Genomic DNA, 140,593 nt, shown 5'->3' with positions numbered 1-140,593 from the left:
ACGCAGAAGACTAGCACATCTGGAAGCGCACTTCTTCACCTGTTTTCACCCATGCAGTTGAATGTAAAAGTTCAAACACAAAAGTTTTATGGCCATACAATAGAAGTCAATGGGGGACAATGTTCTTCAAGTCTTCTGTAGAATAAAACACTGAACAAACTATACAACACTATTGTGTCTTTCTTTCAGAGGGCAGAAATGTATGATTCACTGCTTCACTACGTTCTTACGATTCTGATTAGACATTTTCTAACATATTGGTTTCTCGTGACCTGATTTTCTAAAATGGATGAGCTGGGCTGAATAGTGAAGAAATTCATGAAAGGTTCTTCAGTAATGTTTAAAAAAGCATCTCTAGGTCCAATGATGTTGGATGAGAGAAGGACCGGTGTGTTCACAGCTGTGATTCATTCTAATGAAGACTACTTTGAGAAAGCTTAAATAGAAAATAAAGAAACAAAATTTGTTGTCGACTACGTGATGACAATACTTACATATATGATATATCAAAGTTGTAAAGTAATTGTAAAGAATGCGTAGACTGGTTGACTGAAGTACAAATACACCAACATAGCTTGCATATAACTTTCACCAGGTGGCGCTGTTCCACACTGCCACTCTCACAGGGCAGATCTTCAGAGGGCCTGGATTGTTGCCGTTGATATTTGCCCCCGGGCAGAAAAAAGGAAACATCTTCTCAGTGAAATGGGCCTTAAATGTGTATATGACCGCCATGCCCGCCGAGTCGAAGAAGCTGACCTCTCCGGCATCGTAGTCGATCTTTACTCGAACCCGCTCCAGGTGGCCCTTCACCGTGAGGGGCGTGTGTGGGGCGGTCATGGCCACGTACTTCCCATCTGACAGCGCGATGGTCCAGAATCCCCCTTCTGGACAGCCGCCAATTTTGCCCTTCCTGGCTATGGATGATTTGACCACACCTATGACCCAGTCATTGTTCTGACTCACGTCCACCTCCCAGGAATGACATCCTGAGGTGAAACTCTTTGATCCCAGCACGAACACAAAGTGGTCGAAGCGCTCGGGATTGTCAGGCAGCTGTAGCATCGTCCCTGTGTTAGAGACACTTGTTAAGGTCTTGCTGAGAGACAAACAGGGGTACGCCGTGTTGGGGTCCAACGTCACTAGAGCTAAATTATGGGGAAAGATGCCGGGTGAGACCATTTGAATTCATGAGCTGAAAGAGTTCTTGGGGTCGATTCACATTTCGCCTCTTTTCCGCGCCAGTTCGTTATTTTAAATGTAGACATTTAATTGGGAGTGATGCGGTCATGACGCATGGAGATGGAAATATTTCAACTTTTAAGAGGGCCACGTGCGCACAGCGGGTCATTTGACAAGAGAATGGTTTCAGATGCGAAATGTGAATCGGCCCTCATGCTGGGTTCACACCGAACACGAATTAAGCGATTTGAGTAAATTACATATAAAGTCAATGCAAAGACGCCTATAGATGTGAACTCCCGGCGGCCAAGCAAATGATGCGAATCGGGCGGCACGATTTAGTTATATATATTTTGCGCGAGTGACTCAAGTTTACGAGATTAACGAGCGATTGTGTCATTCGCATCGCCTGCCGCGAGTTCGGGTCTATTCTTGTCAACTTTGGATGTAATTTACTTGGGCAAACGGCTTAATTCGTGTTTGGTGTGAACCCAGCATTACAGTATCGTATGAATTTGACACTCACTGTGTTCCCCCAAGCTCTGCATTTTCTCCCAAACTTTGAACTTCAGAGAGCTGATGTGCTCTGCCACGTCGATCAGAGACTCCTCGACAATTTCTGGTTCTTTAAACGTCAACTGAGCTCTGTAATGAAAGCCAGTTTAGTTTTCCGTCAAACAACTATTGATAAAAAAATTGATTTAAGTCTACACTTACCTCTTCTTGACATTCTTGTAGTTCTGTGGAAAACCGTGAGAATGGTTACTTCAGTCTGTATGGAGAAAATCAGTTGACAATCCAAACACAGACGCTTACCTGCAGGAAGACGCTGTTTTCGCTAGCAATCTCGTTTTCAATAGCTGCGACCGTTTGAGAAAACGTGAGTATATCACTAGCGATGCTTTCAGTTTTCTTCTTCATGGTCTGTTTCTTTAGCTCCTCTTCTTTAGCCAGAAGAGCGATTCGCGCGACCTCCTCTTTGAGAAGAAACTGCCGGAGCTCCTCAAACTCCTCATGAATCTGTTTCTCCGTCTGTTGTCTTTGGTTCTGTCATGTACAGGAGCACACAGATCAGATGCTGGTTGATGTTGATTGTTAGCGTGTCATGTTTGTCTTGTATTTTGAGGTTACCTTGATGTGAACAGTAGTGTCATCACATTCCTGTTTGGCTTCATAAAGGCGTCGAAGATTTTTCTTGAGAGGGGCAACGATCTGTCGCATTTCCTCCTAGAGATGACACAAGGTGTTAAATGGCATAACAGTTAATAATTAACACATCCTTACTGAGAGTTTACTGAACTTAATGCAGGTTTTTACAATTGAATTCATCTGCAAAAACAGATAACAAAAAATTCTCACAAATCATGTTTTTTTTATTGCGTATTCCAAGTGATATCAATTAAACTGCAGTTTTGCAGTCGAGGTCCAAACAACAGCGGTATCTAGTGGTGAGGTTGTGAATTGCAACCAAAGGCTCACTCTGCCGCTCACCCCACCCTTTCGAAGCACTACGGTGGCTGACACAGAACTTAGATGTCGTCATTTTTTTGCTCCTTTGCCGCAGATGACGTATTTACGAAACGCTCTGTAGAGCAGTTTGTCCATTAAGGGCTACTGTAGAAACAACGTGGCACAATCCATTTGAAATGTTTTTCTCTATTTTTGCAAATAAACTCTTCAAATGTTGTACAAATAAACCCCCCAGACATCACGTTTGGCCATTTATGTACATGAGAAGATCAGAATTCTAGAGTGGGTTTACTAAAGGAACACTTTGTAAAATTTAACTTAAACTTGAACTACCCAGGATGGCATTACCTTGAGATCATTCGCCGCCTCTTCCAAAGGACACACGCTGTGACCTTGATGTTTCTTTGAGGTTTGACAAACGCAGCAGAGGACCTCTTCATCAAACTGACAGAAGAGTTTGAGTCCCTCCCCGTGAGAAGCACAAAGAGCCTCCGGTTTGGATGTACCATTGACCGAGTCAGAATGGGCACCTGTGGGCACAGCCTGCGCCTGTAAGATGGCATCGCACACGTTCTTCAAAGCCAGACTCACTGTGGGTTCGCTCATAGAACATTTCCTCCTGCAAACAGGACATTCCCGCTTTGTTGACTTCTTGTTCCAGAATCGCTGAAGGCAGAGACGACAGAAGCTGTGGCTGCACTTCAGGACCACGGGGTCGGTGAAGATCTCACAGCAGACTGGACAAGAGAGCTCATCCTCTAAAGCCGACTTGGAGTAAGAAGACAGAGCCCTCTCACGCACAGCCGGGTTGACTTTGGAGCTTGGAATGGTGTTGGCTCGTCCAGGTTGAGAAGAAGCTCTCGGTCGCAAAGGCATGACTGACGGTGTGTAGTCCTCTGGGTTTTGAAACGAGAACGTCCAACAAGCCTATGTTGAATCTGTTGTTAATTCCCAATATTGTGTTGTCCGGTGTTTAAGCTAGATCACAAGACTCTGGGAAGCAGGCTGGTCCTGGCAATAATTACCTTTTATAAAGCTGTGACCGTCCTAAACTAAAACCACAAGCAGAGAATTCTGAGAAGTCTGAGTTTGACCACACCTCACGCTTTCGAGCGTTTTTATGGCTTTGTAATATTTGGTCTTGGGCCATTACTGGATCAACTGGTGCTTGAGGGGAAAACAAGCTTTGTCATTGATCCGTGACATGTTTGGTGTAAGCAGTTGTGTTTTGGATACTCGGGTGGTGTGAGGGGTTGCAATAAAACATGTGTTTCTTCAACAAAGCTTCACTTTCAAAGGTTCCCATATCAGACTTTATTGTTCCACAAAGTACCCTTAACATCCACAGAACCTTTTTGTTACACAAAATTTTCTTTATAGGAGAAAAGGGTTATACAAAATTAAGAAATCAATGGTTCTTCTTGAGTCATTTTTGGCTCTATGATGACCTTTAGAAAATAAAACACAGCAAACTCTCACAAAAGGTAATGTTCGTCTAGACATGCATCATACGATTTTGTTCTTAAATGTCATTATCTCAAGACTGTTGTATAGTGTTTAGTAAACTTGATAGAAATGACATTTCAAACATTTTTAAACATTTCAGACTACTACTTGCCTAACATGGCTAGCTTTTTGGGCAGGCTTTAAATTAGCAATGGGGATATTTTAGCGCCATCTAGTGGTGAGGTTGTGAATTGCAACCAACAGCTCACTCCACCCCTTCTGAAACACTATGACAGGTCTCACAGGACTAAACTTTTTCCCATTTTCGCTTGTTTACTGAAAGAGATCATTTATTTATGAAACACGCTCTGTTGATGAGTTTGTCTGTTTAGGGCTACTGCAAAAACAACATGACAAATTCCATGCAAGGGGACCCGCGTTGTATTAAGATTGAAATAGCTCATTCTGAGGTAATAAAACATTATGTAAGGTCTTTATACACCTCTGATGACCTAGTAGTTATTTATATTATATAGCATTTTTGTCAATGAATCCTTAAAAAATTACACATTGGCCCTTTAATGATGGGTTTTCCTTTTTAAAGATACTTTAATATTCAGAAAAATATAAAATGTTAGACATTTGATTCCAAGTCAATACGGTTAAAATTCCATAGCAAATATAGAAAACCTTGCCCTGGGTCATGTTATTCAGCCAAGGAGAACGCAAGCAATGTTTCAATGAACAACCGTAAAAAACAAAACACTCCTGCATTTCAAAGCATAAAGAAACAAGACACACACAAATCTTTTTCTGCACTTTAATACTATCGAGAAACTGATCTAAAAGAAAAACAATACAATGTGGTGTAATACCATTTCTGTCCCTGAATAAAACAGATCTAACAGACTCTTATAATGACTATTGCAATATAAAGGTAGTACAGTGTGACATGAAACCATCAAAACATTATCAGTGTAAACTATAACTTCTTAGAAACATCATCTAAATGTGCATGAGAGAGCTATGTTCAAGCTACACGCATAGCTTTACAGTATGAAAAGAAACAAAAAAAAAGTTTCAGCTCTGGTCCATAAAACAAGAAAATAAGACATTCGGCTAATTTATAAAAGAAAAGTTTTTACCATCACATGATCAATATATTTAACATTTCAAACATGCTCTGATACAGATGTGAAAGACATAAGTACAGTGTTGAAGTGCCTGTTTAAAGGCATGGATACTGTAACATGTGTGCTATTCTTAGTCATGTTTAAGAATATGGCTGTAGTGTGATTTCTGTAAAAACACTTCATTCACTCCATCATCCCATCCATCTTTTAGCATTCATGAAGCACTGTTAATATCACTATTTAATTCGGACAGATTAGTTGAATCTGTTTCAATAAATCAATTCCTATCTTAGATTCATTCGAGTTATCGCTCAGAATTTTTCACACATGTCCTCATGTACGAAAATGATTCAGTACATATTGCTGTACATCATTATTTAGTGTGTTGTTCACATAAACAAAACAAGGAAATATCAAGCTTGTGTTTAGTTTGTAAACGACGGATTAATGATGCAACGATTCGATAGATCCCTAAGGATGTATTCGCATCAGACATGATCAGACGATAAACTAGTGTGCATATTTTTCGTCCAGTAACATTTGATTTGACCTTCACAAAAACATTTTAAGCAATGTCTCTACCGGCCCTATATGTCCTTTCAATGATGTCAAACGGAAACCTTGGATCTTCAGAACATGTACTGTTCATGAATGGAAAAAACACTGTGTTTTGTAAATAACGAAACACTGTGTTTTGTCAGAGTTAACAAGCTCCTTATCATTTGTTAAATATTAGCTAAACCCACAGACAAGATCAAGGAAGACCAATAGTTGAGATTTGTGAAAAAAAGATACAAAAACATGGAGATGCAAGGTTTCCATCCAACAGCAATTCTTAGAATGATAAACAGCTGAAACACTGTTCATAATACTTTTGCTAATACTGAAAAAGATTTCCTTTTGTTTGGCATTAGAAGGTACTTCACCGCACTCCTACAACGAAAACGTGTTTTTGTTGCTTTTTCCTATTTCTTTTAAAAGATAATGGCTATGTCAATGGAAGTCACAGAACTGGGAATGGAAAGAAGCACTAAAGGTCACATCAATGTACAATTCATTACCACCATTTCAAAGCCTTCATATAAAGAGAAAACATAATACATAAGACAGTACATGCTTTAGGGAATCCATCTAGTGTTGGTCCATAACTCTTCAATAATAATAATAATAATACAGATCCACACAGTGGAGGTCACTACAGTGCAGACCAGCACAATACTGTGTGTTGTCTGTGTGTTCTGTGAGCTGTGCCATAGTGTGCACTTTGTTTATACAGCGCAGGCCAACACAGTGCAAGAGAAAGTCACAGTATGTAACAGAAAAAATTCACAGGGATGGCTGTTTCAGGACCCCTAAAGTCTGCAGCCAAAGCCTGCGGTTAACACCTTCAATTCTTCTCGACACTAAATATTCTACTAGTAAGAGACCATTTTAAAACTGTATTCAACATTGTGTCCTCCAGCTAAAAAAAAACACTGAAAAACTACATACAGGTGATTCCAGCGATCTCACATCTCAGATTATACGTCCACACAGCACAAAATTGTACAATTTATGTAGTGTTCGTTGAAGCAGTGCTTTCTAGAATTACACGCGACCGACCTTCGCGTCGCCTATGGCACCCCACACATCAAACACAAATTCATCTGGAAACGCAAAGTCGCCCAGAGTCTCATCCAGAGCTTCGGCAAACTCATCCGGGTTCTTTTTGTCCTTTCCGAGTTCCACCATCGTGGCAGCTGTAAAGAAGTGTGATGGTGAGAAAAAGAGCTACAAAGACACTTAAGAGGCCGTTTTACACTAAAAACTGAAAACTTTTTATGCGTTTTAGCATTTACATGAAAAGGCCATTTTGGGGGAATGAAAAAAACAGGCCCCAAAGTGCAATTATCGTTTCCGTTTAAACTCTAAAGGGGGCTTTTCTAAAAACGATGACGTCATACGTGTGCGTGTTATGCGTTAAATCTATATGCGCGAGTATTCCCAAAATACAACCCTGTAACATACTTATTATAATTTCTCCAGCAGAAAGTAGATTTACCGCACCACTACGACCAGCGAAGACAAAGTATTTATATACACAAACTATAAACATACATTGTCAAAGTGTATTAAAAGCGCTTTTACCTTAAAACAGGGTACGTGTATGTACGTTGTGCATGTTTCTTTACAGCGCAACATCGCCATCCTCTGGTCTGGCATGCGTAATACATCGTTTTTATTTTTGTTTTCCCAGAGCCATGTAAATGCAGATCCTTTTGATAACAATATCATTTGTACGTGAAACTTTTCAAAAATGCAAAGGAAAAACCTTTCCGTTTTTTATTGTGTAGACGAACTCTCATTGTGTTTAAAGACAGTTTTGTATTAGGAACACATACTGATGATATGTATAGGTTAAATCCACCGTAAGTCGCTTTGGATAAAAGCATCTTCCAAACACCGTTTATAAGGAGAAAAATAATAAAAAAGCCTTCTAAACATACCGAGTTCACTGTCTCTTATACCCATGTAGCTCTCCAATAGGTCATCTACTTTCTCAATAGCTTTTTCTTCAAATGCAGAGGGCTGCAACACAAATCACACAAAATTTGAATTTCACATTTTGTCAAATTCACTCTTTAAATCATTTCAATTTACTTTTGATTTAGTTCAGTTTTTCTGAATAGTATTACATAAACATGTTTCTATTAGGATTAACATTTATTTTGATGATTTACAAATGTTTTTCAAATTATAGTATTGTAAAGTATAATAAAATACACAGAGATGACAATTAGACTCGCTACAGATCTTTGTCATTTTTAAGCTTTTAACAGCCTTGGATAACCACTCTATAATTCCTCCAATTTTGTCATGACAAGAACAACCCTGTTCCCAAGATTAAGCTGTGCAAAACATCCATGTCACACGTTTTTGATATTGCTGGATGGATAGGTCAAATCTTTACATGAATATATTTATGTGTGCATCCCTATTACATGCAGTTCAAGCAGGTGAATAATAAAGACAGTTTACTGATCGGACGCAAGCACACCTGACCCCCAGTTAACTTCCGGTTTGTGTTTGGCTAGTGTCCACTCAAATAACTGTTTTATATTAATGTTTATATTAAATTTATGTTAATATTAATTAGCATAATAATTATTTGACTGTATAATAATTGTATTAAATAATCGATTTGTTGAATTTTGTTGTATTTCTTTTATCAAATGAAGAATTATTGAACAGGTATAAAAGTGTGCATGTGCAGTAATGTTTGTTTATGTTGTTAAGATGAAACGGCTTATCTCCAGATCTTCACAAACACATAATTTGCTCCTGGTAGAGGTGACCCTCGAACTGAAATAATTGACTAAGATCAGTATTGTCTTACCAGTTCCTCCACAGTGGCTGGTCCTTTTGATCTCAGACGCAGAGTTCCTCTTCCTGTTCCTAACTGTACAGAACCTGACCTGCTTCCAGAGCGTTGACTGATCATGTCTAACAAAGACAAAAAACAACATATTTAAAAAATCATCAGATCATCAGATCAAACTACTGTAGTTGGAGGACATAAAAAGACATACCAAATGCCTTGAGAGGCTCAACCAGCTTTAGGACAAAGGTTTTCTCTTTGGGTAATTCCTTCAGCATTTTGGCAACCTCATAATGGCGACATCCAATGAGTATCTGGCCATTGATGGATTCAATCATGTCACCCACGTTGATGACCTGGATCTGATGAATAATACTGCCTTCTCTGATTCTCTGCAATGGAAATAGATCACTTTCAGCATCTTAAACTTGTACGGACTAAAAACTATTTGCATCCTTAAAGACACCCAAAAATGAATCATCATCCTCATGTCATGTCAAACCTGTATGACTTTCTTTCTTCTGAAGACCAGAAAAGACGACATTTTGAAGAACATTGGTAACCAAACAAGTACAAAATTGGCCCCTATTGAATTCCATTGGAGTCATTTCTTAAAATAAAGCTTTTGATTGACACGAGGGTGAATAAACATTTTTTTGTGAACTATCCATTTAAGATCCAATCATTCTCCTCACCTTTATAAAAGCATAGCCAGCTCCATTGTCAGTGATGGTGAGCCCAAGAGCATCTTCTCCTTTAAATACATCCACCTCTTTCCTCTGGCCTTTCGTGTGAGCAAATATGAAGTCCTCCAAACCAATCTGGCCACCCAAAAGTTTCTCCATATCCACTTTGTGAGTATTCAGTGTGCAAAACATTACCTGAAAATGAGTGGTAATATAATACTTTTTACAATAAATACTAATTTTGTCCTCATCATAAAGGAAATGAAAAAGGTTCAGGGCCTCACCTCTGCTGGAGGTATTCCAAAAGCCTCTCCTATTTTGGCATAAAGTTCACGCACATTGCTGAAGCCCTCAATGCGACCAGTGGGGCTGCCGTGTGCCAGCTGGGTGTGGAAGATAAGACGAGGTCGCATGTTGGTCGGTGGAGGAGGCAGGCCCTCCTGGGTAGCTCCTTCACCCAAGCTTACCCCACCATCCAGTCTATCAACCCCTGAAACATTCAGCCCGGCCCGGATGGGTTCTGCCTCCTCGTTCTCTACCAGAGGAGACGCTTTCTTTCTGCGACCCAATCCAAGAGGCATTTTAAGGGTTTGTTTATTGTAAAGGCAAAAAGTTTTACAACAAAGGGGGATGTGCACTGTCTTTGATCTGCAGAAAGGCTTTACAGCCTGGCAGCTGATTCAAAGGAAGTATCTGCCTGTGACCTCTTCAGTTTAACCCATTCACAAGGGAATCTACACACCTATGGTATAAAAAGAGGAGAAGAAGAGCTGGAAAGTTGGGTGTTGTTCATTCATGAAGTATATGTAACACAATCACAAAAATAAACGATTGCAAAATGAATCTCGTATAGGGTAAGAGCTAAATTAAATGCATTATTTTTAGAATTCATTAAAACACATCATTTCATTTTACAAAACCAAACTCTGTGTAGTTTAAAAAGAAATTCAGCATCATTTAAACGAAATGCTACAAAACGTTCCAGTTCTCCAGTCAGGATTAAAACAGTCTGACATGTATCACAGACAACAGTGAGAGTTAGCAAGTTAGCATCATCTGGATATCACGACACTTACCAAACAAACAAACAGACAGCGAGGAAACCCTGAATGACCGGAATGTCAATCTTATTGTCCACTTATTACAGAAGACAACTAATGAGCGAATAAACGGTAGTGGTTTAGTAAGTATGCTCTGGTATGTTGGAGGAGGGCGGATATCACTCAACACAACCTGACTAGAGCTCTTCCTCTACTGAGTACTGACCAGCACCGCAACTCAAGCGCATGCGCACTGCTGACACCTGCCGGTCAGATGGTGTAACTGCGTGTCTTTTTTGTGACGTTAAAGTCAAAAATGTGAAAATGTGATGTGGAGTTTGGCTCCAAAATGAGACAACTCGGTTTAAAAAAAGAATAAAAAAAGGTTTAAAAAAATAAAAATCATGTTTTTATATTGTGCATTCGAATTATCATCAATCAAACTGCAGTTGATTTGTTTTGATTTAAGCCATAATAACTAAACAAATACTCCTAAATAACACAATGAAAACGTGATAACATGACAAAAACGATTTTTGAATAAAAATAAACGGAGTTATCTAATTTTGTAACCAAACTCTTAATTTGTAAGTGTAACAAAACATCACGCAATAACTGGAACATGCTCAAGTGTGGCGTCAACTCCTTCTTGCGTTTAATCTTCTCTTCGTTCATTCTGTCTTATGTAATTATCACTATATCAATTATATAAACAATATACATTATATAATATAATTTAATATATAAAAGACGTGCTGAATAGCACTAACTGAAAAAAAATGCATTGTATTAACAGTGCTTGCAGTTCTGCAATTCAATATGGTTGTACATTTAAGCTGTGAATATTTCAAATTAAAACTTTTCACACACAGTTTCATCATTTCACGATTCAATAACCAAAATTCACCTTTTAAATTTCATTAAAAAACAACAACTTGTTTTAAAATACAACCATTAATGTTCGACAAAAAAATTCAGTCCATATTAGTTCGATTTAAAAATTGTAAAAATTGGCTTCCACATATTCAGTGGTTCAAATTGGGCCAATGCATGATCTCTACTTGCTGCCTGACCGCTTCACCAGCAGGTGGTGCAAATCGGTTCTGATGAAGATCAAACATAGTCCACTCATCTGCTCAATTAAGTGAATTTAGTTGCCCTTCTGTCAAACTTCTGAAGTTCGCAGACAACAGCACACTTATTGGCCTCATCCAGGATAGTGATGAGTCTGCGTACAGACAGGAGGTTAAGCACCTGGGTGTCTGGCGCAGTCATTTTACATTTATGCATTTGTCAGACGCTTTTATCCAAAGTGACTTACATTGCATTATCCTATACATTTGTTTATACATATGTGCACTTCCCTGGGATCGAACCCACAATCTTGCATTGTTAACGCAATTGTTAGCTTACCACTGAGCTACCTTCATAACAACTTGGAGTTGAACACGCTTAAAACAGTGGAGACGATTGTGGACTTCAGGAGAAACCCCCCTGAACTCCCCCCTCTCACCATCATGAACATCACTGTGGCAGCAGTGGAGTCATTCAGGTTCCTGGAAAACACCATCTCTCAGGACCTGAAGTGGGACAATCACATTGGCTCTATTGGTAAAAAAGCCCAGCAGAGGCTGTACTTCTCACATCAGCTGAGGAAGTTCAACCAACCACAAACTAAATCAGTTTTACCCAGCAGTCATAGAGTCTGTCCTCTACACATCCATTACTGTCTGGTTTGGCTCAGCCACAAAGTTAGACATCAGAAGACTACAGAGGACGGTTGGGACTGCTGAGAAGATCACTGGTGCTCCCCTGCCCACCCTCCATGAACTGTATAAATCCAGAGTGAGGAAAAGGGCTCAGAAAATCACCCTGGACCTCTCACATCAGAGCCATCATCTCTTCACAATGCTGCCGTCTGGTCGGCGCTACAGAGCACTGAGCACCAAAACAACCAGAAACAAAAACAGCTTCTTCCCTCAGGCAATCTACCTCTTGAACAGTTCAATGTTTTTACCCACCGTGCAATTAATAATTCTGCGCAACAATAATTAGGTGCAATATTAATTGTATCCTCCAGATCATACACTATCTATTTATAGCACATACCTTGTACATACTATAGTCTATTCTTATTTTTTACTTATTTACATACACACATGGCTTTACTCTCTATATCTTTATCTTATGTTTTTGTAATGTATTTCTTAATTTTTCTTAATCTCAAGGTTGGACTGCTGCAATGCTCTCCTTGCTGGTCTTCCTCAAAAGGCTATCAAACCGCTCCAGCTGGTTCAGAATGCAACAGTACCACTCGTCTTCCAACAGCCGAAAAGGGCTCATGTGACACCCCTTTTCATCTCTTGCCTACAGGACCATCACTGGATCTGCACCGGCTTACTTTCACACCCTCCTGCACTCCTACACCCCATCAAGATCCCTGCGTTCAGCAAACCAGCGGCGTCTTGTATTGCCTTCCAATAAGGACAGGAAATCGCGTTCCCGCTCATTCTGCTTCACAACTTCTTCCTGGTGGAACATTCTTCCTAACTCTGTCCGGTCAACCACATCTCTCACAACATTAAAAAAACTATTAAAACCCAACTCTTCTGTGAATACCTGATAGACAAATAAAAAAATAAAAATAAAAACTAACCCTTACTCTCAACAGGTGAAAGGTTGAAACTAGCTTTAGTTGAAACCAGTAACGTTGTATTGGCACCTAATGTATTATGACTCCTGTGTGACATATCGCTTGATGCTCCCTAACTCTTTGTAAGTCGCTTTGGATAAAAGCGTCTGCTAAATGATTAAATGTAAAATGTTATGCATCATCAAGAAAACATCCAAAAATTATTATTGAGCCATTTGTTGCTTTCATATTCAGAGCTCTTACACATTTCTGTATAGCCAACGCTTTATTAAAGAGGTGTAGGCTATACTAATTTTAGTCATCTGGTCTGAAGATTAAGCAACATTACGTGTTTTAGCACGGTTCACCGGCAGTGATGGCGTGGTCTGTGGACCCTAAAGGGATAGAGTAGGCTACAGGCACTAAGCAAACCTATAACGTTTTTGTTCCACCATACCACCATGCATGTTGCTGATATTCAGCAAAATGTTTGCTTCTCATTCAGTCAGCATAAGTTTAAAGAGGATATTAAAAAATGCAACGAAAATTTGAATCTTTGCGTTTAAAAAACAATTAAGAGCTGTTAGATCCATAACGCCGTGAGTGGCTGCACAAGACATTTCGGGTCTAGTCTGGTTCTTAAGAAAGTGCTGTCTATTTCTAAGTTGTCGATTTTATATGGCCTGCTCAAGGAGTTCACTTGGCTAAAAGATCAGTTTTTCTTTCTCGTATTAACAAAATAAAAACAACGAACATTTCCATAATTCCACAACATCCAGCATTTTCTGAGAGTCGCATATTAAAAAAGGTCACGCGAGGAAAATAAAAAGAAAGTCTGTAGAGATGGCTGCTACGTCATATAAACAGAAGCACATGTGGGAGAGTACGTGTGAAGATCAGAGTTCCTAGTTGAAATCTCAGTAATTTGAGCGCTTTAAACACAATAAATATCCTGGAAATGCTGATGATGCATAATTTAAGTAAACGTGATGTGTTGAAGTAAAAAATAACTTAATTCCTTCAAGCCAGAGCAGGAGGACAGTCAAAGTCTGAGCATTATAGGCCTAGATTGTCTGTGTGGACTACTGGCAGTGCAAGCGTCAGTTAAATTTCTCAAAATGTTGATGATGCATAAGAAGAGAACAACTAAATTCACTTAATTGAGCAGATGAGTGGACTGTGTGGCAAACATTCAAAAAGAATCTGCATTTCTTGCTTTGGTCTTCGTCAAAACCGATTTGCTGGTAAACTGTTCAGGCAGCAGGTAGAGATCATGCATTGCCGTAATCGGCGCTCTAAACTTTTCAAGCTGAATTTGAACCACTGAATTTGTGGAAGCCAATATTTTAAACGAATAAATATGAACTGAAAATGATCTGTTGAATTTTAAAGGTTGTATTTTAAAACAAATTGAATTTTCTAATGAAATTTAAAAGATGAATTTTGATTATTGAACTTTTAAATGGTGAAACTTTGTGTGAAGTGTTTTAGTTTGAAATTCACTGCTTAAATGTACAACCATATTGAATTGCAGACTCTAAACATAAACAGGTTTATTTTTGTTTTGTGGTATTTAAACATGCTTTTTTGCTTCAAAGACTAATGTCATTAAAATACTTCCATACATCACTCTCGCAAAAATGTTGTGTGTTGGATGTGCACGATTTCATGCGTCGCTGCGCAGACACAGCAGCTAATGACATCAAAGTAACGCGAGAGCGAGTCAAAAGTACAGCTCTTAAAATATTTTCTTGTCTTGCTCCTACCCTGCGCACAAGTCGAATACACCTAGCACCAGATCGTATTTATTTTATTTATTTATTTACTTTGAATGGGTTATGTTCATTTTTTGCAAGTGCTCGAATACTAATGAAATCCCATTACATCAGTAAGAGTCAGCAGTGAGCTTTTACTTGAAATTACATTTTGATTTAACAAATACTTGACAGATCAAATCTATGAAAAAGTTTAAAAGCCTCCTTAATATTATTTTGGATGTGTTGCTTGTTTTATGGTTGACAATTGCCTTAGCTTGAAGGCCGTTGACAATGTTCAAGAGATTTTTTTTATAGTAAAACATCTAAAAGCTGCTGTGTGTTTCTGAGTTTTGGATCTAGGTGCAAAACTCTTAATATAATAAAACTGAATAACAATGAACTATATGTATAAATATATTTGTTCATTTAGTAACTGCAAGACATTGTTGCATCATTCCACAAAATGTAAATACATAAATAATGTGAATGAAGACGTCAGTTTTAAAGACTTTATTTGCAGTAAATAAAAACGTATGCAAAAAAATAGTTGGTAAGCATGTCATATTAGGCTAATTAAAACAGCTTTACAATGTAATTTTTACAGGATAAACACATAGTAATGCAAAAGTAATTCCCACAAATGAAATGTGATAAAAACATCTAAAACATGTTAAGTTGTGAATTTTAGGGGCAGCATGCTGAAAAGCAAGCAATAGTTTAAATTGAATAGTTTGCATAAGTGTCAACATTAAATTCATTTTCATTCATACCCAGTTCACATAATTTGGCACAAATACTATAATTATTTAGAAAATCAGTTTGAAGATAGAAGTTCAGAGGATCCTAACTGAATATTCTGAAAGAATACCAAGCAATACATTACAAACAACAAAAGGATTATGATAATAGTGTAAAAATCGAGTAGGAAAAAAATATTGTATATTTTTTGTTCCGTTGAACACAAAGTGAGATAATGTAAAGAATTTAGGAAAACAATGAGTTCTCAGCCACCTTTGACTATCATTTAATTTTTCCTACAATGGCAGTCAATGATGTCATTAAATTGAGAATTCTTCCAAATATCTTTCTCTGTGTTCATTCAAATAAAGTAATTTATACAGGTATGAAATGACATGAGGGTGAACAAATGATGACAGAATGATTGAGGGAACTATCATTCTAAGAGTGAAAGTGTCATTTATTTATTACTTTCTTGTATGTTCCACATAAGTGATTTGAACAGGAAAGTTCAGAGCATCTGTTTAAAATCAACCAAGATTTGGTGATTCTGTTACGTGAGGCAGGAATATCACACTTTAGTCTCCAAACATCATCTCGAGCCACTGTATTTTCATCAGTATATAACGCAATATTCAGGTATTTTACTCCAATTTTAGATGACTTGTGAGTCATGTAGCTAACACTTGCGCAACAAAAAAGTCACACAGTACTTGTTACCCTGGGGCAGTTTCGGGTCAAGTGCTCTATTATGGCACAGCCGGTCATGAGTCACAGGGAGTAAATCAGTGACGCCTGCAACATAACATGTAGAGCCTGTGATAAAACTGCTCAAGAAAACCCTAAAACATTCCTGAGCCATCACTGGCAATCAAAACTACAAGCTCAGCCAAACCAGATCTACAGATCTGCACCTGCTCCCTGCAGCACTTCAACGGGCTTTTCCACAAACACAACACATATGAGAACGTATAAAACCCTGTTGCGTTTCAGAGATGATTGGATTGGATGCCATTTGGAATAGATCTGAGAATATCTTTAATATTACAAAAAAACTCAGAAAATGTGAGCTAGATAGCTAAAAAGATTTAAAGTGGAATTAAAATGGAACGATTTTCAAAGAAATGTCAACATTATATTTCAGTTTTTTATATGAATTAGCCGTAAACATGGTACAATATATAAGGTTATTTATTATAAGTGATATAAATATAAACACGATCCGAAAATGTTCAGGTCTAAAATATTGGGATCGAAGAACATGAAACAGGTTTTCAGGAAGAAAACCTTTAACAAAACACATAACTAGGTTGTCTCTCTGTTGTATTAGTTTGATTTCCATAAAGGAACAGTTCACCCAATAATGTAAAATTCTGTCATCATTTACTCACCCTCGAGTTGTTCCAAATCTGTATAAATGTCTTTGTTCTGATGAACAAAGAGAAAGATATTTGAAAGAATGCTTGTAACCAGTTCTTGGCCCTTATTGACTCCCATAGTAGGAAAATTGTCAATGGTAGTCCAAAGTGACCCAAAACTGTCTGCTTTCCTACATTCTTCCGAATATCTTCTTTTGTGTTCAACAGAACTACGAAATGTATAATGCAATATTTCCTACTATGGTGGCATAGATCTGTTTGGTTACAACCATTCTTCCAAATATCTTTCCCTGTGTTCATCAGAACAAAGAAATTTATACAGATGTGGAACAACTTGAGGGTGAGTAAATGATGACAGAAGTTTCTTTTTCGGGTTTAACAGTCCCGTAAAAAACCTTTACAGTAAATTCCTTTTGCTGTTATTCCACTTCAAATTACATTTTAATTTCAACTCATGATTATACAGAATGACAATTCTTACACTCCGAATTTTGCCAAACTCTAAAACTGAAATAAAAATGTAAAATAACAAAAACAAACAGATTGCTGTCCAAGAAACCTGAAGCAATAAAACAATGGGATTAAAACAAAAATGTCAACTTCTGGTTAACAACAACCTCAATATATTTCTTCTGTAATGCTTCACAGTGATCTGAAAAAGCGCACTGTACACATTATATTGACAGAGCTATAAATTAATATCATACACTGCAGCTCTCTTATGTTTTTGTAACGGATGCTTTCCAAGTTGGTTCTGTAGGAAATCAGTTGGATCACAGGATGTGTGCGTGGCTCTCGAAGCATCGGCTGGGAGTTTCTCCTTCAGTCATCACAATGATCATGGTGGCAGGATCTGAACCAGAGCTTCACGAGTCCCCGGTCCTAACTTGTCTGGAAATGTTACTAAGAACTCTAGCACCATGTCTCCTCTCCTTTCAGGATACTTGGACAGGGGCAGTCCCTCTCCCACAATCCTCTTCTTCATGCCTGGTTTGATGACATCATGTGATGTCACAGTGACAGTTCTACCATCCAGGGTTGGTGCGCTGACGGTGCATCCACAAAGAGCCTTGCGTGTTAAAGTGATCAATGGTGTGGAAAAGCAAACAGAAACAGGGGGAGACAAAAGCGAAGAAAATGATGTGTAAGCATTCGCATTTAGTACAACTTGCCCGACCCCCCCAAAAAAGACATAAGACACTCACATCTTTCAGGGATATCTTCACAGAGTGAACAATGTCAGAGCCGTCCCTCTGAAAATAAGAGTGAGCCTTGTCCTTTACCACAAACACTATGTCAGCAGGGATGTTGGTCGGCGTCTCGTCCCCCTCTTTGGGAAAAGTAATCTTAGTCCCCTCTTTCCAGCCACGTTTGATGTCCACGGTTAGGATTTTGTCTTCGGTGCGCATGCTGCAACCGTCCGGGTTCAACCTCTTGCGAGAGATCCTCATCTTTTTCGTGCACCCGGAGAAGACTTCTTCAAGACTCACCTTGAGTTCGTGCATGACCGGGGGATCTTTCTTCTTCTCCCGGCCCCCGTGTGGACCCGTCACACGAGATTTGAAGGACCTGGGGAAACCGCCCATACCTCCCATTCCAAAAGCAGCGAAAGGGTCGTCAATATGCATGTCATCGTCTAAGCCCCCGTGGGATGCAAAGAACTGATCGAACGGGCTGCGGCCGCCGAAGAACTCTGCAAACATGGCGTGCGGATCGCCGTGAAAAGTGTAGCTAGGGCCGTTGCTCCCACCGCCAGTGTGTCCTTTAAGACCTGCACACAAAAAACATTTACAGCAAACAGCAAGTCATCACTGTGGTATTTACAATAAACAGCATATAGATTAGAAACAGCCGAACCGGCTCACAAGAACCCGGACACAAAGTACAGTTTCAACTCTTAATCTGAAGATCAGAGTGGTGTCAAAAAGTCCCTCGACGATTCCACGCAACACACTCCTGTATTGGCAGCATTCAGAGAAAACTTAAATGGTAACCAAGCTTGAGCCATTGAGAGCTGCTAAAACTTTGGACAGATTCTGTGCACTTCATCATCACATTTTATTGATCCAACACTTTTATTTTCATTCTAATTCTTCTCTTAATTTTTTACTTGTTTAAAGTTTGTTTTAAGAGCACTAACATGGTTACGGTATTGTTTCTAAATGTGCATTCACATCGCCAGTGACTCTGTCGCCATGTCACTTGTCTCTTGCTACGAGGTCGTTCCTAGCTTTGGTTGGTCTGGTAACATTCATTAACAAACTCTGAGACGGATGACGTGAGTTCCGCTGCTTTACTCCTGCTGGTAGTCGCGCCCAAAAGTCGCTCATCTTTTGCCTAATGTTGAGCAAATCTCCACTTTGTGGCCTCGCTAGACATGCCCACTTCCTGTCGCCCATGGACACTATCTCTCGTGTCGCAGGCTCTCCATTCAAATGAAGGACATCGCCTCGCTTTGTCGCTGGCGGTGTGAACGCACAGAAAGGGTTTAAAAACATGAATGGCAGCATGTCTTTCAAGTATCTGTTTGCTTTAATAATTCATGAAAGTTAAATACATTTTTAATTCTGCCATCATTTACTCACCCTCAATTTATTTGTTCTGATGAAGATAGTTGGAAGAATAATTGTAACCAAACGGTTCATGGCCACCCTTGGCTGCCATAGTAGGAAAAATGACAACGGTACTCAATGGTGCCCTGCCATAGAACTGTTTGTTGTCCTACATTCTTCAAAATATCTTCTTTTGTGTTCAACAGAACAGAGAAATGTATAAAGCAATTTTCCTACAATGGTATTCAAAATGAGGTACAAACTTCTTCCAAATATATTTCTCAGAGCAAAGAAATGTATACAGATTTCGAACAACTCGAGGAATAAATGAAGACAGAATTTTCATTTATGGGTTAACTGCCCCTTTAATGATGGTTGTGTTGTGAATGTTTGTATCGTTCGTAATAGTCTCCACTGTCCTCGGTGTGAAAAGTTGATTCTCAACATCATACAGTCACTGTTGGAAAGGGGTAAAATATGAAGAAGATGCTGAAAAAATAGATTATGCCAGATCTGGAGGATTTTACTGAAGACCGGTGGGGAGTTTAAGGGCAGGGCTCAGGACAAACAAGAGACACAATATTCAGAATCAAGAGTATGTGACTTATATCTTGAAATTCAGTAATTATTCTGTGGACTATATGTGAACATATGTTATAGATCATTCAGGGCAAAATTTAAATTTTATCAATGGTCTTACTTTCTTAAATTATCAGCTTTTTTCTAATATACAAATACAATTTATCACACATAATAAGTGTATAGGTACATTGTACACTAACCTATGTTTATTAGGGGGCCACGAGATGACATTAAAACGTTAAAAGATCTGTACATATGAGTGTATGTCTATATCTTTGTTACTTTATAAACAAAATCACATCATTAAGGAAACAGTGGGTATTGATCAAAGCACAATCTGATCCCATCAGTAACACAGTGATGTTGTCTCTATGCTGGGACAGTCACACGACTCGTGCTGTACTCACCATCCTCTCCATATCTGTCATAAATATCCTTCTTCTTGGCATCGCTTAACACATCATAGGCTTCTGCGATCTCTTTGAATTTATCTTCTGCTCCGGCTGATTTGTTTTTGTCAGGGTGAAATTTTAACGCTTGTTTTCTGTACGCTTTCTTGATCTCATCATCCGAGGCGCCCTTCTCTATTCCCAACACCCTGTAATAATCTTTCCCCATCACAATACTCGACTAAAACATCACTATCCTACAACGATCCGCTTCCATGTGTGAATATTTCTCGAATATTCAATAACTTCACGGAAATGACCCACCGGGTGCCTGTCAAACCTGAAGCGCGGGGCTGGAGTTCATCAAACTGTCCTTAAATTATTTATTCCGATCCGTCATTGATCGCACACGACAGCTGTGGACTCGTGCGAATGTGTCATCCTTGTTCCAAGACTGTCGCGATTTTTGTAATTAGAGTAAATCTAAAAAACGAAAACGAAAACGAAAACATCAAATTTCCTTCTCACGCACTGTAGTGTCGCTCACAGACAAACTCGTTGACCGCCCGCAGAAAGTGCGAGAATAATCTCTCGCTCGGCTGCTGTAGAGACGGACGCTACAGGGATCACAGCGCCACCTGTGGATGGGAGGATGAGTACATAAAAGCACATAATGCTGTAAAATATTGATTCCTCAGTGCAACATTTGTTAAAACAAATTCATTTAATATTCATTTCAGTATGCCAAAAATATATTAATAATTTAAAATTACAAAAATGTATAAATTACAGTTGATTGTGATTTTTATATTGTAGGGCTCAGGTGAAAAAACTTTCTAAATAGCCTAAAACGTTTGACAAAAAATGACACGTTGGCATTTCTGGTATGTTGGCTTGACTATTATTTATTTTAACAGACTTTCAAGGAAAGTATCCCAAAATTTAAATACCGAGCAGGTTTGGTAATACAAATGTGAGTGTTGACTTTAACAATAAAGCTCTCAATGTCAATAGATGAGACATTGTATTGGACATAAAGCATTGCTAGTGAAAAACAGAATCATTTTCTTTCTGTTCCCCTTAAAGGAGTAGTTCACCTTCAAAATGAATATTCGTCATCATTTACATGCCCTCTTGTCAATTCGAACCTGTGTGACTTTAATTCTTCTGAAGTACACAAAAAGAAGATATTTTGAAAAATGTTGGTAACAGAAGAGCACAGCCCCCTTTCACTTCTATTGTAACCAATGCAAGTGAATGGCGGTCTGGTAAAAACTGTGTGCACATTGCATTTAGGATTCAGGATGAACATGAACATGTAATGCTTCTTGGAGTTCATTTGCTCATGATTTAATCAATGTCTTAAATGCCAAGCCTATCAACCTCTGTATAAATAGAAAAGTGGTATATTGGCGAGATACTATAAAGTTTGCTGATTGGATTAAAAGCTTGTCCTCAACCAAAACTTTACATATCTTTCAAAAAATTAATTTGATGCACACAAAAGTCAACTTGATATTTCCCTAAAATGCTCAATGAAGACTACATTTTAGACTAAACTTGTATGCAACAGATACATTTGTTGCTTTGGAAATCATTGTTTTTCAGTGTTAAATTCCTCTAATCTCATGTTTAGACACTCTATCATTGTAAATTAAAATGTTGAAGACTACAGACATACAAGCTCCTGTTTGATTCCATGCGTGCATTTTCAGAACGCCATTGCTTCAGCAGCAGGTAAGGTGAAATATATCAACCCAGACTGTCTTCACGTGTACTAATCACATCATTTCATGTCATTTGAGCAGGTATATAGCACCTTCCAAAAGCATTCAGAAATGTCCTATTTATATTCTGTCTAGATTTAATTTTTTTCTTAACAAAAACTAAAAAGCAATGTATTTTCGGCATTTAAATATTCAAAAACGTTTCTTCTAACACATTTGAGGATAAATCATCTATCAAATGTTCGCTTCCTTCTGCTTTTCACAATGTTGCTAAACTGCTTTGAAGAAAATTCAACAAATCTTGAATCTTCTGGGAAGGCATTGGTTGAACTGTTTGTTGTCATTCACTTTATTGTTCACGAGACATTCTAGTGCGTAGTGATGTCAGATCGAAAACTTGATACGGATGACTCTGATAATCTGAAATCTTTCGGCTGTTTTTTTCATAGGCCTTTGATACATTTTTCGGCATTTTTTCCAGGATCTGCTTGATTCTGTGCAATTGCACAATCCTGAACAGCTGACGGAAACTAACATTGCATTGCTTACCTTGCTTGCTTATAACTATGTTCTACTTACAGTTGACAGATACAAATGAAGTCTGTACAGAGTGCACTGAATGTGAGAATCTCTAGGGACTCTAGAAATGGCTTGTGAACAAACAAGCTCCATAGTTCTGCATAAATAGATGTCCAACATTCTGACAGATACAAGGGTTAAACTGACAAATAAACAAACTGAATACGAATCTCTGCCACTTACTCATACATTTTGCCCAATCCCAGCCGTACCCATCCATTTTATTATTAGTGTTTAAGTAACCAGATTGTATAAAAGAGATGGTAGTAAAATGATCATGTCACTTAAAACCTGTGCGTGACTGGTTATCTATTTACCACAAAAGAAGATATTTTGAGAAATGTCTCAGTGGTTTTGTGTGGAAAATGAAAGTCAATGGGGGCGCAATGTTATTTTGTCACTGACATTCTTCAAAATATTTTCTTTTGTGCTCTGTCATACAGTCAAACAGAATTTTCATTTTTATGTGAACTATTCCTTTAAAGCCTACCAATGTTTTATTTCTCAAAGCCACACCAAAGCACCATCCTGTAAATAAATAAAAACTTTTTGTATCGTTGTTTTATCCATGAAGCTAAAAGCACCTATTGAAGATTTGCGGGCGGCTACTGCCTTGCACACGTCCCTTACCGTGCCGTATGTCAAACACCGCTGTAAATAACTCCCACTACATGCTGCCCAGTATCTATATACACCACCCTAACCTCGCTGTATGGCACATGTTACCTAACCCCATGTAGAGGCAGTGCGGTGGCAGGGGGCCGAGCCTACTGGGTTTGAGTCCCACAAGGTCACAGGGCTGGCATTCAGCTAAGCAGGCATGTAAATTTAGCTTCGTGAAAGGCATGCCATGGATTATGTCTTGGGACTCTCAGATTTCGTCTTCAGAGGAGCGATTGTGATGCATGGAGAGCTGATTTCAGGATGGCCAGCCTGCAGGTGTTAATAGGTGGGAGATATTTCAATCACTCTGCAATCTGAACTCACGTCTACAGTCGCGTCTCTTGAGATCTCTCAAGAGAGAAACTTTGAGGAACTTTTCAATTGATTTACGGATGAACGTTTGAGAGGTTAGGAGTGGTATGTGACAACCCAGGCGCGACAGAGAAGTCTATAATACGGGATCCATTCTGTGAAGTTTGAGAAGGCGTCATGGATACTTTGGCTTTAGAGGCGAAAAGTGCTAAGAACGATGGTGCACCAACCCCAGCGCCTTCAGCCAAACCTAGACCAAAACCTCCTAAAAAACCTAAACGCATCGTTTACTTCGAGGTGGAGATTGTGGCTGCCAAGACCAAGGAGAAACTGTTACTTCTGGATAAGGTTTGTGGCTTTAGGTGTTTAAATAGACACACAATAAATAAAGGTGTAGGTATTTGAATGTACAATTAAATCATCTGCTGTCAGCGATTATAGATGGCTACAATAAAACTTTAAATGTAGCACATGCCATAACTTTGTAGCAATGTGCTTTAGCAGTAGTCGTGTCGCTTGTTGGAAGATGAGAATGACTCTTGAGCTTCCAGGAATTCCTATGTGAGTTTATTCATGCATGTGTAGAGTACAGCGAGTTTGATTGATCTCTCCATAGGAAAACTGCACTGTGGAGTCTTCAAATAAAAGTCTATCTAGACAAATACAATACAGAAATGTAAAGTATACTATACGTAGCGTAACATTAAACAAAGAGTAAGCAAATTAAAAGTCTCTGCCCATGACAAGAAATGTCACAGAAGAGATTGTAACAATTGGAAAACAGTGAAATAGAAATATAATATTGAAGATATTGAGAAGATTTTGATCTTTCTGCAGGTTGAGCCAACAGCAACTATATTGGACATTAAGTCTATGTTTCACAAATCACGTGAGTCCCTCTTTCCGGTGCAGAACCTATGAGGCTGCAAACCCTTTCTTTAAATAGCTTTCTGCAAGGAACATGATAAGTTGATGACATTGAAATAATGGTTATAGCAAAGTCTTACGTGTCAGGATTCAATTTCCACAGATCCACATTGGTATGCTGCCAGACAGTCTTTATGCCTGGACCCAAGTGAGTAGATCAGAACTGTATGACAGTTGTACACATGCACAACATATACAGTTGTGGCCAAAAGTCTTCACTCTTTTTTCTCCGCTTTGAGAAGAATTTAAGGAGGGAATCACACATGAAAGCTTGTGGAGTCAATACCCTTATACGGTATTATATTATAAAGTTTCCACATGCTTTATTTCTTTCAAGCTTTTTTTCCATGCATTTTATTGTGTATTTGAATAAAACTCATGTTCCCTAAATTGCGATACTTGCATTTTTGCATAATTCTGTCTAATAAATACATTTTTGTGTTTGTCCATTTGTGTAGTCTAAATGTGCCGGACTCACCTTTGGCTACGACTGTACATAGAGTATAGTGATGTTACTAGGGTATACAGTATGTGTTCACATTTTGTAAACTTTTGAGGTATTTATTTGACTAAAGTAAAAAGTATAGATAAACAAAAAAACATAAATGGACTACTAACTGGTATAAATATTTGTTGATCTCCTCCTCAGTCTTGACTAAATAAACTTTGCACAATTTTCTCTCGAGCCTCCTTAAACTGAAAGTTGAGCTTTAGTGTACACTCTTCGTTTAACTCTTTTATATAATTTTTTTATGTCTCTTAATACTCAATTTAATGTATCTTAATAACGTGTTGCAATAAAAAGCAAAGAGTTCATCTTCAATGTCGGACGTCACTGTTGGCCACAACTGTACATACGCAACCCTGCAGAAGATAAGTGGGTTGGATAACAGATGGATATGAATATGCATAATTATATAAAATAATATTTTATGAACAGTTTTCTAAATCGTTGCTATACCAACCAATAGGAAACATGTACAGAATATTTGTCAACAACCCATTTATACACATATACCCTTTGAATACTGAAATAAACGATGGTGGTTGTTTTCAGAAGGAAAACCCTTAAGAGATGAGGAAATCCTGCAGGAGCTTCCTGTGGGCACCACTGCAACCTTCTACTTCAAAGACTTGGGAGCCCAGATTGCCTGGGGAACTGTGAGGGTTCACACAGACAACCACTGACACACACACAAACACACAGTCATATATGCACATGTGGGTTTGTGCTCCAAACACACCAGCAAATTAATTGATTCTATGAAATGACATATTTATCTATGTGAAGAGTTTGGTTCCAAAATGAGATTACTGTGATTCAAAAATCAAGTTTTTTTAATTGTACATTCCAATAAATATCAAACTGCAGTTGTTGTTTTTTGATTTAAGCCTTAATAACTAAAAAAATAAGGCAAACTAACAGAATAAAACACGATAAAAACATGATAAACATGAAGAGTGATCTCATTTTGGAACCAAACTCTTCATAGATATTATCCTCAGTGGACCAAAGGGCTACTGCGCACAGACCACTGGCTCCAACATTAAATGTTAAAAAAAAAGTAGGAACAGAGTACCAAATCTGATTACTGCTTCTTATTTTGATCAAACACATTTTTTTATATAGAATACGTCAAACTGTAGACTCGTGACTGCTAAGCAATGCTTGGTCACGGCTTTGTGTTTGTCTGCATTTTACAGCAGCTTCCCTATACATCAACTAGTACAGTTTATAGTCAAAACTACTTGTTCATGATCTTTCATTGTGTTATAGGGTGAAAAGTTGGATTGTATTCAGGCAGCACGAGTTTCAGTCTAGTGTACTCAGTCCCCTGGTTCAGTTTCTCTCACCTCTCCAGTTAGCAATTCTTTTTCTCAGAACACGTAATCTCTCTGGCTCCATTGTCCCCAGGTGTTAATCCCGATCACCCCCTTCTGCATCACATATAGCGCCCATGCTGCACTCTTACTGTGATGATCGGTCACAAAGAACATTTGGGTGAACTGTCCCTTTAAAGGGGTCATATGGTGGAACACTTGTTTTTCTGTATCTTTGGTGTGTAAAAATGAAAGTGTGAGAACAAAAGATGCATTCTATCTAAAAGCGAATGGTCACCCAGACCTTCCTGAGACACCTCATGTAGCCACACCCCCACAAAGCTATGTCAGTTGGTGGTATGATTTGACCAAGACCGCCCAAATATATACACAAGTAAGGTGGTGTACCTGTCGGTACAATTTCTTCTGAACATGATGTTTCAAATATGGTAAGAGGCGTTACATTTTAATCACACGCTTGCATTATTCAACCAATCACTACGCACTGATCAACTGGCCAATCATAGGACACCTCGCTTTTCAGAGCCATGAGCTTTGTAAAAACTCTGCTCATTTCAGAGAGCCGTAGCAAAGAGGAGATACAAACATGTACGGTGTGTGGAAAACAGCGTTTTTGAACCTTATATCGTGTAAACACATTACATTTCATCTGAAACAAAACTTAACATTAGTTTTTGCCCTGTCATATGATACCTTTAATATCTGTTGTGCAAAAGGTTCTAAGTAGTTGAAAAAGGCAAATAACAAAAATAACAAAACAAAGAGTCCTTTCACTTAAGGCCTTGAATCGCTGCAAAGAGCATCTTCGTTTTAGGGTCAGAGACTTTATTTCAATTATACATACCTAAACATGTTCATGAGTAGCAGAAGGTAAAAAAAATTATTGATTATAAAAACACCCTGTGTATGATTGAGAGTTATTGCTCATTTCACATATAATGAGGGTGTTCCTTAAAGGCACTGACAATGCCGGTTTAATTCTAACAAATATCATGTGGGTGTTTTTCATTGCCTATCGTCATTATATAAAAACTGAACGTGTGTTTGTTTTGCTCCTTGCAGGTGTTCCTAATCGAGTGCATTGGCCCTCTTGTTATTTACCTACTGTTTTATTTTCGACTGCCTCTCATCTATACTCCCAAGTATGAATTCACCACCAGTAAACATTGGGTTGTGCAGTAAGTATCCGATGCCTAGTTGGATAAGAATAGTGTAATTTTTCATTAAGGCTGTTGAACTCAGTCCATGAACAGTGTCTTCTGACACCCAACCTATTGGTCAAGCAGAGCAGTAGGAAGAATGCTGCCAAGTGTTTTGATTGATGTGTCTCTGGAATAAACTTTTATGTGGTGATCTGGTATTGAGCTGGACTTGTTGAACTAAGCTTTTCTTCCTCTCTCTCTTCTCCTCAGTATAGCCTGTATGTGTCACACTTTCCATTATGCGAAGAGAATCTTGGAGACGTTGTTTGTCCATCGATTTTCTCATGGTACCATGCCAATGCGCAACATTTTCAAAGTGAGCATTACATTTTTTAGGTCATTTCATTTGGATGAGAATTATTGGTGCTTTTTGTGATGGGACAGATGGGACTTATAGGACAGTACGCCAATACGTAAAAAAGTTCACCTGTTTAACATTTCTGTTCTCTTTACTCACCCCAATATTGGTCCCAAACCTGTATGCTGGTTTGAGGAACAAAGAAAATCCATCTATCAATGGCATGTTACAAATACTGTATTTTCAGCACATTTGCACTACACATTTTTAATGTAAACAAAAATCAATTACGTTAAAAGTATTTTATTTAATATTTAAATTGACTACAAATCTTTCTTTTATAGAACTGTTCCTATCACTGGTGCTTTGCAGCATGGATGGCGTATTACATCAATCACCCTCTCTACACACCTCCATGTATGTAATATGCTTTATACCAAATAGCACGAACACTGTAAATACTCTGAATGCAGTGAACCGTCAATGTTTACATGCAGATTATGGAGAAAGTCAGGTGAAGACAGCACTTGGAATCTTTCTGGTAAGAACTTTTTTTAATGTGCTGACAATCTTGTCATTTTGTTTAGCAAACTTCTTACCGAAAGTTTTGGTTTCTGCAGTTCTGTCAACTTGGCAACTTCTCAATTCACATGTCTCTGAGAAATATCAAACATGCTGGTAAGATATACAAAATACATCAATCTTGAGTTAGGAAAACCTCTCGTTCGGGGACAGGAGTAAATTTTTCTCTTGAACCTTTTTATCTTAAAGTTTATTAATCTTAATAAATTTCTTTCTACAGTTTGTGTATAGTGTGCTGACATATTACTTGCTTTCATAACAATTTTCTTTAAAGGGGTGATATGACATGGCTAAAACGAATATTATGTTTTAGATGTAATGTAATGTGTTTACACGATTTAAGGTTCAAGAACACTGTATTTTCCACATACTGTGCATGTTTGTATCTCCTCTTTGCTCCGCCTCTCTGAAACGCAGAGATTTTTTACAAAGTTCATCGCTCTAAAAAGCGAGGTGTTATGATTGGCCAGTTAACCAGTGTGTAGTGATTGGTGGAAAACTGCAAGCGTGTGACAGAGATGTTTCGCCTCTCACCGTATTTGGAACATCAGGTACCAGAGCAATTGTACTGACAGGTACACAACCTTACTGCGTAAAAATCTAGGCAGTCTCAGTCAAATCATAACCACCAACTGACGTGGATTTGTGGGGTTTTGGTTACGCGAGGCCTTTAAGAATCCATCTTTTGGTCCAACACTTTCATTTTGTGTGTGTATGTATGTGTATAATACATGCATGGGCAACTTATAACACGCCAAAGACAAAGAAAAACACGTGTTCACGCCATATGACCCCTTTAATAAAAATAGAAATACGATTTTTATTATATATTCATTTTTATATAATATTTTATTTATATTGTAACAACTCTTAATAATAAAGGTGCTTAAAAGGTTTTTCACAGTGATGCCATAGAAGAACCATGTTTGGTTCCACAAAGAACCATTCAGTCAAAGGTTCTTTAAAGAAACATCTCTTTCTTACTTTTTATGACCCGAAGAACCTTTTTTCGCCACAAATAACCTTTTGTGAGGTTCTTTAAGGTTCTTTTAGGAACCAAAATGATCTATTATGGCATCAAAGAACCTTTTGAGCACCTTTTTTAATAGTGTAAGATTACAAATGTGTTATTCCATAGTTTTGATGAGTTTGCTATGATGGAAAAATATGAATACGAAAAAAAAATCAACCTGAACTTTAAACTGTAGTATATAAAAATATTTATTTTTGTTCCTATTCTATTTCATTTTTTCTATTAAGGATCTAAGGTGAAGAAGATTCCTTATCCAACCAAGAATCCATTTACGTGGATATTTGCGCTTGTTTCATGTCCTAACTACACATATGAGGTGAGAGTCAGCCAGAAGGTTTCATGTATGCAGATGCTGTTTACACACAATAGCAAAACAAAGTGAAGCCCCTCATTCGCTGATCAAAACCAATAGCAGCAGAGTGTGTGGTTGTGTGTTCTTTCTGCGTGTTCGACTTCTGTGGTTTCGTGTCGCTCTCGCGATACTTTGAGTTCATGTGACGATTTGTTTAAAGTCGTCCGATCTGGCGAGCCGTTTAATTTAGTATTGTTGTCATTTGTTTAGCTTTACGTTTATAGTCAACTGCCATGTGGCAACCATCGTGAAAGTATATTGTGAAAACATGTCTATAGCCCTGACAGCGATGTAATGCTGATCCCTGGTGGTCATATACAGTAACTACCATACACAAAAACTAAAGTGCTTTGTTCTGCAGGTGGGAACTTGGCTTGGATTCACGCTGATGACCCAGTGTGTCCCAGTGCTATTCTTCACCGTGGTGGGATTTTTACAGATGACAGTTTGGGCAAAAGGGAAACATCGCAGCTACATAAAAGAGTTTAAAGAGTATCCCACACTGCGCTCCCCAATCTTACCTTTCATCTTGTAGCCTCCACTGAAAATCCCAGTCAATGAGAATGAAAGCTTCTCAACATCGGTGAAGATTGTCTCCAAAACTAACAATCCCATTCATTTTGCTATAGTAAAATACATTAAAAGTGATAAATAAAAATGTTCAAGAGTCATACAATGAACTCTGAGGTTGCAGTAAGTCAACCTTATTTCTTCATTCATGTTTAAATGCCATATTGTAAGTTTAATTTGATTTGTTAGTAAAAATAAGGCCAATTATACGCAACCCAGTTTCATTCATTCTAAAAATGCCATGAAATGACGAATAAAAGGGAGGTTATGCGGACATTCAAGACGTTTCAACCAAGATCAAAAAGTTTGGAAAGCTGTGAACTACAAAACATTCTTTAACAAATGTATCAGTCTTAATATATATTCATGTGTAATATAACCGTAGAAAGTTAAGAGACATTGTAATGTTGTGTTTTGTCATGACAAAGAAAGACAGATTTTATTTCAATTTATCATAAATAAAAATGATTTTATTGTTCATATACATCTGGATACATAGAAAATGGTGCAAATTGATTTTGTTAACCAAGTACCACAATGTAGAAATCATAAGTGACTGTTCCTGTTCAGTCTAGAGAGATGTTATGAGATATGACATTCCCATTTTTCTTTATTCAAAATATAATTTCTTACTTTTTGTTTTTCTAATGAAGGTGTTTTGGTGAGATTTATTAGCCTAAATTCTCCAACCTCTATTGCCATCTCACTATAAAGACCTTTGTGTGAATTATATTGCTGTGCAGTTCTGGGATCAACACATCAGTAATTCACTCCATGACTCTGCTTGGCAGTCACAATGCAGACCAGAAAAGACTGAAACCACAGTTTACAATTCTGACACTTGAATTTATTTCCTAACAACTTCACATGGCTTTTTAAAGACTGCTGCATAACATTAAGGAACAAAGTACATTAAACAGGACATAAACCATGTTTATATTGTATTGCGACACTGTCAATCATACCTGACAAACAAACAGAATGAACGCTGGTGAATTTAACGCTTCACCGGGAAAAAAGACGAGTGGTCCCATCAGCCCTGTGACGAGGAGACAGAAGGACACAAAACAGAACAGAGGAACAGACTGCAGGGCTGAATCATGCTGTATGTCCAGAGGAGATGAAAGCGTTGTGCAAATCCAGTCTTAAAGAGCTCCAATCTCCCCTTATTTCATGGCTAACGTTCCGAGCCAGGAGATTTCAGTCTGTTCCCAGTGAAAATGAGCTCTAGGAGAAGAGGCGGTTGTCGTCCTGAAAGTGGCTTCTCTGCAGTACCTTCACGTGATTCTCGTAGATTTTGAGGGCAGGTCCAAGTCTGATTGACAGACCGGTCAGCACATCGCTGCGCTGCATCAGCATTAAAGATTTCCCATCTATTTCCTGTTGGAATTCGTGAGGAAATCAGGTCAGTTTAGAGCAGCTCCATGGAGACTAAACTTCCATAATCATAGCTAAGATAATATGAAGTCAATGATGCACACATTGGGGTGCTTGATCGTGACAAAAAATCATAATCACGATTATTTGGGCCAAAATTGAGATCCCGGTTATTTAACATGATTACTCATTGACTTTTAAATCAACATAGAAAAAAAACTAAATTCAACTGAAAAATAAGTTTAAAGAGCTGAATCACTGTAAAGGACAGAGGTGCGCTGTGGATTTATACCACAAGAAAAGAGAGGATCCTTGCAAATTGGAATGCGGCACAATAATCGTTTTACCTCCATTAGTTTTGTTTTTGTAATTGGTGAAGGCCAAAATTAACGATCACGATTATTTTTCACAATAATAAGTATTATGTATAGACAAAGGTAATCCATATAATTATTTGAAATGATTTAAAAACTCATCCTTTAAAAAGGTTCCAAATGCATAATGCAAAACAAAAAATATGTTTTTTTTCAGATTCACGCCCTCTGGTGGTTGGTTACAGTACTAACCTGTGTTTTGAAAGCTGCTGCCTGCTCAGGGAAGCCCACAGAAGTGATGTATTTGGCCACATCAGCCACGGTCCAATGCGAGGGGTCCTGGCCAATGTCCTCTTTCAGCACCTCGCTGAGAAAAAATCAAAACAAGCATTTTAAAGTCTTGATATGTTTAATAAGATGTTTTTGTCTTTAACTCACGTTCCGTCATTGATTCCTCCATTGTGTACCTCTGTCATGCTGTTCAGTTCCTTATTGCACTTTTCACCTGAAATAAACAAGTCAATTTATACGTATTTACATTTATGCAATTTGCAAAAGGGACACTCTATGCAGACGATTTATTCCTTTTTGCCTTGGTCGCATTGATCCTGTTGTCTAGCTGCAGTCAGTTGCAGTGAATCGACAGATATAGTGTCAAAGTAAAAGAAGAAGAACACTCACCATCCTCGACATTAACAGAGACGGCGTGAGGCGCTCTGTCAGACGTCACTGCATCATTCTAATGACAAACACAGACTGTATGACAAGCAGCCACAAGACTGACATGCAGTGATTGAAGTGCTTGGATGGATGTGCTTACCGGTGTGGCTCCGCAGTCTGACGGTGGTGGATCAGAGGTGAGCGCGCTCTCCTCCGCCCTCGGCACCTCCTCTTCCTGAGGAGCGCTCTGCTGAGCAGGCTGAGCGTACAGACAGATGTCCAGTGGCTGCTGCTCCAACTCTGGAGATCCTGCAGGTGACAATGAAATCACTTTACCTGAGATTGCAAGGAAAGCAAGAAAACAATCCAAACCTGAAAATTACCATTATCTTGTTTATGAAAATACATTTTCTCAGTTATTCGTAAATACCTGTGTCCTGCTGCTGCGCTGGGTGATCAGGAAGGATATAAGCACTGTCCCCATCCTGCCGCAAAGCATCGTGGGTCGGAGAGCTCTTTGGAGAAGTAGTGGGGGAGGGCGCAGGAAGACTGATGCTACTGCTGGTGATGGGACTCATGCTGATGCCCGAGTCAGTGGTGCTCTGAGCACACATGGCGTCCAGACTGCTCTCATCACCCTCCTCGTCCATACTGCTATCCATTCCTGCTGTTGTTGACATCTCATCCTGAAAACAAGGCGGCATGATTTTAGAAAATTTGAATGTTGTTCCTGACCCCGGAATACAATTCACTGCGTGTCAAGCCCTGTTTTTCATTGAAAAGGTCAATAAACATTGAATACTCCATTAGTCAGATTAGTAGTGGAACCTTGAAGGTCGTCCAGAAAATAATTTCTCACGTCATACTAGGATTGTGATTATTTTGATATATCCAAAACACATTGCTACTTAACTCTGTTGCGGGCGAAAACATTTTAGGCATCACAAAAAACCCAGTGTTGTGTCTGTGACAAAATATTAAAAACACATACATACACTATATCATAGATGTAGTAAACACCCCAAATTCCAACTACACTTTATCAATGCATTTTCATTACCTTTTCTCTTTGATTATACATGAGCACTTCCAACTAACTTTATGTAAGCTGGATATAAAGGCTTATTCTAAAACCAATTTCGTGCACAAATGTCTCTAATAAGACCCACAATGAACAGATGCTGTCACGCGGGCTTATGTTACAGAAGCATACAATTAAAATAGAAATGTGCGCCGTCACATTTGACTACTTTCATTTCAAAACCTCTTTTAACAGCTACTCGGCTGTGCATTACGTGCTTATGTTCACACCGCGTCACGCGACAGTGACAATTGTCGCACTGCAAAACTGGATTACCTTGTGCTCGCGCTCCAGCATCTCCAGGCCGCGCACAGTCTGAGATGACCTCAGTTGTGTGTCGTGCTCTTTAAACCCAATTGGTAGTTGTTTGACACTTTGTTGTTTAGAACCCTCACAAACAGAGCAGCGAACGTGCTTAAATGACTTAAAATACAATATCGGGTGAGTTTGCTGAACGGAGACGCGCTGAACCCACGGCTCTCTAGCAGGCAGCGAGTCCCGCAAAGTAGAGAGGGGCGTGGTCATGAATATTTAGTGTGTGACGTTCGCCAGTTGCTGAAGTGAAGCGTGGTGAGGTCATGTTTATTAATTAGCCAAGCCAGTGGCAAACGTCACGTGGACTGTTTAATATTCACGAACCCGCCCCCATTCGCTCTCTGAGGCGCGCTGCCTGTCTGAGTGAGAAGCGCGTCCCAAAGCGAGCCAACGTTAAACGTGGCTATATCCGACATTTTTCCTGCCGCAATGATTAAAGTGAATCCTAACACGTTTAAAACCATTGTTTAACTGACAGCACGGGTAACCCCGTATATAAACAAAGAGGTTTACGAACCGCAGTGAAGACTTCCTTCGCACTTCGTCTGCACAAACATAAAGGATCGTCCGTTTGATGACTTACGGTTTAGTGATCTCTACAAATGGTGTTATTGAGTTTGTCGCTCTTTGCATTGGCCCAAAAATTCAACCTCGTGGCAGTTAAAAAATCTGTTTTGTAACGCTAATTGTAGAGTGGCTCCTCGGGCGAAAAGCGCCAGTCGGATGATCCGTGGTGTTTGCGTGACTTTCCCCCGCGAGTTCGGCGTATTCACATACTGACGAGGATTTTTTCGCTAAAGTCAGTAAGTGCAGTGTCTTATCTTACACAAAACTCGCTCTCGAAAATCATGACCAAATAGATCATGCGATTCCATTGTTGGCGATTTTCCGCCGCTCGTGAAGGTTTGTGCCGCTCCCCGTCTGCGCCAGTCCGCGCGCGTGCGTGCGCACTTGCCTTTATGTTGCATGCGCCAACGAACAGTTCAAATAGTAGTAAAAGGACGACGCTTTAGCCTTGTTTTGCAACGCAAAACGTCCGCGATATGTTGATAATCCGCAGCCACTTGTTTTGTGCACGAGCGCTCGGTTTACTTACTTCCATGTCCTCCATCTGATCCTCATCCGCGAGACCAAGCGCGCTGTCCCCGGTGCTCCAGTCCGGTGGAGACGGCTCCTTTACCGCACACTTGCTGTGCTCGGGTTTTCTCCTGCCTCTCAGCACCTTTGCCGCGTTGCGATAAGAAACCGAGCCTTTATAGTTCACTTTCAGTACCGTCTGCTCCTCTATCAGTTTCTCTAGTTCTGTGCGGGTTCGGTCCCAGTCCGACCCGTGTCGCCTTTTAACCATTCTGCAAATTCTTTCCAGGTCGGGTCGCGCTTTTCGCGACCTCAATGAGTCTATGGAGCCCAGGATCCACTCGCGGTACGGCTCGGACATTATTGCTAACGGGGTTCAAGCGTGACAGAGTGGATGAAGTGCGTCAGTGTTTTGCCCTCGACGTGACGCTCGCGGGTTTTCGAGCCGCGGCGCGAGCGCGCTGAAAGAAAAAAAACGGAAACATACTGTACGCGTGCGTGCGTTGATCACATTGAGCGCTTAAGGTGGAATTCCGGAGATAGCGCAGCCCGCCGCTAGGAAAGTTAAGGTGGTATTCGCTGTTCCATGCGAATGCCATGCGGCGGCTATGATGTGGAATTTAAAAACAGCGTGGTGCCTACTTTCTATGCAATATACGCTAAATAAAAATGCGTTAAAGCAAGGACATACTTTTAAATAAAGTATACTACATACTTTTGACATTATCTAAATGTGTACATTGTTTCGGTGACTGTTTTAGCAGTCTGTTCAAATTGTTAGATAATACTGGTCAGAGCCGTTGAATATGAGAGTGACGACACTCGATCTCGCCGCCGTGTGGTCACGTGGTTCATGGAGCCCTAATAGTTCTAAAAAATCCGTGCTGTCAACCTATTAAAATGGATTTTAGCGAGACAGATAACAACAACTATATTTGCATGCTTTTTGTTCAATATATTAGCACATTGTATACACTGAATACTACATTGACTACATTTATATACAGGTAACATAGTTATGTTGTGACAACGTACATGGACCGGACCATATTCGTTGCCTCGATGTACCAAATAACGTTCCAGTGACGTAACTTTGTGATTCCCATATTCTTCGTGATGACGTAACATTGGACATTGCTGGACAGTGATTACCTCCGGAAGAAACACCTGAAATGTACCACATTTCTCGTAGCGCTGTAGTAAATCTCTATTCGAATATGTATGAAACACAATGAAACTCAACACAGTTCTGTACATCACAATCAGATATTTAATTTAGATACTGAAATAAATGACATAAATAATCAAAGACTTATTTTAACACAATTTAGAGGATATAGAGGATTTAAAGCAGATATTTATTGACAGAGATGAATAAACATCATCTTTAAGCTTAACGTTATATTCTTGTTATATTCTTGTCTAAAGAAAAGAAAGAATATTAATAAACGGCTAAAGTATTTTATCAGGCACTGAGATAAGAAGAAATAGTGACCGTTAAAGTTTAAATGCCGCAAGCACACTGCAGAGAAGGCGTGTGCACTAAATAAATATAAACCCAGTTTTAATTGTAGAATCTTGATAAACTTCCGTTTAATTCCTGTGAAAATGGGGGTTAGTAGCATTTGTTTTGACATTATAGCAGATTTAAGTCTGATCATAAATCTTGGATTCAATAACATAATAAATAGAACTTTAAATTCATCAATCGAATGACCAGTGTCCAGGTTATCTGAAGACCAGTATACCACACCGCTACAACGTTCTCCATTGGATTAATTTGAAAACGTTATTTGAGGACGTGTCTACGCTGTTTCTGTAACGTTAGCAGAAATAAGATACTATCTATGAGTTACGTTCTATGAATATAAGATGTCCACCAACTGCTTACAATGTATAAACATGGCGTAATTGCACCAACTGTACAGCAAATGCGTTTGGGAAACATTGAAATGAATGGGCTTCCGTGCAGTGTTTGGAAATATTGGTAGCGCCATGACACATGTTACTTCCGCATTCCATTCTTGCAACGGACGTCTACGTGAGTGTCGTAACTCTGTTTTTTGACGGCTCTGCTACTGGTTGCTGCACTAGAAAAATACCTTTAAAATATAGACATATGTTAAAATTTCAAACATGACAACTGGCATTTAGTTAATATTACTGAAAAAAAGTGAACCCTTTTTAAAACCCTTTAGTTAAAATGTTATCTAGTCAAATAGGTTGGCCATGTTCAAATTGGAATTGGCTTCAGCTTAGCCTACCATATTTATTTGTTTTTTTTTAATGTTCATTTTATTTGTGATTTGTAAATGTTTTACAAATATTACATCAAACAATGCATTATGCAAAAAAAAACTACTGCTAAAGATCTGGATGTCTGGAAAACATCTGCTGTGTAAAAGAGCTGTTAAACATCCTAGTAGGAGCAGTATACATCCATACTAAATAATAAACATCTTACAGACAACTTCTAGCTGTCTTTATGACATCTACCAGCAGACTTCATTGTGTTGCAGATGAGCAAACAATGTCTTGCAGACGTCAATGGATGTCTGCCAAATGGATGTGTGCTATGAGGGATAGAGCATAATAATGTAACGTTTGGAGGTGAGATTGAGATCACACAAGAGCTCAAAAGATGTTAAAAATGACACTGATAATATTTTTGGTGAATTACGCAATAAATGAAGTTCAAGTGCATTAAACGAAACAACATTGCACCTCATATACTGTATAACTTATCAAGTCGAGCGAATATGGTCATATAAATTAACTATTAGTTCAAGTATTCGGGCATGTATACATTTCTAACACTACTCAAAGTATATATTCTGTAAGCAGTACAGAAAAACATAATTCTTAACAAAGCCAAGCTCTGCTGCCCAAGGCACATTGTTCCTAAAAGTATAAAACTTTGGGGAACAAAATAAGAGAGAAAACATTTAAGACAGAACAACGTTGAAGTAATTTTAACAATTAAAACTTTATTGGAATGATACATGTTGCAAAATATTATTCTGTGAATTTTTTTAAACATACTCGATGTGTCCTACAGGTATCCGTCAACCTCTCCAGAAGGTAAAATAATTAAGACTGTTAAAGGCAGAGAATATACAGTATTGTTTCCCGAAAAGGTACAACAGACTACACCATCACCATAACCAAGTCGGGAGGAAAGAGACTCCTGTTATTGAAAATACACTTAGAAAATATGCAAAAGTAAATCAATCGTTTTCTTTGTGATTTCTTTAAAAAGCAAATAGAAGAGTGTAGGAAACTGGATGTGTACAAAGGCAAACTGTATTATGGAGGGATGCACACGAAAAATATGATCGACAATGCACATGAGACAGATAAATGAGGGACTTATGTGTCTGAACCATTTTTTAAGGGATGGGCGGGGCTAGAGAACCAGGTGGACACAGAGGGTGTGACCTTATCTGAATACCACCAGAAATATCACATGCTCCGACAAACAGATGTATAATGAAAGGTGCATCTGAGCAGTTATATTCGGTCATTGATTTAAAATGCTTTTAGAATCACGGCTGCATACGAGATGCCGCTTCCATATCACAAAGCAGCAATTCTTAAAGATGAGGGAAAAAGCGTAACCTGTACATCATCTAACTCAGTGCATCAGTTGGTAGTCTTGTGTTTTTCCAGCAGCAAAAGACCATTGCAGACGAACAACCAAAATGTACACTAGCGTTCCTCAAACACTGATTGTTTCGTTTCATTTTTCAGCTATTCAGGAGCGAGAGGTGGAGTCATTTCTCTCATGCCTACACCCACTGTTTGACACCTTGTGAAGTCTCAAAAAACCAGGTGAGCAAAGGTCCCTGCAACAGCTAGAAGGTGCCAAGAGACACAGACAAAAAAAGCCGTAAAGCTTTTAAGAATTAAAAACATCTGCCTTTTGCTTGAATCTTTTCCTAAACGCACAACCGAATAGCCAAAGCCTGCGTTGCATTAACATTTCGGTTGTACATCTGGCAAGTTACGGTGACATTTTCTGAGAACATTGTTTTTCTCGTACTGCAAATTAAAATGGCATCTTTAATGAATAGCCAACCAGTGTTCAATAGATACGTCAGGTAATAAAAGACATACAAAGATTCGCTTGAAATACATACATTGAGCTGGCACCAATCTGTCATTTGAGAACGTCAAATAAAATGAATCTACACTATGCTATATAACAAAACATCAAATCATTTAGAGCACAAATGCAAATCACCCAATTGCTAATGAACAGATGACTTGTGTAGGATCAAGCTGCAAGCGATAGCCAACGTCTGAAAAGGCAATGTGTGTAATATCTGTGCCACTAGGGGCACCACACAGAAATGCAACAACAGCAAAAAATAAGTTTGAAACTATTTCCCGTCAGCCATTGACCAGGTACCACCAAATCTTACACCACTGGTTTTGCCAATTGTAACATAGGGCTCAAAATTGGCCAAACCAAAAATGAACATAAAACTGCACTTCCGTTCGGCACCACTAGAAAAAAGCATAGAAATTACACACTGTACCTTCAACAACTTCTATAATATAATATTCATTACGCATAAAGAACTAAAATCGCCGCAACAGACTGTTACTTCCCACTTCTTGGAACTTAAAAAAAAAGTCAAGTCTTTCGCTTGTAGATTGTCTTGCATCCTACGAAGTTAAAGAGCAAGATAGAAGGTATTTTCCTTGTGAAAGTCCGATTCATTTGTTGGATGATATCAACAGGTTGACTGGTCAATATCACTATTATACACATTCAAGTCTACAATAGCACTGATGGATGAGCTTTAAGACAAAAACGGACAGATTCATCAGAAAAGCCTTTAAGCGTGAAGTCTATCCAAAGTTTGCCTAAATTCACCTTCAGATGAGCTTGTTGATAAGCATTATTCACTTGATCTGCAGGGTTAAAAAACAAGACTTTTGAATTAAATAATGGAAAAACGACAGAAAAAAAGACCAGGAATCCAGTGGCCACTGAAACCGCGTCCTGTATCACCGTTTTCCATTAAAAGCATCATTCTAATAACTCCGACAAGCCTTTGTGCTTGACTAACTTACTTCATGGTTCCTTTACATTTTAGTTTTGTGTAGATTTGTTTAGGGATGTCTATCTTCGGAATCGAAAAGATGGACAAGATGTATAAAATGATGTAGAATAAATTTCAAGTATACCTGTACATGCTACAGATTAATAATATGAAGTGATGCTGATGGGCATTTTTTATCTTTATGACAAGGTGACCGCTGAAAATTGGGGACATTTAGTATGCAAAATAAAAAGGATGTTTGGCAATGATGTGTGAACTATCCAGAACTATCAGGTCCCGTGAACAATACTACACTGATCATATCTAGAACAATGAATCATCTGAATTTAATCTTCGTACTAAGAAGTCAACTCTGAACCTAAAGTAGGAACCTAAAGTAGCGTCAAATTAACATTTGTACATTAAGATGAAAATGGTTGGCGATGTGATGCTTGAAAATCAGTTGGGAAACGGGTGATATCTCTAACAAGTCAGAGCTCTCGAACACTGTACTTGTAGATGGGCAGATGCACAGCAAATAAACAAGGTGTGACAGGACGAAGAACTACAGAGCAAGGACACCTCTGCTGATGAAAAAAATTAAATAAAGGGTAATTTTCTCTGGAGAAGCCAAAATTCAGTACCGGAAAGTAACCTCTATAACTCTGAAAAACAAAACAAGTCACAAATATCCCCATGCCAGCCAATTGTAGAAGTGACTGTATCTCTGCCCAGTGGACCCTGGCTACCAAACAAGAGAGAAAAGATGAAAATGGATAAGTAACAAGTGATGAAGGATCTGAAAAGGCAACACTGCTGGCGCTCTCTTGGGACTATCTGTTTGTCTCCCTTCGTCGCTGTGCGAGGGCTCTACACTGCTGTTTTTGTTGTTGTTGTCGTTGTTACCGGATACAGGCTCAGTCCAGTCTCTCATCAGCTCTCCCTGGAAAATATATTTTCTTCACTCTTTCTTTGTTGCCCCACATTTAATTCTCTCCATCTCTTCTCTGCTCCCCCACTGCCGCTGCCGCTTCTAGAATTCAGCAAACTCCTTTCCACATTTCTCTGTGAAAGAGACCCGGATTTCTTCTTCTTCGTAGTCGTCGAAGTTGCTGGTGTCTCCGGGGCCTTTGCACTTGGGGATGAAGGGGGCCTCCACCTGAATCGCACACAAACACACGAAGATGACATTCTGATCTACGAGGCATATTTTCGAATCATCTTTTCATAAGGAAAAACACATTCCCAGTCTACCTAAACTTCTAAAAATGATCTTGTACACACCACCGCTATAACTGCAAATCTTCAATACGTAGCAATGTTTTAGTCAAACATTCCATCAAACATCCCAAAACCAATGTTTTGGACATCATTTAAGTCAAGTTCTACCTTCTTCTGGTAGATTGCGATCCAGTCGGTGGTTGCAAACCATTTGTGGCCCTTGATGTCATTGACGCCGTTCTTCAGGTTACCGAAGCGCTTTGTCAGGTCTACCTGAAGCAGATTCCTCAGCAGGTCCTTCAGGTCCGAGCTAAAATGAGAGGGGAAGCGAACCTAGAAGAGAGCCGAGACAACGTCAGTACACTGGACCAAAACAATCGCATCGAGTTGACGTTATGTTTCAATGCTCACCTTCCCCGAGACGATCTTTTCGTAGATCTGAATGGGCTGGTCGGCAAAGAAGGGAGGGTAACCGGCAGCCATTTCATAAATGAGCACACCCAGAGCCCACCAGTCTACTGCTTTATTATAACCCTGAGAGAAACACATAGCAGAAAAGTTACAGCTTGAAGTTAAAAACACGCTTGCTAGGTCATATTTGTTTATTTGCAAAACGAATCAGACTCTTGATTTTGATTGGATGAACACTGAAGCTGAATGTCCGAAATGAAGATAAAAGCGCACCTGGGATTGCCCATTTTACATTAATGGCTCAAGCGGCAACGTGTTAATAAGGTTATTTTTACATAAAAGGACATTTCATAAACACAGGTGATACAAACCCAAAGTTTTTACGATCTAAAACAGATTACCAGAGGACCAAGAATTGCATTTAAATTGGTCAAGTATTACACAAGCCTAGCACGAGAGGTCAAAAGTTACACTTATGACTCTGTTGTGTGGCAGTTAACCGGAAGTCCTATTGATTGGATTCCATTAGTTTCAAGCTTGAAAAAAACTAGAGACCATCCATCTGCATTACAGAGACAAGGAGAAACAGCACATTATTCAAAAGAACTTCTTTTGTGTTCAGCTAATTCTCACTTTACTGAGGATGATTTCGGGCGCCAGGTACTCGGGAGTGCCGCACAGTGTCCAGGTCCTGCCCTTTACACGTTTAGCAAATCCAAAATCTGTTACCTGAGGGAACAGCAATGAAAATGCAGATGAAATATAATATGAGATATCAAATGTAATGACAGAATCGATTTGCAAAGTTGTAAAACGCCCGTAAATCTGCCCCATAAAGTATGTGCCGGAATGAAATATTCAGGTCAATATAATTACCGTAGCTTATATCACTGTGTTATATCATATGTGCATTATAAAATAAACTGAAAGATAAACTTTACTGCTCTTGATGTTTGTGATTACCAATTATAACTGTATTCCAAAAGTTAATACCAGGGGTTAGGGAGTTGGATGACTGTGAAGTAACTGTGATGCTTGCCCTACCAAATAGCACCACTAATACAATCGCTTTAAAACAAAGAATTAATTTGCTTGAATTATAGAAAACCTTTAAAAACATATATAGCCATAAAATCATTATGTGATGCTCTCGCACTTTAAACCGCGTATAGCGTAGATGGGTGTTTACCTGTATGTAGCCCTGCTGGTCTATAAGCAGGTTTTCAGGCTTCAGATCTCGGTAGATAAGATCAAGCGAATGAAGGTATTCAAAGGTCAGAACTATCTGGGCGGCGTAGAATCGAGCATGAGGCTCACTGCATCAGAAAGTAAATACAAGATCAGAAAAATAATAATGCCCATTTATGGCTCACTGCTAAACAGAAAAAATGTAAATGTGAGTCAAAGGACAAAAAGATGAACTAAGTTTAATATGCACTACTATTTGCTTGAAAACATAATGGAAATGACTTCAGTTTCCTAACAATTTTGTAAGACAGACTTTTCTTGTTAAGTACAGCCCACATAGACAGGAAGGGGGCCTTCTTAATAATGCAAAATGTTCAGTAATATGCACAAAAAGAAAAAGGAAAATCCTGCAGCATGCTCCATAAAAGATCCAAAAAAAACCTCACCTGAACCGTCCGATTCTACGCAAGTGAGAAAACATCTCGCCCCCAGGAACATACTCCATTACCATATACAGGTTAGTATTATCCTAAAGAGTAAAACCACAAGAATACAATTTTACAAAATAATATTGCTTTTCAGTGTTTCATCTTGTATACACAATCTATTAAACACTTTTGACCGATACATACCTTAAATGAGTGCTCCAATCGCACCAGGAATGGGAAACTGACCGCCTGAAGGATGCGTTTCTCATTCAGCGTGTGTTCTATCTGTTTAAGTTTCACCACCTGAAAGACACAGTAGAATAAGAAGCAACACACACACATGCACGCACGCACACAGTACATATACATATCCATCCAGCTTTACCTTCTGTTTGTCAAGGATCTTCATGGCAAAATGCTGGCCTGATTCTTTGTGCTTGACTAGCATGACTCGACCGAACGAGCCTGTGCCCAAGGTCTTCAACCTCTCAAACTGTTCCAGAGATGCAGTGTTCTGTAAATAAAAAGAAAGATAAAGGTGCACAATCCAAACAGAACATAAAAATGGATATTCTCCCAAATTATTTAGAATAACACCAGTAAAATGAATATAGTTTGAACACAGTAGATGTCACAAATGTCCATACATTTAAGAACCTGAAATTGTGCAGGAACTTAAATGTCGTTTCATTAGGTATTAAATTCCTGTAACTTTGCGTTTTGTTTTTCCAAAGCAGTAAACATGCAGGTCCTCAATTGTAAAAAGTCAGTTCACCCTGTGTCCAGAAGGGGGCATACAAATAACTCATATAAGCTCAATGGCTGTTAGGAAGTGAGACTGTGTGCTATCAGTATAAACACACTCAACTGACCTGTGCTGGGTTCTCCCATTTTTTTAGGAAATCTTCTTTGGCTTTAGCGAGAAACTCCTTAACTGTAAAAGAGAAAATGCAGGAGAAACCACATGAGTCATCCATGTCCGCAACAGACCAGTTGTACAGCATTGCACTAGCTAATGAAGTGAAAAGAAAGTACACTGCTTATTATATCTGTTAAGCATGTCGACTCAAGTAAGACACCCAAACAGACAGTTGACCCAAACATTCTTTCATCATTTGCTCAGCCTCATGTCAACATATTTTGACGAATGTTGGAAACCAAACAACATTTGACATTTCTCAATGTATTTCCCATTCTTTTCCACATAAGAAAGAAACAAGTTTGTAACAGGACGGTGAGATTTTTTTTTTTTTTTAAACGTCAAGTTGGAAGTTGCTGGTCTACCTTTATTTATGACAGCACCTTAAGCCATTTAGCTGAGCTGTGCAGAACAAACCTAGATTAGAAAACTAGTATTCACACTTCCTCTGAAGCAAAATGTATTATTTATAGTATTTTTGTCTTATATGGACATTTTCGGAAACGAACAGATGATAAACTCCCAATGCATCTTTTTTTCTACATTAACTACATATGCACAACTCAGATAAACAACAGAAACAAGCTCTTCTGCTTTGAACATGGAAGACACACCCAACATGGTGTTTTGTGCAGACACTTTTAACTTTTAACCAAACTGATCATGGTTTTAGTACAAAAAACCTAGTAAAAGAGGTTTTAGTAAACCAAAAACCAAATACCAATAACCATGGTATCGTATCCACGGTTATAAAAAAAACAATAAATATGCCAAAAAAACACGTTTAATATATTTCCATCCATGTGAATGAGACTCTTTCCGAGTGAGAAGAGATTCTCTACCGTAAAACCAAATTTGAAACTACATTACCCACAGTTCTGGGCCACTTCCCTTTAAATCATGTTTGTTGTGTGTTCAGAGCCTGTGGCGATCCCTCACGCTGTCTGCTCGTGGTTAGGGCCGCTCTAATTTCCACTGTTGTTAAAACCACATCGAGCTCATGTTATCTAATACTTCCTGAGCACACCATGACAGATGAGCAACACCGACCCAAATCAATATCTACTGACTCTCTTTCACGTTATTGCGCTCTCATGTACGTACACGCATAGTTCTAACGAAACACAGTCCGAAATCAGGTATGTCCACCTCTCAGAGCTTTTTCATTAAAATGCTGTGTGGGAACATTAAAATCGTAAGCTCTGGATCATTCCACATAATTGTTTACTCTGGGGAAATGCACTTAGAAGATACAACTGTTGCCATTGCCGCACCAAGAGAAGACATTCAAAAAAACTTAAAGACACACCCACGTGAAGCATTCCCGAAGTGGAATGCTCATAAAATCTAAATATGTGCATTAAACAATCTCCCTCAACAGTGAAAGAGGCAGACAGCATTAAGTAAAGTTAGTCAAGCTCAAATGTATTGCAATTATCTCCAATGCGCAAGCTCTTGGCAGAACCAGAGACAAAGAGCCTCACCCCACAACTTCCCGTCAATTCCCCTACCATATATCTCAGAGAGTTTCATGAGTGCCTCTCTCACAGCCAACGTGGCTGATGGGATTGCACGAGACCACGGAGTCATATTTACACTAAATCAGAAGAGGAACTGTAATGAGAGATAATAGCGAGGGAATGGAAAGTGATCAAAGTTCACCTGAACTTGACAACGATACAATGGTCCATAAAATGCCACAACAAAAAAAAGTGCTCGAATCAGAGGTCAGTCCTCGACATCTTTGCCACGTGAACAACTCAAAATCAAAAATAGCTCTGCTGCAATTTCTTAAGTGGCTCAGGAAATGATTGATCCTTGCCTTGGTGCCTAGCTTCCCTTCCAAACGGATACCATGGTTACCAGAGGGAAATGACTAATTCCCACACAAAGTCCACCAAGCACTTACCATCTACCAGGAGCGTGGGACCATCCACTCCTCCTCCTCCACCACCACCACCACCACTTCCCTCCACTGCTCCACTGGACGAACGAGACTCCCGCTTCCCAGCATGCCTCCTGGAGCTTTTTCGGTCACACATCGGCCTTGCCGAGACTTTTCTGTCTTCCTCAAAGCATCAGGATAACATCCCCCTGTGAGGTCTGTGTTCGCTGGAACCTTTCATCCACTTCAACCCAAAGTTCCAGGTGCGTGTTAACGCTGCTTCGGTCTCCGGATGGTGGTCTGTTCCAGTTCTTCCCAACGCGCCGTGTGCTAAACTAAAGCCTTTCTGTAGCTCCACTGTGCGGACATCACCCTAGCCAATCAATCGGCCTCATGCTCAGTTTGTATCAATATTTATTCTGTAGACAGAGCCATTCCACTCGCCCTCAAGTGGAACACACACGCAAGCACATACACTCGATTGATCCGAACAAGGGCCCGGTCACTAAGGGGAGGCGCATTTTTATAACAAGTGTCATGTCCAATGAGATGCACGGACAAAAAAAACAGACAGTATAGCATTTGCCACAGATTGAAGAAATTAACGGAGTCATAGCCTAGAAAGCATCAGTGTGAGGGTGCGTTTTGTGGTGTTCCGAGTGTCCCTTTGGTCCCTCAAACTCAGTGATGACATTGTCCTCCTGTGGACAGAGTCCACAATTGATTAACCAGATCAATCAGGTTGGCCCTCGGCCGTTGTCGCTCGCTCTGACGCAAGCCAAAGAGGGTCGGCCAGGGGCGCATTGACTGCATGGTCGCTTAAGAGCCCACACATCCGAGAGAAGCAGAAGATGGCGCCTCAGGCCTGGCATTTCAGTCTCATTGAGAGAATAAACATCATGGCACAGCAAGAGTGAGACAGAGCCACAGGATGGGTTAGAGACTGATGGATTAAAAGACTGAGCTTGATCTAGCCTCTTCGGCCAGGTGGGGACTCAAGAGACAGTGACACCTTTGGTAAGTCTCTCCCTCCTCCCTGACCTCATTTCTCAAGCATATTGCCGCTACTCTAGTCCAGGTATAATCTCTTCTCAGCTCTTGGATACTTGGCACGCTACCTTGGGCTAACTTTGTGGACACAGAGTTTCTTCAAGTTGGACCTATTAAGAAGAAACGCATCCAAGTGCCCTGGTGGGATTCTACAAGCAGAGCCATTTACAACGAGTTGAACCAAAAATTACTTTTAGGGGGCGCTCTTTTTTTACAGCACATCACATTAGAAATCGAAAGGTTGTGGAGCAGTTTTATGAACTATGAACAATGTATGAACTAGAGATACAGCTAACATAGCTTACCATAATTCAGACAGGGACAGAAAAACACCAGGACACCCCAAAAAAAGCGGGACGCACTGAACGGGTCTCCCAGGAGACAGACAGTCAGCTTCCCTGGAACTCTCAAATGGTGAGCCGACGCCAGGCAACAGCACAAACATCAAATGAATAAAAAGGGCTTTGTACCCAGAATGCGTGTGTGTGTGCTGGCAGTATCATGTTCATTCACCAAGAGGTGAACATTTTAAGCCAATCTTCATTCCACCTATGATATTTTCAACAATCTCTAAACCAAATGAATCCATGAATAGATACTTTTTGGGTGATATATGATTTTCAGTAGAATTTGCCTACACAGAGATTAATAGCGCACAGTGACGGATATATTATGTTAAATGTTGCAAACTGTGACTTTTTTTAAATGAGTCATTTAGCAAGTACATAAAAAATTTTGCTCAAAAGGCTTATTTATAATGAAAATGATTTCATGGGAAATGTTGGTTTTCAACCATGTATATAAAATAGAGATCAGGGGTCTCATTTATAAAACTGTGCGTAGGATCCTTACTAAAATTGTACGTGCGCCAGAAAGCCCCAAATAGCGTATGGCAAAAAATATTCAGACTTATAAACCCGTGCGTATGCACAGCTGTAAGCAATATTCGCTTTAAAAATCACAGGTGACCTGCAAGTGTGTGTACGTGAATCAGCCTCACATCCCACCCTGTACACGCCCATTTTTACCCATAAATAGTCAATGCAAAGCACCTCATGAATGCTGATTCGTAAATTAATAAACCTGACATCACATCCACTTGTTAAGCCTGACATCACGAACTAAAATGCAAATATTCCCGTTTCCGGGTCCCATCCATCAGATGCCATTGGAAAATAACACAAAATTATGTTAAACTGCCGAAAACCCCCGATCCCCTCCTTTATCTTCGTAACGAAATCACAAATGGCCACACATAGGATTCATTGCGATTTACAAATTAATAATTGTTATAATTATTAATAATAATCATAGTAAGTTATAATTATATTAAAGCAGAAGGTCTCTGGAACATTTATATGTTTACAGCATTTAGACTGATCATGAACACCGCATTAAAATCACATCATTAATAGGTGGTGTCCTTCACCTGAGATCCAATTTAAAGACATAATTGTCAAAGACGAATGCTTCTTCATTCCTGTTTTTCTATAAAAACCGGACTGATTACAAGGACGTAAAGAGAAACGATTGTGCGAGAGCTGAATGGCTGTATTTCCAGACTTTGACATCTGATGATTATGCTCAATATTTTAAGATATTTGGTTATCTCTTTGCACTTTGTTCTGCAATTATCGTATAGTCTCTCCCAAATGTGGGACGGAGGGTACAGATGGCAAAGGAAATAATTTTTTGTGTGGCAAGAAAAGTGAGACATTTGTCATTCAAATGTAGTGAAGTAGGGTTGGGCGATATACCGGTAGACACAATTAACCGGTAGAAATTTGTCAACCGATAGAGATTTTGGACTATAGTCTCTATCGCGGTAGAGATCACATGAGGTCGCAAATTACATAACTACACATACTGCGCACTCACTTTGAAAATGAAGGAAGCTGCCTGCCATTGTGTGGCAGTAGCGAGTTCTCTTCCCTGCGAAAAAACCCCAAAGGATGAGGTGGTGTGGAACTGGTTTGGTTATAGAAAGTGAGACATAGGCACACAAAGTGACAAATTAACAACTACCACGTGCTTGTCAAATATGAATCTTGTATATGTGAGCTCATTTTACTAAAGAAGAATCTCACTTTGAACTACGCGATGCGCTGCATATTTGTTTAAAGCTGCCCTGCAACGATGTGTCATGCATTCTGACTTCTTTACAATGTTAAATGTACCGTCTTCTCATGCTTCACATGGTCAACTTGTCAAAAAACGAGTTGGGCGTATTACGTAGTGTTTCTGTGCTCGATACACTCTCTCAGCGATCGTACAGGTTTCGGAACGCTTTTTTTTCGAACAAATAAAACTATTTATTTATCTATTTATTTATTTATTTATCCTTTATTGGACAATTCTCCCGGAAAAGCGAGCAAGACGCCCACAGGAGAGCAGGAGAAGGAGCATGCGCAGACGTCACTTTCACTTGTAAGCAGGCGAGAGAGAGAGAGAGAGAGAGAGAGAGAAAGAGAGAGAGAGAGAGAGCATACGTTTGTGAAGTTCAGGTGTTTGTTTACTGCATCTGGGTGATGAATGTTATATAAACTGTGGATATAACACTGGATTTGGAGATCGTTTTTAACTGATATGGAGCCGTCCCACCGCTTAAAGATGTTGGACATGAACCGCATGCGTTGAGTGAAACTGATGTCTTTGTTTTGTTGACAATGGGTGCACAAATGCTTTGGTTGAGCCTACCCCTCCCCCCGCACGCGCCATATATTTTCAGAAACAATCGTAAAGCTGTATCTATCTTTTATAAATTTGATCAAATCTAATACTCTTCGAAGACACAAAGTAAGCAATACTACTCTATAGGTACTCAAGATTAATATGATATTGACAGAAACCCCTCGTGTTACCCCCACTTTAAAACAATGATGACAGATGATTCCTTTACAAAAGTCAGATGTAAACAATGGGGAATAAATTAATATTTTCTGATTTCTTACGTTTGTGGACTAAAAGTGCTAATGAAGGTTATATATTGCGGATGCTTGGCAAGGAGAATTTAGCAGCGCGAGCCCTGGAGTCTGGATTTGTGTGACGTGCAGTTTCATAATACAGGTATGATGAGCTTTTATAAATGTACACTTTCAAATGATTATATTACTGCTGCTAGAGCATTTAATTTATGAGATAATGTTCCGATATCAACAAGAAACGACTTTTAATCATATATATTGAGGTTTAATAAAGTTATTCAATAAGCTTGAATAAAAGACTGCATAATAAGCTTAAACCAAAAATACGCCTGTCCCGTCTTTTTGAATCGGTAGTGCTGGAACACATTCAGACACTTTATTAGTAACTAACTCAAGTAAGTAAAGAACATTAAACATAATAACTCAGAATAAAGACTATGTTAATTTCTTATTTGATTCTCCATAAATAAATATCTATTGTTATTGTAATGTTATTAAAAAAAAAAATATCGCAATAGAAGATTTTGACTATATTACCCACTACTATAGTGAAGTACAGTAAAAAGTAATACTTAAAGGGAAAGTTCAAAATAAAATTCTGCCATCATCTTCTCATTCACTCCCATAGTAGGAAAAAAACAATGAGTCAAAAGTGCCCTAGTTTGCTGTCCTACATTCTTGATAATGTCTCTTTTTCTTCAACAAAACGAACAAATTATAAAGTAAATTTTTCCTGATAAGAGAGTCAATGGGGGTGGAGATCTGTTTGGTTATAAGTATTCTTCCAAATATCTTTCTCTGTGTTTATCATAAAGAAATTAATACAGATTTGGAACAACTCAAAGGTGAGTAAATGATGACAGGATTTTCATTTTTGGATGAACTTGACCTTCAAGTATAGTACGGACACTCAAAAAGTGTACTTAAGTACAGTACTCAAGTAAATGTACTTCGTTACTTCCCACCTCTACACTAAATTATTTAAGTGAATTAACTAATCGTTAATGAAATTCATTGTTAACTATTTTCATTATTGACGCATTTAAATAGTAGAATTACACTTTTTTGATTCCTTCCATGTTTTCCCACATTGTGCAGATCGTAGGACTCTAGATCAACGGGCTCATTGCAGCCAAAAATAAAGTTTAATTGCAAAAACGAAATAAGAACAAAAATAAATAGTGGAGCGCAATCAGTAGGCCTCACACAATAACAATCACAACAACAAACGCACTTTACACAAACAGCGGCTCTGTATAAAGTTACCTGTATCGCACGCATGCTACACTATTACATTTATTCTTAGCACAGACAGATTTTATCGTAGCATGTGTGAAAGTTGCACCGTACAGCTCTGAGAGATACACCGATATATTGGGCAATAATCGGTTTCTTCTTAACGGCCAGTTGGTTTTCAAACAGCCGATGATCAGGGCTGATATATCCTGTGAAAGAGGACTGGAAAATGCTAAGAATTTGTGCTCTGTATTTAGAAAATGTTAAGTATCAACATTTGATGTTCAAAACTAATAGTCATTATATTAAATAACATTCAGAAAGTTAAGAAATATAACATTTTTGGCTTCAGACTTGGCATCGGTATAGGCAGATATCACTCTGAATAATCGGCTATCGATATTGGTTGAAAGATGTAGTATTGGTGAAATAGAAAAGTAACCTGCAATTTCGCGATAGAATTTATTTAGATGACGATGATAAGCTATTGGCATTTTGACTCGATATGGGTTAATCTCACAGTCTAATAGACAGCAGAAATAAACGCAACATCAGTCAGTCATCGTGCAGCTTTTAGCATGAGCGTCAAAGTACAAAGTCCATTTTATACGGCACTTGGCATAACTCGACATGAGGAGGAAAACATGACTGGAAGCGGAAACGAAAGTGAAACTAGCCTCGAGTTGTCATCACGCGTCTTATTTTCCTTCGCAATCGCCCATTAAACAAAACCATCTCGGGGCGCAATTCAAAGCGAATTACTTCAAACTCAAGCAAAGCATTTTTATATTCAACGTTAACATGTCTGCTAACATGAGCTGGTGCATATGAAACAAACCAGCGCTGCCCTGTACAGATTAGAGATGTAATGAAGTGAGTTTGTTTTTTCACATTAAAAGATTGAACCTTGTATGCAAGATGCTTGTATGATTAAAGAAATGTACTAAAGTTTATTTTAGATGTCTTTTTGAAAGAATCCCACTACTCGAGTGTGCGCAGGTGGTCAGAAATAAATATCGTTATCAATTTACATTTTTGCCATATCTCCCAGTTCTAATCGAATGTGAAATATTAAAAAGGTTTTAAAACAAGGTTGTGCGCACACATCAACGTTAGGTCAACTTCAAAGCACTGCCAACACTTTGCTTTAGATCAAAGGGGGAGGTACGACCTTTAGACATGCATGTTTCCTCTACTGCTTTCCCAAGCTCCGCCTTTCACAGTTATATACAAACACTCAATGTGCCAGCAGACTTGACACACATCACGCCTCAGGTTGGTCAGTCACTCACTCCAGCAAGAGTCCTCCGACTCATCCTGGGACTGGTAGTAGCTCCCCTCCCCACCGCTCGAGTCTCCGAGACAGGGACCAGCCCGCTGGAACAGCCTCTCTGCCAACCTCTGCAGCACTGACATGGTCTACGCAGACAGAATGTAACTGTGGCGCAGCGGCCAACATCCAACTTGGTATCACTGTGCTTACAAAACAGAAGTTAAGCTTGACTTCTGTTTTGACCCCATTCGGGACTAGGGGCAGGGCTAGACCTTCTCAGTTTCCTCGCCTTCCTGAGCTGGGTTCACACACCCCGTTTCCTCCCGTGGGCTTCCTTGAGTTGTCAGGGATCTCTGTTTCCACCACAGACCACCTTAACTTCAAACTTACTGTCGTCTCTTGAGTTAAACCACAGCCGTGGCTGCCATGTCGTCCTCTTGTCCGTACAGATGGCTTATAAAAAACTAAAACCACCCACCCCAACCCATGGCCCTGGATGGCAGCATGCACCTGTCTCTGGGGATCAGGGCGGTCCATCGGCGATGGAGCAGATAGGGAGGTGAAGCATGTCAACATGAACGAAGTCCCCCTAACCCACCAGAGGAGGGAGCAATAAAACCCACGGCCAAGAAAAAAAACAGCTCTCCATTTTTGCTACTGAATGTATCAGGGGTATTCAAATGGCATGCAGTCGAATGCAAATAGAATTCCACTCTTCACACATAGATTCTAGCAGCAGCATGCCACTGAGATTCATTTCACACATATCTGTTTTACTGACACCAGCTACGCCTGACACAGGACAGGCTTGAAAGAGGCCAGGTTCGTGACTTCGGATGAAGCTGTGCACAAAAAGTCTGGCAGATATACTGGAAAGATATTGGATTGATGACCAGTAAGTTTATCTACATTGTTATAGCCATAAGAACACATATTTCATTTCTTCCCTTCCATTTCTTCCTTCAGTGCATTACACCGAATAGTCCCGTGGTACAATCACTGTAATGCACAAACATGGGTGGATATGAAAGACAAAGAAAACTTTCAAAGGTGAAAAGAAGTTGAAGATATCTTTGCCTTAAAATGCACACAGGAGGCCACATACAAAGTGGTTTTGTTCATAACAGCTGCCATCACATGATGTTCAAGAGACCGCTCAGCGTCAACACTCCAGGCTGGATCACACAGGCTGCATCATATGATCCCGCCTCCAATACTTTACCAACTCGGTTCCCAAGTGTTCTCTAAAGACTTATTGCAAGAGTGTGTTTATGTTTCTGGTCCTCTTGACTCACATCCCCATCATAAATACGACTAGTCCCCAGCTTGCCGGTTTGACCCATGGGGTCAGAGATTCCTTTCTCATGAAACCCACTGCGACTGCTGAATTAGGGCCCCCTTTTCTCATCCGTTCCTGAAGCATGCTTCCATTATGATAAGCACTCACCATCACACTATAAGGTTATAATGGATAAGGACATCAGGTCTCACTGTGAGATAAAGGCGATTTATCGAGGGATGGAATAAACTGGTAGAAGAGAAAAGAACCTATAAGATGTCAGTGACCTTGATATAGATTAAAGGAAAAGTTCATCTCAAATTCAAAATTGTGTTATTTTTTACTCACCCACATGATGTTCAACATGTTTTAAGACGAATAAACATATTAAGGTGACATCCGAGAGATTTACAGGCCTCCTCATAGACATCATGGTTATAGTTGTTGTCAATGTCCAGAGAAGTACTAAAGACATCAGTGACAGTCTATAGTATGCATTCAAGAGAGCACTTTGACGCATGCGCATTCGGATTGTACGGTCGGGGGCAAAAAAGTGAAAGTCTTCCTCAAGATCGAAATCATCTGACATTTTGCGAAGATCAGCTTATATACACGGAGTTGCGCTTCCGGGTCAGTCAGAAAGCCGACGTCTTCCCCCACCGAACGTGTCGAAGTGCTCTCGTGAACGCGCACCATAGACTGACAAGAAAGAGGAGAATATAAGATTAAAGTTGTTATTTTGCTTAGCTTTTCGCACATAAAGTATTGTCCTCGCTTCCAAAAAATAAAAATTGAGCCACTTTGAGCTGATGGACCAATTTAACGATGTCTTAAGCATTATTACAGCCCTTGAGAACAACTATAACCATGATGTCTATGATGAGGCCTGTGAATCTCTCGGATGGCACCAAAAATATATTTATTTGTGCTCTGAATATGGCGGGAGGTCTTAAAACATGTTGAACGTCATGTAGGCAAGTAAAAAATAACACAATTTTGATTTTGAGATGAACTTTTCCTTTAACGATGGTTCACCGTTTCAATTGCTCAATGAACCACTGAGACAAACAAATGCCATGTGAGATATAGCTCTCACAGTTCCTGTTGTTTCCTGTGAGACCAATAAACGTTAGACACAACAATTTTGAAGGTTAAGGTAAACATTAAGCAAAATATTCTTTGCATGATTAGCATGCTTCCATCCACAATGAATGCAAAACTGCTGTGTGACAACACAGTCACAGTTAATAGTTTGAAGTTGGATTTTGGTCCAATGACGTTTTACTTTGGGTATGGCTGCAAAAGCACATCACTGCTGAAATAGAAACCAAACAATTGACTAATGTTCTGTCGTGCTGCATGCTAGTCTTGATGTTAGCATAAAACCAAACAGCTTTCAGCAGAGATATAAACCAGAAATCACTTTTTTATACAGTGTATGGGGACATCGGATTTTAAAGTCCCAGTGAAATAAAAAATGACAATGCCTATTTTTTCATGAAATACTGCAGCATTTTTTGTAAATAGTTAATCAATGTGCTTCATTCTCTTTTAAAAATTAGTGTACCCTCTTAATCTTTAGTTAATTCTGAAAATGCACTTCCTTCCTGTAATGACTTTCCATCTTAAATGTCAGTCTGCTGCCAGTTCTATTTAAAAATGCAACGGCTGTTTTTATACATCCAATCAAACAGCAGAGAAAGACGAGAGCCAAGCCAACTATTTTTCACATTAGAAAGTCTATTTCACTCGGAAATGCGCCAAAATACGGATGTAAAAACGATCGCAACTTTCAGTTCTCGGGGACTTTAAAGCTGCAATGCATTACTTTTGTGGGGGGCATTAATAAAAATGGTGAAAACTTTCTCCCAACCCCATCTTAAATCACAACAGTACGTTAATAATAATTATTTACAATCTGAGCCGTGGGTGCGTTTTCATCGGAAAATTACATTTTGATGTAAAGATGAGAATGTAGAGAAGAAAAAAATGCTGTTTAGGGTTTCAAACAGAAATGGCGATATGGAGGTAAAAGTTATGGATTGCAGGTTTAACATGAAAATCTCTTTTAATATGCATTTTAAACATAAAAAGGAAATTGCAGAATTAAGCGGTTCTCCATTCAAGGAAAGCAAACAATCTCCATAAAGCACCAACAAAAGTATCAACTGTATATTTAAAAAAAAAAAAAGCTGTATCAAAAACTTGAAAGACAGAAGTCTCATGTGCATCTCCACAAATTGAATACTTGATTTACCCTGATCTGTCACATGACACACGAGAACCAATGATACTTGGCGTCGCTAGTATCTAGCCATGGTGAGACTATTATGGCACATGCGAGGTCACAATCAAAATTTGGTTGTTGTCAGAAAGCAAATAACTTTTGACACATATTTCAGGCCTGTTGAGAAGAACTAGAATACAGTAAAATAATAATCCAGTTCAGTGAATGAAGAAACTAAACTAAACAAAAACATCCTTCTACGAGAAAATAATTTGCCATGGGGATTGCCATATTGGCGAGGCATGTGGGTGAACTATTCCTTTAAGAGAAGCTTAAGGCCAATACTTTATCTTGTTTTAACATGGAAACGTTTACAAAAAACATAAACAGATTTGCCAAGCACCACCACCAAGAAATAAGTCCTAAAATGGCCTTGACTTGTCCAACATCAAATCTTTCAGACTATTTTAAGTGTTTATTTGGCAGAATCCTTGAAAACACTTCCAGAATCATCCACAAAGAATGCCTTTTATTTAAAATATATATATTTAACATTTGGTCAACTGTCTTCAATGTAGTAATCCTTGTGACTTCTGGGGGACTATAATAATTATGTACCTAAAAATACTATAGACCCAAAATGAGGCAGTCCAAGTTTGATTAATGAAATGATCATGACTTATTTTCCACAAGACATGTACCTCCTAGCATTAGGAAGAAAACATTTGTGTAATTTTCCAGATTCATTCCCAGTGTCACAATCAAGGACAACCACGGTTTGACGTTTACATTCAACTGCGATATCTAACAACACCCAGTACAACTGATAGCATAAGGCCTTAACGAGAAAACCATTTGAGAGCCCTCACATACCAAAACTCATATCATGTCAGTCATACATTCAATGAGATCGTGTCTCAAAACCTTGCTTACCTAGACAGCGTATCGACACCGACCGTTGGCATCCAAGCCCCAAAACCGCTGTCTAGATAGGCAGCTCACCAAGTTTAGAAACACAGCCTCTGCGTCTGACTCAGTTAAACACGAATAACACTTACCGCTCTCCATCTCATTGCCCTTGTTCTTGGCGGTGGGCGCGTTGCCCATGATTGCAGGCCAGATCCTTTAAATCGACTTTACTGCGTGTCAACTGTCTTCAGACCTCGTCCCCTTACCGATCATACGATTTCTGATGCTGCTGCACTAGCTATCTCTACTCATAACTCGCTGGATAGCCGTATGCTGTCAGATCACCGATCTAAATACTGGAGGTGGATAGTAGCTGGTTAGTTGGTTGGTTAGCTAGCTAGCGAGCGCTAGCTAGCTAACTGTAGTAGTTTGATTTCTATGCTCGTGGTTCGGTAATGTCTCTCAGCTCTGCTGGGTCGGGTCCAAACCGTTGAAACAGCACCAAGCACCCGTATCCTTCTTCTCTTCCTCGCTTTGCTAACCCTCTGCGAGGCCCTCTGCTTTCCTCTCGAGCGACACAAGCCCTTATTTTTACCGTCCGTGCGCGATTCTTGTCGCAGGACGGATGCGTTTCCGTACCTTATCGGCACCGTGATCGTATACTTGTTTACGTTGATGAAGCGAATCGATCTTGTACACTATGTAGTTCGCATAATTCGACAGTCAGACCCCTCCATTAATCCTCTAACCACAGCTAGAGGGAACTCCTGCTTCAACAGTAACCGCCCCCGTGCGATTTCTATTGGTCGCCAAGATCGTGACGCTCTATCAATGATGGACGCCGATTGGACGAGCGGTCAGAAATCCAGCGCACGGTTAGCGGCGATTGGATAAGCGATATCTGTCACTGAAATTTTATCCCACCCTCGGAATCTGACAAATAACGTCATGTATTTTCAATTCATTAACACAAGACGTTTCTGTGTTCTCTTCGTGTTCGTGTGAGCGGCTACGATATTTTGGTTTCGCAATACAGAATCGGTTTCATTCATAATCCTTTGATGATCCGCGGTGGCCTGTTTGTTAGCGAAATGGCCGCGCCGTTCGCCCCTCCCGCTAGACTAATCCGTGATAGGCTGTATGACGTCAAGACGGTCTATTTTTAGAAAGTTGGTCAGAATTTGAGGCACGCGGACACCCTACGCCTGTGGAATATTAAAACGAGATCGGTCTTCTGCTAAACAACCACACTGGGGTCATATGCGTATGTATATGTATTGCGCTTGACAACGGAGTTGGGTGAAGTGCTTCATTCGCATCGCAACAGATGTATCTTGCAGGAAACACGCAAACGTTTGAGCATGTTGCATGCTTTGTTCAGCAACTCCATTTTGCAATAAAATAAAGAGGCGAGAAAGGCATACGAAGATGCTCAAATTAAGCACCGATTTATTGACGGACGATCAAATGAAGCAAGAAAGCGGCAGTTGCTTTGAGGTCTTGTCACAGATGCAGCAACAGTCCGCGTTGCTAAGCAACAACAAGCAAGCGGCTTCTATCACTCCAAACATGGTGCAGGGGGTGAACTCCTGCATAATGCATCACAACAGTTTTATGAATGAAAAGACTGCACAGCTGCATCCACTCTGCAGATCACAGATTTACCTCTCAAATAATAGCACAACTTCAATGAGCATTATTATGTAACAAAACATTTATTTCAATGTGAACTGGCATACAAAGAGACATACATATATATATACAATATAATACAGTCCCACATACAAAAATAATGTCCAGAGAAGATGCAACCATTTGTAGTTTAAACCTGTATTGCTGTTTGGTCAATTACACATTTGACATCTTGAATACTGAGCTGATCTTCCATTCCCTTTAGGTTTGAGAATAGATTGGTTTTGGATCAAAAGGTTGATGTGTCGCGAGAGCTGCGGCATTAGATGAAGCGCATCCTAATACTTAAATCATGTGTTAGTGACTTGACTCGCCAGCTCTCACTCCATTCATGTTCTTAACTGAAAAGCAAATATTTACATTGTATGCCAGACATTAGATCTGCCATACTGCCCACACCACTCATTTGTTTTCGATAGGTGTGACAAAATTAGGAATAACCTTTTTTTCCAATAATTGATGTATTCGAGTAACCCGCCTCTTCTCCACACTGTCCAGATTGACCCGAGCTCATGGATGAGCCTTGAGATGGCAGGATTAATCACAAGAGCTTGCGTCACTACAAACAGTCCATGGAGTTGTCTGGCACCAGGCCGAGTGGAGGTGCTTTACCCGGGGTGCAGGATGGGGGCAGCATGACGTTAGGTGTGGGATCCACATTCTCTGAATCCTCCATTTTCTCTGCACATCCTTCCCAGTTTATGTGAAATCTGGTTACACGTGGGTTTGAAGCCAGGATGTTTCTCTGGAGCTATGAAACAAAAGAAAAATAAATGCTTGTGAATGTTTTGTGTTTTGAATGTGAAATTTTCAATAAACATCTCTTGAACTTTCCTGAGTGTAGTTTTACTTCGAATGTGTACTTTTCCTATTGAAGTAAAAAGCGCTTTATGGTTATTTTACATGTACACATCTGTTAAGGGCTTAAAGTAGTTCACTTTCAAAATGAAAATTCTGTCATCATTTACTCACGCTCTTGTCATTTCAAACCTGTATGACAGGGTTCCTCAACTCTTACCCTGGAGGTCCGGAGCACTGCAGAGTTTAGCTCCAGCCCTGATCAAACACACCTGAGCAAGCTGATCAAGTTGTTCAGTATCACTAGAAAATCACAGGTATGCAAGTTTGATCAGGGTTGGTGCTAAACTCTGCAGTGTAAGATTTGAGGAACCCTGCTGTATACATTATTTTTTCCGCAAACAGAAAGAAGATATTTTGAAGAATGTTGTTAACAGCCCCCTCATTCACTTGGTTTGGGGGGGTTATGCTGTTCTGTTACCAACATTTTTCTAAATATCTTCTTTTGTGTTCTGCAGAAGAAAGAAAGTCTACAGCTTTGAAATGACATGATGGCGTGTACATTTTGACAGAATTTTATGGTGAACTACTCATTTTTTTTTTTTCATGGACTACAAGACACAACATTTGTACTCCCTAGGGTATTAAGGAATTGATCAATTACCTGTCCATAGTTAGGCTTCAGGGGAGGGTTCTCACGAAGCTCAGCATCTGTATATTCATTGTTAACATAGTAGCCAATGCGTATGAACTCCTGTCCTCTGTATGTGCATGTGATTAGAACAACCGTAACACCCACAGCATCACTTTCAGGTATTAGAGCAGAGTTTGGAGCTTCCGCCTGTTGGATAAATAACAAAAATTAAAATGACAAAAACTTTAAACAAAGCAAGGTGCTCCTTATATGACTCTTTCTGGGTTTAACCATTGGACTAATTATCTGAAACAATCTGTAAATTCAATACAAAATTACATTACTGGAATTGATAACATCAGAAGCCTTAGTTTTTTAATCGAATAATAATTTATATTGTTACACGAACAGCTTCTGAATAGTCTGCTGTGGTTTTGATCAAAAAAAAGGTTATTAAAATAATACATGAATGTCCAATAGCAGTTTTATCTGAGTCACTGTCAACAACTCACCTGAAACACAAACATGTGTCGACCAGCAGGTACTGGGCCAACAAGAACAGAATCAAGAGTTTGATCATGTTCCTCACTTTCTGCCGATCCCACGTAAATAATCTTCCATTCGAGGTCTATGACAAACGATCATAAGGACAGATTTAGGCGTTTTCTACTACACATATCAATACGTCGTAACAATATGAATGAACCAAAGCAAATATATACTGAATTCAACTATAAACTCTTTATTTGAGGATTTACATGCAGCATCAATGTTTTTTATTTTACAATATTTTTTCTTGTGATGCACTCAGCTTGTGACACTGGATGTTATTTACAAGTGCAAATGGTTGTCATTTAATTTACAGTAATGCATCTTCTATAAACAATGCAGAGCAGCTTTCCCGCACGCTTCAATTACCCGCCATTCTGACGTCACCTGGCGGAGTTAGCTAGCTTGCATGCTAGCAAATAAAGAACACTGAGAACAGCATCATTTACTCAACATTATTCAATAGTGACCTTTAACACTCACCCTCAGGAAGATCCTCCATGCACTCAAACGTTATTTCAAACTGAAACGGGTTTCCAAATGGACTTGGGTTGTCCAGGACAGCTACATTTAGCACTTGCACTTTTGCCATATCTCTACTATACTATACTATCAAGCAACGTAAATGCTGAAATTAAACCACCAAAAATGGAAGACCGATGAATATAGAAGGGAACCCAAATACCCAACTGACGTTTTAAATAAAAATAACACGTAACGACTCGATTTCACTGCCTTCTGTTAGCTTCCAGCAATTCTGTTGTAAAAGTCCAATAACGTGCACTATACTGTTAAAGCAGGGGATTACTCCCAAATTAAAAGAAAGGATCTACAATAACATAAAGATGTTAAAGAGAGGTCATTTGGCACAACCGACAGACAATACAACCTGTGATGTCTCCCGCCAGAGCATTCAGACAGCTGCAGTAATGCGTCAGACGCAGCGGATTGGTCTGCACGCTGATTGGCCAAGAAACGAAAAGTCCCGGATTTGGGGAACGTTGATTGGACAAGAGTGACAGCGGTCAAACGGGTGAATCCCGTTCCTGTCTTCATGGCTAAAGTTCAGAGGTCAGCAGCAGGATTAAAATATTAAATATTTATGAGACAAATACAAGCGTTTAAGATTATTGTTCTCACTATGGGGCCTTTGTTGTTAAAGTTTATCTTGCGATTTCTTTTATTTAGTCACATCATTTTGAATGTTTGCGTTTAGCAGAAGCTGTTTTCCAAGCTGCTTGCCATTAGTAACGGTATCATCACAATCACATTTATTTAAATGTTTTTAATGAACAAATAATGCTATCGGTCAAATCATATTTATTTTTGTTTATTTCGTTTTCTCTACGGTGGCCAACAAATCACAATAAAAAAACTGAGTGTATGGATTACAGTGAGAGTGTGTCATCATAAGTGTAGAACCAACACAATATCGGTAATCGTGTTTTTTTATGTAAGGGTTTGTATGTACAATGCCAGTATATGACCCTGATGGCAGGTTTAGAACTACACATATTTCATTTTAATAGTAGCCTATATCGTTTGAAACTTGTGTTCAGCTACCAAAGGTTTTTAGAACAGGCAACACAGCTTGTTAGAAAGAAGAAAAAATCGATACATTTGAAATCAAAGTTGCTCTTGATTTTATATTCCTGTGAAAAACAAATTCCCAGATTTTCATGGAATAATCTATTTAAACTGAAATTATGTGCACAAAAAGGGGATTATTTTAATAATATCAGAAATGCAAAATGTTTGGGTCTAATTATCTCATCAAATTGCATCTCTTTAATAGACGTTCTTTATTAGAGAGGCAATGAAAAGTATATGTTTGAGACAAGATGATTTAGCTCACTATCAACAAGAAATGCTGAAATTTGCCACTTCCTCAAGATGTTGTCCATATCCATTTACAGTATACTATATGTGTATATAAACAGTCTATTATTTCACAATTCTGTATGGTGGGATAACAGTAGTATATCTGAAACTTCAACCAATTAAAAAAAATATATAAGGACAGAGTAAAGTTTTTGACTAATAAGTTTGAACACCAATAGGTCTTCATTATTGATTATTTTAAGTATTGGGCATCATATTTATTGGGCCTTTTATGTATTGGGAATTATATTATAAGATATGGCCACACAGTCAAGTTTTTTCGTGTAGTGGCACACAAAAGGGCCTGAAAGCAGTCTGATAACGTCAACGAGAGGAAAGTGTCTACATCTCAGTCAATTATTCCATTGATTTATTCGTTTTCTTTGTGTGTCGTCAGTAGACCATCAGTCACTCAGTGGTTAATAGTTTTCGAGATGGAAGGGATTACCGGATTTGAGGTATTTCAAGAATTTCTTCACTTCTTCTAGATCAAAGGTCCATCTACCGCCACACGAGGTCGCAACACTTGTAACAGAACATTAACATTAAAAACATTTAAAAGTTACTGATAACAAAATATGTAAGATTGACAAAGAAAGAGAGAGAGAGAGAGAGAGAGAGAGAGAGAGAGAGAGAGAGAGAGAAAGAATATGTTACATATTGATAAAAGTCTATAAAGATTTATAAATCAATTTCACTAATTTAAAGCATGAAAATAGTCAGATACAGACGCTAACTATAATATTCAAAACCTATTCCAATAGTTAAAAGAGTGTGATTTTAACATTGAGACACGTAATTGAATTGATCGCAGAGAGCTGATCGCAGAGAGGAAATGAGTCAGCAGCGCATCTCATCGCTTCAGTGCGCAGGTGGATGTTTGTGCACAATAGTGAGTCTGTCTCTGCCACAGGTAGCGCTGGACTCAGGTATTGTAACACGACACTGAACCATGTGATCAACGACGAGAATTTAGGAAGAAAACAGCTCTAGCGACCACTCAACACACCCGTAATACCATACGCACAGGACTACCTTTGGAAGAAAAGTTGTATCTTGAAGAAAAATGTTTTGAACTATGTGGAGTATTAATGAGAAACTGGAGTGCGACGGTTTCGGTTCAGATCCTGACTGCACCGGTGAGGTGAGCCGGAAGCGACCTGTGACCAAATATATTGGATCTATATCTTACAAGCATTCAGAAAAACTGCTTTGATAATATCTGAATAGAGGTATGAACTGTTTCTAGATGTTTTTGAGTATCGTATGTTTTCTTAACAACAGGTGGAAGGAGTGTGCGTTTATTCAACGGGATAGTTGAAGGGTGTTTTCTGTTACTGAAGACAATTAGTCTTTCTGAAGCTCTGTTATTTAAGATTAACAATACACAAAGCGCACTTTTCTGACATGTACTGTTTATAAATCTTATATTTGAATACATTATATATTCATGTTTTTTTTTGTAGTTTCAGTGACTTTAAGTAAGCTACTCAACCATGTTATTTATTAGCCTAGTAAAAGCACAATCTCTTTTTCTTTATCGTCACTCTTTTATATTGTAAGCACTAGGAATGATCTCATTTTAAAATCAACTTCAGATTTTAACAGAAGTTTCTACTCTTCTTTTGCAGCTCGCCAGAGACGGATAAGACTATTTTTATGCTTTTGATCTCGGACATGATTTATTGACCCGTGATGCACCCTACCCAGAACATCAGCCCCTTCTGGTTGAGGGTAGGGGTACAGATTGACTTCTCAGAGATGATACTGCAGTTCGGGTTATTGGCAGCCAGTTTTCTGCTGCTGTTTCCAAGGAATGCATTGATCCAGGGTGAGTCATTCGCTCCACCTCTACAGCCATGACTGAAACTAAACTTTCTGTTCGAACGGAGAACATCCTGATTATTCACAGCATTCAGATAGCTCATGGTAGTTAAATCAGATTAATCATGGACGCACAACACAGGCTGGGTAACACGCCTCTAATCTTAAAAACACTTCAGACAAGCTCAAGCATGTTGGTTTGCGGCAGGAACATTGCGAGTATTGTGGGAAGCTGGAAATATTATAACACCCAGTTCATGAAAAAGCCAAATTATTTATGATGGAGGAGGTCTGAATGATTTAAATGATCTTACAAGATCTTATTGTATGCCAAGCTCAAAAGCTCTGTATTCATGAAAGTATTAGCACGTGAGGGATCTTGTGGAAATTAGCTTATATGTCTGTGATTAGTGTTACATGTGATTTCTGTGGTGTTAACACATTCATATTTTTATATTTCATTGTGAGTCCTCCAACAAGTTTGGTTTTCCTTTAAAGTAAGGCTATCTCTCTCCTCTTGTGCCCTTGAGGGATTATTTACTCATGTAATGATTAACATTTTTGCTTTTTCATCTCTAAGCGCTATAGCTTGTGATAACTTGTGATAGGTTTAAACATTACTTTTACTCCGGCCTTTGAAAGTGTGATATTCAGGCTAGTGGCGAGCTCAAGTCAGTAGTAAACAGACTGTACGCTTGCGTGTGATTTTACTCTTTCAACACTATGTGTACTCGGGGATGCCAAAGTGCAGGGATCACGAGTACGAATTTTACGAATTTTACGAGTACGAATACAACTTTTACCCAAGCCGCCAAAACTGGTATAAGATTTTATTGGGAATTTTTATTTTTACTTGGTGCTGCTCATGAAACCTTTAAATCATGCATTATGTTTTGCGACTCTAAAATAGGAAAAAAAATGCTTTCCTTCTTTCATTTTTCAGACCCACTTATTTGTAGGGTCACATTTTATATATTTATAATTTTATAATTATACATATTTATATGATAATATATATACATTTGATAATTTCTCTTAACACATTTTAATGCATAAAAAAGCCCCTCAGAGTCTTACCTGAACATTTTTCTGTTCATGTGAAATAAGGAACTTAATCACATTTTATTTTCATACATTTTGTTTAAATAGCCAATATGTTTGAGTTAACACCAGAGGCCAACAAAGCACAAGCTTTTGTTATATAGTCAGAGGCAGGTGGAATTGGCTGGAGGGCCATCCTCGTTCTACAGAAACATTTGCAAACCCACGCATACAAGATGAGTCATCATTATTTTAGTCTGTTTTCCTAGAAAAGATAGATTGTATAGTTTAAATGTGTATATCTGCTAAAAGGTTCATTTGTCAACAAGCATATAGCGCTCAAAGCTAGCAGACATCTCTGTTAAGTAATGATCAGTCAGTGCTATATTTCTCCACCCATTTCCGAGAATTTCTCCAGTTTTCTCTGTTTACTTCGTACATTCCAGACTAAGATATTTTATCTCATGAACCTTTAATATGAGCTTTTAAAGTGTGAATTACACAGACAGAAACAGAGACATGCTAATTGTCAAACAACAATGGACAATAGAGGAAACTGAAGTTCCTATTTAAATAGATGAAGGAATCCATGCACCTCTATTGTATGGGCACACAACCAGTGCACGTGAATGGTGTCCAGTTAACAACATTCTTCAAAATATCTTCTTTTATGTTCTGCGGAAGAAAGAAAGTCGAATGAAACCCAGAATGAATGACTCTGGTCAGAATGAGCAGATTTTCATCTCAACATGTTTTTAATTTGCAGCCGTGGATACCACAATGCCGAGTAACACTACAACTGGCAACATTACAACACCCAGCTCAGTAAGTGAAGTTTTCCTTAATGTGTCAACATTTCTTTTGGTTTTTATTTGTTTGAAGAGATCAACTGTCTATCATCACGGTTTTATTTCTGTTATGTGACCTGCTGTTGGTCAACATTTTATATGAATTATTAAACTTTTTTGTTCAAAAGAAGCTTGCAACAAAACATATTATAATAATTTCTCATTAACTATGTGTAAGTTTTTCATGATATAAGTGTGATTTCTCATGGTATGATTCAACAGGCGGTAAAGTAGTTAACACGGCTCCAATCTCGAAGACTTTAGTGTAAATTAAAGTGTTCTGGAATATAAAGGGGTGGTTTCCCAGACAGGGATTATTTTAAAACAGGACTATGGCTTAGTTACATTAGAATATTTAAGTTGTTTCCAAAAACATACAAAAAATATCGCTGTGCACCTTAAGTAACAGCAATTGCACTGACATATTTTAAGGTGAGTGCTTCAAAAGGTTCTCCGATGCCATAGACAAACTTTTTGGTTCCATAAAGAACCTTTAACGTTTCACAAAAGGTTCTTTGTTGCGAAAAACAGTGCTTTCGGGTTATAAAAAAGTAAGAAAGAGATGGTTCTTTAAAGCAGTGGTTCTCAACCTTTTTGGAGTACTGGACCCCATCATATCTCAAACCATCCTCATGGACCCTTGACCCCCGCGCTCACACCCCATCCCATTTTCTTTCCCTAACACAACATCATAGTTCCACTAAATTAGGAAAATTAAAAGATAAGTCAAGACAAAAAATTTAGATTTGTTAAGTCAATGTATGTAAGACTAACTTTAAATTACAACAGCAAGGACTCACACCAACCATTACTGATCAGATACCGTTATAATGTTTCTAAGGTTTAGAAAATGATTAAAAACAAGAAAAACAGCTTTACAACCGTGATATAAAGACTATCCATTGTTCAATAAATTAGTTTTTTTAACTTCTATCAGGAGTGAACTTTGAACTCTGGTGTGCGATACCTGTGAGTTGCCCAACTTGCCCTGACGTGGACTTGACCTGACTCATTCCTTCAGTGGCGTAATTTGTTTTGAAAAGTGGTGGTGACAAAAACAATGAACACTTTTCATAAATTGTTTCTGTAATAACACGTTCACTTGGCTGTTGTGGTGCAATACACTAAAAAGAGTTTATATGTGTATTTATGACTGAAAATGTCACTTCTTCGCTGGTTTACGCGTGTTTGTGCCTGGACATGTCCCACCTGTCCCACCTCTCAAAGATTTCTGTTTGCACATGCACACTTGACTAGAAGGCCTGCGTTACACTTTTGAGTTCTGATGGATCTGCTTGTGAAACTGATACTATTACTGTTTATTGCTAAGAGCTCATGAATATGGTAATAGGAAAATGGAAAATAGGCTTGTTCGATTTTATGCGGCGGTGCGCAGAACCCTGGCATATAACATCAAATGCATTCAAAAGAAAAAAGAGCAGTCGACTCTCTCTCACGGTGCTGCCGACCGCTCTAAATGATGCCGCATGACGGGCATGTTTGAGTCAGAAATGCCCAGAAGCTGCGCAGTAGGCTAAATTAAATATGACTTGGTTTACATGAAGCTCCCTGCAAAGTGAATGAACATATTAATGAACACAAGTTACCAGTCAATTTGGCAATTCATTTGACTGCAAAAGCCGACTCGGTTGATTTAATCTGCGTCTGGTGGGTGTTCATTTCAAACCCTTAAAGCAAGATACTTACTAATTTTTTTATCAAGGGTTCTATGGACCCCCTGCAATGACGCCACAGACCACTAGGGGTCCACATACCCCGCTTGAGAATCACTGCTTTGATTGAATGGTTCTCTGTGGAACCAAAAAAGGTTCTTCTATGGCATCCCTGTGAAGAACCTTATAAGCACCTTTAATATCAAGAGTGTGGGCTTAAGCCCTGTCCAGGAAACCACCCCAAAGTCTTCCTTCATTATGGACCATAATCAGTGTTGGGTAAGTTACTCTGAAAAAGTAATTAATTACTAGTTACTCATTACATATTCAATAGTGTAATTAGATTACTGTCAAAATTACTCTGTCCAAAAAGTATTTAGTTACTTATTACTTATTACTTTCTATATCCTACATCAACTTTTATTAGTTAAGTGATTCAAGGATAGACATGAAACTGCTTATTTCATTCATTCAAATAAATAATATTATTAACCAAAGTATTACAAATGTGAGAATTATACATTAAAGCACATATTTTAAAATAAGACTTTGAATTTTGATGTCAATTACACTATTGCACACGCATATATTTAACAAAGTATTTAGTTTAATTAAATCAAAAGTAACTGTAATTAAATTACAGAAAACATATGAGTAATCCCTTAATTTACTTTTTCAAGGGAAAGGTAATTAAATTACAGTAACTAATTACTTAGTAACTGGTTACACCCAACACTGGCCATAACATTCAATTTCATGTGATACGTAATAATAAAATACATTGAACATCTAATTAAAATAAGTATTAAAATAAATTTGACGTTCCTTTAGTTGACATTACAAATGGTTACAGTTAATATCAAATGTTTCTAAAATATCCTGTTTACTGATGCAGTATTTGTTTATTCAATAAATAAAATGAATAGCATGTTTACAGTGTGCTATCTGAAAACATCTAACCTAGATCAACTTTTCTCTTTGTCCAGGGCACGGATATTGTGGCTATTGTAGTACCAATTGTGGTCGTGGGAGCACTGTTAATTTTGGTGGGGGTGCTGTTGTTTCTGTTCTGCGTGGTAAAGAAGAAGCGTCAGACGGAGGGGACGTATCGACCCAGCACAGAGGAGCAGACAGGAGTTCCCAGTGTAGCGACACCAGACGCCCTCAAATTACCTAAAGAGGAGAGACTGATTTGACACATGAACTCATATTTTTGCTGGTTCACCCTGAAGCACATGATAATAGGACTGTTCAAAATGGTGAAACAGATGAACTAACCACCTTGTTTGAAAGCACAGGGCACAGATTTAAGCCTGTGTTATGACGAAACGGAGCGAGTATGACCACTTATATGAACTCCAATATTTACCCTGCAACAGACAGCACATTTCTCAGTGAATATATTAAAGTTGAACCATAAAAACTAAACGAAGAACCTGTTTCAGAGAAGACCACACCTGCTGGAGCTATTCATTATAGAATTGCATTGACCTTTAGGCTTTAAATCTTGGAAATGGAATTTGGATAATAGGAAAAATGCTTTTGTTGACTGATCTGCTTGTGCTGAATCCTAGCAATGACATTTCATTCTTGTTCTAGATTGTTAGCCAATACATACACAAATGTTGATAATTTTATTGAACGTGTTGCCTCCTTCAAATATGCTGTAGGATATATTTACGATCTTATCTGCATTAACATCTATGCAATAGCCAGATGCTTTTGCTCAATGCATTATATTCCTATACATTGAACCCCGGACCATGGTGTCTACCCGAGTACCTGTAGACTTCAGCAACATTATTTCAAGGTGCATTGATTAATTGGCATGATTTACCTATTATATTTATTCATATATACTGTTTATAATTAATCTAATGTTAATTTTCCATAAATGTGATCGAAGCAACAGAGATTTCTACGTTAAAGAGGTGTGTCAGAAAGCATTTGACAGTATTGCTTAAGGCAGTGTTTTGATATTGCTTGGCAAGAACAATGCTAGGCTTTATCTAAGAAACGCGCCTGTTGAATGACATGTTTTCTGGAACAGCGCTCTCTAGTGAAGAATTTCTGACATTTCCTTTATGAAGCACAAAATTTCCAGATTGGAAGTTTTAAATTATGATTGTGTAAATTAAACATGTATGCAAACCTACTACAGAGAAAAGAGCAAAGCGTGTTTCATGTAGAATCGGCCTTTATTCAGATTGGCATTGACAAAGTCACAATGTTCACAAATCTTCACAGTTTAAACTCAGTTGCATTGGATGAGGGGAAGATTTGAGGGCGTGAATTCACAACATTCAGAAACACAAAAGTCAAAATGTTCACTGTTCATTAAAATGTCACTTGTTTTCAACGGATACTGAGAAGGAGAACACATTTGTTTGTTCTGGAGAGCATTGTTTTTTGTCATGTGAAGAATGAAATGTTAGGGGTGAAGTGGATGTGGCAATGGTTGTGATTTAGGCGACTTCTTCCTCGCCCTCTTCTTCAAACTCGCCCTCTTCGGCGGTGGCATCCTGGTACTGCTGGTACTCGGACACCAGGTCATTCATGTTGCTCTCGGCCTCGGTGAACTCCATCTCATCCATGCCCTCGCCGGTGTACCAGTGCAAGAAGGCTTTGCGGCGGAACATGGCGGTGAACTGCTCAGAGATGCGTTTGAACAGCTCCTGGATGGCCGTGCTGTTGCCGATGAAGGTGGCGGACATTTTGAGCCCGCGTGGCGGGATGTCGCACACGGCGGTCTTGACGTTGTTGGGGATCCACTCAACGAAGTAACTGCTGTTCTTATTCTGCACGTTGAGCATCTGCTCGTCCACCTCCTTCATGGACATGCGTCCGCGGAACACGGCGGCCACTGTCAGGTAACGCCCGTGTCGTGGATCGCAGGCGGCCATCATGTTCTTGGCGTCGAACATCTGCTGCGTGAGCTCGGGCACGGAGAGGGCGCGGTACTGCTGGCTGCCACGGCTGGTGAGTGGAGCGAAGCCGGGCATGAAGAAGTGGAGACGGGGGAAGGGCACCATGTTGACGGCCAGTTTGCGGAGGTCGGCGTTGAGCTGGCCAGGGAAGCGGAGGCAGGTGGTCACGCCGCTCATGGTGGCGGAGACAAGATGGTTAAGGTCGCCGTAGGTTGGTGTGGTGAGTTTGAGGGTGCGGAAGCAGATGTCGTAGAGAGCCTCGTTGTCGATACAGTAGGTCTCGTCCGTGTTCTCCACCAACTGGTGGACGGACAGGGTGGCGTTGTAGGGCTCCACCACTGTGTCGGACACCTTGGGCGAGGGCACCACGCTGAAGGTGTTCATGATACGGTCTGGGTACTCTTCGCGGATCTTGCTGATAAGCAGGGTACCCATGCCGGATCCAGTCCCTCCACCCAGGGAGTGAGTAAGCTGGAAACCCTGCAGGCAATCGCAGCTCTCGGCTTCCTTACGAACAACATCTAGAACAGAGTCTACCAGCTCTGCTCCTTCTGTGTAGTGGCCTTTGGCCCAGTTGTTTCCAGCACCGCTCTGACCTGCAAACATGCAATGATAGAGCTACTGACCGCACTCGCATTCCAATGTGAAATAATGATGACTGATTTTCTTACCGAACACAAAGTTGTCAGGCCTGAAGATCTGCCCAAAGGGTCCAGAGCGAACTGAATCCATGGTGCCAGGCTCCAGATCGACCAAGATGGCTCGTGGAACATACTTCCCACCTACACAAAGGGACAGGTTTTTTTTTTAATTGGAGACCCTTAAAATGAATTATTTGCTTATTTCAAGTGCACATACGGTGGGGATTAAACATCTGAGACCACTCGGAAAATCTTGATTTAAAAAATCTTTGTAAACCTGGAACCATACAAAGTCCAAAGTTGCCCCTATACCCTCATTCATTATTCCCTTTACATTACTTCATTAATGTACTTCAACCTTTAAGGACTAAGTGAATTTGGTGGTTAAGGGAACCATCTTCTGCAGAGATGTGGAAAGTCGTTCAGTGGATGAGCTGTTATATATCAGTGTGTATGAGTCTGTTTTGTCCTACACCTGAGCCTTCAGGGTTTTTTCACTTTGAGAGTCATTGGGATTGAATGAGTGCACTGAATAATGTCTAGTATGATTTTGGACACCACTACAAAATGCCTGTTCCCATTTAAACGGTGCACTATATAAGGGTATATGGGGGCTGTTTCGGACAAGAATAAAAACAATTCTGAAGAAATGTTGAATTGTATAGTAAATAGTACAGAAGGTCAAATTTCATAGCTTCCGTTGACAAACAAGGTTCTCCTCTGAATATTCTCAAATCATGATGGGTTCAGATTTTGGTTTCTCAGGGTTTGTATTTATGTGGATCCTGGATGTCATCAAATGACAAAAATGTATAGCCAATTTAACGTTTCACTTCAATTGAAATGTCATACTTCCAAATTTAAAATCTATTCTATTTGAGAAATGAATCACATGTTTAAGATCCCCTCTGTATTTATGCTGTCGCCTGTCTTTAAAATCAAAGTTGTATGAATGCGGAAAATGTTGAATGTGTAACTATTAATAGTAAGAAAAAATGACCTGAGGCCTCGTTGTAGTAAACGCTGATCCTGTCTAGCTGCAGGTCGCTGTCTCCATGATATGCTCCGGTTGGATCAATGCCGTGCTCATCACTGATAACCTCCCAGAACTGAAAGGGGAGGAGAGACAGCAGGGCGGAGGCCACAGATAGGGAGTGAAATCAACAATTACATCTTAATTTTCAATATCTACATCTACATATAAAACCACAAATATCTTTTTCCTGTAAAAAAGATGTGATTGTGGAAACCAACTATTCACTATTTACTTAAGAGCAAAATATTAAATTATCGATGAAATTTATAATGCAATGTACACATATTTGTACACACGAATAAAACAAATGCCATTTATTTGATGGTTAAAATCTTATGGCTAAATGATATTTTATGTTTTTCCCTTAAACCGAGCAGTGCAACAATTTGATGCTATTTTAAAAGGGTTAGCGTTTGATTACTTTGATTAAAGGACTGTGAGCTATACTGTTAAGCATGCATATATCCATAAATACACCTTATGTATATTATATAACTAGTAAACGTTAAATTCAAAAGGAAAATACTTGACCCCAAAACCTTAATTCAACGTTAAGTAGGTCATTCTCAAAAGATTATATATCCAACCAATAAATTATCATTACCATCAATAAAGATATCCAAGCCTACAGATATATTAGTCTACTGCACAATTGTATTAAATGCATGACTGTAACAATTCGAGAACGAGGGAGTAGAAATAAGAGACCGTTTTGTTCATTCATTCCCCCTCGCACAATGGATGATGAGCTCATTCCACAGCCAATGAAAGGACATCTTTGCGCACAAGGCACCGGCTAAAAATCCAAACAGTGATTTAAAAGCACAAAATGAATGAATCAGATTCATCTACAACTCATTTCTGGAAGATTCTTTAAGACTGGATTAGTCACCACCCTCGGAGCGCAGCTTTGTGCATGCAACTGAGATAAGCATCCGTCGCTTATGAAAATTCTCAATTATCTGTGTGTGAACATTTTTACCTTAGCTCCGATCTGGTTGCCGCACTGACCGGCTTGCAGGTGCACAATCTCGCGCATGGTGTCTGGTAATGGCGGGGATGGAGAAGTCGTGGGTCGTCGTCTTCTGCACACTGACGGGCTGAGCTGCTTTTTTTCTTTACGAGAGCGTCTCTCTCCTCGCAGATGAACGCCCGCCTCTTAACCCCGTTATGGGTCATTCACACGGTACACGGTGAGCGGTGGAATTGCCGCGTAATAGTCGCCTTTAAAGAACGGTGCCCGTGGAAGTTGCAGGATTTTGGATGCACGAGCACCTCTTGCGCACCGCCAACGAAGCGGCCCGCGTTTTGCTGCTTACCGCATGTTTCCCTGTGAAAATAAAGTGGACCAGCGCGACTGCCGCGTACCGTGTGAATCCACCATTACTGGGCTGAACGTGTGGCGCAAGGTGACGTCATCCCCATGGTAACCAAGAGCGGAGGAGAGAAGGAGGACCTTGAGCTCGTGGAGACAGCGGATAGGATGCTGCCTGAGATTTGGATGGAGATGATAGGCGACTCTCTGAGGACCAATGACTGTTATAGACATGTCTGAAAAATATAGCTATGGGAAATGGAGATGATTGATCGTATAATACTATAACGTTGATATAAAAAAAGAATGATGGATGTGCCAAGCATTCTATTCAACATGATGTTGGTAAAAAATAGACATTGACCCTTGACTCTACATTCATGTCTTTTGGAAAACATTGTATGACAAACATCTGGTTGGCCTATACTCAAATTCTAAAAATCTTACAACACATATTCACTTAATTCCATTTAATGATTTGAATCCTTCAGAAAACATTTAGCAGGGGAGGAGAATTACTCCACCAGTGTTCTGGTTTACTGATAGCATGTGTGTGTACGACTAATGTCATGAATATAATATTTTCATTCTGAAGAAGAGAATTTTAATGAAAAATAGAAGTCAGTTTATAATAGTTACACATTCAACACACACAGCATGCAGAGACTGTTGTGAATGCAGAAATCTGACAGCTACAGGTCAACGTAGAATCTGCAGCAGCACAACAGCTACAATAACAAATATGAACTGATAACAGATTTTATGAGATTATTAAATTAAATCATTTAGTAGTATAAATTACCAATAAAATAAACAGTTGTTGTTTACATACGTTACGGTGAAGGGAAAGACATTTGTTTGGTTTATCTTAACAGTGATAAACAAAGATAAATAAATGTCCTAAAGTAGGATAAATGTTTTTAACTAAATATAAACTAATTGGTATGTCATTTTTTATATTTTTGGTAAATTTAATTCCAAACAGATGTTATCTACTGTATAAGGACATTACTCACTTATTCTTTATTTATATTTTTTCACATTTAAAACGATAGTAAACTCATTAAATTATGAAATAACACAATTGTAGCATAAGGAATAGTACTGTGACAAAAAACATCCAGAAAAATTAAAACTGTTATATTCTGGGATCTTCACAGTCACCCTTTGTCTAAAATAATCTCGCTGTGTTTTCCCTTATCTGATGAAGGGCTATATGAGGAATTTCCATCTACTTTGGCTGTAGTTTCTTAATTATTTGGTCAAAAACAAACAAACATTTGAAAGTTAAATTTCTACTGAAAGAAACAGTATGCACAATTATATTTTATCTACTAAAGTAATTTCGAAGGTTCAAATATACCTTCAGATTAAAAGATTTAAAACATTATGAAAAAACTTTTCTTCAAGGGTTTTAACCCTTTTTAAACTCTGTCGCCCCCACCTTTTTTACATTTCATCATTAAACCTATAAATTGCAGAACGCAAAACTAGAAATATATGCTATCTTTTGACATCTTAAAACTCTTGATGGAGATGAAAGAGGGAGGTGGCGACCTGACATGTCCTCACTACACAACAAAATTCCAACAGCAAATAAGTATTAGAATATTAAGATTACACTAAATCTATCATCTACCACTTTCCTTTCTTTTTTTCTTGTTTATTTAGCTTAGTTGCGCAAGCACTGTCGAGCCTAAAGAGATGCAGCAGTAGAGCCAGCCAGTTTTAATAAATTTAATTTAAATGTAAATCTCCTCATTACTCAAATAAACTAAGAAAATCATTTTCCTCAAATTGTTTGAGTAATCTCAACTCATTAGGGTTTACACATAACTCTAATTAAAGGCTTTCAACTGTCTTGCTTCTTGTAGTTCAATACTAGTACTTGCACAATATTAACTGCTGGTGATTTGTACATGCATGCAAGTCTATTATGCAGTTCACTATTTGATGCAAGATTATAAGCAACCATAAAAATGTGCTGAAGGTCATCTTTTACAGTCTCATTTTATTTTTATTGTAAGATTTGACAAAATGGAAAATTCTCTAAACAAAATTATTATTAATTATTAATATAATTATAACTGAAAGATAAAAAAATGAATTTAAATATATATTAACTTTTCAACCAAAATAAATTAACATTAACATCATCCTCTGAAAACAATGAAAACAGCAGATTTTTTTACTTAGCTGCACATATATTATTATGAATATCTTGCTAAACGTTTCCCTGCACTGATTAAATGGTGATTAAATGTAAGCTAACCCTAGTCTGTAGCTAGATAGCTTATTTCACTATGGACATTAAGCCAACAGGTTAATACCACTCACAGACTATAGCCTAGCCACATTTCTTGGTGAAAAACTGGGTTTCAGTTTGACACCCTTTCCTTCGTTCTCTCTCTTTTCTCTCTTTCCCTTTTCAAAAACCAGATTTTGATTTAACGTTACTAGGCAACATTGTGGTCACTGTGATTCTGGCGCATCTACTGACTTCAACTAAACACCGTCGCTGAGAGCGTTAAGGCAGGACCAAACCATTTTATGCAGATATACGGGATTGGTCGGTCAATATGGATGTTTACTTTTTGGTCAATGGGGATTTTCAACTTTTACTGGCAAAAACAAAGAGATCTTTAATTTTATTATTATATAAATATATATACTGAATGATGATGGTTTAATAGTTATATCCTATTTTTGGGGCCCCTGTCAGTCATGGGCCCTTGGAATTGTCCTAACTTTTCCCCCCTATATGGCGTCCGTGGTGTCAGAGGAGAACTGGTTCCCCCGGCTGGGCCTGGGTTCTCCCAACGTTTTTTTCTCCACTGGAGTTTCAGGTTCCTTGTCACTGTTTGCACACTGGCTTCACTTTACCCCACATAGGAATTGATAGTCTGCATAATATTTTACCTGTGTTTCTCTTCTTTTCTCTTCTGTCTCTATCTGTGTGTGTGATTGTGTGTGTGTGTTTGGTGTGGATTAGTGTGTGTGTCAATGCGTGTATGATATTTAAAGTATTGCTTAAAGTTAACATGTTTTCATGAACAGCTGCTTTGTAACAATGAACATTTTAAAAAGCGCAATATAAACAAAAGTTTTTGAGGAGAAGCTCACCGTTCTCAATTGTGCATTTATGTTACATTACAAACCCACAATAAGTTCTGAATTTGTCATCCCGCAACCAACCATCCCCCTTTTGAGGGGCATATGAATAACATTCATTTCATATTTATATCACACAAACTCACGAAACATACATCATATAAAAACGCACTCTCAAAAATATCTATTTCACCATTCTAACAGAGTAACCTACCAGAATAATTGTCAAATATAGAGGGTTTTCTGTTAAATGAGACCCTTTTTATCACTTTGCTCTAATGTGTGTTGGCATGGCACTCTTTTAAACTCAGGTGTGCATAATTCTGTGAAAAATGCATAATATGCGCCAGGGCTGTAGAGAATAAAATGGTTGAACTGTATTATCTAAAAATGCGGTTGTATATTAACTAGCGAAGGTATAAATCTAGCACATTGGGAAAATAAACTCAACACAGATTTCAATATCAAGCTGAAGGACTGAGACTAAGTGCCATTCATCACTTCATTCAGAGCACTTCACTTCTAGTTTAACTCGTTCAGTAGACTCCTCCTCCACTGTTGCATGTCAAGACATACATAGTATCAGGTCTGTGCTTCATGAAACCAGCGAGTGTGAACACCTGTAAACTATACAGCAGGTACCACCCTACGAGATGTCAAACGCACAACAAAGGCAAGAAGGGCAGTACCTGCACAAAGACATGTCTGCAGATCTCCCCGTGGAGGACCTTTCCTGTCCCGTGTGCTGTGAAATCTTCAAGGATCCCGTCCTTTTGCCATGCAGCCACAGTTTCTGCAAGAACTGCTTGGAGCGTTTTTGGGAAAGCGGCGTTTCTTGCAGCTGCCCCATCTGCAGGAGGAGAGCATCCAAAAAGAGCCCCCTCTCCAACCTGGCCCTTAAAAACCTGTGTGAGGCTTTTCTGCACGGGAAAGGCCAGACCCATGCATCTGGATCCAACAGCTTGTGCTGGAGGCATGGGGAAAAACTGAAGCTTTTCTGTTGGACAGATCAGGAGCCCATCTGCGTGGTGTGCCAAACCTCGAGAATGCACAAAGGTCACGACTGCTCCCCCACAGAAGAGGCGGCCGCGGACTGCAAGGTAGAATTTGACAGAGTCACATTATGTTGTTGAATCTGTTACATTGTGTCGCAATCAATGCTCAGAGCTGTTCTCAGGCCATGAAAAGATTGCAGCGCCGAGGCATAAGAATGCTGTTTATCAAGTCTGCTTTGGCATTATCTCATGCTGTTCAGCCAAAAGATCATGGCTGCTTTTAAACAACACCTTCTGCTTTCTCCGTCTTCAGACTACTGTGGTACATGTGTTTCGTTGTATTCTGGATGGATAAATTAAGTTGATCCAAGATTTCAAATAAGTTTTTTAAAAGGCACCGGTATGGTTGTATTCGAATGGAGTGCTGGAAAAAGTTCACATTGAGTCAAACACAATTGTGAAGCAAAAATTCTTCTGAATTTAAAGGGACAGTTCACACAAAGAGGAAGATTCTGTCATCATTTGCTCACGCTCCAGTTGTTACGAATTTAATTTGTACAAATATCTTACTGTTCAACTAAATAAGAATATTAATGCGGATTTGAAAAACTTGAAGTGAGTAAATGATGACAGAATTTTCAATTTTGGGTAATCTATTCCTTTTTAGAGTCTTTTAACCATTAAACTAAGAGTGGCATTCTATGGTATCGTTTTTAAAAGGGAATTTATGTTGTTAATATCATCCAAAAACTGTAAATATGTTTTAGTTAATGTTGTATAGTAAATATTATCGGTAGGATGCTTTGTTGGTACTCAGTGTTGAATGTGTGAGATGGTTATAACTGAGAGGGGTTTTTCACCTGTAGGATAAACTCTCTGCTGCCATGAAAGCCCTGCAACAGAAGATGGAGTTTTTCAGTAAAGCGGGACGTTGCTCAGCCTTGACTTTAGAGCACATTAGGGTAAATATTAACATTTAACACTTCACAGCTTTTTTCAAGAAGATCAAAGTGTTTTATTTTTGATTGTCTATTGTCATTCTTAGAATCAGGCCAAGCGACTTGAGAGACAAATGAAGGATGAGTTTCGCAAGCTTCACCAGTTTCTTTATGAGGAGGAAGAGCTCAGATTATCAGCCTTGAGGGAGGGAGAGGAGAGGAGGGTCGAGGCACTGAAGAACATGGACAATGATATTTCAAGAAGACTCTCATCTCTTACAGACATGATCAGAACTATGGAGCAAAACATACATACTGAAGAGTTCACATTGTTGCAGGTGAGAATATTGTGATGGAATTAATTAATTTATTCATCCATTCATCCATTCATCATCAATTCATTAATTCATTCATTCATTCATTCATTCATTGTTGTTTTGCAGAACTTCAAAGCCACCATACAGGGGTATGTAAATCTGTGACACTTTCTTTTACTTTCTCCACCATTTCCGTTTTTTTTATTTATATCTAACTCATTTATTTAATAAAACTCTATATGTTTTTACAGAACATGGAGTACAATGCAGGATCCAGAAGGCATGTCTGGATCTTTGCTGGATGAGTCCAAGTTTCTCGGGAACCTAAAATATAATGTCTGGGTGAAGATGCAAACAGTTGCACCATACAGTAAGTTCCTCTTTAACATGCAAATGATCATTGATGAAATATGACATGCAAAAAAATATAAATAAATAAATGACACATTTTTTTGACTGATCTCATTCTATAAACAGCGTTCAGATATATTTTGTATGTTAAGGGACTGCTTGTATCTATCTAGTAATCACGTTTCCATAATAATTCCTTCTTCATTCTCTCCTTCCCGTCACAGGTCCTGTTATTCTGGACCCAAACACAGCACACCCGTGTCTGACGCTCTCTGAGGATCTCACCAGTCTCCAGTACAGCACCCCTATCCAAGGTCTCCCCAATAACCCTGAACGTTTCCACATCAGTGCGGAGGTGCTGGGCTGCAGTGCCTTCACCTCAGAGAACCACAGCTGGGAGACTGAGGTTGGGGAAAATGAGGACTGGATCTTGGGGCTGGCCAGTGAGCGTGTGAAGAGAGACAAAGAAGTGTGTGCAAGACCGGAGAATGGCTTCTGGACCATCTGTCTACGTGATGGGCAGTACAGGGCTATGACATCACCCCCGACGGCTCTCACACTGGAGAAAAAACTGCAGAGGGTCCGAGTCCAGCTGAACCAAGAGAGAGGAGAAGTTATCTTCTCCAACCCAGCTTGTGAAGAGATTTTATACACTTTCAAGCACGCTTTTACAGAAAAACTCCTACCGTACTTTTACACGCAGAGTAAACATCCTTTAAGAATCTTAGCTAAGCCTGTGTTGGCATCTGTTACTGACGAAGCTTTGCATTCTTAAATGTAGTTTACTAATCTTTTGACGGACATCAATTCTGTTTCTTTCCAATCTGTGAGATTTATTGTGAAGATAATCTGGGGAAAATGATAACAAAATTACATTTAGGACAAGCACCTTTATCAACATTTAATAGCATATGTTTTCAAAATCTTGTTCATGGTTGGCGATGTTCAAAACGATTCAATTTATTACAAATTTAGGGAGTAGCGCCAATCATATGCCAACAAGGTTTACAGTTTCATGTTTGAGAAAAAAGAACTATATATAAAACTATATATGAAGAAGCAAAAAATACTTGTATATGACAGATTGATCTCAAGAGATCAGATTATAAATTTAATTACGCTGCTGATAAAAAGAAACCCAAAAGAAACCATCACAGAAATGAATGGTTTCCATTAAAAAACAAAAACTAATATTCTCTTCTAAAACTGAATAAATATTGACAAACTATATAACACAGGAAAGCTCTCGGACTCTAGTTTTAAAATATAATGAAAGTCAGATTGTTTTATTTTGATATAATGTTGACCTTGACCATTAGGCGATCCATTTGTTATGAGTGTTACATATATAAAACACTAATATCCTATTCAAAACAAACAAACAAAACAATATTGATTAACTGTATATTGTAGGAAAACACTAAAAATGTAGTTTCACATTTCTTTGCCGCTTTGCAATAGATCAAAGACAGTGATTTGTTTGGTTTGTGATGTTGACCTTGATCATCAGGTTATAAATATGAGTGTTACATATTCAAAACACATATTTTCTTTTCTAATAAAGAAAAAAGTGCTGGGCATCAGTCAAACAACCTTTACCCACCAAAGCCAATGCACTAACCACTGGACCACTGGACCTACTGCAAGCATCAAACTATTTTTTTTTGACCATATGTTCATTAATGCATACGTTTCAAAGGGGTAGAATTCTGGCAATATGGCCAAAGTGATCATGCCCCAATATTACCACCATCAAATATTATCCTGTCATTTCTAACATGTGATGTGTGTCCCCCTGAAATTTTTACCTGTCTATGCCATTATAAGTAACTGCTTCATGAGACACATTGTTGCTTGTGTGAACGCCACCAAATAATTATCAATTATCTGTATGTGTGCATTTATGCATAAGTTTGAAGAGAGTAGAATCATGGCAAGCGGGCAAAGCATATTCTACCCCAATATTACCCCCTTGACATATTATGCTGTCATGTGTAACACGTAGTCTGTGTGGGCCTGAAATATAACACTTTCTATGATTTTATGAATGACTGCTTCCTAACACAAACACTGTTGCATGCATTAAACTATTTGTTTATGACTATATATCCATCCATGCATAAGTAAGAAGGGGTAGAATCGTGGCAATCAGGCAAACCAGATGCTGCCTTCAGTATTACCCCCGTCTGGAAAAGTTATTTCAAACATTTAATCACACACAATTCAGATTAAAATATTTTTAAAATAATTTGAAATGTTTCAATCAGGTTTTTCCAAACTTTTGACCGGTACTGTAGATTGAAAGTTCTGATTGTAAAAAGATTGTTTGAGAACCGTTTTGCTGCTTTTCTTTTTGAAGCGTTTTGAAGAGTTTTTTGTCTCGGTCCCAGATTTTCATAGATGTACCTGGCATCAAAATTAAAAAGAGAAGTTTAAAATGCTATATACTGTAAAGGTGTGGTCAAACCCCTTGCAGTATCTGAAAAATGTACAAAATTTAAGAAACATCAGAAAAGTAATTTTTTTTTAATTATTACTGTTATTTCAATTAACAGACCTTTACCTAAAGTTTTAAACACAGAATTATACCTACATTTATAAAATTAAGTCAATTCAAGACTTAATACTGCCTACCTGTGCTCTGATTCTTAATACTGTACGATGTTGTCACTCGAACAATCAGTGACATTTTTTGTTTTGTAATAGTTGTTGAACAAACTGTTGTCTGATGGATTTTTCTGAAGACCTATGGCAATTTTAATGGTGTAAATCCTTCATAATCATTGTTTTTTCTGCGTCTTCTGCATTATTGACACTTGTAACACCTGTGTGAAGGGCATCAAAGCCTGAGAAGACTGGCACTTGTGATCTCTCTCTCTTCTGACAAGCTGCTGTGAAAATTATGTTTCTTATGTATTTCTTTACTTGAACCACTGTTTAAAGCTGTTGTCAATGCTGTAAAGTACTAATTCAACAGGCATCCGCATTGTATTTTTGACTCGTCGCACTGATAAGAACCGCTGCATAGAAATCTCTGTTTGTCATATACAGCTGTTCTCTTGATGTTTAAGTATACTTTATTTATTTATCTAACGTGTGAAAAATTATTTCCACATTGTTTGTCTTTAATATAGTTGTCTTTCTACAAGTCCCCACAAGGTTAATAAATCCCCCATAAGAGTCATTTACAGAGCGCTGTTTACTGTGCACTTCATAAAACATGTTCTTTAATTTGAAAGCAGCTGGTAAATAAAAAAGTGTTGGAGGACTAGGTGTAAAGAGAAAGATATATTAATTCATTTAAGTGTTTATTCAAGTGATTTTCTTTGGCGGTCATTAGGTGGAACTTGGGGAACAACTATTTTTATTAAAGGTGGTACTTGATCTGAAAGTTTGGGAACCACTTGTATAGAAGATGCTGAAACTAAAGCACATTGTCATAAAATAACAGACATCAGTTTCACTCACCGCATGCGGTTCATCTCCGGCATCTTTTAGCGCTGGGACGGCTCCATATATCAGTTTCAAACGATCTCCAAATCCAGCGTCATCATTTATATAACATTCATCACCCAAATGCAGTGAACAAACAAAAGCCTAAACTTTATGAACGTATACTCTCTCTCTCTCCTGCTTACAAGTGAAAGTGACGTTTGCACATGCTCCTTCTCCTGCTCTCCATGCTGCCACGTGGGTGTGCCGTTTTATTTTTCGATTGTCCAAAAGGGACTAAGAAAAATTGTTACAAAACAGTTTTATATGTTCAAAAAAAACTTTCGAAACCTGTAGGATAGCTGGGGGAGTGTATTTAGCACAGAAATACTACGTCATAGGCCCAAAAAAACCCCAGATCTAAGCATGTCCATAAACACATGGACTGATACACAACCTTTGAGTAATTCACTGTTGTCACACTGAGATATTCTGTGTGATGTTATACAGTTTATTAAGGTTTTATTCACAGTATAAATGTTCTCAGCTTTGCATACATTTTACAATAAAATGTCTTGCAATATTTACAGTAAGCAGATCTTCCATTTCCATATCAATATGAACATTTCCATACCACCAATAAACTGACAGAAGTTACAGCTGGGATTTAAATGCTTTTAACTTGAAAGCAAAAATTATGGCATTTATGCAATTATGCAATACTTGGCAATGCCAACATGCTTCAAAATGTATTTCTTTTTTTGTTCTAGAAGAAAGTCACATACAGATTTTGAATGACATGAGGATGAAAAAATGACTAAATGTAAATGAATAAATGTAAATGAATAAATGATGAATGACCTATCAGTTTTGGATGAACTATCCCTTTAAAATGCTTTGTTGGAATAAAATAATCCTACAGCTCATCCAGCAGAGGGAGACAAACACCCTTCAAACATCATCATTGCTTGTCTTCATTCACTGGAGAAACACTGAATTCAGCACAGCTGAGATGTCTAGATTATGGGTGGAGTGAATGAATTCCTCCTGTCCATCCTCTGGCTATTCTGTGTCCAGACTGGATTTCCTGTGTCTGGAAAAAGTGCCTCGCCACCTACAGCTGTGAAACACTTTACTGTCCCTATAAATACATGACACTATGTTATCTCCTATAATATTTCAAAAGATCTCTTATAGATGATGCCTGGTAAATAAAAGTCTCTTATATGAACCGTACTGTACTATAGGATCATCGCTTTAATTCATGATCTAGATAACCTTAAAGAACCTTACTGTAGTCTCTTCATCCACTCTTTTGTATTTTATGTTCTCCCAAAACACTAATTGGCATCGAATGCCATCACAGAAATTCACCAAACACCTGACAGCATACCGCACGCAGTGAAAGGTTGTTTCAAGTAATAGCCTATTATCATTTTTTTGCAGAATATTGCACAAATTTGTCAAAACATGCTACATAATCAGTCTTTGCAGTATTTGAAATTCTTTGAAATTACCATAAATATTTTGTAAAAATGATACATTATTTTCGATAACTGACAAATGAATAAAGAGGAACACTTATGAGTATCATTGACATTGTACTGCAATAGTAGCTCACTTCTACACAGCTACCTTACCAAAAGCAGACAAATTAATATTAAATAATCAATATCTTGCTATCTCGAGAGTAAAATATTTATTTGATTTATATTTATCATATCACTATTGCTTTTTACTCCACACTGCATGGGGCCATTTTAGACCCACATATACAGCAAATGTAACACCTGGTCACTTTTATAGGCCTATTGAACATGTGTTTAGTTGATATAGACTTAATGATTAATTAAAAGGCATATGAACTAGATTTAAGCTAGTTTACTGAAACTAAACCCTCAACACCATTTGTAAACAAACATGTTAAAGAGTGGCCATACGTGTAAGTGGCATGTTAAAAGCATCATGTCAGCGTGAGCTCTGGTATATATCGGGTGTGTCTAACTGTGGAAACCTCACTCAATAAATGCTCTATAAATGGCAAGTGTTGTGGTGACCCAGCACAGCATTCGCAGAAACACACCCTTGGACTCCCTCCACGCTTCTTTACAAGCCTGTCCCATTCCTCACAACAGCTGGGCTCCTCGTGTACGCAGGAGTGTGCTGTTACTTTATTTAGATTTCATTTGTAAACTCCCTGCAGACCAGAGGACCCAGCAGAGCCGGGCGGCAACCACAGTTACAGAGACCATTAAATCAGAACTGCATGTTTGTTAGCTTTGAGGTTCTCTACTGTATATGTAAGTATGTTCATAGACGTTGACAAATTTATACATTTCTCATTTTTAGCCAATAAAACGTTTTTTTTTTCAATTGATTTATTAAAGACCGTTTTATTTATTGTTTCTTATGCCTCTCTCGAGAGGAAGGGAAAAAATTAAATGCATTTGTACCAAAGTAGATAACAAAAAAGATGTTGAATCTTTAAACTCTCTGCTTTTTTAAAAAGAGTCCCAACTTCCGTTCTTAACAGTAAATACAAGAAAAAGTGAAAAAAAGCCATTTCATAAGGTCTTTTTGCTAGATTGTCTGGACCATATTATAAATATTATGATGAGTGATGTCTTTGAAAGGGAATCAGAATAGTATAACACTTATAAAAGTACACAAAAATAAATATGACAAATCAAATGCATTGTTTAACTCCACCTGTAACACTGATGATACTATATAACACTGTTTCTCTGGCACGGAGAGTGATTACATATTTCGCTTTATGATTGACATCAGGTGCAAAATTGAATTTAACTCGACAAGTTAGGAAAAAGTAACTTGTGGGTAGCAGAAAAAGTGACACTTTAGTAAAATACAAAAAATATGTTCATGCCTAAAAAGACTAATGTACTTCACTTAAACTATTTACACTTGCATTTGAATGTGAGAAATATAAAAAAACATACAAAGTAGTAAAATGTCTGTTTAACTCTCTCAGTGTGAGCTGTATGGATGCTGAAATAACCCAGTCTGGACCACAACTATTTCCCACTAAACCAGAACCACAAGCACTGAAATAACAGATACTACATGAAAATAAAACACTGGTAAACAAGTGCTTTCAAATGTCTGCTAAACCTTTTCATATAAGAAAAAGACAGTGGTGAAGAATTACGTACTAAAAAAGTATCAACAAGCAATTCTTTTTGTTTTAGATGCTGGTACACATCCTAAAGTTCTATTTAAAGGTGGCAGATGGAAAGATTGTCAACAGCACCAACAAAATCAACAACACAAACAGTATAACAATAATTAATGGATCCATTCTGGATCACTTTTTCTTTGGTTTCAGCAAAAACGTGCATGGATATATTTGGCAGATGCGTTCTTCCAAAGCGACTTGCATTGCATTCAAGGTAAACGTTATATCAGTACACGTAATCCCTGGGAATTTAACCCATGACCCCTTAGAGTTGCAAGCATCATGCTCCACTCCTTCCAGTACTTGAGAGATGAATGAATGCATGAATCTGTAAGGAAAGATCAGCCCAATGATAAAGTCCTGTGCTCAAAAGTGCAGATGAACGTCGAGATGAGTGTTTGTGTCTCAACATCTGGTGATGCAGGTCCTGGCACTGCTCCTGGATTCAGTTTTCGCCACCAGTAGATGGAGCAGATCGCCCGACCTCCGGATGAGATCTCTTCCGCTGAGAGGAAGAGTCGGACCACAATATTAGAAACAAGAACCTTAGACATCTGGTGTTAAAATCATTTTTTCTTCTCAAACAAACATTCTGGGTGAAATATAATTGAACCATTACTGGATATTCATCCTAATCTAATGTGTATGTCTTGGGAGTTAACATGCAGGTTTCTAAACATTGTATAATAATTTATCTGAAGGAATCTATATCTAGGCATTATATAACATGTGAAACATTAAAATAAATATGAAAATTTACATTAAAGGCACAGTTTGTAACATTCGCCGCTAGAGGGCGCACATTCAAAACAGATATGTTAAAAACAACAAGGGCGTGCTTGATAACGCTGTGAAGGAGCGTGGAATAATGGGAACTGTTGTCTTCAACTCCACCACCAATATTCAGACATGAATGAGAAATCACGTCTATAAAAATGATGTAAAGTAATAAAGTTTTATAAATGTTGCGTTTGATGAGATGACGTGATTTTATTTCATTATAATGAATTAGACGTAATTCATCAAATGAATGTATTACTATTTAGTCAGATGATCTAAAAACGATCAGTGCTTGTTCGATAAATATAAACATAATACTCGTGCTAAATTAAGAGAAAAACAATAATAACAATAAGACTAACCTTGTTGATCGCTATATATAATAATCATACGTTTCTGTCAGTAAAGGCATCTTAACAATTGCTCGCCTGTCTAGTAAAACACATGCAAGATCAGCGTCTCTGTCTAATAAAAATGTCTTAGTTAACAAAACCAGCAGCAAATAGTAAAGAATGGTTATGCTCAATAACGACTGCGCATAACAAGATAGTTGCTTGATAGACGCTACAAGCTAATACTTTTAAATTTGTACAAGAGACTGTTGTCATGGTTTTTACAGCAGTAAAAGCAGAAACCGAGGGTAATGCAAGAGACTGTTATTAGGAGATGCAAGGTCTGGAAAAAGCGTAACGACGAATCACGTAAGGGACCTCAGCCAATCACATTACAGTCTCCTTTCCTGTATTCTACTGAAGGTTGCAGGCTTTGACGCCATTGACAGGCGACTGCCAGACACAGCCCCTGTCTCACTGTTTGAAAGGCCAATTTTCTCACGATTTACAAATAGATATTGTAAGTACTCAACTGAACAAAATGTGTAATGCTGGCCTATTGGTTTTTGAAAATTTTACTGCAAAAAAGTTCCAACTGCACATTTAAAACAATTATAAAACATTACATTGTGATATAAAAGGCAACAAAAACCTTTAAAAGGTAAGTGTGGACCTTGGCCCGAAAAGTGGTCACCTGTGATAGTCCATGCCCACCAGGCTGATGTCATTCACAGCGAGGATGCGGTCGCCCACTCTCAGTCTCTGGTTAAGTGCAGCCGGTGAATCTGGCACTACTGACTTCACATAGATGCCACTCATTCTCAATGGAGTTTTCTGCTCAGAAAAGACAAAAAGATCAGAAATGACAGGCCAGTGATACACATCCACAGGAAATGAAATGTAAATGTGTAACACAAGTGGAATTTAAGCATTTGTATCTCTCTGAGTCAGACTGGGGAGGTAAATGCTTAATGGTCTTCAAATGTTCAAGCACACAGTCATCGGGTTCTTATTACATTTTACTGTTAACATCAGCTCCACCTTTACAAAGACAATTCAGCTGTTCTGGGAAACACAGGGGGTCTCTTATGTTCAGCCGTCGGACACGTTGGCTTTATAACTGTGGCCAATGCAAGCTCATTTATCTCCTACAGCGCTGCTTCTCGTAAAACATAACCCCCCACACGTGTTTCTCATGGCGAGCATCTAGATCAGCAATCTTAAGTCATTTACAAGGCCAAACTCTCGGGACTCTTATCCATCAAAGGATAGCAAAACAGGACATTATGCTTTCAGCCAAAATCTGTATTGCATGATCTTTATACTTTAAGCACACAACAAACCCATAATACATTACAACAAGCTAAGCGAAAATAATTAAATAGCAGAGAATCCAAATAAGACAAAGAACAACACATGGCACGGAGAACACTCAAAAGTCATGTGCTGAAAACAATGGCCACTGCATGAGTTTAGATCCTGAGACCAAAGACAAAACCTGGTGTCACGATCAGATCACTAAAAACAGATTAGCAGCTCACAGAGGTGACAGAACCTTGACAGCCGAGTTCAGATCAGTCCCTTATGAGGCTACATTTTAGTTAGGACAACAGCAAGGCAGACCTCGAGGTTGAGCCACCTGCTTTGTTTAGTCATAACAGCTGACTGGCCTTTTGTTGAGTCAATGTACATTTACATTTATCGATGGAACTTGTGCTGGACTTAAACATTTTCATAAGCTAAAGAAATAATATTAATTTTGGAATTGTTTAACATTTATCTGCATGTTCTTGGTGCGCCGTTGATTTCCTTTGAGCGTGCCTTAGGTTGTCAACCCCTGAGTTCTAGTGTGAGATGGGTCAAATGACCTAAAAATCCCTTTTATAAAATGACATAATTGCACCAGATAGACCTTGACAAAGGTAACGTCTATAATTTTTTCTAACATTCTCTATGTTAGGCCCGGAAGTCCTATCGTTTCATACACCACGTGACCACAATAATATTGAGACAATTTTGCTATTGTGATAATGCGAGATCCATAATATTGTTACGTCCCTGATTATGGGATTACCTTATTACTGCAAAATAGATGCAACTTGACGTCATTTTAGACAAAAGTAGATATCTCCTACAGTAGCATGTTATCTGGAAAAGTGCTCATGAAGTATGGCAATGACCGCACATAGAAATGGATGATCAATCTGAACGCATTGCATGGTGGGATAGAGTGCTCAATACACTGTGGAAAATTTATTTTGGAAAAAAATCTAACATTTTTGACTTAATCGGAAAGTTAAAGGACCAAACACTGACGAATAAAACAAAGATAAAATTCTTACCATTCCATCCACCAGCGCCAACCCAAGACCATGAGGTCCTTTCATCAGCTCAACAGTGAACATTTCATCTCTATCATCATCATCTTCTTCCTCCATTCTTTGATCTGTGCTCTCTATTGAGAAAACAAAACAAGAAAATAAAGACTAAATCTCAAATTCCACAAGATTGCCACACATTTCCTTTACTTGGATTATAGTTTCATATCACATTCTCTCATTAAGACCTTCTGCTCTGAGCTGATTGAAAAACACAAGATTTGAGAATAATTCTGTCCGTCACATCAGCAGTGATAGCATTTGTCTCAACCAACCCCCGGCCCCCCACGTCCATATAGCAGCGTCCCGAACAAAGACTGCCGTGATTAAGATTCCAGCCAGTAAGCCGACTGTAAATTCCCATGTTTCATTCATGGCTCTTTCCTATCCTGACATCACCAGCACTCTTCTATTCTTCAACCAGATTATAGGATTTGTGTCCCTTTAAAAAAAAACTTGACGCATAAGCGGCCAAAACTGGTGTGGTCGAAGTTAAGTCCCTTGAGAAAACACAAACAAGTAAGAGATCTTCATGAAAGAGGTGACAAGAAACTTGTGGGAATAAGATCCGTAAAGAATTTTCCCATGCACATTTATGTATTTAATGTAGGGATGCACGATAAATTATCTGCCATATCGGTATCGACCGATAAATGGTAATTTTATGTTATCGGTATCCACCTATAATAATATTTATGGCAATGTATTAAAGTCGATAAATCTTAAATAATTTCCTCTGGTTAAACTACTTCATCTGCACGCTGCTCACAGTTAAAATACAGTACAGTACTGTTTTTCTGTCGTGATCATGTACTTACTGTTATTATCAAAACATTGTTGATGGAGGTACAGTGTGTAGATACAGTATTTATGAATGTGTAAATTATAGGAACAAAAAAAGCATATTTTTTTAATCAGACTGCTGTATGAATGCTTTCTGCCATGAGACCTGTTAGACATGTGGCTATTGAAAGAAAATTCTGGGAGAACATCTATAATTTGTTTATTAAATATACCAGAAAAGTTTGAAAGTTAAAGGAGGCATGATTAAAATCACAATTTTAACCCAAGCTTTTGTTATACAAGAGGGAATTGTATTCACGTGAACATCATGTAAGTGTTAGAACTGAAAAAGCTCTTGTTACTGAGATTACATCTGTTATTGACACCAGGCCCAGCGAATGGCAGGTTCTGCAATGCACCTATCTATGACGACATTGATAGGTTGAACACCACCTACACAGAAAAATTTTGCGGTGATCTTTGTCCGGTTCGGTATCACGGGTCTCAAATGCTGACAGGCACGGTCATGTATCACTAAACACTATACAACTAAAGGCTATACAAACTGTACGCAAAGCCTTGACATCACATTCGGGAAATAAGTCAGAAAATTTGAGTAAAATCATCCAGTGCGATTACGTCACATGAAATACTGATGAGGTCATTAACAAATCACAGGAGGTCTTCAGATAATACTAATGCCCTGCGAAAACTGTGAATGGTGCTAATGTGTAAGCTAACGTTACGTCTCGAAGCAAATTCACAGAAGCCTCCACCTACACAAACTGCTATCCAATCAAAGCAGTAGGTGTTTACTTCCAAATTTCTTCAATGCGGCACGCCCATTAAAACCGAGCGTTTGTAGAGCTGGCCTCAAAACCTGGGTAGGAAATAGCCAATTACTTATTGATTTTGGATGTCATAAGTAGACCTCATACAACAGTATACAACAATAAACCACACTACTTCATCGCACCTTTAAAGAATCGTTAACTAGTGTAAAGTAGGCTTGGTACATTATTTTCAAGGGAAAAAAGAGAACTAATGGTTACCTTGTTTTCCGTGCTGAATATAAAAGTGAAGTTCAAGTAAAATCAGTTGTCCAATTTGTGCCTTTTGTCTCAGTCTTCAGAATTTTGTATTAATATTTCGATACTGCATATCGGTCAAGATATCAGTTATCAGCTTCCAAGAATTATCGGTTATCGACCAAAATGTACATATTGCTGCATCCCTAATTTAAGATCTACAAGTGTTTAGACAAAGGGTGTCACTTTATTCTGCTCCAATTTACTACATTTTAGTTGGTAAACATTTTAGTTTACTAATATTTGAGTTTCATTCATTATAAAACCATAGACTGTATAAAGGACGGACGTAGTATCCGTGACGTCACCTGTAGGTTTGTGAAGAGTAAAAATTAAGCCTAAAGTAGCCGGAGCCGGTCGTTGCCATCTTGGCATCGCACGTCACTCCGGGATAATCAAAAATGGGCAAAGAGGCAGGACATGGGTCGGAGCAGACGTGCCTGGTTGCTGAAACAAACCACGCACTCCAAGCTCAACGTATTGACGGTTGACATTTAAACGTCTACAGCGGTTTACAGCTTACTCTTGAGGTAAATTACCTGAAACTAAAAAATGTGCATGTGACAGCTAAATGGACACCTTTTACTCAAGTGGCCACGCCCTTAATTATGGAGAATTTTAAGGCTTAATATAATCTAAATGGATGAGTTATAATAAAATACACCCCCCTCACAGTTGTCATGAAGGGCAAAATTACCTATATTGACTAAAATCATTTTTTGTACCAGACTGTAAACATGTTTTTCTGTGCTGTTAAGTTGGCCATTTTAACATGGAGTTCAATGAGATTCTGCTCTGTTTTGGAGCCAGCCTCTAGTGGCCAGTCGATGAATTGCAGATGTATTCACTTCCGTGTTGGTTTCACGAGAGAGAGAGGAAGATTGCCCCTTGTATAAAACCGATAATCCTGAGTGACTCTAACAGAAGAAAGGCTTTTTCAAAAATGCATTATCCAAAGTGACTTACATTCAAATCAAATCAAAGCCACAACTTTTGTGTTGCTGACGCAATACTCAGCTGAGCTGCGAATCAACATCATGTTTTCAACAAATTATGAGTTATAAGTGAGCTCAAGTGCTCAGAGGCCGCTTACACAAGACCGTTTTCAACTAAAAACTTTTTGGCTGTTCATTTACAGGACAACAGCGTTTTTGAGGACTAAAAACGGTAACTTTTGAAAACGGGTGTCAAAGCGCAAGTTTTTGGAAACGACGTCAGTTTCATTTCTGTGTAAACTCGGAAGACAGCATTTCTCAAAAATGATGACGTATGACGCGTCAGTCTGTAGGCATGCGCGAGTCGTTTTCCTCAAACAATAATGGCGGCCTCCGTTCTAACATTCTTATTATAATTTCTCCTGCAGAAAGTAGATTTACTACACCTCTACGATCAGCGGAGACGTTTTATTTATGTACACAAACTGTAAACGTACATTCACGCAGACAAAGTGTACAAAAAAGTGCTTTTACCTAAGAACAGGGTATGTGTTCAGTGTATGTTTCTTTAAAGCGCAACATCGCCATCCACTGGCCTGGCATGCATGATACATCGGTTTTATTCGTTTTTCGGGAGCTATGTAAGTGCAGATCCTATTGATAACGCTGTGGTGTGTAAATTCAACTTTTCAAAAATGGGAAAGGAAAAAACTGTTTTTCATCATGTAAACGTACTGTCAGTGTAATGTTATGTGGGGAGAGGAGGCTTGATCTCCTGGTGTTTGGAGTAATGGTTCTTCTCTCCTCACGCTCACAGGTTCTTCCATCATTACAGCCAGAGCATACAAACCCAACCCTCACATCTACATCTCCACCCACATATGCCTCCAAAAACAATATACTCTGGCCTCTGAAGTCAGGGAACACCCCATAGAGTGAACGCAACGCAGATATTTCTCAGAGCACTGCTCAGAAACTGTGACATCAAACACGTTTGACAAACAATGCTGCAAATCGATCACATCCTTCAAACAAAGCAGAATAATACTGAAAGTGCTGAATAAAACGTGGATACACTTGAGTCCCAATTTAACTATGTAGGTGGTGGGCAAGGACAGGTTTTTCATATCAAGACATGGGTACCTTTCCTGGTTTGACGTGCTGTCTGCTCCATCAAACTGGCTTCAAGTTCGGCCTGGTCGAGACTCTGAGGGGTGTTGGGGGGTGTGAGCAGGCAGGACGGGTCGAGGGCCAGGCTCTTGTGATAACCCAGGTCTGTGTTTCCAGGCAGACGGTTGTGAAGCTCCAGATACTTGAGTTTCTGGGCGAGGACGGCCTCACATGAACTCAGGTTGGTGTGAGAGTCCCGGAGCTGAGGAGGTGTCGTGGACCCATGCTGTTGATCCTTTGGTTCTGAATCCTGGCTGATGATTGGTTGAGACTCTGTGTGTGGACTTTGGCAGTTGGGTGAGTGTGTGACAGACAGCATCTCTTCAGTCAGATCACTGCAGGAGTCCTAAATCACATCAAATGACTTCAAGTCAACATCAGATTAAATCAATCATTTAAAAGGTTTTGTTATCTTAGCAATTCTTCATTCATAAAAAATACTATCCTACATTTTCTCATTACACTTATTTATTGGACATCTTAGGGGTACCCAGAAGACAAATGTTATTGCTCAGAGGTTGCTCTTTCATAAGATCTGATAAGTATCAAATTATTCTCAAATGTTGCTTGGGAGAATTAATAACAGAAACAAATGAGACAATTGACCATAAGAATTATGAAGGTGTCAAATTAATGTTTGTAGAGATGAAATCATCTGGATTCGGGTTATCATGATGAGGAATGTTTAGAGTTCATATTGAGATCTTCAATAATATTGACTTTTGATCGCAGACTTGAGAAATCTGAGCTCAGTTTGAGGGTTTTCTTCTGAAACTCGAAAGGAGACATTTGTGAGATCTCTTACTCTTTTTCTCAGGAGAAGCAAAAGTTTGATATTAAAGATATTATAGAGAACTTCTGTGTGTTTTTTCTTTCGTGTGGCGATTGTAGCGTTTTATTAATAATTTGAACTGCATAATGTCATTTATATCTTTAAGATTTGGCTTATTTAATGTTTAGACCAATTTGATGCTTTCAGCCTAGATTACATTATGCTTTGTTCACTATTGACACAGAAATTAATTAATGTGGAAATAAATAAATGTGGGGAAAGCACAATAATATATACATAAAAAAACACTCTCATTTATTTTTGTATTTCCTTTAGAATTTATTAATATATTTTTACATTTCTTTGCAGACTTATTTTTAATTTTGGCATTCCACAGTATACATACATGTTTCCTTCGACTTTATTACAAAATAAGAACAAAAATGCTTATAAATCCTTATTTCCACTAAAGCACCGGTTTGCTAAAATTAAGTCGTTGAAAGCGGTTTTCTTTATTAAAATAAAATGAAATATTGGCCTAATAATTATTAGGGGAAAAAATGTACTTACAAAAGTTTGGAAATAAGTTTAAAGCACTAAAATTATAATAACAAACAAAACTAAAACTAATTAATCTTATTTAGTAGCATATTTTTTTTTATAAAACGACAAAAGCCTATAAGAAAGTTGCAAAACACTTAACAAAAATTTACATTAAAACAGAAAATCTAAAAATAAAAGCTAATTTAAAATATGAATAAGAATGAAATCAAAACTATAATATCTCTGCGGAGTCAAAAGCGTGAGGGAGGTTTCACCTGTGTGGGTTGAGGTTCACACAGTGTCTGGTTGTCTGATAGTGACCGGATGAAGTCCTGCAGATGCTGGAGAGGATTAAACAGCCCTGGATCTGTGATGGGACTCCCCAGCTCCAGATGAAACCCGCTGCTGGGCAGCATTAGAGGAGGATGACTGTCAAAGCTCTCCAAGATCTCAGCTAGACACAAAAACATGCAAAAACACCCAGGTCACTTTCTGTTTAGGTTTGCTTTGTGAAATAATTTTTATGACATATCACTCGTTGTGTGTGCTCACAGGTTTGGAAGGCAGCAGTGGTTTCCTCCGCAGATGGACTCCAGCATGCAGGACACACACGGCCCGTGTTGTATTCTCTCAACATATGATGCAGCTGGGCCGGATTCAGATGAACAAACTCAACTCTCAGAGACGACCACGATGTCTACAAACACATGAACAGATCTTTAAGGAACGAGTTTTACAACCCACACGTGGATGTTTGTGTACACAGTCTCATGTCCTGGAACACACTGTATTTACACAGACACATCCAACATACCGACACAACTGAGAGAACATATAAGACTGTGTCATCGCCATGTACTTTCTTTTAAGTACAAACTCCAAGAGGACAACCTTCTTACTGAGTTTGAACCATCAAAACAAGGTCTTTAGCAATAAAATCTTTAGGTTAATGAAGACTAAACACAGTCTCTTGTGTGTATCACGTGCATGTTTATGAGTTACTAATCTTATCCAGTGGAACGTGCCAAACGTTTGTTTTTCCCAAGTGTCCTGTAGCTGGGCCTGGTACAAGATGCTTGTTTTGCTGATCTGAGACAAGCTCCCTTTTGTCTTCCAGGATTTGAGTATCAAACAGGTTGTAAGCACCCAGTCTTATATATGTGCTATAGGTCATGTACAGTATGTCGCACATATGTTGTCTTTATGTACATATGTTGTTGCTCATTTATATTTTAGGACATATATTTTAATGTATCCAAAGAACCTAAAATTTGATAAAAGCAAAATGATGGTTTTGAAGGATATCAATAAATCTTTTCTGCATCTTCTGAATGTTTGATAACAGATTTTATTTGCGCTCCATTTCATTGCTATCTACACGATTGCATTTCAGATTTTTGTGTTGCTCTGGATGACTGGAAAAGCAGTCACAACCGCTGTCTTAAAATAGACGGATGTTAAAGAGGAAAAGTCCCACATCTGCAACAATGCAGAAATAGTTGTTTTACAAAACCACAAAATGTGACTTCATGCCTTGGCTGGAACCTTAACAAATAGTCTCCAAGCAACTAGGACATGCAACTACACGTTTAAAGGGGAACTCCGGCCAAAAATGAAAATTCGGCCAATAATAACTCAACCTCAAGTAGTTAAACATCTGCAGGACCTCCATTTTCCCCAAAAACGCAAATAAAGGTAGTTTTAGTTGCAATCGGAGGAGTCAGAAAGCTATCTAAATTTGTGTTTTGGGGAAAAAAGGTTGTTAAACCACTTGAGAGTGAGTAATTAATGGCAGAATTTTCATTTTTGGCCATTTTTTATTAAAATAATGGTGCTTAAAGGGTTCTTCACAGCACTACCAAAGAAGTACCATTTTTGGTTCTCAGTCAAAGGTTCTTTAAGGAAACATCTCTTTCTTACTTTTTTATAATCCGAAAAACCTTTTTTCATCAGAAGAACCTTTTGAAGCACCTTCTTTTAAGAGTGTATTGTTTGAAAATATAGAGGGAAGTTGAAAAGCACATCTGATTTGCCTGGACAAGAAGTGCTACTGCATGTGAAGACAGAACAGATACACTGACCATGTCATACAAAGGTCACTAAAAGATGCGAAACACAAAATTTACAGCTGCTGAAAAATTATTAGATCATTTAAAAGAATATTTTGAGTTTTTCCTGCTTTGACTATTCATAGGTATGTATAATTTTGTGATTCATTCTGTGAAGGAAAGTTTCCCTCAAATTTTGAATATAAATCTTGTTTCATTTGCATTTGTTTGCAAAAACTGAAAACTGCAGAAACTGTCAAAATACAAAAAGCATAGAAAAGTTGATCAGTATTTTTTCAGACCTCAAATACTCCATGAAAACAACAGTCATATTTCTACATGCATTTAGGAAAAGTTCAATTACAGCACAATATTTTTTTATGCGATTGCGTAGATTCTTCCAAATCCGTTGCAATTCAGTTTCGGTCAGTATAGCTGTGTAGGCAGCCTAACATGTATTGGCACAAAGTCATAGTGTTTATGGTTGACTCTGAAATGCAGAACAAACAAACAGTGCGCTCATGTGAGAGCGACTCATGTATGTTTCCTTGGAGCGTGTTTAAAGTAAACTTGGCTGACGTCTTAAAATGGTGAGCTCATACAAGCCCCGCCCACCTCGTGGTGTAATCCGGCCCTCACGCCCGTTTGTGTGATACTCTAACAGGTTATAAGCCTAATAAAGGTCAATGTTTATTTAGACACGACTACTTGCCCAACCTGAAGTCTCTGAGTAGCGAGACCTGTAACCCCCCGGTACAGGAAGTGTTTGGGTGGCATGCTGTAAACTTTGTATTGCGCTCTGTTATTGTGTCTTTACTTTGTAGTCTTGATAAGCTGAGTGTTTACTGTTGGACATAAGAAAAAGTGTTTCAGTATCAATGACTTTAAGGAAGTTAACAGGGTTAGGATGGGATTTACGGCTGTTTCCAGTGTCTTTATAGCCTCCGGCGCTCTGTCTACATCCGTGTACCTACATTTCAAGGTGAAATTTAATGGCTGAGCTGAATAAGGACCATAAATTATGATTCATCATGTGAGAATAAGGAGTCTGGCTGAATGGGGTTTTATTTTGGTGATGCACATGTAAATAGCATGACTCAGAGCTAAATATGACCATCGTTATGTCACAGTAAATTAACCTTAGACTTCAAGCAAAAGAAAACAGGTTTGTTCAGCGTCATTAAAACATCACGTCACTTTAATGGATGGGAGACTTAAATCATTAAGCAATGGCATAACCAGGTTTAATAGACACATTATTAGTATTCCTATAACAGATACTCATACCTGGCAGTCAAAGCTGGATTCTTTGAATAAATTAAGAGACCATTTCTGAATTTACTATTTGTGTTTAGGTAAATTATCATTTTTGTTTAATTCTGTGAACTACTAAAAATATTTCTCCCAAATTTCAAATAAAAATGTTTCTATTTGCATTTATTTGCAGAAAATGAAAACTAGAGAAACAGGTCAAAATAACAGAAAAGATGGTCTGTATTTTTTCAGACTGCAAATTTCAGACACTCTTTAAAGCAATAAAGTACATGTATTTAGGAAAAGTTGTGATAATTTGGATTTTGATCACAGTTTTCATGTGTCTTGTCATGCTGTCATTCTTTCACATTGCTGTTGGATGACTTAATGCCATTCCTGAGGTTTGATTTGGATGACTCGCATCAAATTCAAGACTCTGCTCCTGGCCTACAAGACCACTACTGGTTCGGCACCACCTTATCTTAAATCGTTAATGCAGACATATGTACCCGCCAGATCCCTACGCTCTGCAAACGAACGACGTCTTGTGGTGCCATCCCATAAAGGTAAAAAATCTCTCTCGCGCACCTTCTCCGGATCTGTTCCACCTATGTGGAATGATCTGCCCACTGCTACAAGATCTGCAGATTCTGTAGCCATCTTTAAGAAACGCCTGAAAACACATATCTTCCGCCAACATCTTACTGATCTGTTCTGACTCTTTTCTTCTCTACTCTTTTCTTCTCTACTCTTAAAAAAAAAAAAAAAAGTATGAATGAATGGTTCCGTATACTGTGTTAGGTTATATGAGACTAGTCTTCTTTTTGATTGCACTTATGCTTTTGTTGTACTTATGCTGTCCTAATTGCTTCCATTATCTACCCCACTTGTAAGTCGCTTTGGATAAAAGCGTCTGCTAAATGACTAAATGTAAATGTAATGATTTTGTTGAAATTCAACAGACACTGGACTGAAATGACCACAGTACATCTTGAAATGCTGTTTAAATGAATATTTAAAACGGTCTCTTCATTTTTCCGCAGCTATATAATGAAGTTATAATAGTTTCTAACCTGTAGTAGTGTCTCTTTGGGAGTGGCTAGCAGGTTGACGGCTGAGGAAAGCTTCTGGAAGAAGTCTGCGGCCAGATTTCCAAGTCCAATGCTCTGAATCCAGTCCATCAGTAAATCCAGGTTAGCCCGAATCTGGACACCTCTAGACCACTGGTAAAATCCCCCTCCAGATCCTTCAAACACATACGCATCACCATTTGTTAACACTTTATGACATACTAGAAATATTTTTCATATCATTATAATTATTTATAAAATTTATTTTTACTTAATAAAATCTGTGTGAACTGTAACATAAGTATTGCAGCATCACACAACCCACAATTACAACACCGTAAAAATTATTTGTTGTATCAACTTACAAAATTAAGTTACCTGGCTTTCTTAAAATGAGTCAATTCAACTTAAAAATATTTTTAACATTTTAACATAACAAGTTTGAATCAAATTCATCTAATAACTAATTTTTTTTAAGTTTAATATAAGCAAAGATCCTAGCTCCTGCCTGACTTTTATCCTTCTTTTCATACTTAAAATCCACAGACCTTTTATTTTATGTAATAAATATGACATCGCTCTTTCTACAGTCTTTCTGATGCCCGCATGATCTCTTCCCTGCGTCAACATGAGGATGACATCTTTTTGTTCTGTGGTGGCCACCGTCGTGTTTGGACTGAGCGATTCATTGCAAATCTATAATACAAACGCTATTGGCCGCTGCAAATCAAAAACTGCGCCTTTAACAATGGGTCCAAATAAGCCTAAATTTGACAATTAACAACGAATACTGTTTTGATCAATACAGAAGAACAGCGTGTAAGGAGATGCTCACCTCTCTCCATGAGCGCGTTGAAGAGCGAGGCGTTGGTGAAGAAGAACAGGTACGCCAGCAGCTGAGACGTGATCTCGCTGTGCACTTGGAAAGTGTTGAGTAGATGCAGAGCCGCCTTCAGAACGTCCAGGACGTGAATGAGTCCCGCAGGCATGCGCAGCTGACCGCTCTCAGAGAAAGGATTACTGTCCAACAACTCGGGCAATACAGCGTACATACTCTAAAAGAGAGGAAAAGATTTCTTTAAGATTACATTCAACTTGATTGTCATTGTGCAGTGAAACTCAGTTAGAATCCAACCAGTAGTGCAAATTGTGGCAAATCCATGATATACTGTAGTGTATATGGTTGGATAATTTAACTTTAGACATAGAGTTGGATAACTATTTGTGCATTCAATGCATATAGAAGCAGTGCTGGGCGCAGAATGTGGCGTCCAAACCAACAGGAAGTGCGGCACAGGCTGACTTCCCCTCAGCGGTTGATATGTGTCTCGGCTCTGGAGAATGTCTACATCCTGATTAGCCATTGTTACCGTACCAGTGAGAGTCTTTTGAATCATTCAGATAAGACAAAACCAGTAGATTCCACTCAGAACCAAACTCACTTTTCCCATTGAGTAAAGCAATTTTCCCCCACAGCACCAGATAAAGGCATTTTGTCAACAAAGAAGGAGCACACAGATAATCCTGCCAGACGGAAAGTCGGACAAGACAGAGAAACCTGCAGGAGACAGTTTTATCGCCGTTGAAAACAACAAACCCCTCAACCATAACCCTGAGAAAGATATCAAAAGAGGAACAAAACGCACCAGGGAGACACAAGAGAACCAGGAAGGGATCCTTATGGAAAAAGAAACAAACCTGAACGACTTTCTTTCTTTTGCAGAACACAAAAAAAAACATTTTGAAGAATAACCAAACAACACTGAACCATCATTATAGGGGCATTTCTCAAAATATCTTCTTTTGTGTTCCACAGAAGAATGAGTAATATAGATTTTGAACAACAAGAGGGTAACTAAACGATGACAACATTTTTATTTTGGGGTGAACTATGCCTTAACTGACTAATGTTACAATATGATTAACTTAACAATTTAATATCATCATGACCAAAACACACACACTGCTAGTGAATGTGGACACACCTGAGATTAGCAAAATATGTGCTTCAATCACACTCAATATGTTTGTGGATTCTTGTGAAGTCATTCAGTAACTAACCCGAGACACAAGCTCCACCCCGTGACTCAGTGACTGACACATTCTTGCCCTTTTGTTCAAAGCAATGAAATCACAGCACGCTGTGTCCAACTATTCACAGTACCGATGACCGCACATTCCCCATCACATGACAGCGTCGGACTACCAATATCTGTCCGTTCTAAGATTACAGGCAACTGATTCATCTTCTCACTTCCATCATTAACTGACATTCTCACGTTTTCATTTGATTTAGTGAGTAACTTTTGCGCTATATTTACTCAAACTAAAACTTGCTTTCACCGGACACTCCTATGCTTTTCTGGAGACGAGCACAGGCTTTCCTGCAGAGGAAACAATCTGGTCCAAAAGTGCATCCCCATCAGCTCAACAGCAGGCAGGGGATGTGAAACTGCACATCCTGTTCAATCCACTGTGAAACTCCTGATGGAACTGAACCGTGAAGGCTGTGACCTCTCCATTTATCTGCAAAGTTAATCTGCAACCCACCCATTGCATAGTCAGAATTTCTTGTCACCAACAAGTCCACATTTCAAGGAGACTCCGTCACCTGGATTTTCTGCACCACTGAACCAATGTCATAGAAAATACAATCCCTTGTTTCCAAAGCACCTCAAAGAGGCACATCCTAAAACATGATGGTTTGTTTTAATCCACGGTTGGTTAAAATATGGAAACCTAACCGCTGGTTTAAGTGAACCTAGAAGATGTCACTATAGGAGTGTGTAGTTCACCCAAAAAATACAAATATTTATTATTTAAGACACACCTTCTTTCATGTGTTGACTGTCAAGAAATAAACACAATCAAATCTTCTGTGCAATATCACTTTGGTATATTCCAAGTCTTCTGAATCCACGCGACTGTCTGACCAATAGACCCAACTGACAACTGTTAATCCTTGACAATCTTTCATTAGTTGAATCTTGTGTATCCTCATTTCTAAAAAGTGCACCGCCGTGTTGTGCCATTGACTGCAAGGCGCTATCAGCTTCTCATTTCTGACCCCGACAAGCCAAACACACTCTCACGCCAATTTGTGAAATTGTGATGAACCGTAATCTATTAATTTGTGTTCATTAACAGGAATTCCCCCTTTTTTTCGTGTCAGTCAGCACGCAATTATTTCGTGTCACCCAGCACGACTTTCCATCAAAAGTACTTTAATACGCAATATCTTTCATATGTATAAATATATATCAACACAATCTGATGGGAATTCATACCTATTCTACAAGGTGGCTCATTCCTGAAAATTCCTGTTTCCTACAATCTTATTCTCATGTGTTGTTATGATATGACTTTTCCCCTGTGACGTTAGGTTTAGGGGCGGAGTTATGGGAGCCATTTATCATTGCTTTGTCACATCGTGAAACTAACATTTAAAGCTAAATTTGCCTTTGCGGCTGTGATTTTAGGGTTTTGGGTGAGTTGAGGTATTGGTTCCTAAAGTATTTTGATATCAGGTTAGAAATATATAAATGTACATGCACACATGGTCTGTGTATTGAAATTTTTTTTGTGCTGGTGACCCCCAAAAAAGAGGAAATTCGTGTTGATGAACCCAAATTAATAGATTACATTACGTGACAATTTCACGAATTCATTGGGTTTTACAAGCCACACTGAATATGTGAACTGAGATATTTTCATTGAATCACAGTTTAACTTTGGCATTATCAAAGCAATCATGTCTTCAAAACAAAACATTTTCGCACACATTTTCGGCCGCTAAGAACTATTAATACTTTTCTGCCTTGGTGTTCCACCGAAACAACAGCATACAAGCAAAAACATTAAGACAGTCTTTTCATTTTGGGGTGAACTTTTGCTTTTAGAAACACACGTCCAGGCAAGTCCACCAATAAAATAAATGTTGTCATTGACACTATTCCATGGATAGGCTGTTGGTTCAAGCCTTGAGAAAATACGCGACTAATGTTTTTGTTTTGATTCTTCATAAGAAGACAAGCTATCTTCGCCCACCAAGAGCATTGGGTAATCTATAATCCCCCCCTTAACTTGTTATGACTGTACTGTGACCACAGAATGGTGTTTACACGTTTATGTCCTGTTTCCCTTATTTTTAAGGAAATCCTGAAATGGCCAACAGTGTCTTTTATTCAGAGGATAAGCAATTTCAACCAAAGAGCCACATGAGATTTACTAATGCACTGAAATATGAAAATAACATGAAAACGACCCAGCCAACGTGCAGTGAATATACTGAAAACATTCACTGTATTACCCAGTGCATAGAGCGACTACTTTATAGACTTCACACTTACTTTGGTGAAATAGTAGACGGACTGCTGGAAGGTGAACATGATGACTTCCTCAAGAACCGTCATGGCTTCCTCGCTGGCTGTCCGTGTGGACTGAATCTCCGAATCCAACCATTCTGAGCAGATGAAGCATGAAAATGAAATGATTTTACTCAACCTCAGGTTGTTTCAAACCTGTATACATTTTTTTGTTCCAATGAACACAGAGAAAGATATTTGGAAGAATGTCAGTTCTGGGACATCATCCACTACCATAGTAGGAAAAACAATTGTTCTGCAGTTCACATAATGAGATATTTTGAAGAATTTAGGAAAACAAAGAGTTCTCGGGCACCTTTGATACCATTTAATTCTTCATACGATGGCAGTCGATGATGGCACTTAACTGAAATGACAAACATTCTTCCAAATATCTTTCTTTGTGTTCATCGGAACAAATACATTTATACATGTATGAAATGACACGAGTGAGAGTAATTGATTACAGAATTTTCATATTTGGATGAACTATCCCTATAACCACACGCTTACAACAGACATCAAAGCATCAACCTATTCACCTACCAGCAGTCTTTATATTTTAGGAAAACTAAGCTGTACCTTTGTCTTGTGCTGGTTTGTGCTGTTGTCTCCATGTTAAGAGCAGAGGAACCTCATGCTGGATGAAGTGCAGCAGCTCAATTGAGTTGGACATCCACAGCACCAGCGGCTGCAGTCCTGAGATCAGATCCTTCATGTTCAACTCTGCTGAAACATCACCGGTGCCACTGCAACATCAACAACACATGTGCCCAAATGAATGAAATATTACAGAAATGATTTCTCTGAGACATCAGTGAGATTTAATGGAGGGACAAATGCGTCTCAGGTTTTCTCTTAATTCTAAAAACCAGGACGCGTCTTGGGCTAACTCTCCTTTAAACACACCTTTCAAACAAAAGACAGTCTGGTTTAGTTCAACACTGCTGTGACACATTTATTACTGCTCACTTCAGCAGATAATGAAGGTGTTCAAGTGTTTTGATCTCGTGTGGTGACTGAGCGACACAATGAAGGCTGAACCAGACGTCCACGGCACCGTGGGTGATAATGAGCTAGTTACTGTTGTTCAGCTTCTCTGCTCTTATTTCAGGGGCGTGTGAAAAACAAATGCGTGCGGGAAGAAATAAAACTCTCTCACGTGTCTGCCTGCAGAGCTGCGAGTTCTTTTGTTCTTTCCTGTGGAGTAAAAAGAAGAAAATCCATTTTAGGAGAACATGCCAATGCCACTACCTTTCATCTGTGAACGGAAAGATTTGTGTCTGCTGTCTGAACCATCGGAGAGATCTTTACAGGGAACGTTCACCCAAATATAATCATTCTGTCATTTATTCACTATATATATGACTCCTTCTTCTGTAGAACAAAAAAGAAGATATTTTGAGAAATGGTTTTGTATCCATACAATGGCAGTCAATGTTGTTTGGTTACCAACATTCTTCAAAATATCTTCTTTTGTGTCGGCAGAAGAAAGAAAGTCATACAGGATTGGAATAACATATTGCCAAATAAAAAAAGGAATACCACGGTACGGAGTTATTACCATATTTATGTCATGGTGCATACACAGTTAAAACATTGGACACATTTGATTTAAAGTGATAGTTCACCCAAAACAAAAATTCTGTCTTCATTTACTCACCATCGAGTTGTTCCGAACCTGTATTCATTTCCTTGTTCTGATGAACACAGAGAAAGATATTCGGAAGAATGTCAGTAACCAAACATTTCTTGGCCACCATTGACTACCATAGTAGGAAAGACGACAATGGTGCCCTAGAACTGTTTGCTGTCCTACATTTTTCAAAATATCTTCTTTTGTGTACAACAGAAAAAAGTTATTTATCCAGATTTTGAGGAACTAAAATGCGAGTAAATGATGACTGAATTTTCATTTTTGGGTGAACTATCCCTTTAAACTATGTTCCTTATGAGCTTTAAAATCTAAAGTTTTATGCCAAATGCTAGAGATCAGATTAGTACTATTGAACAGTTATTTGTTAGTGGCATTTGTTGTCTTTAGACATCCACTCACCCACATGGTGATCTGGATCTGACTGGCAATACGGAGCAGTAATTTCCGGAGGTGAATCAACTCAAAGTCAGTGGCGGAGTGCTGAATGCAAAGGCACATCAGAAACGCTGAGGTCAGTTTAGGTTCTTCTCCTTCAGGGTCCACCGTGCTGAGAATCTTCTCCAGTACCTCTTCTTCTTGCTGCAGCTGATATGACAGCGACACCACCCTACCTTCCAAATCCCTCCAGCGGGCGGCTGCTTTCCGAGGCCTCGTCCTCCTCACAGAGGTCCCGCACAGTTTACAGGGAGACACCGTGGCGGGGGGACAAAGCGTGGCCATCCAGGATGGAGTCTGAAAGACGCCCGAGGCTGTGGGGTCCTTGAACATAAAGAGATAGTGCTGACCGAGGCCCACCAGGTCTCCTGGACACAACTCGACCTCGCTTTCGAGTGGGACACCGTTGTGTGTAACGAAAGCCCCGTGGAGGGGTTTGAGCATGGTTAAGGTCTTGGTTTGGTCAGTGATGTTCACGCGCTGTATGCGGCAGTGCTGGGGCTGGATATCAGGGGCGAAAAGTAAGATGTCCACCTTCAGGGTGTCCTCATCACTACAAGCGGTGGATTCAGAGGAGGAGCCAAAGACGCAAATGTTCCCGCTCATCAGATAGATCAGAAAGTCCTGCAATGGGATCAACACAAAATAAGGTTTAAATCTTCCCCATCACTGTTCAATATGTCTTTTAAAAAGCTGATTAACCAAAAGAGAGTTTTTTTAAAGGTGTTTTTCTGTGTCTTTGGTGTGTTATAAGTTGCCCATGTATGTATTAGACACGTAAAATTCCAAAAATGAAAGTGTGTGAACAAAAGATGCATTCTATCTAAAAGTTAATGCTCACCCAGACCTGCCTGAAACACCTCGTGTAACCACACCCCCACAAATCTACATCAGTTCGTGGTATGACTTGACTAAGATCGCTAATCCATAAATCCATACACAAGTAAGGTGGTGTACCTGTCAACCTGATGTTCCAAATAGGGTAAGAGGCGTTACATTTCTGTCACAGTAATTGACCAATCACTACGCACTGGTTAACTGGCCAATCATAGCACATCTCGCTTTTCAGAGCCATGAGCTTTGTAAAAAAATCTGCGTGTTTCAGAGAGGCGGAGCAAAGAGGATATACAAACATGCACAGTATGTGGTATATACGGTGTTCTTGAACCTTAAATCGTGTAAACACATTACATTACATCTTAAACAAACCATAATATTTTTATTAGCCGTGTCATATCACCCCTTTAAAAATCTTTAACTTTCGCCCAAACAATTATTTGTAAAAGAGAGGAGGTGTGAGGGTGCTTACATCCCAGTGTTAAAACAGACGGCGGCGTTAATCGACAGATCCAATTCTTTCAATCTAAAGAAGTCACTGGCATAGAGTTTCTCTAAATCCCTTAACCTGACATAATCTCCTGAGCACCTGTTTGAGCTTTAGATTTTCAAGAAGAACGTAACAGAATAAAACTGTGAATGATGGACGTTATCATTCATACACAAATCTGTGGAGCTTTCTGCCAGGTTCAGAACATCTACCATCCTTTATATATTAGTTTATTAAAGCTGCAATTTGTAACTTTTTAGGCCAAAGAGAAACAAAAAACTCCTTTTCTTACAGCGATGGACAATGATACTGTAAATAAAATATGAGCTGTTGGATACAGGTTTGACTTCATCCCATGTAAAGTCTATAAGTAACAAGCAATTTTATGTTTCAAAGAAAGATAGTGATATGGTAGCAAAAGTTACAGATTGCAGCTTTAATACTTTGGCTAAATTTCTAATGCAATAGGTTTATAATTTGAGATAAAAAAGGTAAGAATAGAGAACAGAATTCTGTATTTTCTGACTCTTTCAACATTTTAACGAGTCATTTAATAAACTATTGTAAAACAATTCATTTTTAGATAAAAGTACAGATGCACAAAACACTCAATAAAGAAGAAAGTGTTGTGTGGCAACAATAGTGATTATGACCTTCAGTAAAGTAAAATGTCCTCATGTCCCTGGCATTTAAACTTCTGATTATACAGCAACATCCACAAAAGATAATTCTCATATAATTACATCTAAAGCTACAAACGAGTTTCTTCTGTTCTCAAGTGATGCAAGAACCACATGAAGATGTGCATGAAACTGTTAAAGGCAGGGTGTGTGGTCCTGTACAGAATTTTTTTGTCATGTTGGTTGGAAATCTCTTCACATCCTGATAGCAATCAAGAAGTATGTATTTTTATAATCATATATCGTCTGTGAAAGGCGTAGGACCGACAACGTTCACCCAATCAAAACGTTCTGGCCGAGGGCTGTGACTGGTCAATTGTACATTTTCAGACAATGTTTTATGCATATCACTGCGCAACCTGTTCATACAGACATCATTAATCATCAGCGCGCTCGCGTCCACTGTGTCAATGAGGGTCTGAAAGACGATACCATGGTTGCTCTCTTTTTTTTGAACAGGTATGTACATCCTTTGAGAATAATTTAATGGATTTAGTTTGTCATTCGTAATGTGGATTTACGAAATACAGTCATGTGTTTGGAGGAGGCGTGACTTTGGACGGCGAATCGCATAGAGGGTGTGATTATAATTTCAGTGCTAGCAGGCTAAAGTTAGCACCTTTCCAAATCAACCTCCCTCTAACCACTTAAAGCTGCAGTTGGTAATTATTTGGTTGCATATTAACTTACTGCGCAAGTACAAAAATGAACATTGCACAAAACTTTCTAACCTGATACCCTACTACACTGGATTCTACAAACAGTTGAAAATAATTCTGTCAAATTCAGGACATCTCCTGAAGTTCCAGACCTCTGCATATGTGCCAACGCCCGCTCTCGTTTTGCAACAACATTCACATTTTTCTATAAGCAACTGCCGTTATATATTATAAGCAAATTTACATTATCTATTTTTTATTTATATGTTAAGCTGTCATGGGAAAAGTCAGTTTGACGTCATTTGACCTTTGTAAAGTAAAATCCAATTTTATGTTTTAAACAAAGATGACGATAGAGAGGCAAAGGTTACCCAGTGCAGCTTAAAAAAGGGTTGAATATTTTCTCAGGATCATGAAGTCAAAAGTGATGAAATCATTATAAATGTGCATTTCAGGTTCTACTGTGAACTACGAATTGGTTTTTATCAACATAAAAATGCATTTGAAATGACCGATTTCCATCACAAACTAATAGATGAACTATTTTCACTTTCCAGACATGTCCCACATATATTTTCAATGTATTTCCTGTTTAACTACTAATGTTATAGGCTTTAATGGTGTGTAAACACAACACACACGCACGCACGCACACACACTCACATACACACATGTATGTTTTATTATCTCTGTGGGGACAGTCCATAGGCGTAATGAGTTGTATACTGTACAAACTGTATATTTTATCCCCTAACCCAACCCCTAAAACTAAAGATAGCATTTTTAGATTTTCAAATATTATCATTCTGTACAATTAATAAGCTTTTGTGCCCGTGGGGACCTCAATTTTGGACCCAAAAGTGAATCGGGTCCCCATTAGTTGGTGTGCATTCAGGTTTAGGTCCCCACTAACATATAAAAACCAAGTCCACACACATACACTTAACACTGCATACTCAGCAAAACCAGTGATGAGGAATATCAGGGTAGCGGAAAATACTTGGCGTTTCCATCAGTCGGTCTGCTGGGAGCTCATGTGAGACAGCTATATGGTTAATCTCTGACTGCTGGGCTCAGCTCCAGGATGTCTAGAGACACATATGGTTCACCTGCGTCCCACATGACTGTCTGTCTGTCCAAATCCTGTCACTCTGACCGGAGCTAATCCTGCAGGAGGCTTCGCTACACACACACACTCTCTACAATGTGTGGCCGGTCAGGATACCCTCACCGGATTACAACGTGTTTAAGGGAAGACTTTAGTGCAACTGTCAACAACATAGTGTCAATTAGCCAGTGACTTTAGTTACTCAGTCTAAAACTGCTGTCAGAGAAGTTTGATCACCTTGTGCTGCAACAGTTGACTCACAAAGCCAATCAAAACTTTCACTGGGTTTTGTAGTCTATATTTCTGTTTAAAGAGTACATAACATGAGATCATGAAAATGACTCATGCAGTGCGTAATGTTGCCGTGTTTGAAAGTAAGCAGTCTGCCAAGTTGTAAATCCGAAGGTGAATGAACAACAAAGTTGTTGGCTTGGAAAAAAAGGATTCCATTCTGAATCACGCAAATGAGTCGTCCCTAGTACGATTCGCAAACCGCCGCAGATTTACGTCACTTCATATAGTCCCCGCCTACGTTTTGCTAGGACTGCCTGTGAACTTCACTCTTCTCCCCCAAACACTGTAGCTCATGAGCCTCACTTGCGGTAGACCAATCAAGGCGGACTAGACCATCTTACCAATCACATCAGACTAGGCTAGCGGAAAGGAAGGGATTGGATGGATGATTCGTGGAACAAATCATTTCAGAGTCAGTCAAGAAGAAAGGTAAGAAAAACTGTGTATTATAATAAAATAGTTTTTACGCCTTCTACGTACATAAACTTGTTGTTGGACACTCCATAAACCAAAGTAGGACCTTAAAAATCCCTAGTTATGTACTCTTAATAAATGTAAATCTAGAATCCCGAATCCAAAAGCACAACATAAGAGAACATTGCGGGAAGCCAGTATCTTACCCGTCTGTGGTTGAATCCCTGCAGCAAAAGGAAGTATGGGAAATCAAAGGGCAGGTGGATGGAGTACTGTGTGGTGTTGTCATCGCTACTTTCCGTCTCTTCTTTTTCTGCATGGAGGCTGTGAGCATCTTTATCAGCCTCTGCCTCTGGATCCTCCTGCAGAGGTGCAGTACGGGTGACACCAGTGTTCTTTCCTACGGCGGAGACGTCCATATCACTCAAGCTCCTCCAGATACCTAAAGCATCCGCAGCGTCATCGGTTCCATTGACAAACAGCGAGGTGACCCGTGATCGGTTGTTCTGCTGCTTTCGGACTTGTGCATTGAGGCCTGCAGAAAAGGGTCAGAAAATATAAGTGGATATGATAGCTGACAAAAGGGATTTTTTTCCATTCAACAATAATAATCACATGATAGGGACGAGAAATGCTCTTTTATAGGAAGTGGCTTGGTCGTTGCTAGGGTCTCCTGAATGGTTGTCAGGCAGCTGATCTATAGGTTTTGAACAGACAGATTTTTTGGAACTGATGATGTCAAACGTATATATAAAACATATAAAAATATAGCTGCACATCTGTAAAAAGAGCCACGTGTCCATTTTGGTAACCATTTTTTACTTGAGTTGAACACGTCGCTGGATAGGATTCACATGTACGTGCATGTGTGCTTTAGTACACTTCTTTTAAACTTGAATTTAACGTGTATTCCAATTTGCCTTTTTGTTTTATTTTCAATAACATACTTTATATACTTCTCTGAAAAACATGTGACTGTAACACTTGAAAGTACACTTTTATTTACCAAAGATTCTGGCCAATTAAGTCCCAGGTTGGTGCTTTTAATGTAAAGGACCGAGTTGTCAAGTGCTGTGAAATGCTCTCAGAGGTCAGGCTTTAACACCCATCAACAATCGGGGCGTTATCGGCAGTGGAAATGGGCGTTTCAACCACATTGTTCTGCCAGATCACACAACGATGAAGCTGAGCTTCCCCAGTCACCGATTCACAAGGGAACTGCCCGGCCCGGCCCCACGCCAAAGCCAACAGCCTCCGAGCGCAGGAAACACACTCAGAAAGAAAAACAAGCGGCTGTTTCAGTGTTTAAGGACTAAAGGACGGTGAGAATACCCAGTGTGAGAGCAGACAGGTCCATCCCAATGACAAGCTCTTGTTGGGATAGCTTTGAAGTGCCTCAGATAGTTTATAAATTGTCAACTCCACTGCAAAAAATGACTTTCTTACTAAGCATTTATGTCTTGTTTTTGGTAAAAATATATAAAACTCCTTCAATCAATATACAATTATTTGACAAGAAAAGTGACCTAGTCTTGTTTAATTAAAAATATGATAAGAATTAAGTTAGTTTATGGTAAAACAAGCAAAAAAAATCTGCCAATGAGGTGAGCAAAAAAACTATGACCTTTTTGTCAAGTACGTGATTCAAGTTGATTTCTCTCACCCCTTTGACAGACTTTTCTTGCTTGTTTTTACTATAAACTTACTTAAATTGTATATTTTTCTCCTTAAAAAGAGACTTAATATCTTAGGTCGCTTTTCTTGTCAAGAAAGTGCATCTTGATTTAAGAATGCTTAGATATTTGTACTACAAATCAAGACAAAAACACTTTACACAGAATCATTAGTTGCAGTGTGAAACATAAATCACGGGACAGGTTATGAAAACATCTCAAGCTTGCGTTCGGACGATACCTGCAGTGATGTTGTCTGTGTCTTTGGCACTTTGCGCCTCCACACTTGAGCGTTCCTGGATCTCGAAACGCCTGGAGAATCCTTCCTTGGGTTTCCATAGCGACTGCAACATGAGCGGCTTCTCGTGGTCACCGACAACCCGAAAGCACTCAGTCTTCCACTCATTGTCCAATCCAGGTCGACCAATCACGTCGCAGAGCACATACAAACTGGGGTCTTCCTTTTCCAAGCAGTACCTGTGATACGAAAGAATATGTTTTATTCATATTACTCTGTATTTGTATGTTTCTATAACTCTGTGTTTTATCATGTAGTCATAGTGCACAATATCTAATCGAAACCCTTGAAATGGAAATAGTAAATCCCAAGGGCATGTCTTTCACCTCTCCAGAGCTTCTTTGACCAGCTCCTTGGCGCTGGAGTGACTGGTGGCCAGCACACTCTTATAGTTGGTCCCTTGACAAATGTCACTGCCAAATATCTTCAGGATCCCTGGAAGAGACTTCTGAATGGATAACTCCGCAGGGTCATCCGCTGCCTGCACGTCCCCTGCTAGCGTTCTGCCGTACTGACCTTGCCGACCGTCTCGCAGAATGGGACTTCGGTTAAACACGGTGGTCAGTTTGTTGTTGTGTCGCCGTATCTTACTCTTTGCCGGCTGCCTGACTCCGGTGCTCTCCGCAGATCGAGCAGTGCTATCAGATGTGTTGGAGCTAAGAGATGAGAAAGAGACATATGAAAGGTTATGACCTAGAAGATCTGACACAGTTGTGTGCTTATATATAACTAAGACATTGTGCATGAACAGTATGTCAAAAATGGCACAGGCAATATGAACAACAGAAAAAATTAGCAGCAGCAATCGCGCCACCCGTTCGTGCCAATTGCGAGTTCGCGTCTATTCCCGTCGTTGCATTGACTTTGTATGTAATTTACTCACGCAAAATGGTTAATTAGCGTTTGGTGTGAACCACCTATAAAAATAAGGAACTTGCGCACGTAAAAGACGCAAATGTGAATCCGGCCTTAGTCTGATCATTGCATACTTTAGCACAATGAAGATGGATAAACGTCATTGAGTAAAATAATATAATTTAAAAAACACATAACACCAATAACAAATTATGCCAGAGCTTTAAGAGTATTATCCAAATGGTGTCAATAGAAAATTAAGTGAATGTATAGGCTAAAGTCAGTTTACATATGGTCTGAGATAGTCAGATGTAAAGATTCTTACTTAGCACAACTTGGACATAAATATAAATATAATAAAAACAAAACCAACAAAAGATACATTACTATTATATCATGATTTCTGACATAAAAAACTGTATACGTTTTAACAGCTGGGCGTTATGGATGTGACATTTTGTGTTATGGATGTGACATATAAACGCACAGAGTGTGTTTTACTGTATAGGCCTAAGAAACTGTTTATGTTAGTCTAAACCCTTGTTGATAGAGTCTAAGCATCAGAAAAATATCAGTCTATTCAGAAGTTTTCGATTATAAAAAAGGGCAAATAAACATGCGTTATGCATATGCGCAAAAAAGGACACAGTTTTTGATAGACTGCCTTCTTTGTAGATTGTCTGTTAATTAAATCAGAAGCAATAACACCCAACAAATAAAGAAGGGACGGCTCCCTAGAACAAAACATAGCATTTTTATCTTGTGTCTATTCATTAGGAATATGGACTGTTATGGATGTGACAATCCTGAAAATGTCACTTACCCAACTATGTGAAACCACTCACTAAAAAAATAACGCTTTAAAAACTTTCAAAGAGACCTCACATAAGTGTTTGAACCTGTGAATCTGTGCTATCAGTACATAACAAACCTCGGGTAAAACTTTGGTTTTGGTCTGCAAGGTTGACATTTGCATGAAATGAGCTATTTGTCCACTTTGACGAAACATTTTACATTTTTAGACATTTGGCAGACGCTTTTATCCAAAGCAACTTACATTGTTTTATCCTATACATTTTACATAGGTATTTGCAATCCCCTGGGATCGAACCAACAACCTTGTGATGTTAACGCAATGCTCTTTCCACTAAGCTACAGGAAACCTTTTTTAACTGTTTAAAAAAAAATGACTACTAGGTATTACACGTGCGAATAAATAAAACATGGCTATTTTGTCCCAACCTAATGTCAACTCTGTTACATCATTAGGAGCAGTTTCAAATCGTCTTATCTTTTGTTAATTTTGTATATTTTAAATTGTGTTTTTAATTCATTTAGGTGTATTTATCAAATGAAAGTGTTAGTGTGAAAACTGACAGTGTTGACATAGTGAGTGACAGCACTAGGCTGAACGTCAAAACTAGAACGTATCAAAAATGTTTTTTCAAATCTAAATCCTTTTTGCCAGTCTTTACAATAAATACCCCACGTGAACATGTCTGACAACTGTATTAAAAGTAAAGTCATATGACGTATATGAATAACTTACTGTAGAGATCCATTGCTGCTCTTTCTGGTCAGCATCGCGAGGCGTCTCTTGGGTGAGCGGATCAATAACCCAACAGGAAAGCCCACAATTTGTTTAGAGATGTGATTGCTGCGCTCCTCTGAGATCATTTCAACATGTGTATGTAAATTATACAGAAACACAAACAGAAACAAAAGCTTTTCTTTCTTCAGTATGTTGCTGTCTGTGCGCTCCACATGCAGCCAAAATAAGTCCCGCCAGCGTATCACATGCTACAGGTGTCTCAAGTCCTGTCTCTCAGAATAAATCAACTCCATTGTGACATCAAAACCCATCACGATAGTAAATAAATAAATGTTATTGCAGGTAAATACATTATTTAATGTCCTGGTCGGTATAAAAGTTTCCAATATAGTCCGTCACGTCCTGACAAATAAAAACGACAACGCTATATAAAGCGACAATAAAATAAATACGTTTTTGGGTTAACGTCCGCTGTCTCTAGTCGTCGTTCCCGTTGCGCGTGTCATGTGTGCGTGTTTCAGTCCCGTTTGAAAAGTTCAGCGCTGTTACAACACTGACGTCACGAGGGCGTCTACCACACGAACGCTGACCGGAAGCAAATCCCACTAAGGTGAATGTAGAGTACGTGCATTTTAATTAAGTTACCTCAGATTAACTAAAGCAGAGCCTATGCATGATTCATAAGCAAGACATTACGCGTCATCGTTCACGGAAAAATGTATAAATGTTTTTCTGTCAGCATCACTGTATACATACAGATGCTTTATGAGTGAGAATAGCTGGAGATCTGTTGTGAAGTGTAAGGAAAAGGGTGGGAAAGGATTTCCCTTGAACTGGCTGTGAAAGCACTCAACAATATACAATATGCTAGACATCTCCATGCTTTGTGTTCAAATTCATACACAGGGATCAGAAAGTTCATTCACATTTATGCATTTGTTAGACGCTTTTATCCAAAGCGACTTAAATTGGATTATACTATACACTTGTTATTTAAAGTATATGTTTAGTACTCCATCTAGCGGTAGTGTGTGTTATAAACCTAGTCCAAAACCTTCACCCCTATCTCACCCTCATGTCATCCCAGGTCTCCTTCCTTCAGTTGAGCACTATGTAGTTGATCTTTTAAATGTGTCTAAAAATGTAAAATTTCCAAAAGAGCACAAACAGACACTTTATTAAAAACCCAAATTACTTAAGTGGGGTTGATAAAACATCTTCATAAGCAAAACTATTATTTGCGGAAAAACTACCTAGAGATGAAAAATTCACCTCAATAACTTCATGTCATTGGTTCCTGCATGTCACGTGACCACTTATTAAAAGCAATTTTAACTCGCATAGAGAATTCAATAAATAAATAAACATTTCACTTAAGTCTAATTATTTTTGGACGTATTTAGAATGCCTATTTAAACTTAAAAAAGAAAACCAAAATTAAATACATTTAATTTTTTTTATATAACAGTGTTATATTAACAGCATTAAGAAAAAAAGCACAATCAATTTGAGATTCAGTTGTTCATGCTGCTTTTAATCTACCTCTTTTTTTTTCAATTTAGCCCAGTTATGCAAGCACTGTCGAGCTTGTAGAGACGCAGCGGTAGTGCCAGAGGAGAGCTGGCTCCCCCTGCTGGTCCTGGGTTCTCCAGAGGTTTTTTGGGTTCCTCGCCACGGTTTGCACACTGGCTGGACTTGTATTGCTCGCCGGGGTGCAGCTTACATCAGCTTTAGAATTATGTACTTGTTAATATTATTTTAAATGTTACATTTTGCATGAACTATTATTACCCCATATTGGAAATAATAGTCTGCATAATATATTACCCGTGTTTCCCTTCTGTTCTGTATCTCTCTCTCTCTCTCTGTGTCTCGGTCTCGGTGTGTGTGTGTCCATGTGCATGTGTTAGTGTCAGTGCCTACTGTATGTTTTCATGTACAGCTGCTATGTAACAACGACAATGGTAAAACATGCTATAAAAATACAAGTTGAGAACATTCCCTTCAAAATAATCATGACAAAATAAATTCCACACAAAGATTTATTTTTTTCATTTTATTGGAGACAAATACAGATTTTAAAACTGGAACAAAATGAAAATGTATTTCTCTAAACTAAAATTGTATAAAGATTTGGGATTTAGCATACAGAGGGGAAATAAGCAGTTAAGAGACCTTTCAGGCTTCCAGTCAAAATACTCAACAAAACCAACCGTCAATAGTTTTTACTTGAGAGCGGACTGTACATAGCAAACATGCCACAATGTTGTTTATTCATTCTGAATGCACACTAACAGAAACAAGGGTGGACCTGCATCTATGGGTTTATAGCAGTAAGACCAAAGCATAGAAAACCAAACAAACATGATTAAAATAACATGAGAGGTCGTCTCGAAACGTTGAAAAGGGACACAGAACCATTTTACATCTGTACATCTTTATAATTTTAGCGTAATAGACCACTACGTCTGTGGTTCACCTTGTTTAAAGAAGCGGAGATGTGTTGCGGGATGAAAGTCTTCAGGTCTTTCTCTTCCAGCTGTCCAACTTCCCCTGATGTACACAAATGGTCAGAGAGAACTGGATTAGTGTGTGAAACTAAATTCATGGCACATCCAAAAAAATATTTCAAATACATGGAAAACAATACGGTTTTCTTTTTTAAACAATTCCAGGACCGTTTTAAATGACTAGTGAAAAGACAAATGTGAAATCACATTTGTTTCAATAAATGACGCAGTTTGACCAATAAACAGTCTTATGTTGTGATTCATTATCTTAAATGCACATTCATTTTTACCTATAACATATTTTATTGCACAAGTACAAACAAAGGAAAGCAAACAAACAGAACTGGAGTATTTCTTTGAAGAATTCAAATCCCCTTTTATCTGTGACCTGACTGAGACTCTGAATAACTGATCTTTTTCTGAAAGCATGCACTGCTATCTTGAGGATAAGACAAATAGGAAATTTAATCAAAAAGAGATAATAAAGTTGACCTGAAATAAACACCTGCATTAGTTAATTAGACTAGGGCCGGACGACATATTAAATATTCACTTCATACTGACACTACAAGATTTTGCGTGTAATATAAAAATTGCGTGTCATTTGACTTCAACCCACGTAAAATGACCTGTAAGCAACAAAGATAGCGATAATGAGGAAAGTTAACTGGATAGGTCACCACAAAAAAAATTCTCCATTTATTAACCCTCATGTCATTTTCAACCTGTATGACTTTTTACAGAACAAAACAACAATGGCCCCCATTGATTTCCATTGTTTGGACAAAACCACTGACACACATCAAAATATCTTCTTTCATGTGCTGCAGAAAAACGGCAGGTTTTGAAAGACATGAGCGTGAGTAAATGTTGACAGAATTAGAATTTTTGGGTGAACTGTCCCGTTGAACCTCAGTAGGAAAAACAGCAGAAGGAATAGTGCAAGATCAATTTGGGTGAATCAGACCAAATGGTTGATTTCAACTGATCAATTCAGAACGAATAGTTTGACCCACTACCAGGGTATGAAAACGTTTTAGTAAAAAAACGGTATATCCCGTTAGCTTCTTTTTATATAAAGATATATTTGCAATGGCCATTAACCAATATAGACCAAAAAAAGATATCCGAAAGCAGAACATGTCCGGAAAAGTTGGAATTGCCGTCGTTATATCGGCCAGCTCTAATTCGGACCTATAACTCCTTACTAAACAGGCAAAAAAGCAACACAAACAAGGAGAAAGGACCATTTTGAGGTTTGGCAAGTAACTGTCTCAATCAGGCGCGTCTGTAAATCTGACACATTACATCCACCCGTTAAGGTGCAGAGTAAACCATTGGCCCTTGAAACCAACAGAAAGCAAAACCAAAGACATTTAAAACTGGGAAAAGAGAGATAGGGTAAAGACAGGCAACAGCATTCAAATGGATGTGGGTAGTGAAAGGAGTACCTTGGGTGAGTACCTGTATAGATTGACAGAATCCTTGATTTTTAAATGGGCTTTTCATGAGGGTCGCTCGCGACACCAACGCTGTGTGAGGTGCGGAAGTCAGCTGCAATAATTCATTAACCCTACACTTCCATCAGCCCAATGCTATCGGGTCTCAACTTTAAGAACAGACGTATTAAAAGTGCAACATATCCATGTAACTCCAACAAAATCAGTACTCATTGCAGTTCAGTGACCTCTTAGGAACACCTTACAGAGATCACAAGGCAAAATGATGTGCGCTTATGCATGTACACACATGAGCGCACACAATCATTTTAAGTGCAACAGAGAAAGTTTCATCTACCAATTTATTCTCAGTGCGAGCACAAAGCAAACAGATTTAGCTAGGAAAGGCAGAGTTAGGAAAAATTGGATTTGATTGAAAAAAATTAATCAATAAACACGTAAATTTGGAAGAGAACTTGTCTAAAGAGACAGATGTATGACCGATACAAAACGAGGTACCTCCAGGCATGTTTTTCAGGACTACACTGGCCTTTCCCTCTGGGTTTGTTTCATTCTACTTTCTTCCGTTTCATCGGCCTAGTCTCCATCTTCAGTGCATACTTACGATGCACTATTAAAAAACAGGAAGAAAAATCACAGACAGAACTGAAAGAAAAAGGGGGGAAGGGGAGAGGGGGAGAGACCCGGGGCGGGGGGACGGTGCACTTACCTGGGGCTGATCTGAGGTCCTATCAGATCAGTTTTAATTGGACTGTGTGTCACCTTCACAATGAAGTTCTTCAGCAGTGCCGTTCACCTCCGCTTTGGGAGGCTCAACCTCCATGGGCTCGAGCTTGGAGAGCTCGCTGGACTTCTCAGCCGAGCCCTTTCCGTTGCTCTTTTTCTCATCTGAGGAGTCCTTGTGCCCTGCGGGAAGAATTGCAGCACATTTTAGGAAAAGTAGATGTGAAACTGACTTCAATGCTGTGGTTAAGTATGTAAAACACAGCAGATAATTAGGCCAAGTTAAAGAGGGCGTCACACCTTTGTCCTTAGAAGTTTTGTCCTTGTCTTTGTCTCCTTTGTCTCTCTCTCGTTCTCGGTCTCTGCTGCTGCTTCGGTGTCTGTGACTCCTGCGCTCAGAGCTGCGAGATCTCCTCTTCTCTCTGCTCCGAGAGCGACGCTTCCTGTCCGAGAGATCCCGACTGCGCTTCCTCTCACGGTCACGGCTCCTGTTTAACAAGCAATTCAACAGTTATCCACAAGAAATACTTCACAATTCCAAAACTCAACATTTTGCCTACATTTGACCCAACCCAACAAGTTGGCTGAACAAGACCTAATGTGATACAGGAAGATGACATGTAAAAAATGGCCATTGATGTTTTGCTTAAAAACATCATAGATTGCAAATAAACATGTTGCAAATGAAAGCTTGGTTATTACGGAAGCTGTGAAAGGTACCTGCTGCGCTTCCTTTCACGGTCTTTACTCCGGGACGACCTCCTCCTCTCTCGTGAACGGCTCCTGCGGCGGTCTGACGCTCTGCTAGAGTGTCTACTGTTGGAGTGACTCCGCCTCCCGCGTCTATCTCGTTCTCGTTCCCTGTCGCGATCTCTTTCCCGCTCGCGTTCCCTCTCTTTCTCGCGCTCTCTCTCCTTCTCCTTTTCACGCTCTTTCTCTTTCTCCTCTTCCTCCTCTTTGCGTTTTTTTTCGCGTTCTTCTCTTTCGCGCTCTCGGTCCTCCTTCTCCTTCTTTCCTCTGTCCTCCTTCTCGGGGTCTTCGGAGCGCCGGTGTAGTTTTTCCTTTACCATACAACAAATATTCAATTCATACTCTACAATACACATTTCCTAACAGGTAAGACTGGATTTTATTTTAACAGTATCAGTGCCTGTTAACTTTTTTACTATAGTGAAATAAAAGTTGACAGTACATTTACCTTAAGTTCCTCTACAGTGGATTTAATTTTGGCATAACCCATGTGCTGCTTGCCCATTAGATGATCGTCCACTCTGGATTGAGCATCACCAACTATGAGGAAAGCACCACACACTTCACACACCTCCATCTGCTTCTCCTGAGCCGCAAAGCTCTCAATAGTCTGACAAAAGAACAAAAACATCAGTGCAAAATAAACTCTTTTCACTTTACATTTAGCAAACAAAGTGTTCTAAGATGGTAGTACTATCGGAGTTATTATAGTTTATATTTAAGTTTTATTACACTTTATTCACGTTTAATTTTTTTTTAAACATTACATTTTATTTTTGTAAATTTTTGTTTAATAACTTTGTTATAACTTTTGTCATTTTATCATTTATGTTGCTATACATGATTTATTCATTTTAGTTTTGTGATATTATTATTTAAGTGATTTTAACATTTCAATTTTTTGTTAGTTTATTTTTATCCAATCATTTTAAGACCATGATTTATTTTATTCAAATAAATAATTTTAGTAAACCAAAATAACCTTGGTTTAAAATATAAATAGAATAATAACAGAATTTTCCATACAAACTGTACTGAAAAGAAACTTTTGGAATGTGACAATTTAATCAAATGTATTTTGCAACAGCCCCTATTTATTTAAAATAAATTGTATTTATACAGTGCTTTCACAAATTTTCATTTTTGCAAAGCAGCTTTACATACATTTAGGCAGTAGTTTTTGCCTAATTGGGAGAATTTATATAAACTGTATCCAATAAAAACATTAATACAAACATTTTGTTTGGTCAAACACTTAAATGCATGCAAGCTAATACAGATAAAAGATTAAGTCCCTTATGATCATCATTCAATCCTGAAATTCAATTTAAATCTGGTTAATCTAACCAAGATTAGACTGCAAGATTTTTTTTTCCAACAAAATTCAAGTACCCTCTTAAGGGCCAACCTTCATTTTTGTAAATTCCCAGTTTATTCTCAAAAAATTCCTGTTAATTTCCATGGAAAGCATCATGTTCTGAAAATTCCTAGAATTTTGTTGTAGTTAAGTGATATTATGAAGGTTATTACACAAAACAGACATAGAATACATGGTATAATAATGTACGGTATTTTGGCATTTTTTTCTAAATACATTCTTGGATTAAGTTTCATAAATTAGTTATCTGACAATTCAATTCATATTCATACTAGTAGACACTGTATCTATTATTTGTACATGGGATGTTAAATAGTAAAAATAATTTTCTATAGGTTCTAATTATGTAGAAAGAATACTTAAATGTACTCTAAGCAGCTCATAAACACATCTACACAGGTACTGCTTCTATTTAGTAGTTGTTACACCCACGGGGTTAGATTCAATGAGCTCTTACACAAGTTTTAAGAAAAAACTATATATTTATTTAGACAAACAAGGTTGAGATGTTGTGTGTTCAACAGAATTAGACTTACTGAAGGTGTGGAACTGAGCTCCTCCCTCTCATCCTTCAGCTGCTCCACCAGCTTCATCATACCCTGCGCCTCCTCAACACGGCCCTCTGAGCCCAGCTCCTCAATCTGATCACACATATACACACATTTGATATAACACTGCCTCCTGAACACACTCACACTAATCTCCACAACAGCTTCTAGAGCTCACCTGAACAACAAGTTCTTCAATCTTCTCTGTGAGAACCTGAGCCTTCTCCTCGTTCTTCCCCACTGGACCTGGCAACTGGAAATTTAGAAACAAGCGAGACTTGAAACACTTAAAGACATGATCTATGATTCCATTTTAAAGAATGTCTGGCCTGCTACATTTCACTCAACAGTGGAAAATCTAAATATCCTGCAAACTATATTTCAAGAACTCCATATAATAGCTTTGTATGGAAAGTGGGCTGTGAAAATATGAAAACCCCTCTAATCCAACTAAAGCAAAACTCTATATTAGTAGAGCTTATTTTAAACGTATATTAAAATCATATCTTATGCAATAAAACGTTTTAAAAAAGACACAGAGGAATAGTAAAATATGATGGCAACATAATAAAAACTGTGACGGGATAATAAAGGATGTAGCAGTACATACCCCAGCGTTCTGCTGGGCTTGTGACAGCGCCAAACGTGCGTGACCCCTGCGAATTCTGCGCTCCACCTCAGCCAGGAGACTCTGCAAGTATCTCAGGAAGTCTCTCTCATATCCTTCCTTCATAAAGCGGGAACTCTTCTCATATCTTAACATTCAATGTAAGATCATGGGTTAGGCAACAGAAGTTTCAAATACTTTGAACAAAACATTTTTGGTAATACCCCTCGTTTACAATGGTGACTCATTAAGGTAATTATTATTTACATCAACAGTGCAACAAATAGTGGCACAATGTAAAGACATTTATTATATGAAAAGTTTTAAAATTGTTTTATTAATGTGTGTTTAGTAGTTTTTATTGATAAATTATGGAGTACCTGAGTAAAAGAAATCACTCCTAAAACTGCTTTAAAAATTACAAATTAAATTTACTCAAATAACTTACAATTTCCTCAAGTTTTCATCATGGATTTTTTCGCAAGGACCTGGAAAACAAAACACTGCATTAGACAAATGTTAGGATTAAAACGAAGAGGAACATAACATTGGTGAAGCCATTCTTACCCAAGTCAGATCGGGTATTGGTAAACAGCTCTGCAGGGCAAAAGCCACACAGGTAGTACCTGCACACCTGGAGAGATTTTTATACATAATTAGCAAGATTAAAAAAATATTTGTATGGTAAAACCATTTATTTTACATTACAAACTGTGTAATCTTAGACTATATACTGAGCATTGCATATGGAGTTAAAGGGCTACTTGATTTTCCCTCGAGTCCCAGTGAGTAAAAATCGACTTTTCTTATTTTTTCATGAAATATTGCAGCTTTTATAGTTCATAGCTCATCAATGTGGGTCATTTTCTTTTAAAAAATTCATGTACCCTCATAAACTTCAGTTAAAAACTGAAAGTACACTTTCGCACAGAAATGACTTTCCATCTCAAATGATGTAAACTTGACGACTTGGGCGGAGAATCTGATAACTCCTCCCCTTCAACTGTCAATTCCATTTAAAAAAACAAAGCTGTTTTTGCACATCCAATCAATTCGCAGTTAAAACGCAAGCCACGCCTACTAATTTTGGTGTTTTAAATGTGTATTTCTTTTCACTGGGAAACGTGTCAGAATATGGAAGTAAAAGCGATCGCAACTTCCGGTTCACGGGGACGATATTTTTTATTTATACCAGGAAATCACTATAATTCTGGATATTTTCACGTTTTTTACGTATTGAATAAATTAAGAAATTAAAAACAAATTACTTTACAAAAACGTATGTGGTAAACCTAGACCAAGTTAAAACATAACCTACACCTACCTATTGCTATGTTAGTAACCTGGCGCTCCCACAATATCCATAAAACTTAAAATTTTACGTGTTTTCTATTATTTTTTTACATAAAATTTTAATTAAAGAAATCTCATTTTAGGTGTCAGCTGACACTTTGCCGCATGTTGTTGCTACGGTGTTGTGGATGGTTGCCAGGAAACTCTTATGTGATGTTTCTAGCGCATTGCTATCCAGTAATGTTAGCCGTTTTGCTTCGGCTGTTTACTCGTTAGTCTAAATCAATAGACTACAAAAAAGTCTTTTTGCCTCTTATATGCAGCTCTGTTTGACCATAAATACACAGTTATGAAGTTAACTTGGTGTTCATAGCGTCCGTGTAGTCCACCGAGTAAGTTAGACTATACAGATTCAAAAAGTATTACATAGGGCTAGGCATTATAATATCTCCCCATGATCAAATAAAATCAATACTGATAACAGGGTTTATCTGTATGAGGGCGGGACGCTGAAGTTACGTTATGCGTGTGTCGCGTGTACTCATTCCACAATGAGACTAGTGTGATAACTGGTTAAAAACAGCCTAGTAAACAAATACAAGTTCATTTCACCCCGAATACAAACGAATACTTTCAAACACCCCTTTAAGGCCTTAAGGGAAATCACAAGCTTTAATAAACCTGCGTGTTAGTGTAATTCGTAAATGGCTGCTAGAGTTTAGCCGTTAGCTCACTCACAGTCTCGTCATCCCAGCGCACATTACAACGCTTTTCATCCGGAGCCAAGTTCCGGTCCCGGCCCATTAACTCATCGAGTAACTGGGCTGCAGAAAGCATCGTGCTTCGAGTTTAATTCAAATCCCTTATACTGGAGTCGTTTTATTCATCTATAGAACAACGTGTGCCGCGTTCCCTCCTCTGATCTCTACTACAAAATGGCAGTAGGAGGACGCAACGGATCTTACCCACAAGTCACCTCGTGCAACGCCACACTTCCCGCGCCCACTAGTGGAGTGGGTGACAAGTATGTTTGCACATCTTTTAATTTAATCAAACACAAATGACACATAAGTTAAGAAAAAATAATACTTATTTATGGGATGTTATGTTATCAAAATAAATCTTTTGCATTGGGTGAGATTTTCTTCAACTGAAATGACATGAAATCCATTGCAATCATTTAAGATGTAAATGTGATTCATATAAATAAAGTATCTACTTATTTATCAATTATCTTAAAGTGTTTTATAAATCATTTGTATTATATGATAGTGCCATAAATGTGTTAAATATAAGGATAGCTCCCCATCTCATGATTTCACATGACTCGTGCACTCACTTTATCTTGCTACACATCTGCTACGTTATATATACTTTAGCTTGTTTGAATTTATTCAAGGCACTTAGCAAACATCTCATTTTTTTCAAAAGCATGGCAAATGAAGGGTGATGCCTAAACAGTTGAGGCATAATAAAACATACAACACTATCAAATACTTTTGACACACCAAGATTTACCTGCAATAACGTTGCTTATAGTTACAGTAATATTGTTTTGTGAAGAAAATATTAAGTTTAGGATTCTGCATTCTATTTATTCATCTATCACCCACAAGTATGCGAAATGTAAAACGATGTATGATTTGTGTAGGCCTATATAAATTCCTGAATAGATGCAGTAATTATACAGCTACGTGGAAATTATAAATTTTTTTCTACTAAATGTACTATTTCTGTTAATGTTGTGTTTATGTTGTGTTCAGACCAAACGCGAATGGCGCGTCAAGCGCGAGTGATTTACATGTTAAGTCAATGCAAAGACGCGATAGACCTACTTGCGGCGCGAATCGCGCGAATGAGGCGGCGCGAATGGCGCGAATTGCGCGAATCGCGCGAATTGCGCGAATGACGCGAATCGCGCGAATTGAGCGTTTAGCGCGATTCGCAAGAGTTGAAAAATCTGAACTTTGGCGAAAATTCGCGCCGCGTTAACCAATCAGGAGCTTGCTCTGTCAGTCAGGTGACTATGATGTTGCGAGGGGAGGCAGAAATCCCAAACAACAATGGAGGACAAAATCATCGTTGCTGTATGTGGATATCTGGAGCTGTATACATCTTACTTTTATCGAAACAGAAATAAAAAAGATCTTGCTTGGAAGAAAGTGAGTGAGGAGGTCGGACAATCTGGCAAGTTGTCAAAAACGATCTTTACACAATTTAAGCAATATATATATATGGGACTGGAGCCGCCTGGCAGAAGCCCCTCCCATGACGCGAATTCGCGTCTGCAATGAAGAGAATTTGACGCGCGAATGAAGCGAGTAAACTAAAATGTTCAAGCGTCCAACTACGCGCGAATAGCGCGATTTATTCGCGTCATTCGCGTTTGGTCTGAACACAACATTAGACCAAACGCGAATGGCGCGTCTAGCGCGAGTGATTTACATGTTAAGTCAATGCAAAGACGCGATAGACCTACTTGCGGCGCGAATCGCGTGAGATGAAAAATCTGAACTTTGGCGAAAATTCGCGCCGCGTTAACCAATCAGGAGCTTGCTCTAGCAGTCAGGTGATTATGATGGCAGAAGCCAGGTGACGCGAATTTGCGTCTGCAATGAATTGAATTTGACGCGCGAATGAAGCGAATTTGACGCGCGAATGAAGCGAATTTGACGCGCGAATGAAGCGAGTAAACTAAAATGTTTAAGCGTCCAACTACGCGCGAATAGCGCGATTCATTCGCGCCATTCGCGTTTGGTCTGAACACAACATTAAGAACAATGATAATTTTGTTTTTATATTTTTGAACCAGTGACAATTCCAAATTAAAATATTGTTTTATTTGCACTTACTTTTCAAAATAAAAGTCATGTTAAAACAACACAGTATTAATGATGTGTGAATATTTGCTTTTAATGCTCAGGTTAGATTGAACTATTTACCATTTTGTATTTATAGGACAAACTACAGCATATCAGGGAATATTTATTTATTTAGAAAAATAATAATTCACGGAGAAACAAAATGCTCGCCGGAAAGTTTCATCTGTTATTAATATTTCTTGATCCTCCTGTGGTTATTCTCCTGGGACTTGACTCAATGTCAATGAGCTTTACATTCTAAGCACAACGTGCATTATCTGATATATTTGAACACAGATTGAAGACCTTGATTGTCCGAAGCTGAATATCACTTTTGGCAACAACTGTATAGTATATATTTATAGGGGTTTAAACAAAATAAGCTACAAAAAGCATGTTGAAGCACCTCCACTGACATCCATACATTCAATAAAACGGCCTTTCGTCTCCACATCTATGTTGTACAAATCGTTTGTGTACTATGATTCTATCCAGATGTGTATATCATCCACGCCGGATGATGGCGCTGGTGATTAATGCGCGCTCTCAAACACACCGGCAGAAGTCCGCAGCAGCAGCGATCGACTGGATGTTAATGTTTAGAAACCGCAGTAAACTTTTGACGCTGCGCACACAGTCACCAGACTTCATTTAGCTCATCGTTCATTCACTTCTCGCTTGATTGCATGAAGACGAGGACAAGACCACCCAATATCACTCATACTGTTGCCGTATCCGTAGAGCCGAATAAAACGCGTTACGTTAGATTTGTTGTTGATCGTTAAGTAGTTGATCATGAACGTGGCTAAAAGCGGTTATCGTGTCTTCTCTGCGAACTCTACTCCAGCATGCATTGAACTTGCCAAGAAGATCACAGAGTATGTATCACGTTTCAAACACCATATTTCACCCGCATCGTAATTTAAGTGACTTGTTGTATGTGTGTGCAGTGACGTTATTGCGCATTTTTGGCCTTAAGATCGATCTGGCCTTGTTTCTTGACATTTTCACTCTGATTCCAAAGGGCAGAGAATCCCCCCGACAGGCTGTGTTGTTCTAGACCAGATTTTTTAAGTCGACGTATGATGGACTCCATATTATTCATTGTACTGTCATGTTTGATAGAAATTGAATTCAATGCTCGTGATAGTTCAGATTCAATTATTAGTTTTTACAGGACAAGAGCATGATCAGGGTGGTCTGTAGTGGGCTTTGTGTCACATGACCTGATCTTGTGACTGTCTTGACCAAATCATTACTTTCTTTAATGACAGCACTTCCCGAAATAACATCAAATAGATTTTAAAGTCACATTAATAATGATTTAAAAATACTTTGATATGTATGCTAATCTTGATTTTCTGTTTGTTTTTTCACCTCAGGCGTCTTGGTGTGGAACTGGGGAAGTCTGTCGTTAACCAGGAAGCAAACAGAGGTGCATTAGAAATGTCATACTCATGTAATATTGAAGCCATGCAATATTGTTGTGCGTTATGGTATATTTTCGTGTTTGGTTTTGTCATTATCTTATTGAAATAATAAGAACGATCAATGTGTACCGGAGGAGATCTCGCTAAAACATTTTGACAATGAAGTGCTTTCACATTAAAGCAATACGAAATCGCTGGATGGTGCCTGTACTTGGTATTTAAGTAATTTTATAAATCTTAAAGGCGGGGTAACCGATTTCCGAATTACGCGTTAGACAACTGTGTCGGGCTGAGTACCAAAACAACCTTGTAGCCAATCAGCAGTAAGGTGCACAGTGCACAGGACCGAGAATAGCCGAGTCGAGCAGTGACGAAAGTGAAAGACGGGCGTAGGGGTGTGTTTGTTTTGGTGATTTGAACATCAACAACGGCTAAGAGAAATTGGACACCCTGCCTTTAACCATCAACTTTATTTTTGGTTATGGTTCTCAAAGTGATTCAACCACTTCGGCTGACGCAAACACCGCTGGTGTCATGCTGGTCCAGTAGAACCTCCTGTTGCACTACGCAAACGTTCCAACAAAGAACAACCAACAGAACATTTATAACTGAATGTTCAAGAAATATCTAAAAGATTGATATAAGTCGGATGATTTGAAATACTACTAATAGGAAATGAATAAAAACTGAAACTAGACGTGCTTCTTGACCTGTGTTTACATCTTGCGAAGTGGTTTATATGATATGGTACATTTCACATAAACACACTTTATATGCTCTTGTTCTGATGAGTTTGCTCTTATCTGACAGAAACCAGAGTTGAGATCAAAGAGTCTGTCAGAGGACAAACAATCTTCATCATTCAAACCATCCCCAGGTAACTGTACCAATGATTAGAAGGATTAAACTACTGGGTTCAATTTATAACAATAATATATTGTGTTAGCCCACCTATTGTAACCTCACACATTGTTTTTGGAGTCTCTTTATTTCTGTGTGATCCAAATGCATATTGATCTCTGCATATACTACCACTTTAAAAGAAAGTTAACATTTCTTCATTTTGAAGAGATGTCAATACTGCCATTATGGAGCTGCTGGTCATGACATACGCGCTGAAGACGTCCTGCGCCAAGAACATCATCGGCGTGATCCCATACTTCCCCTACAGTAAACAGTGTAAGATGAGGAAGAGAGGCTCTATAGTGTGCAAACTGCTCGCTTCCATGTTAGCTAAAGCAGGTAATGGCTTTCGATGGCTTCTGTTCATGTGCTCATGTGATTATGCGGAGTGACTCCAACGATGTGTTATGTTGACCAGGTCTGTCTCACATAATCACCATGGATCTGCACCAAAAAGAGATCCAGGGTTTCTTCACAATCCCTGTGGATAACCTGCGGGCGTCCCCGTTTCTCCTGCAGTACATTCAGGAGGAGGTCAGCCGTTATGTGATAGAGAATGACTTCCTCTTTCTAGCAAAGAAAAACAATTGTAGTGAATCAAATCATTTTGTGATTTTTCGTTTTGTTTATCTTCCAACGTAGGTTCCTGATTATAGAAATGCAATCATCGTAGCCAAGTCTCCATCTGCTGCGAAAAGGTAACACGCTCATAGGTCGGGTTTGTGTTGTATTTCACATTCACCGTGATAATAAGCTGTGTTTCTATTCTACATTGAAACGCGATGAAATGTATTAAATCGAGCCGAGGGTACTACACCCAAAAGCAATTTCATTTTAGATGATTATACTAAGATTTGTGTGAGATGTAGTTATTTGTGCATTATTGGAGAGAGAAGGTCCATTTGTAGTTCAGCTTAGTGTGATCATCATAGATAGACATCCGGATAAAATGCTAGAATCACAACATTCAAACATTTTTGATGCACTTCTTCTGTCAATGCTTGTACTATATAGACATGTTTAGTCATTGTGTACAGATGGAGAAGCGTCTGCTCAATGATTAACTATAAATTCCCATGTCATGTTCTCTTCAGGGCGCAGTCATACGCAGAGCGCTTGCGTCTTGGTTTGGCCGTCATGCACGGTGAAGCTCAGTGTTCAGAGTCAGACATGGCGGATGGACGTCACTCTCCTCCCTGCGTCCGCAACAGCACCGGACATCCCGGATTGGAGCTGCCATGTAAGAACCACCACATGCACATACAGGTTTTTAAACCTGAAGACCAGCAACACACCTGATGATTTGAAATGGACATCAGTGAACGTCATACATCATGTCTGGGTCATATTTCACTCCAAACACAAAAGAATGAGATTTAGGCATAGGCGTAATTTGCAGGTGGGTCATGTCCCCACCACTTTTTGGAAGATATTAAGAAATGCTTGCGGAAGGTGTGTATTGTTAGGATCGTTAACATCTTAAACTTGAGGAAAATGCAGAGCGTGCCGCTTTCTCACCATCTCCCGTTGCTCACACTCATAAATTATATTTGCGGAGGCAGAGCACCACGAAACGCGGCTAGTATGAAATGTGGGATTCATCCGCACTTGCTTGTGCATCCAATGTCGAAGCATTAAAACACGTAAACCAATGAACAAGTGACAATTTTAGTCACAGAAATGCACTGCAACAGCCAAGTGATCTTCCCCAAATGGCACTTGGGAACCACATACTTTGAGAGCTTGAGTCGAAAAGCGGAGTACCCAATGTACGGACCGCCTACTTGATAAATATTCAGAACGAGTTATTACAATTTATTAAAGTATTGTTTTTGTCATCTCTGTCCCCACCACCTTTCAAAACAAAGTTACGCCACTGGATTTATGGTGCGCACAAATTCTCACTCACAATTTTCTGAAATCTTATTCTTATTACTATAATATAAACAAACTGATTTATTGTTTAAAATTTAAGACATGGGAACATAATGGAAGTATTCAGCCTTAGGGATGTGACAATATAAAAATCTCACTGTACGATAATACCTCGGTGTAAAGTCCACAGCACAATATTTGTATAACGTGCCATGAGCATCCTCTTTTCTTTATCTTCTAATCATAACTGTTGCTAAGAGGTATGAGTTATATTATGAGATCAAATGACCTAAAAAGAATTAAAATAATAAAATATAATAGTTGCACCAGACGGTCCTTGCCATAGGTAATATCTACTATTTTTTCCAAAATTCTCTATGTTCTCTATCGTTTCACTCAGTCATATTACCACGATAATATTGAGATAATTGCTATTGCGATAACACGATATCCATAATATTGTTACATCCCTATTCGGCCTTGATTGTTGCCACAGGTGTAACTAACACTTTGAAAGGTATTCATGTTGATTTCCACGTTTTATTTTAGAGGGAGTGTGAATAGAGTGATAACTCATTACAATTCCAAAATAACTTAAAACTAAAATGTAACATTTGTATTGTCACAAAATTGTTGTCATCATGTAAATAATGTCCTAGAATGATGTAAACAATATCCTTGAAGGGCCATATTTTCCTGTTTTTTTTCTTTTGACTTTGGCATGAAAAGTGACCCGGTGTGTTTTCATTAGATTGACCTAGAATTCATACAGTATTATAATGAATGGGTTCCTTAGCATTCTGCTCTCAGGGTAAGTGTAACTTTCAAGATTGGTGGAAGTTGAATGTAAGGTGAAGATGTTTTTTCACTTGCACGTCCGTCTTGAGACTGTCATAAAACCTACTCAAGTGCTATCCAGCTGTCTAGACATGAGTAGACAGCACTGCTCTCTTCCAGCCATGCTATTAGAGATGGGTACAAGTCCTGCAAAACAACAGTCATCTGTCATCAAAACATTTCCAATATCAAAGGTTATATTTTGTGGGTGAAGTCTTTCAACCGCATTCATCTCAAAATGCTGATAACCAGAGAAAATAATTTTCACCACGCAGTTTCAAATGCAAAACACAGCCTGAGTCTGAAAACTGAACCAGACGACTTGTTGTCTCGCAGTGGCTTTATAATCAGCATAAGGGAATTATATTTGAAATATTAGTAATACTTTGAAATAAGGTTTTATTTCTTAACAGTAGTTAATGCATAAACTAACATTAAGAAACAATGAGCTTCATTTCTACAGCATTTATCTTTGCTCATGTTCATTTCAGCATTTACTAATAAATAAATATTTTTAACATCAAGCATTGTAACAGTTAACATAAGTGTATGCATCAAGAACTAGCGTGAATAACTACTCACATTTACTTACATTGACAATAAATGCTGAAAAACGATATTGCTCATCGGCTATGTTAGTTAAAGGGATATTTAGTTAAATAATTAAATGTATAAAAATTCTGTCATCATTTACTCACATTCGAGTTGTTCCAAATCTGTATAAATGTCTTCGTTCTGGTGAACACAGAGAAAGATATTTGTAAGAATACAAAAAAGTTATCAAGTACTTTACCTACTATGGTAGTCATTGGGGTCTAAGAACTGTTGAAGACAAAAGTTTTGAAGAATGTAGATCAGCAAACAGTTCTAGGGCACTTTTGTTTACCATTGTCAATTTTTCATCCTATGGTAGTCAAGATATGTTTGGTTATAAGCATTCATCCAAATATCTTTCTCTGTGTTTATCAGAACAAAGAAATGTATACAGATTTGGAACAACTGGAGAGCGAGTTACAAATTCATTAAAGGGATAGTTCACTCAAAAATGAAAACTCTGTCATGAAGTAATGCTAATAAATACAAGCTTATTGTAAAGTGTTACTAAAATATTAATAGTTTCACAGACAACATTTTATTTTTTCCAGCTTCAGTCTTTACCTCAGCAGTCCTCAAGCCTTTGCTGTATTTTCTTTCAAAATTGGTATAATGTCCTTTTATAACAAAAGCTTGTATGAAAGCTTTTAAAATATACACTGTCTGTCCAAAAATGAAGTCACACACACCAATATTTGGGTGGACCGCCTTTAACTTTGATTATGGCACGCATTCACTGTGGCATCGTTTCCATTAGCTTCTGCAATGACCAGAATGTCAACTTTTGCCCGTCCAGAGTTGCATAAATCTTTTACCAATATCTTGTATTGATCATGGGATAGTCGGAGCGTTCTGTAAAGTTTTCTCCAGCACATCCCAAAGATTCTCAATGGGGTCAAGTTCTGGACTCCGTGTTGGACAATCCATTTGTGAAAATAAAGAAAAAAAAAACATTGATGGAATAGCCTAGTCATTCATGTAGTCAGCTGACCTCATTCTTTGGGCACACAACGTTGCTGAACCTAGACCCCTCTTACCTATTTGTTTAGGTAAATCCAGGCGGTGACTTATTTTTGACAGGCAGCGTATGGTTGTGTGGATTGTTGAAGCTTTCTACTGTATGTTCTGTCATTTGTGTGTGTGGATTTTTGTGTAACATGATGTTTATTTATTGGTAATAGGCAAACAACAAGCACCGTTTCCAGGCATAGAGCTTCCAAGTACGACAGTTAACTCCGTTTGTTACCGATCACAGCAGTAAACACGCAAAAAATGGTTCCTTATTGCATGTGTGCCGTGGCAGAGGTTTCTCAGCGTCTGTAGACCAAGCACTCTGAAGCACTTACTCTATTCACCATCAGCAGTCACGAGTCTTTCATAGGGATGTAACAATATTATGGATATCATGTATCGCAGTAGCAAAATAGTCTCAGTATTATCCTGGTCACATGACTGTAGCTATAGGTCTTCCGGGCATAAAATAGAGAATGTTCGAAAAAATAATAGATGTTACCTTTGTTAAGGTCTATCTGTTGCAATTATTTTCTTAAAAGGATTTTTAGGTCTTTTGACCCATCTCGTGCGATAACTCACACCTCTAAGGAACAGTTATGATTGGAGGATAAAGAAAAGATGCTTATGTCACGTTTACAAGTCATCATTTGTCATTGTAAATATTGCGGCATATAACGTACCGTGGACTTTACTCCGAGGTATAATCATATAGTGAGATTTTGTTATTGTTACATCCCTAGTCTTTCATTATTACTGTGACCAAAAGAGAAAACTTAATATGAATATATATGAATATAAAGTAATAATGTCATGTGCATTTATTATGATGTATATCAGGAATAGTTTAATGAAAATTCTCTTGTCATTTACTCGCCTTCATGCCATCCAAATTATATGACTTTATTTGTTCAGTTGAATTCAAATGAACAATTTGATATTAAAATCCACGTTTTATGTACTGAAGTAATGGACTGGTCTATACGATTGAGAGATTTTTTTTTTATAAAATAATGGTGATCTTGAAATAAAAATAAGCAGAACTGACTGGCAAACGTGACATGTCAGTAAGTTACTTTGAATCTAATCGGTTGTTGTCCGTCATATGATGTTTCCTCATGAGACATACATTTTTTTTTTGAGTTTGTTTATTTTTTTAGTGCCAGTTTCGCTCAATAAGCTCAAAAGTGATTTGTTTTCTTATATGATTGTTGACTTCAGTCACGTTTATTCAGTCAACTGTAGTCATTTGGATGACTTGCATCAGATTTTTGGAGCCTTTACATTTTAAGTCCCAGATTTGATAAACATGGCAGAAGAAAGGCACTTCTGGGATGGAGTGAAGGCGAGTCATTTATGAGAAAACGTTCACGTTTGGGTGTTTGGTAAGATCGCGGTGAAAAAGGTACATGTGTAAACTTCAGAGAGCTTCCCTACAGAACTCAGAAGCCTCAGATGGAGTGCTTATTCTCAAAATCCATGTAAACGTCATCGTTCAAAAAGGAAACCATTGAATGTTTGTCCTGAGAAATATTCCTTGTTTGTGATCCGGGCTCATCTTGCTGATCAACACCTCATGCCTGCTAGAGATTTGAAACTGTGATCGATGAGCTGCTTGTGAGCAATACTTCTGCATCATCTTAGAAGAGCATGACCTTGAGAAACAGATTTTCTCAAGTTTGGTGCATCTGTCAGATGTTAGATCAGCATATGCTTATTGCCGCATGAGCTTAAAGAAATACACAGTTTTACAATGTTGAGTGCGTTTACATGCACAGAATAAACGGATATCTATCAAAAATCGGCTTTGAAGGAAACCTGTTTTCATATGTTTACATGCATAGTAATAAACCGGCTATGCAGAAAACCCCGTTTACACTGAAGTTTGAGACTTGCCGGGTTTCTCGCTTACAGTGACGTCATCGTGGATAGTCTGTTTAGTAATGAAAAATGCAGCGGGAAAACGGTCAGAAGCTGTACATTTATATCTCTTCTCATGTCCCCAGTATCTGCATATGCAACAATAGTTCTTCATTTTGACGTTTCTACATCAACTGAATGATACGAGAGCGGACTTTTATACGTTATTTTACTATTACTTCCGTTTAGGACTTTTACTACTGCGCTTTCAGACAAACGCACATAAAGAAAACTGAGAGAAAACTGGTAAAGGTAAAAAACGACCTCTGCCTAAGCCGCTTATGACCTTTCCCCGATAAAATAAAACCGTTTTACCCGTTTACATGACTTTACACATATTAGCTTATTAAGCATAATCGACATAAGACTGTGCATGTAAACATGCTCAATGTTAATATGATTAAAACAACAGCTGTGATATTTCTATGCTGAAGTGCCAGAAATTAGTTTCGTGTCAATACTTAAGCCTCAGATAACTACTGTAGGTGAGATCCTTCTGCTGGAAAGAAATCACGTTTACAAAATGTAGTACATATTGTTCTATCTGTTTGAAGGTCACGGGTTTGATTCCCAGCAAACACATACTGATAAAATGTAGACCATGCCAAACCGTTGTTGGAGAACCGTGCAGTAATGTTTTTTACCGAAAAGCGCATACGCAAGGCATAATAGGAAATCTGCACATTGCAAAAAAGGTGGACAGGAATGATCTTTTTTTTTAATATTTTTCCAAGTCATGTATGCAACAAAATTTTCCCTGGGAAATTACACGTCAAACACTTGTTAGTGTGTGACCGAGGCTGTTTTGTAAATCGATCTTATTCTGACATATTGAGGCGCCTTTGATGATTCAATTCTATTGAATTGAACGTTATCGAACTCTTCAGCATCACTTGTTTGTCTATTAAATGCTCCTTTATGTGATGGTCTGGAAGCTAAAACGGAGTTATTGAAAGCGGAGACGTTTCCAGGATCGCGTTCTCAATGAAAGGCATGAATAACTCCTTTAAGCCCTGTGTGTATTCTCAGAGTGAGCCCGCGGTCTTCCTCTCTCGTCTCTATTTGGGTTGAAGTGTGTGATGTGGTGTTTGTTCTGGCTGTGTGTTCCTTTGTCTATCCTCTGGCTGAATGATATTGCGATCAGCGTCCCGGAGTCTGTCATATTACCTCAAGGCTGAGGTTAATATATCTGAAAATTCCTGCACTTCTTGATCATTCCAGCGGGTGTGATGGGGAGCAAGCGGCCGTTTTGATTTCTGCATGGCATGTGCCGCAATGAGTTTCTTCATTACTAATTTGGATTGAGTTGTAGGTGGGGTAAAATGGGATGCAAACCTTAATGAGTAAATGTTATGTGGGATAACAGAGTCCCTGCAGGACTCAACAGATTTGACATGGTTGTGATTTAGGCCATCATATATACGCTTAACCCCATTTTACCCAATCTACTCTGATGGTGGAATGTGATTGGTTTAAATCAATTTCCTGAAATAATTATTTTGAAGAAATAGTTGTTGATTTCCATTTTAGTAATGATGGCCAAGGAGAAGCCACCAATCACTGTTGTCGGAGATGTCGGAGGTCGCATCGCCATCATTGTTGTAAGGATTTTGTTTGGTACTAGTTACCAGCATTGCTTTTCTAAAAATGTAATATACATTTATAATGTAATATTATTGTGTAATATAATCTGATGTTATATAATAGAAAAGGGTATATTATAGTATAACGTAATACAATATGTATAATGTTATATATTATATTAGACTATATTACGTTATGTTATAATAGAATGCAATATAATGTATATAATATATCATTTTTCACCATAAGTTATTTTAATCCTTGTGACATTATATCAATTTTAATAATACTATGATTTCCAGCAAATAAAATATTGCTTTATATTACTTTTGATTTTTTTTTAGGAATAGCTAGGTTGTCTGTATAGTTGGATATCATTTGATATTTTTATCCCTTGATAAGTGCATGATGTTTGTTTTCTCCTGTAGGACGACATTATAGATGATGTGGAGGACTTTGTGGCGACGGCTGAGATTCTGAAAGAGAGAGGAGCTTATAAGATCTACATCATGGCCACTCATGGCCTCTTGTCTGCAGATGCTCCACGTCTCATCGAGGAGTCGGCTATTGATGAGGTGAGTCTGTGGGGGGGGGGCAAGAACACAGGGGATGGAGTTACACCTCAAGATTTCCATCTTTTATTATGAAGGAGCTTCTACTTGTAATGCACTTTTTAGATGAAAATGGAGCAGGGCTTTTCTAAGATTAATCGCGATTAATCACATCCTTAATAAAGACTTGTGTTTACATAATATATGTTTCTGCACTGTGTGTAGTATTATTTTTATTTATACACACATATACATACATTTATATATTTATATACATAATAATTTAAATGACATGTTAATATTAGGATACACATGCAAATATTTTCTAAATATTCAAAATATAAACACGTGTATGTGTTTATAAATAATAAACAAATATGCACAGTACACAGACATATATTTGGAAACACAGACTTTTATTTTGAATGCGATTAATCACGGTTAATAATTGAACCGCCCGAAAACGTAGTGCCGTTTTCTGCATCTATACATCAATTTGTTACGGTTAGGACTGAATATAAACACCAGATGAATTAAAAAGGTTTATACCATGGTCTGTTTGAATACTGGATTCTGATTGGCTGGAAGGTGTGCATTAAAAGCCTTTAAAGCCACTGAAAAGATCAATAAAATCTTTAATTTGTCAAATAACCGTGGTATAAAAGGGATAATCCACGGCTAGCCGTGCATTAAAGGATTCAAGTAAGGCATAATCGACAAACAAAGTAAAGGATAATCCACAGCTAATTGTGCATTAAAGGATTTTAATACACTTCGCGGAGGCAACCACCCTCCGCTTCATGTTGGGTAGATCTTCGCCTCCACGTCGTGCATTAAAATCCTTTAATGCACGGCTAGCTGTGGATTATTATCCCTTACTTGAATGAAAACTTAATGAAATGTATAACTGCCTCATGTTTCTTTGGTCTTTCAGGTGGTGGTGACCAACACTGTTCCTCATGAGTTACAAAAGCTGCAGTGTCCTAAAATCAAGACGGTGGACGTCAGTATGATCTTGGCCGAAGCTATCAGACGCATTCACAACGGCGAGTCCATGGCTTACCTGTTCCGTAACATCACAGTAGATGACTAGCCATCTAAAAGATCTGTTTTACAGACAGATGTGAGGAGTTTACGCAAACCCTCTTACACACGTGTGAGCTCTGCCATGCACAAAACAATATATACATATATACTTTACATTGATTTCCCAAATAAATCACTTTTATTCTTCAACCAAATAAACTCCCGCTGACAGAGTTGATGCAGAAATAAATGAAATGAAGAGTTACTGAGAGCTTTGAATTGACACGCACAGCGTTTTGTCATTCTCAATGTGCGCTTACAATCTAATGCACAGAAGGCAAAAAGATCTGTTTTTCATCTTTGTAAATCAGATGTGCAAATGTAGGTTTTATTTTGCCAGATAAAGGATTTTCATTAAAGTGAAAGGAACGGTTCATCCTAAAATGAAAATGCAGTCATTGTTCACTAACGTTCATGTTATTTCAAATCCCTTCAATCTTTTAAAAAAATATCCTGGCTGCTCTTTTCCATATAATAAATATGTTGCAAAAAGGACATGTCAAAGTTGTCTAGTCTACATTCATTCACTAATATCTGTATTTGCTGTCTTGCCTGGTGTTGAAGACTTAAGTTTACACCTAGTGGTCCAGTTAAAGGAGTAGTTCACTTTCAAAATAAATTTTCATGATAATTTTTTTTTTTCCATTAGCTGAAAAGAAATGAAGGTTTTTGATGAAAACATTCCAGGATTTTTCTCCATATCGTGGACTCCAAACAGTTGAAGGTCAAAATGTTTTAGTGCAGCTTCAAAGGGCTTTAAACAACACCAGACGATGAATAAAGGTTTCATCTAGTGAAACATTCGGTCATTTTCAAAAAAATTAAGTATATGCTTTTTGAACAGAAATGCTCGCCTTGCTCTGTTCTGTGATGCGTGTTCATGACTTCACTTAATAAGTCATTACATTGAAAACTTGCACGTTCAACTTGTAAGCACTGACTCGGTATTTCAGCCTACGTCATGTGTGACCTTTTCATTGTAATTATGTATTTTTTTAAAGTCATGAATGTGCATTACAGAACAGATCAAGGCGAACATTCTTTAAATGAAGACCGTTATTAATCGTCTGGTATCATTTAAAGCCCTTTGAAGCTGCACTGAAACTGAAATATTGACCTTCAACCATTTGGAGTCCATTGAAGTCCACTATATGGAGGCAAATCCTGAAATGTTTTCATCAAAAACCTTCATTTCTTTTTGACTAAAGAAACAAACACATAAACATCTTGGAAGACATGGGGATGAGTAAATGATCATGAAAATTTATTTTGAAAGTGAACTACTCCTTTAACTGGTGCAGATATGTGTTACATTAACTAAAAGCCTAAACTACGGCTAGTTGGCAGTTCAATCCACGTATCAGATACATTCTTTAGCTTAGCTTCCTAATTCACCTGTGAAACCTTAGTGGTCAGCAGTAAACCCTCTTAAAACTTAAAAAGACAACAAATATACAGAATGACTGGTTTGAGAGACTCTGATTGCATGGGGATGCAAAAAGCATGCACTAGCGCTGCATGTAGGCCGTATGTTAACATGTCCTTTTGCACAGCTAAACTACTCTCTACCATGACTCCATGTGTTCATCAGTTGTATGTCCAAAAGCAATTCATTGCTCCAGACGTTGCATCTGCAGGGCTCATTCATGTCTCTGTGAGAGCTAGAGTGGTTGCTATGGCAACCTTATTTAATGCTGGTACGGTTCTCAGCTCTTATACCTACATATATTTTTGCAGTAGTTCAAACT

The 140,593-nt window shown here is 38.5% G+C and overlaps 14 protein-coding genes across 20 annotated transcripts in view; 5 read left to right on the top strand and 9 right to left on the bottom strand.

The window, feature by feature from the left end:
- LOC130426984 (C-factor-like) overlaps nt 1–167 on the top strand; it is a 2,618-nt gene extending 2,451 nt beyond the window's left edge. Inside the window, exon 6 of the mRNA XM_056754021.1 lies at nt 1–167. This exon is cut by the window's left edge and continues 124 nt beyond it. The gene's annotated coding sequence lies outside the window, so the exon portion shown is untranslated.
- The window catches only part of trim35-12 (tripartite motif containing 35-12), a 4,270-nt gene extending 514 nt beyond the window's left edge, over nt 1–3,756 (bottom strand). Inside the window, exons 1-6 of the mRNA XM_056754020.1 lie at nt 3,001–3,756; nt 2,314–2,409; nt 1,999–2,229; nt 1,900–1,922; nt 1,709–1,827; nt 1–1,148 (exon numbers count right to left, since the gene is read on the bottom strand). The exon at nt 1–1,148 is cut by the window's left edge and continues 514 nt beyond it. Of these exons, the coding sequence (XP_056609998.1) occupies nt 589–1,148; nt 1,709–1,827; nt 1,900–1,922; nt 1,999–2,229; nt 2,314–2,409; nt 3,001–3,528 (1,557 nt within the window). The 5' untranslated portion in view covers nt 3,529–3,756 and the 3' untranslated portion in view covers nt 1–588. The remainder of the gene's footprint in view (nt 1,149–1,708; nt 1,828–1,899; nt 1,923–1,998; nt 2,230–2,313; nt 2,410–3,000) is intronic.
- Nucleotides 3,757–4,904: 1,148 nt separating this feature from the next.
- On the bottom strand, nt 4,905–10,518 carry gipc1 (GIPC PDZ domain containing family, member 1). The gene is made up of 7 exons (XM_056753871.1): nt 10,352–10,518; nt 9,560–10,017; nt 9,285–9,470; nt 8,801–8,981; nt 8,608–8,714; nt 7,718–7,799; nt 4,905–6,970 (listed from the first exon to the last, which is right to left on the bottom strand). The coding sequence occupies exons 2-7, from the start codon at nt 9,854–9,856 to the stop codon at nt 6,819–6,821; spliced, it is 1,005 nt and encodes a 334-aa protein (XP_056609849.1). The 5' UTR covers nt 9,857–10,017; nt 10,352–10,518; the 3' UTR covers nt 4,905–6,818.
- Nucleotides 10,519–16,615: 6,097 nt separating this feature from the next.
- dnajb1a (DnaJ heat shock protein family (Hsp40) member B1a) lies at nt 16,616–20,953 on the bottom strand. Its single transcript, XM_056753369.1, has 3 exons — nt 20,363–20,953; nt 18,027–18,592; nt 16,616–17,890 (listed from the first exon to the last, which is right to left on the bottom strand). The coding sequence occupies exons 1-3, from the start codon at nt 20,571–20,573 to the stop codon at nt 17,660–17,662; spliced, it is 1,008 nt and encodes a 335-aa protein (XP_056609347.1). The 5' UTR covers nt 20,574–20,953; the 3' UTR covers nt 16,616–17,659.
- A 2,514-nt stretch (nt 20,954–23,467) lies between these two features.
- Nucleotides 23,468–31,114, top strand: tecra (trans-2,3-enoyl-CoA reductase a). The gene is made up of 11 exons (XM_056753866.1): nt 23,468–23,973; nt 24,463–24,514; nt 24,656–24,700; nt 25,610–25,713; nt 27,457–27,572; nt 27,807–27,912; nt 28,239–28,311; nt 28,392–28,435; nt 28,515–28,572; nt 29,737–29,825; nt 30,223–31,114. Exons 1-11 carry the CDS (start codon nt 23,803–23,805, stop codon nt 30,394–30,396), a joined length of 1,032 nt encoding a protein of 343 aa, XP_056609844.1. The 5' UTR covers nt 23,468–23,802; the 3' UTR covers nt 30,397–31,114.
- Nucleotides 31,115–31,256: 142 nt separating this feature from the next.
- Nucleotides 31,257–35,742, bottom strand: samd1a (sterile alpha motif domain containing 1a). Of its 3 annotated transcripts, none has more exons than XM_056753863.1 (7): nt 35,275–35,742; nt 33,213–33,468; nt 32,943–33,118; nt 32,804–32,861; nt 32,561–32,627; nt 32,375–32,489; nt 31,257–31,811 (listed from the first exon to the last, which is right to left on the bottom strand). In XM_056753863.1, the coding sequence occupies exons 1-7, from the start codon at nt 35,614–35,616 to the stop codon at nt 31,659–31,661; spliced, it is 1,167 nt and encodes a 388-aa protein (XP_056609841.1). In that variant the 5' UTR covers nt 35,617–35,742; the 3' UTR covers nt 31,257–31,658. The 3 variants fall into 3 exon arrangements, with proteins under 3 accessions (XP_056609841.1, XP_056609842.1, XP_056609843.1); XM_056753864.1 differs by having other exon boundaries at nt 32,943–33,091; nt 35,275–35,741; XM_056753865.1 differs by lacking the exon at nt 35,275–35,742 and adding an exon at nt 34,140–34,581.
- A 2,480-nt stretch (nt 35,743–38,222) lies between these two features.
- Nucleotides 38,223–46,668, bottom strand: prkacaa (protein kinase, cAMP-dependent, catalytic, alpha, genome duplicate a). The gene is made up of 10 exons (XM_056751748.1): nt 46,383–46,668; nt 44,427–44,488; nt 43,940–44,068; nt 43,759–43,857; nt 43,573–43,655; nt 43,128–43,254; nt 42,572–42,667; nt 41,939–42,061; nt 41,696–41,860; nt 38,223–41,465 (listed from the first exon to the last, which is right to left on the bottom strand). Exons 1-10 carry the CDS (start codon nt 46,513–46,515, stop codon nt 41,340–41,342), a joined length of 1,143 nt encoding a protein of 380 aa, XP_056607726.1. The 5' UTR covers nt 46,516–46,668; the 3' UTR covers nt 38,223–41,339.
- Nucleotides 46,669–57,463: 10,795 nt separating this feature from the next.
- Nucleotides 57,464–61,861, bottom strand: asf1ba (anti-silencing function 1Ba histone chaperone). Its single transcript, XM_056751749.1, has 4 exons — nt 61,413–61,861; nt 60,893–61,008; nt 60,411–60,587; nt 57,464–59,699 (listed from the first exon to the last, which is right to left on the bottom strand). Exons 1-4 carry the CDS (start codon nt 61,519–61,521, stop codon nt 59,508–59,510), a joined length of 594 nt encoding a protein of 197 aa, XP_056607727.1. The 5' UTR covers nt 61,522–61,861; the 3' UTR covers nt 57,464–59,507.
- A 1,686-nt stretch (nt 61,862–63,547) lies between these two features.
- On the top strand, nt 63,548–70,351 carry crb3a (crumbs homolog 3a). Of its 2 annotated transcripts, none has more exons than XM_056752002.1 (4): nt 63,548–63,954; nt 64,442–64,641; nt 66,442–66,500; nt 69,183–70,351. In XM_056752002.1, the coding sequence occupies exons 2-4, from the start codon at nt 64,506–64,508 to the stop codon at nt 69,390–69,392; spliced, it is 405 nt and encodes a 134-aa protein (XP_056607980.1). In that variant the 5' UTR covers nt 63,548–63,954; nt 64,442–64,505; the 3' UTR covers nt 69,393–70,351. The 2 variants fall into 2 exon arrangements, with proteins under 2 accessions (XP_056607980.1, XP_056607979.1); XM_056752001.1 differs by having other exon boundaries at nt 63,552–64,042.
- Nucleotides 70,352–70,375: 24 nt separating this feature from the next.
- On the bottom strand, nt 70,376–74,900 carry tubb4bl (tubulin, beta 4B class IVb-like). Its single transcript, XM_056752000.1, has 4 exons — nt 73,783–74,900; nt 72,765–72,873; nt 71,795–71,905; nt 70,376–71,719 (listed from the first exon to the last, which is right to left on the bottom strand). The coding sequence occupies exons 1-4, from the start codon at nt 73,837–73,839 to the stop codon at nt 70,662–70,664; spliced, it is 1,335 nt and encodes a 444-aa protein (XP_056607978.1). The 5' UTR covers nt 73,840–74,900; the 3' UTR covers nt 70,376–70,661.
- A 1,385-nt stretch (nt 74,901–76,285) lies between these two features.
- LOC130425494 (zinc-binding protein A33) lies at nt 76,286–81,871 on the top strand. Its single transcript, XM_056751680.1, has 6 exons — nt 76,286–78,326; nt 79,088–79,183; nt 79,267–79,497; nt 79,603–79,625; nt 79,728–79,846; nt 80,052–81,871. Exons 1-6 carry the CDS (start codon nt 77,880–77,882, stop codon nt 80,600–80,602), a joined length of 1,467 nt encoding a protein of 488 aa, XP_056607658.1. The 5' UTR covers nt 76,286–77,879; the 3' UTR covers nt 80,603–81,871.
- A 3,761-nt stretch (nt 81,872–85,632) lies between these two features.
- Nucleotides 85,633–115,435, bottom strand: radil2a (Ras association and DIL domains 2a). The gene is made up of 16 exons (XM_056753022.1): nt 114,922–115,435; nt 112,844–113,173; nt 112,461–112,696; nt 110,753–111,081; nt 106,029–106,688; nt 105,135–105,172; nt 104,555–104,721; nt 103,958–104,070; nt 100,444–100,663; nt 99,612–99,784; nt 95,789–95,933; nt 95,512–95,690; nt 93,895–94,267; nt 89,910–90,022; nt 88,262–88,401; nt 85,633–86,960 (listed from the first exon to the last, which is right to left on the bottom strand). Exons 1-16 carry the CDS (start codon nt 115,047–115,049, stop codon nt 86,861–86,863), a joined length of 3,444 nt encoding a protein of 1,147 aa, XP_056609000.1. The 5' UTR covers nt 115,050–115,435; the 3' UTR covers nt 85,633–86,860.
- Nucleotides 115,436–116,965: 1,530 nt separating this feature from the next.
- On the bottom strand, nt 116,966–125,139 carry luc7l3 (LUC7-like 3 pre-mRNA splicing factor). Of its 3 annotated transcripts, none has more exons than XM_056753515.1 (11): nt 124,932–125,139; nt 123,468–123,534; nt 123,349–123,388; nt 122,904–123,048; nt 122,472–122,546; nt 122,282–122,386; nt 120,816–120,977; nt 120,338–120,678; nt 119,918–120,105; nt 119,604–119,800; nt 116,966–119,504 (listed from the first exon to the last, which is right to left on the bottom strand). In XM_056753515.1, the coding sequence occupies exons 1-10, from the start codon at nt 125,028–125,030 to the stop codon at nt 119,637–119,639; spliced, it is 1,386 nt and encodes a 461-aa protein (XP_056609493.1). In that variant the 5' UTR covers nt 125,031–125,139; the 3' UTR covers nt 116,966–119,504; nt 119,604–119,636. The 3 variants fall into 3 exon arrangements, with proteins under 3 accessions (XP_056609493.1, XP_056609492.1, XP_056609491.1); XM_056753514.1 differs by having other exon boundaries at nt 116,966–117,477; XM_056753513.1 differs by having other exon boundaries at nt 116,966–119,800.
- A 2,476-nt stretch (nt 125,140–127,615) lies between these two features.
- On the top strand, nt 127,616–139,048 carry prpsap1 (phosphoribosyl pyrophosphate synthetase-associated protein 1). Of its 2 annotated transcripts, XM_056752621.1 has the most exons (11): nt 127,616–127,932; nt 128,437–128,489; nt 129,295–129,361; nt 129,554–129,726; nt 129,806–129,921; nt 130,030–130,085; nt 130,482–130,627; nt 133,875–133,913; nt 137,155–137,225; nt 137,637–137,783; nt 138,694–139,048. In XM_056752621.1, exons 1-11 carry the CDS (start codon nt 127,850–127,852, stop codon nt 138,850–138,852), a joined length of 1,110 nt encoding a protein of 369 aa, XP_056608599.1. In that variant the 5' UTR covers nt 127,616–127,849; the 3' UTR covers nt 138,853–139,048. The 2 variants fall into 2 exon arrangements, with proteins under 2 accessions (XP_056608599.1, XP_056608600.1); XM_056752622.1 differs by lacking the exon at nt 133,875–133,913.
- Nucleotides 139,049–140,593: the final 1,545 nt, after the last annotated feature.

This window comes from Triplophysa dalaica, chromosome 7 (genome assembly GCF_015846415.1).
Source record: "Triplophysa dalaica isolate WHDGS20190420 chromosome 7, ASM1584641v1, whole genome shotgun sequence".
Classification (NCBI taxonomy): Eukaryota; Metazoa; Chordata; class Actinopteri; order Cypriniformes; family Nemacheilidae; genus Triplophysa; species Triplophysa dalaica.
This window is presented reverse-complemented; position numbering and strand designations above follow the sequence as displayed.

Excerpts from the sequence above, each read along its gene's own strand:
- gipc1 (XM_056753871.1), bottom strand. The coding sequence starts at position 9,856 with ATGCCTCTTGGATTGGGTCGCAGAAAGAAAGCGTCTCCTCTGGTAGAG. Across the intron at positions 7,800-8,607 it reads CAGCCACTGTGGAGGAACTG|CCCTCTGCATTTGAAGAAAA; the intron begins GTAAGACAATAC and ends TTTGTGTTGCAG. Across the intron at positions 6,971-7,717 it reads TATAAGAGACAGTGAACTCG|CTGCCACGATGGTGGAACTC; the intron begins GTATGTTTAGAA and ends ACTTCTTTACAG.
- dnajb1a (XM_056753369.1), bottom strand. The coding sequence starts at position 20,573 with ATGGGGAAAGATTATTACAGGGTGTTGGGAATAGAGAAGGGCGCCTCG. Across the intron at positions 18,593-20,362 it reads TGACAGATATGGAGAGGATG|GTCTTAAAGGACACACTGGC; the intron begins GTGAGTACAGCA and ends TTTTGTGTGCAG. Across the intron at positions 17,891-18,026 it reads TGAAGATATCCCTGAAAGAT|GCTCTTTGTGGATGCACCGT; the intron begins GTGAGTGTCTTA and ends TTAACACGCAAG.
- tecra (XM_056753866.1), top strand. The coding sequence starts at position 23,803 with ATGGATACTTTGGCTTTAGAGGCGAAAAGTGCTAAGAACGATGGTGCA. Across the intron at positions 25,714-27,456 it reads CCCAGATTGCCTGGGGAACT|GTGTTCCTAATCGAGTGCAT; the intron begins GTGAGGGTTCAC and ends TGCTCCTTGCAG. Across the intron at positions 29,826-30,222 it reads GTCCTAACTACACATATGAG|GTGGGAACTTGGCTTGGATT; the intron begins GTGAGAGTCAGC and ends TTTGTTCTGCAG.
- samd1a (XM_056753863.1), bottom strand. The coding sequence starts at position 35,616 with ATGTCCGAGCCGTACCGCGAGTGGATCCTGGGCTCCATAGACTCATTG. Across the intron at positions 32,628-32,803 it reads CTCTGTTAATGTCGAGGATG|GTGAAAAGTGCAATAAGGAA; the intron begins GTGAGTGTTCTT and ends TGTTTATTTCAG. Across the intron at positions 32,490-32,560 it reads GGAGGAATCAATGACGGAAC|CGAGGTGCTGAAAGAGGACA; the intron begins GTGAGTTAAAGA and ends ATTTTTTCTCAG.
- prkacaa (XM_056751748.1), bottom strand. The coding sequence starts at position 46,515 with ATGTGTGACCGAAAAAGCTCCAGGAGGCATGCTGGGAAGCGGGAGTCT. Across the intron at positions 43,858-43,939 it reads AGATCCTTGACAAACAGAAG|GTGGTGAAACTTAAACAGAT; the intron begins GTAAAGCTGGAT and ends TGTGTCTTTCAG. Across the intron at positions 42,668-43,127 it reads ACCAGCAGGGCTACATACAG|GTAACAGATTTTGGATTTGC; the intron begins GTAAACACCCAT and ends CTGTTCCCTCAG.
- asf1ba (XM_056751749.1), bottom strand. The coding sequence starts at position 61,521 with ATGGCAAAAGTGCAAGTGCTAAATGTAGCTGTCCTGGACAACCCAAGT. Across the intron at positions 61,009-61,412 it reads CATGGAGGATCTTCCTGAGG|ACCTCGAATGGAAGATTATT; the intron begins GTGAGTGTTAAA and ends CGTTTGTCATAG. Across the intron at positions 59,700-60,410 it reads TGAAGCCTAACTATGGACAG|CTCCAGAGAAACATCCTGGC; the intron begins GTAATTGATCAA and ends TTTGTTTCATAG.
- crb3a (XM_056752002.1), top strand. The coding sequence starts at position 64,506 with ATGCACCCTACCCAGAACATCAGCCCCTTCTGGTTGAGGGTAGGGGTA. Across the intron at positions 64,642-66,441 it reads AAGGAATGCATTGATCCAGG|CCGTGGATACCACAATGCCG; the intron begins GTGAGTCATTCG and ends TTTAATTTGCAG. Across the intron at positions 66,501-69,182 it reads ACATTACAACACCCAGCTCA|GGCACGGATATTGTGGCTAT; the intron begins GTAAGTGAAGTT and ends CTCTTTGTCCAG.
- tubb4bl (XM_056752000.1), bottom strand. The coding sequence starts at position 73,839 with ATGCGCGAGATTGTGCACCTGCAAGCCGGTCAGTGCGGCAACCAGATC. Across the intron at positions 72,874-73,782 it reads GCAACCAGATCGGAGCTAAG|TTCTGGGAGGTTATCAGTGA; the intron begins GTAAAAATGTTC and ends CTCCCCTTTCAG. Across the intron at positions 71,720-71,794 it reads GCCTGACAACTTTGTGTTCG|GTCAGAGCGGTGCTGGAAAC; the intron begins GTAAGAAAATCA and ends GCATGTTTGCAG.
- LOC130425494 (XM_056751680.1), top strand. The coding sequence starts at position 77,880 with ATGTCAAACGCACAACAAAGGCAAGAAGGGCAGTACCTGCACAAAGAC. Across the intron at positions 79,626-79,727 it reads TTCAAAGCCACCATACAGGG|AACATGGAGTACAATGCAGG; the intron begins GTATGTAAATCT and ends ATGTTTTTACAG. Across the intron at positions 79,847-80,051 it reads GCAAACAGTTGCACCATACA|GTCCTGTTATTCTGGACCCA; the intron begins GTAAGTTCCTCT and ends TTCCCGTCACAG.
- radil2a (XM_056753022.1), bottom strand. The coding sequence starts at position 115,049 with ATGATCTCAGAGGAGCGCAGCAATCACATCTCTAAACAAATTGTGGGC. Across the intron at positions 95,934-99,611 it reads CCAAAGAGACACTACTACAG|ACATCGTGGTCGTCTCTGAG; the intron begins GTTAGAAACTAT and ends ATGTGTTTGTAG. Across the intron at positions 88,402-89,909 it reads TGGCGCTGGTGGATGGAATG|AAAACTCCATTGAGAATGAG; the intron begins GTAAGAATTTTA and ends TTTTCTGAGCAG.
- luc7l3 (XM_056753513.1), bottom strand. The coding sequence starts at position 125,030 with ATGCTTTCTGCAGCCCAGTTACTCGATGAGTTAATGGGCCGGGACCGG. Across the intron at positions 123,049-123,348 it reads GATGAAAACTTGAGGAAATT|ATATGAGAAGAGTTCCCGCT; the intron begins GTAAGTTATTTG and ends TTGAATGTTAAG. Across the intron at positions 120,679-120,815 it reads CCACTGTAGAGGAACTTAAG|GAAAAACTACACCGGCGCTC; the intron begins GTAAATGTACTG and ends TGTATGGTAAAG.
- prpsap1 (XM_056752621.1), top strand. The coding sequence starts at position 127,850 with ATGAACGTGGCTAAAAGCGGTTATCGTGTCTTCTCTGCGAACTCTACT. Across the intron at positions 129,362-129,553 it reads ATCATTCAAACCATCCCCAG|AGATGTCAATACTGCCATTA; the intron begins GTAACTGTACCA and ends TTCATTTTGAAG. Across the intron at positions 137,226-137,636 it reads GTCGCATCGCCATCATTGTT|GACGACATTATAGATGATGT; the intron begins GTAAGGATTTTG and ends TTTCTCCTGTAG.